The sequence below is a fragment of the Mesoplodon bidens genome (assembly GCF_964165515.1).
Source record: "Mesoplodon bidens genome assembly, chromosome: 10".
NCBI classification, from domain to species: domain Eukaryota; kingdom Metazoa; phylum Chordata; class Mammalia; order Artiodactyla; family Ziphiidae; genus Mesoplodon; species Mesoplodon bidens.
Window position 1 is genome coordinate 45,845,945 of NC_138172.1, and position 142,802 is coordinate 45,988,746.

General features: G+C 47.1%; 2 protein-coding genes and 1 pseudogene across 17 annotated transcripts; 1 reads left to right on the forward strand and 2 right to left on the reverse strand.

The window, feature by feature from the left end:
* Positions 1-3,223: 3,223 nt before the first annotated feature.
* On the forward strand, positions 3,224-109,837 carry TRAK1 (trafficking kinesin protein 1). 15 transcript variants are annotated; one of them, XM_081246741.1, is made up of 16 exons: positions 3,224-3,508; positions 30,884-31,078; positions 65,362-65,438; positions 72,375-72,491; positions 75,302-75,402; positions 76,232-76,340; positions 78,223-78,301; positions 79,280-79,410; positions 80,081-80,155; positions 80,711-80,848; positions 84,516-84,592; positions 85,993-86,229; positions 87,291-87,607; positions 93,756-94,091; positions 103,591-103,693; positions 106,972-109,837. In XM_081246741.1, exons 3-16 carry the CDS (start codon positions 65,388-65,390, stop codon positions 107,768-107,770), a joined length of 2,670 nt encoding a protein of 889 aa, XP_081102867.1. In that variant the 5' UTR covers positions 3,224-3,508; positions 30,884-31,078; positions 65,362-65,387; the 3' UTR covers positions 107,771-109,837. The 15 variants fall into 15 exon arrangements, with proteins under 15 accessions (XP_081102867.1, XP_081102868.1, XP_081102856.1 ...); XM_081246742.1 differs by having other exon boundaries at positions 93,756-93,974; XM_081246730.1 differs by having other exon boundaries at positions 93,756-93,911.
* On the reverse strand, positions 40,321-41,342 carry LOC308623789 (hypoxanthine-guanine phosphoribosyltransferase-like; annotated as a pseudogene). Its single transcript has one exon. The product of its transcript is annotated as a hypoxanthine-guanine phosphoribosyltransferase-like (transcript).
* Positions 109,838-126,208: 16,371 nt separating the features above from the next.
* CCK (cholecystokinin) lies at positions 126,209-129,598 on the reverse strand (the record flags this gene model as incomplete). Its single annotated transcript, XM_081246232.1, has 2 exons — positions 126,209-126,342; positions 129,385-129,598. 2 exons carry the CDS (start codon positions 129,596-129,598, stop codon positions 126,209-126,211), a joined length of 348 nt encoding a protein of 115 aa, XP_081102358.1.
* Positions 129,599-142,802: the final 13,204 nt, after the last annotated feature.

The following is a 142,802-nucleotide window of genomic DNA, read 5'->3' on the forward strand; positions in this document are numbered from 1 at the left end:
AAATCTTTATGTTTTTGACCCTTTGTTTTAAAAACCACATTGATTGGTGGGGACAGATGGTTACTAGACTTACGGTGATCATTTCATAATGTATGCAAATGTCAAATCACTATGTAGTACACCTGAAGCTAACAGAATGTGGTATGTCCATTATATCTCAATAAAAAAAACCCCTATTGATTTCAGGGGGACAATGGCATTTTGCAAAGGGAGAAACTATTTCAAACTTCTGTGTAAGGATCATATAGACTGTGTCGAAGTACAGATTAAAGAAAATTCGAATGAGGGTTCAATCCATTAATGAGTTTTCAAAACCTTTTAGAGCCCATGTTCATTACCTACCATTTCTCTGTGTAGAGCGTCCTTCCACGCTGATCAATTCATATCTGCTCTGAGACTTCCTTTTTGCAGCTGCAGAGTTCACGTCTCTGTGGCTGCCCTGTAATTGGCTCCATCCTCTCTGTTACGTGTTAGCTTGTCTTAGCCTTTCACTGTGATAAGCACCCTTGGTCTGTGCATCCTCAGGCCAAAAAGCCACATGCATTTAGCCAAGCTGTCCTTCTGAATTTATTACCCCTCTCTCCACTATAAATTTCTTAAAAGTCTTATCAGGGCTTCCCTGGTGGCACAGTGGTTGAGAGTCCGCCTGCCGATGCAGGGGACACGGGTTCATGCCCCGGTCCGGGAAGATCCCACATGCCGTGGAGCGGCTGGACCTGTGAGCCATGGCCGCTGAGCCTGCACGTCCGGAGCCTGTGCTCCGCAACGGGAGAGGCCACAGCAGTGAGGGGCCCGCGTACCGCAAAAAAAAAAAAAAAAAAAGTCGTATCAAATTGAGCATTGTTATAATTTTTAAATCTTTGTCAGTCTGATAAAGAGATTTTTTTGAGTCAATTAATGCTCCTGAAAACGTTTGGTGTGTGTGTTTGTATACTTCTTTTTGGGGGAGGGGAGAGAATCTTCATATCCTTTGCCCATTTTTCTTCTTCTAGGCTTCAGGTTTGTGAATAACGTGTATTAATTTTAAGTGTCCCTGGTTTAATTTCACTGCCGTACCTACTTCAGCTTGTCTTCCCCACCTCTGAGTTCTTTTTGTCCATCTATTTAATAGTGATAGCTCACCAGGTGTGGTCTGAGTACCTGCAGCTGCTTGGGAAGAGTGGGGTCGTTATGTCTTTAAATATCTCAGAGTACCCTATAACAATAGCTTAATTGGTTCCCTTCTGGAAGGTCTTCTAGTCCACCCGCAGGCCTCTGCTGCCTAGAATATTTTGGGAGTTCTTGAGAATTCCAGGCTTTTCCTTACTGGGCGGCTTCTCCGTTTGTCTGTACTTGAATCTCTGAGGAGATGTCGATACAATTCCTGTTTTTTATCTCTGGTTCCCTATCACTTTTCACCAGGGACGTACAGGCTCCCGCACCTCTTCCTACTTTATTTTTTATTTTTTTGCGGTACGCGGGCCTCTCACTGTTGTGGCCTCTCCCGTTGCGGAGCACAGGCTCCGGACGCTCAGGCTCAGTGGCCATGGCTCACGGGCCCAGCCGCTCCGCGGCATGTGGGATCCTCCCGGACTGGGGCACGAACCCGTGTCCCCTGCATCGGCAGGCGGACTCTCAACCACTGCGCCACCAGGGAAGCCCACCTCTTCCTACTTTATATTTGTGTGTTCATTTTAGTGGGGGCAGGGAGTTTATCACCATTTACAATAGGAACTCTTAGTGTATTTTGGTAAATAACTTAATATTGAGGGCTGTAGTTTCCCTTCATCACTGACTACACCATGTTGAGTAAATCTCTGTTAACTTTCCTCTTTTTTCTCTTTTTTTCTTATTAGAAAAAAATGAACTGTAAATATATCATTACTAGAACAATAATTCTCAAACTTTCTTGGTCCCAAGAAAATGATTGAGGATCCCAAAGAGCTTTTGTTCATGTGTGTCACCTTGATTTACATATATTGTATTAGAAATCAAAACAGAAAATTTTAAACCACAAGGATTCAGAAGTACACATTCCCTTCGTTAACCTTCAGAACAAAGGTATCATCACACATCATGGAAGTCTCTGGAGAGCTCCATTGTACCATCTATGAGAGAATGATAGTGAAAGTACCTTAGAAAATCATTTTGACCTTGCAGACCGTTTAAACTGGTCTCAGGGAACCCCAGGGGTTCTCAGGCCACACTTTGAGAACTGTCCTGCTAAAGAATGTTTCTCAGGCTTTCTGTCTTGTTCATGATGGTCATGTTTGGCATTTTTTCTGGGTATATGTATGCATACCCACAGTATGTGGTATGTGGAGGTGGGCTGGGAGGAAAGGGGCCGTGGCTGAATTGAAAGTTAATGTCTAAGGCAGTAGCGCTCTCCTGAAATGTGTGGAGACATCTCTTGCATGTAGGTTTGCTGTTACTGGAGCCAAGTGGGGTTCTCAGTAGCCTCTGCCATGCACCATCCCTTTTCTAGCAGGTATTTTTTAGGCCCATCCAGATTTTATGCGGGGGTGTAGACCCTGGGTCAGGCCGATATTGCTGGAATGGCCCCTATAGAGAGTGACCTGCTAGTCCCCAGACCCTTAACCTGCTGCCCTTGGATTCCTGAGACCCTATGAATGGGATGATTTTCCTGAACCTGCGTGTGTTTTTTTGGCATACGGTCTGTAGTTTACATCATATTCTTAAAGAAGTCTTCTAATTTCATGCTGTAGCTTAAGGTTGGGGCATGCCTTAAAGCTCTTGGAGAGTTGAGAATATACGGTGGTTGGAAAGGGTTTAAATTCAATAAACAAAAAAAAGATGCCTTTTTTTTAGAGGGATGCATGTCTTCCCCAGGATGCTCATGCATAGCTCTTCCCACACTCCATGTGGCTGCCAGGTGACCTGGGTATGCTCATTTCAGGGTAGGTGTCATCATTTTAGCTGTGGTCCAGTCTGTTGATTTGCTTAGAGCTGCTTCAAGACAGGTTTCAGTTAGTAAATGAAGCCACACACTCTGTATTTTGTTCTGTACTGGTACCTGATTGGTTGAATGCAACTTCACTTGCAATTCTTTTATCGAAACTGAAGAATTCAATTGGAAGTACCTTGGCTTGAAGGAAACAGAATTTACAGTCTGATCCCACATCATCTCGGGGTCCTTATTCTCTGAAGATTCTGTTCTTTTTTTTTCAGAGACTCTAAGTCACTGAGCTCCTCTCTCTGGATTGTCCCGTAGACTCCCCGTGAGGAACCGCTGCTGGTGTGCCAGACCTCCTGGGGGCCGTCTGCCCGACTGCCCCTGACTCCGGCAGCGGGGTCCCCGATGGCAGTGGGCACCTCCCCGTGAAACCTGCCAAGCTGGACGCCACAGCTCTGCACGACGACACTTTGGCCAACTCCGTGCCCCCTTCGGAGGCGTGCAACCATGCAGTCCTAGGCTGCAGCCCGGGCATCCCTGAGGAACACTATGTAAGCGAGGCTGTGGAAGATGCTCCCGGCTGCAGAGGGTACCGGGATGCCTGCACCATCACTGGTAAGGGTGCCTCTCCCTGCCAGGGACGGGGGAAGTCAGTGAGGACCGGGGAAGGGTGGGGCCGAAGGAGTGGGTCCGGGGGAGGGATGTGGAGAGTGGGGAGGGACTACCAAAGTGCAAAGAGTCTGAGCTTTGGGATCATGAGACTGGCCATCCAGAACTGACTTGTCTGAGATGAAGACGGCACCTCATAGAACTGTCGTGAAGGTTAAAGACGGGATCACTGAACCTTGAGCAGCGTCCCTGGCCCGTAGCGGGGCTCAGTGTAGTTTGGCCCCTTGCCCCTCTCTCTGAGGCTCAGTTTCTTCAGACATAAGATAGGTGTAATGGAAATAACATGCCATGATGCTGTGCGCTGCAGCAGTGGGGAACTCCCTGCAGCGCCCTTTGTACACTGTCAAGTTTTGCACAGACAAAAACTTTGTCGACTTTTCCCAGTCATGCCTTCCCAGTGTCTTGAGAACAGGGTGCTCATCCCCCAGCACACTGGCAACATCTACTATTCAGGCACATTGTAACGGAGCCCTCGCTTGTGTCTTTCCTCAAGGGATCATTGAGACAACTGCTTGGAGCCAGCCCAGGAGGCAGCTCTGAGTGGGAATGGTGTGTAGTTTTTCCCTGTTCTCTCTCCAGTTAGGCATTGAGGGCCCCCAGCCCCACCCCATGTCAAGGGCTTCCTGGGTGTGAGGGGCTTGGAGGTGCCGGGATCCCAGCCGAATGCCTGGGTGCTGAACCCCTGAGCTCCCGATTGCACCAGGGGCCTCCCCTCCACTTGTGCACTAAATCCTACCGCTGCTTGCCTGTCCCCTGAAGGACACGCTTCCGGCCCCCGCCCTCTGTCTACTACACCATCCGTTTCTCCTTGCTCCTGGATCTTTCCTGTTAGCACAAAAGCATGCTACCATCTCTCCCTTCTTAAAAAGAATCCTTCTTTGCTCTGCTTTCCCTGCAGCCAGCGTCTGTGTCTCTGCTCTTGGGTTTGCTCTGTTTTTCCTCCTGTTTTTCTCCCGTGTCTGCCGCGAGCAGGCTTGTGACCCCACTGTGCCCCCAGTGCTGATGGCCTCATTTGGTTCAGGGGTCCATCCTTAGCCTTTTCAGCAGGAGTTGACACTGCCGACCACCCCCTTCTCCTGGAAATACAGTCCTCCCTTGGTTTTGGGTCCCGACTTTGCTAGCTGCTCCCCTCTGGGAACCTTGGGGGCCCCGGGGCTCAGCCCTTCACTCCCTCGGGTACCCCATGCCCTACGTGATCTCACGCGGGCTCCGGGATTTAGAATCTGCTTCTACACTGAGCGCTCTCCAGTTCCTGTCCTCAAACTAGACCTTTGCCCCGAAGGCCAGATGTGTCGGTCTGACTCCCCATAACAACACTTTCACCTGGACGCCTGATGGGCATCTCTGACTAACTTGGCCAGAAATGAACTCCTGATGTCCCCCTCTACCTGCTTTCTTTGCGGTCTTTCTAAATGGTACTTATATCCTTCCAGTTGCCCAGGCCAGAAGCCTTGGAAGCATTCATGACCTCTGTATTTCTTTCAGACCCTGGTTTGCTGGGAAGTCTGTTGACTCTTTGTTCCCAGCGTGTCCAGAGTTTGACTGGTTCTCCCCAGCCCCACAGTAACTACCGTGGTCTAAGCCACCTTCATCTCACGCCCGGATCATTGCAGTGGGCTCCAAACTGGGCCTCCTGTTTCCCTTCTTCCCTCTGTGCAATCCAATCTCTGCCCAGCCAAAGGAGTGGCTTTTTATTTTTTCTTTTTCTTTTTATTTATTTATTTTTTTTGCGGTACGCGGGCCTCTCACTGCCGCAGCCTCTCCCGTTGCGGAGCACAGGCTCCGGACGCACAGGCTCAGCGGCCATGGCTCACGGGCCCAGCCGCAGGAGTGGCTTTTTAAATACAACGTCAGGTGTTTTAACTCTTGTGCTCCAAACCTCCAGCGGGCTCCCTTCTGACCGTGGCCTAAGTGACAGGGCTCCCTGTGCCCCTTTGACCTATCTCCTCTTCACTCACTCCATTCCGGACACACTGGCCTCACTTATCCTTGGATACCCCCGGAACATCCCACCTCAGGGCTTTTGTTCTTGCTGCTGCTCAGCACCTGGATCGCCTTAACCCTAGATGTCCTCCCGATTCCTTCTTTACTTTCTCCAAATGGCATTTCCTTAGAGGCCTTTTGTGACTCCCCTGCATAGAGGGTGGTCCATACCCACCTTCCCCATCTCCCTTACCTGCTTTAGCTGTCTCCCCATACTTAACTGTGAGTACTACATGTTTGTATTTCGTTGACCAAACTTGCAGTAGAATAGAAACTCGCTAAGGGCAAGGACTTTGGGCACCACCGAGTCCCAGTGTCTGAAGGAGCGCCTGCCTGTGGCCAGTGCTCCATTGCATCCCCATTAAGTGGAGACTGTTGTCCTGTTTTTACAGGTAAAGAGACTAAATCAGGAAAGGTTCAGCATCTGGCCTAAGATCTTGAGCTCTAAGGGGCGGGGCTTGCATGTAGGTCATGACCCCTGGGGTATGTGTTCCCTGCCACCTGCCCCCCCCAAACCAAGGAATACTGTCCAGTTGGGTGGGGACGTAGATGAGTGAGTGGAAGTAGGCTCTGCATAATGGTTACACCAGTGAGAAGCACAGCACATGGGAGAGCATCAAGGAGGGTGCCTGGGTGAGCCTTGGAGGGGAAAGGATCCGGGACACTAGGAGGGCTTCTCGGAGGAGGCAGTGTCCCAACTGCATCTTCATTTGTCTAAACACATGGGCTAATCACTGGGATTCTAGTGGCATCTGTGCCAGTGAAATCCGGGAAACATTTAGCTTGTTAAAGTAGTTTCTCTTTGAACGTGACAACCGAGGGCAAAGTCATGGCAGAATTGCAGTGCTGAAACTTCAAAGGCTATGGGGCATGGTCACTGGGGGTTCTTTGCTGGAACATCTGTCGCAGGCACCTTAGGACGGCTGAGAAACAGCTCGGTGTGGTCATGTCTGGCAGTGGCTTGGTAAACAGGAGTGTAAACACGGACACTGTTACGTGTTTAAGGTGCAGCCAGACAACGCAGAACACGCTCAGGTTAAAGTCTTACGTGTCGGTCACTGAGAGGAAGACACAAAACAGAAAACATTTTCCAGAGATCTGGAGTTTCTCTGAGAATGCGTATGTGGCCTCCAAGGGCTTTGCCAAGTGCAGTCCTGGGAGACCGTTTGGCACCCGGCCTCTAATAAACCCACGCCACCCACAGTTCCTGGGGAGCGCTGAGATGAACAACAGGCTTTTTGTTCCTCTTTAATTTTTAGGCAAAGCCCAAATGCCCATCACAAAGCCCTGCTCCCCCTCTCTCTCCCCTTATCCTCAACCTAGGGATATCACATTTTGGGGTGCGTCATTTTCTGCTTGGGGCAGTTTAACAAGATGAGCCGATAGGGTGCCCATGCTGCCTCTAGTTACGTAACCCATTGTGCTTCCAGGGCAGCGAGTAGTCTTAGGATTTGCCCCGACAAGCAAGCTCAGAGAACTGCTGAGTAGGTGCAGAAGCTGGCTGTGCTGAGGTGCTGCCTGGGTTGGGTGCTAATGGGGGATCGTTCTTTGCTCTGAATTGCTGTTGGAGTTTCTTTCTGCACATGGCATTGGTATTTCAGTTTGGGCAGCCCGTGAGGGCCCAGCCTCTGCCAAGACTCTGCCCAGGCAGGCTCATTCGGACAAGCTCATGTGGTAAGTGTGTTTACCGGGCATATCCACTGTTGCTTTTCTTTGTGAAAGTTGTGGCCGGAAGGGTGAAAAGGCCACCGGGAAGGTTGTTTCTCCCCTATTCTGTTTGGCTTGGCAGGTTGTCCTTGGACCTGGGGTGGGGAATTGCAGTATCGAGTTATTGACAGGCAGAGCGGAGGGACCTCGGAGGCTGCTCACCCCTCAGCCCCTCATCCAGGCTCAGGGGAGGCAGGTGACCCCTGCAGGGCCATGAGCAGTGGGTCTGAGTTGGGACCAGGCTTCTGGACTCCACCACCTTGCTCTTTGAAATTCTCTGCAGCGGCTGACCACAATCTCTGAGGCCCCTTCTGGCCTCTCCTACTGATTTTCCTGATCCTGTGTCTTATCCTGGTTTCTTAAAGCTTCACCTGGTGTCTGGGTCAGCAAGGAATTTTTCAGGAGGTGAAGAACAGAGTCAGGCAGGGTGTCTCCCCCTCTCCTTCCCTCTTTTCTGCCCCACTTTTCTTTTTTTCTGTACTAACTGTGCTTGGCCCTGTACCTGCATCCACACCCCGGTGACGGCAAGCTTGCTAATCAGTTCTGCTCTGGCTTGTCTCTTGATGTGGGGCTGACGTTTCTCCTCACTTCCTCCAGGCTGATCAGAGTCTGATGATTGATGACCCATCTGGTTTCTGTCCTGTCTATATGCTGTTACTCACAATCTGCTGGGCCACAAACCAGTGAGTTCCTCAGAGGCATGAGCTCCTCTTGCCCTGTTCTATTCAGTTTTAGGTTTCAAGACAGATGAGACTCTGGATGGGAGATAATGGAAATGCTGTGGGGCGTGTGTGTGTGTGTGTGTGTGTGTGTGTGTGTGTGTGTCTGTCTGTCTGTCTGTCTGTCTGTGTATTTAAAGTATTTTCAGGCTTGTTCAATAATTCTGTTCAACTAGCATCTGTTCGAGGCCAACTTTTTGCTGGTGTCCGTAGATGAGCTCTGGTCTCTTCCTCAGAGCCCTGGAGGTGGGCAGAGGTGGAAATGATGCGCTGTGACCCCGGACAGGATTGCTGCCACTATGCTTATGGGAACTGTCCCGTCTGGTGTCCTTGTCAACACAGGGCCACCATTTCAGATTTGTTCCTTTTCTATCACTGATTTAAAGCCATCAGAGTTGATGATTTGTCCTCTGAAAACATGCTCAAATTAAAGTATTATGGACTTCTTTTATGAATTGAATGTAAAATCTTGCTTGTCAATTCCTGTCTAGTATAAAATTTTTACTGTGTTTTCCATTGAAAATGTATGATGTAAATGGTACTTACTTGGCTAAGTGAAACAGAAAAGAATGGACAGTGAAACATCCCTTCTTTCACAGAGGGAGAAAACGTGAATTAGAATCTAGGGAATTACAAATTTTTTTCAAATTTATAATTTAGAAATGTTCTTTGCTTCCTCTCTCAGTGGAATGACCCCTATTTAGCAGTTGGTTTGTTTTTGCACATGCAGTGCAGGAGGAGGGCCTTGTTATGCTGATTTTAGAGCTAACACTTAATCTTCAGCAAAACACAAAACATTCACATTTGCCTTTTAAACATGCTGTAAATGATTTTGGGAGTTACCAGCTGACCTTGCTTCTCCTCCATCCCTCATCCTTAGGTGAGTGGATAGAGTATTTATCACACAAGGTTTTGACATATACTGTAAAATTTAGTTAAAATGTATTAGTAAGATTCTTGACATGTGATTGGGAGGCTACAGTTGCAGGTGCCTGCTATATTTTTATCCTCCTAATTGGTTTCGTTCTGAATTTGAAGCAGGTTATGTATGTATTTATTTATTTATTTTTTGCGGTACGTGGGCCTCTCACTGTTGTGGCCTCTCCCGTTGCGGAGCACAGGCTCCGGACGCGCAGGCCCAGCGGCCATGGCTCACGGGCCCGGCCGCTCCGTGGCATGTGGGATCTTCCTGGACCTGGGCATGAACCCGTGTCCCCTGCATCGGCAGGCGGACTCTCAACCACTGCGCCACCAGGGAAGCCCTGAAGCAGGTTTTTAATGCACCTAATGTATTGGTGTTAGTCTTTGCCTACTTTAAACCATTTTAGGAAGCTGGCAAATAATAAATTACAATAAAAATAAAGAGTAATCTTATTAAAGAATTGATCAGGGGTGCTTTGCAGGGGCTTCAGAACATTGATCCCAGCCACAAATAGTATTCCTAAGGGTGTTTTTTTAGATGCCAAGTTTTCATAATGGATTTACATTAATTTGTTTTGCAAGTATTAGAGCAAGTGTCACTTCACACACACTTTGTTCCAGATGCTCTTTAGTGGGACTGGAGCGGCCAGACGTGGGCCTCTGCCGTCAGCACCCTGTTTGTCCCACTCTGTGGAGGTTTGCTGTAGGGGCTTTCCAGGGATTCAGCAAGAGAGGGTGCTGGGTGTGCCTTGCAGCTGGGTTTGGATGTTCTCCCAGCCACACAGTTCACTGGTGACTCTGGGACTCATGGCCCAGAGAAACTTGACTTTCTTCTCTGATGTCTGATCTTGTGTGAACGTTGACAAACTTGAGCAAATCAAGTGAAACTATTATGAACAGAAACTTTGTAACTGTAATTAGACCTGGAACAAATCAAATTTCATAAATCTTGTATTAGTCAGGGCTTTCCTGAGAAAACCAACAGGATATATATATATATATATATATATATATATATATATATATATATATAAAATATTACGTATATATATCATATTATAAGGAATTGGCTTACACAGTTATGGAGGCTAACAAGTCCCAAGATCTGTAGTTGGCAAGTTGGAGATCCAGGGGAACCAGTGGTGTAATTTCAGTCCAAAGATTAGCAGGCTCGCCATCCTAGGAAGAGGCAGTATTTCAGTTTGAGTCCAAAGGTAGGAAAAAGCTGTTGTCAGCTGGAGGGCAGTCAGGCAGGAGGAATTCTGTCTTACTCGAGGGAGAGTCAGCCTTTTTGTTCCATTCAGACCTTCAATGGATTGCATGAGGCCTGCCCACATCATGGAGGGGAATCTGCTCTACTCAGTCTACCGATTTAAATCTTAATCTCATCCAAAAACACCCTCACAGAAACACCCAGAATAATGTTTGGCCAGATATCTGTGTACCCCATTGCTCAGTCAAGTTGACAGCCATCACAGATCCTAGCAATGGCTGACACTTATTGAGTAGTTGCTCTGTGCCTGGCAGGCTTCCAGGCACTGCTCTGGAAACTCACTTTTTTCTCAGCACAATTCTGCCAGGCAGGTACTGTTACCACCCTTACCTTTAAGGAGGTGCAGAGTGGGGTGGCCTGTCCTCTCATGTAAGCCAGGCATCCTTGGGTTTACAATCCAGTAGTGTTGTTTTCTGACCCTATTTAACTTCCTTCATTGTGGATTTTTCTCTTCTAATAATTTCATTTAACTAGGGTTTTAAATGATGAAAGTAACATATGCAAATGGTAAAACTTGGAATTGTACCAAAGCTTAGTCAACGTAGGGTAACAGTCACTCTTCCATCTGTACAGTTTAACCATTAAAAAACATCATTCCAGGAGGTTTTTATGCACATAATTCCTTTTCTAGAAATACACAAATGGGACCATACCATATACCCTAATCGGCATTAAAAAAATTAACTATTACTTATGGTTGTTTCATTACAGTACATAGAATATTGCCTTATACTTTGCAATGGCTCCATAGTCACTCGTTTGGCTGTATCATTATCATCTCCATTTATTCAAACCAGCTGTTCTCAGACATTTTTTTATAACAAACATTGTGTAGTTCCTCCTTTATTAATCAGAAATTAATAGGTAACGAATCCCTCTAAATACATCATCTTAGAAGAACGAGTGTAATGCCTTACTGTAATGTAAAGGAGAAACTAAATTAAAATGATGGAGCCTGGATTCTGATTGTAGCTGTGTGGACCTGGCCTCATTAGGATATGTAGTGAGCAGGCAGGCACTGCCCCTGCAGACAGGGTTGCTGTGCAAGTAGCAGCTATGAGGGCAGGGAGTTGATCATACTCGCCACTCAGCGACCAAAAAAGAGCCTCTGTTTTTGTCAATCCCCTCTTGACGGATGCTTTAAGTTGTTTCCAGTGTTTGTTTGTTTTTTTTGTTTTGTTTTGTGGTACGCAGGCCTCTCACTGTTGTGACCTCTCCCGTTGCGGAGCACAGGCTCCGGACGCGCAGGCCCAGCGTCCATGGCTCATGGGCCCAGCCGCTCTGCGGCATGTGGGATCTTCCCGGACCGGACCGGGGCACAAACCCGTGTCCCCTGCATCGGCAGGCGGACTCTCAACCACTGCGCCACCAGGGAAGCCCCAGTGTTTGCTTTTTAACAGTGCTCCAAGGAACAGCGTTCTTGCATGTACATCTTTTGGGTCACTTATCCTGCATGTCTGTGGGCTAACAGGAAATGTGCATTTAGGATTTTGTGTGCATCACAGCACGGCCCTCCAGAGAGCCTGCACCCATTAAGTGCCCAGCATCCATGTGGGGAAGTGGCAGTCTCTGAGTTTGATCAACCATTTTCATCATGGTTAATCAGGTAGTCATAAAAAATGGTATTTCATCTTATTTTGTTTCTTTTAAATTATGAATGAGTCTCTGCCTCCTTTCTGTTCTATTTCATTTTCTGAAAACAGCCTGTTTTTTGTCTTTGCTCATTTTGCTAGTGGGTTGTTGGCCTTTGAGAGGTATTCTTGAGATTTCGTTGTGTGTACAGAGGGTAGGGCAGTGTGCCAGGTTGAGATTCTTTTATATTTCGGAAGAGGAAAAAACGTCTTGAAAATAGTTACACAGATGACGATTTAACTATGACTATGTTTGATATTCACAGAAGTACAGGGTGCTAAGAGATTGTATAAAGGGGATTTCTGCAGTGGCATTTCTTTCTCTTTTTTTTGGCCATGCCACATGGCTTGTGGGATCTTAGTTCCCTGACCAGGGATCCAACCCAGCCCCTTGGCAGTGAAAGTGCAGAGTCCTAACCACTGGACCACCAGGGAATTCCCTGAAGTGGCATTTCTAAGAAGGTTTCTGTGGGAAAGTAGTCTTGGCAGAAGGATAAGTAGGAGTTAGCAGGGAGGGAGAGAGGGAAAGAGCATTCCAAGCAGTGAAAATAGCATGAGCAAAGGCCCTGTGGTGGGAAGATACTGTGATAATAGTAGCTAACATTGATAGAGCACTTATTATGTGCTAGACACTGTCCTAAACACCTTTTGTGTCTAACTTCATTTAATTCTCATCTGTTAGTTATCTCTTGCTGTGTAACAAACTTCCGCAAACCTTGGCAGCTTGAAACAACAAACATTTATAGTTTCACATATTTCTGTGGGTCAGGAATTGAGGAGTAGCTTAGCTGGGTGGCTCTGGCTCAGGGTCCCTCACGATGCTGCCGTCAAGGTGAAAGCTTGCACCGTGGAAAACAGTCTGGTAGTTCCTCAAAAGGTTCAACATACTAGTTACTGTTTGACTTACCAGTTCTACTCCTAGTTATGTACCCAAGAGAAATGAAAACATAATTCCACACACAAAACTTTATGTGAGTGTTCCAAGCAACATTATTCACAATAGCCAAAAAGTAGAAGCAACCCAAATGTCTATCAACTGATGAATGGGTAAACAAAATGTGGTATATTCATACCATGGAGTATATATAGTTCAGGAATAAAAAGCAGCGAAGTACTGATACATGCTATGGCATGGATGACCCTTGGGAACAGTATGCTCGGTGAAAGAAGCCAGACACAAAAGGTCACATGTGAAATGTCCAGAATAGGGAAATTGAATAGAGATAGGGGCCAGCAGGCTTTCTGGTTCCAGAGGGCGCTCTTGGAGAACTTTTACTTTCAGTTTTCCTTTCTTCTCTCCTTTTCTTCTTTCTTCCTCTCACCACTGCATCCCCCTCCTTCTCTCCCCCTCTTTCTTTTCCCTCCCACGCCTTTTCTCTCCTCCGTGCTACCTGTCTCCCCACCTCCCTACTGCTTCCCTTCTCTCCTTCCTTTCCCTGTTCTTCCCCTCCCCCACTGCATAAAAAGAAACAGTTACAGTTTTTAATTTTTTGCCTTGTAGAAAAATTTTACAACGGAGGTGGATCTGGGTTGGTGAAGACTTGGTAAGCCTTGCCATCCCGTTCAACCAGAACCTCTTAGGTAAAGACAGCAGTTTACAGGCAGTGCTGCGTTCATGTTCTTTAGTGTTTTCCAGCATGTGGGAGAGGTGAGGTTGGCCTGTGGTAAAGCTGGCCCTTTCCCTGTAGTGTCTTAGGTAACAGGCTTCCTGTGATAATGAAGGGCTTTGTAATGCTCATTGGGAAACTCGGGGGGGGGGGTTTGTCGTGAAGATGTGAGCTTGCAGGTGAGGGGATGGAGGGAGGAGGGCCTGTCTCACTCTGCCTGCAGTCCCTGTGCGGGACATCTTCTGAATTCTTAGGTGGAGGTAAACGGGCAGGGAGAGGAATGGAGTGAAGAGGAGGCCTGAAGGCTTGGAGTTCTGGGAGTCTTCGGGAGGGAAGTGACCTCTGGGAGAGGAGGAAAGGAGAGAGGACCAGCCCGCTCCCGCTCTGGGCACCTGGGAGCTGCACAGAGGCTGTGTTACCCTAGTTTCCCGCCCAGGGAGAGGCTGTTTCAGACCCTACCCAGCCCATCGGACTTCCCTCCCTGGCACCCCTGGGCACCGTGCTGGAGGAGGAGATGGGGTGCCGAGCGCGGTGAGCCTGGGAGCCCATGGCATTCTAGGGCTCTCTGTCTTCCCATCATGCTTTGTGATTACCCCTCACCCCCCGGAGCCCAGCTGCAGGGCAGAGTAAGGTGGACTGTTGGTTTTGTGCAGAATTGGGTTTTGTCCTGTGGATGCCATGTAAGTACCACAGAGGGAGGGAGGGAGGGAGGGAGGGAGGGCTGTGGGATTGAAGCTGGATGGGAAGAGACGATGGAGGCAATATGGGGGATCAAGGGGAGGGGGTCTTGAAAACTGGGAGGACTGGGGGTTGTGGGCAGGGAGGGAGATGTGTGGATTGCAGATTTCAGAGGTGGCTGGCAGAGAGGGAGCAGGGGTCCAGGAGTTGAGCGGTGGGGAGTTGGACGGTGTTTGGCTTGGAGGTGATGTGCCCATCACGTCATGGGGATGATGACTGCAAGCCTGATGCCGCAAGGGGACGGACTGGGCAGTGGACAAGTGAGCACAAGCCAGGGGCAGCGTGAGTCTTGTCGACTTAAAAAATATTCACAGGGCTTCCCTGGTGGCGCAGTGGTTGAGAGTCCTCCTGCCGATGCAGGGGACACGGGTTTGTGCCCCTGTCCGGGAAGATCCCACATGCCGTGGAGCGGCCGGGCCCGTGAGCCATGGCCGCTGAGCCTGCGCGTCCGGAGCCTGTGCTCCGCAACGAGAGAGGCCACAACGGTGAGAGGCCCGCGTACCGCAAAAAAAAATAAATAAATAAATAAATAAATAAATAAATAAATATATATATATTCACAGCCTAACAATTGAGAGTTATGTTTTATTTGGTGGGAATTTTTAGGACTTCAAGCCCAGAGGCAGCATCTCAAGTAACCCTGAGAGAACTGCTCCAAGGAGGCAAGGGGAGAGCCAGGTTATATAGAAGTTTTGCAACAAAGGGCAGGTAGTCTGAATGTCAAAAGAATATCATTAAGGGACTTCCCTGATGGTCCAGTGGGTGAGACTCTGCGCTCCCAATGCAGGGGGCGTGGGTTTGACCCCTAGTGTGGGAACTAGAGCTCGCGTGCATTCCGCAACTAAGAAGAGTTCGCATGCCAGAAGACCCCGTGCAGCCAGAATAAATAAATAATAATTTTAAAAAAGATAATTGTTAATTAAAAACAAACAGATATCCCAAGTTAAGGACTTTAGCGCTTTTCTATGTATGGGAAGATGCAAGAGTCTGGGCTCACTGAAATCATTCCTTTGATAATGCACCTCAGCTATCTGGGACCAGTATCCTGCGTTTTCACATCCTGAGTTTGCTCAGGGCTCACCACAGGGAGTGGCTGCAGTCTGATGGCTGCTAGATGACAGGTATTCTTTTCAGCCCTGAGTTTCCTCAGGGCTCACGGTAGGGAGTGGCTGCTGTCTGAAGGCTGCTAGATGGCAGGTATTCTCTTCCTTCCTGAGTTCCCTCAGGGCTCACCAGCTCACTGTCTGGTGGTGGCTGCAATCGGTGATGACTGTGACATCCTTTGTTTACCGATATGGCAGGCAGTATTCCATTTTTCAGTCTCAAGCTAGCAAGGACTTTTAAAGGCAGGTGGAAGAAAATGAACTGGTATGGCCAGAGGAGCCAGAGATTGCCAACACGAAGCCCAGACCCCCAGAGAGTCAGCTTAGGGCAAGACTCGAATTGCCCTCTTCCAGGAGGTTTTCAGCCCCAAACTGGATTTTGATCTGCATGATGGACCATGCATGTGGGTCATGTTTTTGGTGGGAGAGAAGGAAGGTCTTGCTTCTTAATGGTTAGAAACATGATGAGGAGGCAGAGCCGACGGGCATGGGAACCCTGACCTCCCTTCTCTGCTTTTGGTAGGAATTCAGTTCTCACACCCAACCCAACACGTTAGATTTCAGTGTACCTGATAAATGTAACTATACTTTTTTTCTGGTGTTGAAAAAACCTCACAACAGACAACTCAGGTTGTCGTTAACTGTAGGTTTGAACTCCATCGCTCAGTGCTATTTCAGTTCTATTTAAGGAGGGTTTGTGGAGAGTAGAAATGGGAAGGGGCAAGTCTGAGTCTGAGGCAGGCCTGGAAGTACTGTATTCTGGTGTCCTCTCCTCCCTTTGTCTGGGACCTGAGGGAGGGTGTGAGCCTGCGCAGGTGCAGATGCAGCGCCACCTAGTGGGCCAGGGGAGCACTAGCAACTGGAGTGGCAGCCTTAACCTTGAGACCAGACACCTGCAGTGCCTTGGGTTTGCAACTTTTTTGAAAGGGATTGGAGGAGAGAGGTGTTATTTGTCTAGAGAGTATGACAGGTAGGGCCGGCAACTTTAAATGTGTAGAACAAAAGAGATCTGCTCCCATCTCTTCTCCTGCCTTGGTCCATCCCACTTTTATTTTATTTTATTCCTATCTGCCATTTGCTGGAGTTAATTCCAGGAGTTGTTTTTTAAGGGAGAGTGTTATGAAAGCCAAGAGTGGCCACGTCTTTCTTGCTTAGACTACTTGTTAGGAGATCCTGATGATGATGGAATGTCAGTCCTATGCAGTGAACTTTATCCTGCTAGTTTTCGGTGGCCGTACTTTACGTGCCTTTAAATTGGGTGTGTGTATTAGTTAGGTTTTGCTGTAGAAATGCTAGGTAACAAACAGCTCTCAATTTCACAGTGGCTACTGCAACATTTACTCCTTGCTCTTTGTCTTAAGTTTCCATGCCTGAGCTTCAGTTCAGGTCTGCTTCACTTGTCTCATTTGAAGATTTGAGATGACAGGCAGCAGCTGTGTAGGGCCGTGTTCTTCTCCTGGCAGAGGACAGGAGCTCAAGGGGACAAATGTAACCACACAGGCACAGTCAGAGCCTCTGATTGGACATGCAGTAAGTGACACATTCCATTGGCCCAGGGAAGTTCCATGGCCTGGCTCAAGGTCACTGAGTTACGAAATGGTACTTCATTCACAGTGAACCATAGCAAGGGTGGGGAGTGAGGGAAAATCAGCCTGGATTTTAGAAGACCCTCAGGTAGCAGTAATGGTCTTGAATGGCACAGGCATGTAGGTGGTCTTCAGGAAAACCCCTGAAGTGGCGTCAGTGACCTTTAAGCCCTTTGCCTAGTCTCTTAGCTCTGCTGGACTAGGGAACTCAGTGGGGGTGGGTAGGGGAAGGACCTGGGCTCCGATGGCCTAGAGTAGGGGCTAGCAGACTTAGCCCTGAAGGGCCGGAGAGTAAATATTTTAGGTTTGTCAGTTCTGTGGTCTCTGCTGTTGTAGCCACAGACAATACCTAAAGGAATGGGCGTAGCTCTTTTCCAATGCAATTTTTATTTATAAAAACAGGCAGGGGGCCAAATTTTACTGTGGGCTGTAGTTGGTGGACTGCTGGTCTAGACCTTCAAGCCCTGATCTGTATCAGGACTTCAACTTAACAATAAGAGAGAAATATCCCTTTTTAGCTGAGAAGCCAAAAATAAAAATTCAAAGGACTCCTGTTGGGTCCAGTAATAGCCCATTCCCCTCAGCATTGTTAAGCCGTGAACAGTTGTTCCATATCGTTGGAGTCTCCAGGCAGCCAGAGTTTATTGTTTCTAAGCATGAAATCTCATTTTGCTTGACCCATTTTCAGTAGAAATGGCAGTGAAGGGTATTAGAAGTTCCTTGGGCTTTCCTAGGATGATAGGGAAGGTGATTTAACCTTTTGGATGGATTCAGATGTGTCTTTCTTGAACAGTGTTTGGCAGGAGATTTGGAGATATACCCAAGGGTGGTAGATGTGCCCAGAGGCCTTTTTTCACATTCCTTGTGGTTACATTTTTTGTGTATGAGTAACCGCTTCATTGAGATAGAATTCATCCATTTACAGTGTATAATTTGATGGTTTTTAGTATGTTCACAGGGTTGTGCAATCATCACCACAGTCAATTTTGGAACATTTTCATCACCCCAAAAAGACACCCCAGGCCCTTTAGCTGTCACCCAGCCATACACTCACATGTCTCCCAGTGTGGCTGCATTTTTTTTTTTTTTTTTTTTGCGGTATGCGGGCCTCTCACTGTTGTGGCCTCTCCCGTTGCGGAGCACAAGCTCTGGATACGCAGGCTCTGGCCATGGCTCACGGGCCCAGCCTCTCCGCGGCATGTGGGATCCTCCCGGACTGGGGCACGAACCCATGTCCCTGCCTCGGCAGGCGGACTCTCAACCACTGCGCCACCAGGGAAGCCCTGCATTTTTAATAAGCTTTCAGAAAGTCGCTTTTTGGTTTCTGCTGTCCTTGTTTTTCTTGGCTCATCCCTGACGTTGGGAAGCTGAGCAAGGGATCTTGAGTGGTCATCTGTGCTATTCAAGTGCACACCTCAGAGGAACTTTAACTACTCCTGACACTTGTGTATCATACATACGTCACCTGATGAGATAACTTTAAATTTTTTTCCTTTATTTATTTATATTTAGCAAAGGCTTATATTTCTTCATTTGTATTCTTCTTTGTAGGAGGTTATCCTTTGTAATTTTCTACATTTTGAATTTATGTTTGTGTTGGTTTGAAACCTGATTCAAGTAACGTGGAATCGTTTCACGCCCAGGTTTTATTGTTTCATATGTTTTAACTGTTTATTATCAGGCTGTAGTGATCTGTTTTTGGATGAGTTTGAAATCTTTTAATATCCAGATGATCTCATGTGATGTTTTGAAAAAGTAACCATTGTTCATTTATAAACAGAATTTCCTGTTCCGGAAGTTAATTTAGATTAACAATAAGACAGTTGACTGCATTGAATGGTAGAGGCACAGTAGGAATTTCGGGTTCACAAAATTTTGTTCTATTAATAAAATGAAGTTTCTGTGATTTGGCACATAAGTCTTTATCTCAAAGTTTATCCCTAATGCTAACTGACTTCCATTGTTCCTTGGTAAGGGCTGACTTTGGGGAGGAGAGGATAGACAGAAGGATTGGGCCCTGAACTCTGGCAGCTGCTCAGGCTGCCTTGAAGGTCTTTGAGAGTCTGACTATAAATATTGGGTGTAAATATTTTTGGAAACCAGAAAGCAAAGGTTAAGTGTAAAGAGTTAATAATTTGAAAACAGGAAATTGGATCTGAATCCCCAGATTAGAGCAACAAAACCCAAGAGGTGGGAGGAAGATTAGTGAGATGAAGTATAAGCAAGTTATCCTATTTTTGCTACAGATAATGAGAGAAATACAGATTTACCTCCTAGTAATTTAAAGGTAACTACCTGTATCAGCAAGGCTTAAGCTTAGCTGCATAGAACAGTGCCTTCACCTGATAGGATTTATTTTTCTTTCACGTAAAAGAAGTTCAGAGGGAGGCTCTGCAGTGCTGGTGTGGCCCTCCTGTCCTAAAGGCCTGGGCTCCTCCTGTCCTTCATTTCCACCATACTCGTGGTTTCTATCCTTCAGGTCACCTCATGGTCTTAGAAGGCTGCTGAAGCTCCAGCTATCATGTCCAAGTTCCAGGCTGTAGGAAGGCAGCCTTTGGGAAAGCCTCACCATACCATTGCTTAAATCTCAATGGCCAGAACTTAACGCTCTTGGTCATACCTTGCTACGAGGGAGGCTGAGAAATGTAGACTTCCCAGGTCTTTGATGCTAAGGAAAGTTGGAGAGTATGGGTGGTTGGGAAGCCACTAGCAGTGTCTACCATGCCTCTTTGATATGATATCATAAGGTGTCATATCTTAAAGATAGAGTGTGGGGCTTCCCTGGTGGCGCAGTGGTTGAGAGTCCGCCTGCCGATGCAGGGGACACGGGTTCGTGTCCCGGTCCAGGAAGATCCCACATACCGTGGAGCAGCTGGGCCTGTGAGCCATGGCCGCTGAGCCTGCGCGTCCGGAGCCTGTGCTCCGCAACAGGAGAGGCCACAACAGTGAGAGGCCCGCGTACTGCAAACAAACAAACAAACAAGCAAAAAACAAGGTAGAGTGTGGGGCTTCCCTGGTGGCACAGTGGTTGAGAGTCTGCCTGCCGATGCAGGGGACACAGGTTCGTGCCCCAGTCTGGGAAGATCCCACATGCCGCGGAGCGGCTAGGCCCGTGAGCCATGGCCACTGAGCCTGGTCGTCCAGAGCCTGTTCTCCACAACGGGAGAGGCCAGAACAGTGAGAGGCCCGTGTACCACCAAAAAAAAAAAAAAAAAAAAAAGATAGAGTGTGAACCTTCCAAATCAGTGTTTCCTCGTCTTTCACAACATGACCCCCATAAGAAAATGATGATGTTTGCATAGCTCAAAGGTTAAATGGTGATGGTAACTCATAGCTGGAGGCCACCCTGCATAGTGCCTGCCACCCTCCATTCCTAGCACTTGGAGGAAACTCTGCCCTAAATCACTAGGGAAAAAAAAGAGAATCTGGTGACACATATTCTATAAAACAAAAGACAGGTAACTAACGGAACCTCAAGAGAGTAGAACCACCAGGAGGCAGGACAAAAGTAAGATCAGTCACGTCTGACATTTGAAGACAAAGTCTCTGAATGGGTCAAAAGTAAAGCTTTAGCGATGTGCTATGTTTTAGGAAGTCTCAAAGCAAAGTACTCAAGAGAGTGGAAGTTGGGAGGAGGAGGACAATTTAGAGAAAAGAGAGTTACACGGAGGAATTATTTAATCAGTGAGACCAGAGGGCCAGAGGCAGCATGGGTGGTGGCTATGGCTGTGGCCAATGGGTCCAGACTCTGTGTGAGAAAGCCAGGTCTAATACTTAACATGTGATGTGGGTCCAGTTACTTAACCTCTGTGCCTTAGTTTCCCCTTCTGTAAAGTGGGGATGATAATAGTCTCCACTCTTAGGGCTGTGGGGAAGTTTAAATGAGTCAGTGGAGATAAATGCTTGGAGATGGTAGCATCCATAAATATTTGCCATTATTATTGCTGTTGTTTGTTATCATTATAGAAAGTACAGCTGGATCCCTATATAGCTCCTTCAAACCCAATAAATTCCAGGTGATTCAAAGACAGAATGTTAAGAATGAAGCCACAGAAGTGCTAAAAGTAAATATTGCTGGATATTTTCGTAATCTTGAGATGGGGAAGGCCATCCAAAGGCTAGGATTACAAAGAAAATGATCAAGGGGATATTAAGAGGTACAAACTTGTAGTTGCAAAACAAATGATTTACGGTATGAAATGTACAGTGTGGGGAGTATAGTCAGGAGTTTTGTAAATCTTTGGTTGGTGACACACTGTGACTAGACCTGTCCTAGTGATCATTTTGAAATATATAGAAATATTGAATTACTGTGTTGTGTAACAGGAACTAACATAGTGTTGTAGGTCAATTGTACTTCAGAAACAAACAAACAAAAACTCATAGAAACAGAGATCAGATTTGTGGTTACCAAGGGGGGGATGGGGGCTTCGGGGGAGGGAGAGCTGGATGAAGGCAGTCAAAAGGTACAAACTTCCTGTTATAAGATAAATAAGTACTAGAGATGTAGTGTACAACATGATAAATATAATTAACAGTGTTGTTTGTTATATATGGAAGTTATTGAGAGTAAATCCTAAGAGTTTTCATCACATGGAAACAATTTTTTCTGTCTCTTTTATTTTGTATCTATATGAGGTGATGAATGTTCCCCAAACTTATTGTGATGATCATTTCAATGATATATGTAAGTCAAATCAGTATGCTGTCCACCTTAAACTAACACAGTGCTGTAACTCAATTATATCTCAGTAAAACTGGTGGAAAAAAATTTGACTGCACAAAAATTAAACCTTATACAGGCATTCTTGCTGTAACACAATATACTTGCTTCTGAAAAACTTTGTGTTCTACAAAATGGGACACTAGGGCTTCCCTGGTGGTGCAGTGGTTGAGATTCCCCTGCCGATGCAGGGGACACGGGTTCACCCCAGTCCAGGAGGATCCCACATGCCGCGGAGAGGCTGGGCCCGTGAGCCATGGCCACTGAGCCTGTGCATCCGAAGCCTGTGCTCCGCAACGGGAGAGGCCACAACAGTGAGAGGCCCGCATACCGCAAAACAAAACAAAACAAAACAAACAGGAGTTATGTGAAACCGTACTGGGAGATAACATGAGTAGAGTGGTCATCGTTTATTTATTTTAAAAAAATAATGGTAAAACATACATAACATAAAGTTTACCATTTTAGCCTTTTTTTTTTTTTTTTGGCTGCGTTGGGTCTTTTGCTGCGCGCAGGCTTTCTCTAGTTGAGGCAAGCGGGGGCTACTCTTCACTGTGGTGCGTGGGCTTCTCATTGCGGTGGCTTCTCTCGTTGTGGAGCATGAGCCCTAGGCGCACGGGCTTCAGTAGTTGTGGCTCGCGGGCTCTAGAGTGCAGGCTCAGTAGTTGTGGTGCACGGGCTTACCTGCTCTGAGGCATGTGGGATCTTCCCGGACCAGGGCTCGAACCCAGGTCCCTTGCATTGGCAGGTGGATTCTTAACCACTGCACCACCAGGGAAGCCCGATTTTGGCCATTTTTAAGTGTACACTTCACCTTGTTTTGCACACATCACCTCTGTAAATCTCCAGAACTTCATCATCTTCCCCAGATGCAACTGCACCCATTAAACACAGATTCCTCTTCCCCCCTCCTCCAGCCCCTGGCAGCCACCTTTCTGCGTTCCGTCTCTGAATTTGATTCCTCCAGCAGCCCCCATAGGAGGATTCAGTGTCTGTCCTTTTGTGACTGGCTTGTTTCACTTGGTGTAACGTCCTCAAGGTCCATCCATATTGTAGCTTATGTCAGAATTTCCTTCCTTTGTAAGGCTGAATAATATTCCATTGTACATATCTACCACATTTTGTTATCTGTTCATCCACTAATGGACCCTTGGGTTGCTTCTACATTCTGGCTATTGTGATAATGCTACTATGAATACGGTGTACAAATATCTGGTCAAGTCCCTGCTTTTACTTCTTTTGGGTATATACCTGGAAGTGGAATTGCTGGATCATATGGTAATTCTGTTTAACTTTTCAAGGAACCTGGTTATGCATGTTAACTTTTCAAGGAACCTGGTTATGCATGTTTTTAACTTTATCAGATATGTACTATAAACACACTTATGTATTTTGCACTTCAGATTTTTTAGATTCTGCTCTTATTTTTAATCCCATATGGGAGATTACTTGTTTGAGGGTCATGACAGAATTTTGGTTCTCCAAACATGCTGTCAAACCGTTTACTGCAAGTGTCGTTCCAATTTCCACCAGCTCCATCTGTCTAAACACTAATTCAGCTGTGAGCACATTAATTACAATCACACTGACACTGGCTATTTTCATGTAAATATTTTCGCCTGGTAATTTAATAATTATAAGATATATAATATGTACGCTTTTAAGAGAAATTATCAAGAAAATTGGAAAACCAAAGTATTTTTTTCTATTTATTTCCTAGTAAAACAAATTCAAATGAATATTAATCCACCCCACCCCACCCCATTTTTTGAGCGTTTTCCTGCAGGTTTAACTCTTAAAATTAACACATTAATTTTTCCTTTTAAAATAAAATTTCTGTGCAGTTCTAACTTTATGTCTTAGTGTTAGAATCAATCTATCCTGTAATGTGGTATCGTCTGCTTTTGTAGATTTCTGTGCCAAGCCCATTGGAGTCACTATTTCTGCAAAACACTGCGATCAGTTTGACATCCGGGGGCCTCCATAGCAGGGTCCTTCTGACTTTGCTTTGTCCCGCCTCTTCCTGCCCTCCTGTTGCACAGCACGCTGGCGAGTCTGAGTGGACGGGGCCACATTCAGTTGCACAAGGTGGCGCTTCAGCCTCGTGTTGGAGACCCTGCTTGTGAAGGCGGCCGCTGGGCGGCTCGGCCGTCTCCGTTTGTGCCGCTGTCACGGGGAGCTGGTGTCGTGTGTCATCAAGCCACAGCTCAGAACCTGACACCCCATCTGTGGGGAACTGAACCGGGGTCATTGTTTATCTTTTTTCTTAGAAAGAGTCACTTCTGGTGGCAGGTAAGGCCACGGCCCTTCCAGTGTCAGGTTTTGTTTCTGTCTCTGAATCCTGATTTCCTTGGCCTTTCTGCTTCCATGCGAGTGCCTCTGGAGACACCGGTTACTGCTTACAGCGAGGCATCGAGAAAGAGAAGAGAAATCTTGTCCCCGTCATGTCCCTGTGGGGCTGGAATGTGAGCAGGAGGTAGTGTGTCGGGAGGTGAACTTAGGATGGTGGGGACAGGAAAGCATCAGGAGTCCTGGCGTCCAGTGCCAACACTGCTCAGCCATGAGACCTCGCCCAGGGGGCCTCACCTCTGGAAGGGCCTCAGTGTCCCTTTCTGTAAGTGGAAGGGCTGAGAGAGGCTGGCTTGGGTGTGAGCTCACGCTAGCCCTGGGGAGGGGTCTGAGAAGTCTCGGGTAGAAGTGGGGAGAGGGCAGGTGCGTGGGAGGGATAGGCGAGGGGACCACGTTGCCCTTTTAGACCATTTGAACGTTGAGCCACAGGCCTTATTTATCAATTTTTTTTAAGAAAGCAAATTTAGTTAATGAAAATCACAAGGGGCTGTCAACTCTCAAATGCTGATGGGCAAGATCCCCCTGGAGAACTTGATGTAAAAGCCAGCTCCTGGATCCCACCCTCATAGATCCTGGCAGAGAAGGCCTGTGGTAGAACCGAAGGAGCATATAAAGAGCCCATTACAGAAGTGCTGTCTGCCCCGGGGCACCATCACCCCAGACTCAGTTCTCGGGAGGGTCCCCCAGTTCTGCTGAAATGCCCACAGACGAGTGAAGGGAGGAGAAATGCTTTCTTGCAGGTTCCTTCCCTAGGTGATCCTCTCTCAAGGGGCAGAGAGTAGCAGCGAGTCGTGTGTGGATTAGAGTTGGGGGGACGGTGTCGGGGGACAGGGGTGTGTGTGCAGTGGGCTCAGCCACTTCCGAGTGGTGGAATGACTTGGGCTCCTCGTATAACCTTTGGGACCTTGGTTTCCTGGTTTGTAAATGTGTTCCTGCTTTTCACCCTGCACTGCCTACTGGTTTGTGAGAGCAAGTGAAATGCAAGAATAGATACAAGTGGTTTGTATCATTCAGCAAAATGTTTATTGAGCCTTTACTGGTTACTAGGCAGGGTGCTGGGTAAACAGTGGAGAATGTCAGCCTGCGGGGTGGTCCTGCCGCTTCCTTAGGCTCCTGGTACGGGGGCCATGCAGTGGACCGTGCCTCGGTCTCACGTCTGTTACTGGCTGCTCTGTGACATTCAGCCACCTCCTCAGCCTCTCTGAGTGCAGCCCTCTTCTATTAAATGACGTGGTTGAGCCAGTAATTTCTAGTTCTAAAGGTCCCTTTGTAGTTGGTGAAATCACAACTTTTATGGTATTCTAGAGAATAATTACTAACACTGAGTTCCCCAACAAAGCTTAGGTGAGACTCTTTACTATGTGACCCTATGATAGCGAAGAATTTTCCAGAAGGACGTCTGGCAGATAGCAGTTGCAAAGTATCACGTGTGTCCCTGGCACCAGTATGGCCTGTGTGTGAGTCTCTGAGCTCATGCCCTTTAATCCTAATAACTCATGAAAAAGGCGTTGTTTTCAAGTCTGTACAGAATGATTTGCAGGTGGCTGAGTAGGTGAGCTGTCTTGTCTTGTGAAGACTTTAAAACATGGCTATGGGTTTGCAGTCACTGCCAAGGTTAATGGGTAATGACAGGGGCTTACGGACCCTAGCCAGAAGTTCTTCAAGCACAGGCTGGGGTCACGTTCTTTGCTTGTCACCTTTAGTGTAGTCTGGAACCTTCTCCCAAGGCCCAGAGTTAGACACCAGGATGGGAAACCCCGGCGTGCAAACCGGAGGCACATGTGTTTAATTTGACCTCAGGTATTTACAGAATTCTCAACTAGCGTCCAACATTTAAAAATCAGGGAATCTTATGTAAAAATACAGATCCCCGCCCTCTCAGAAGGAGTCGGCATATCCAGGTGCTATGGGCCCCCCTCGGTGGAGGCAGGGTGTGCTGGGAGTGGCGGCCACCCCCAGACACAGCCCTTGGTCTGGTGGCTCAGAGACATTTTGGGTAGAAAAAGAGCTTTTCTGCAACCTGATGCCTTTGTTCTACAGATGGAGAGACAAAGTCCCAGATAAACCAAGACGTGACTTGCGGGTGACATGGCGAAGTTGGGGGCAGGGCCAGGGCTGGGAGCCCATTCTCCAAACTCCTGGAGCAGCTCTTGCTGCATCCAGGGCCTCAGGCGCTTGCCAGCAGGTGGCAGTCATGGTGCTGGCTGGCCTGCCTCAGTGTCTGGCTTTCCTCCTTCCTCCTTTCCTGTGCCCTTCTGTTCCTCTCTTACTTTGATTTTGCCAGATTTTCTCTGGCCAAGCTTTTCCTCTTTGTCCAGCACTGCACTCTCTCCCTCCTTTTATCCTCGCCTCTCCCCCTGCTGTTTTTCCTAGGATCTCCGGAGCCTGGGGGAGTGTTCAGGATACTGTCCTCCTGTCCCTTGCAGCTCTCTGTTCTCCTGGGCCCAGCGCCCTCAGCTCCAGTGTACAGGCAGAAGGCCCAGAAACCCCAGTGGAGCTACCCCCCCACCCATCTGGAGGTGGCCACCACTCAGAGCCTATAACTGTGTGGTCCTAGATATGCTGGCTTTTCCCAACAGGCTAGGGATCTGTATTTTTGCATGAAGATTCTCTGATTTTTAAACGTTGGACACTAATTTAGAGCTGCAGTCTCTGCTGTAAAATGTTTGCATCATCTGGGGCGCCTGGCAGGTTTCATGAACCTGGCGTGTGGTCACCTTTGCATCAGTGCAAATGTTTAGATGGAGGGGCCTCCTTTAAGCCCCCTCTGGGGGTTATGGATCTAGCCCAAGTCAGGTGGAGAGTGGACATAGCTGGACCTACAGCCCCAGACCCTCAGGGCCCTCTCCCACCTCCCACAGCCCTCAGTGAAGCCCCCATCCTCGGATAGGAGGACCCGCTTCAAACCTTATGTCTTGGAGAAAGCTAGGAAGGGTTATAGCTCTGAAGAGGTGAAGAGAGGTTTTACGTTCTGCTCCCAGGGTGGTGCTATAAGAATGCTGGACATTAGATTGGATTTGCGTTTGCTGAGTGGTTGAGGCGCCATTCACTTCCCCGTGGGACTTTCCTCCCTGCTGGACGAAGATACTGAGTGAGACTTGAAAAGACCTGGACACTAGATGGCTCCACCTCCCCCATGCTAAAGGCTGGGTGTTTGTCCGACTAGGGTGGCCGATTCTTCCTCCCTTTTTTCCATCATTCATCCAGCGCTTACTGAGCACTTCCTGTTGCCCAGCGTGATGCTGAGCGCTGGGTTAGATGTTAAGGGGTAATTCAGAGCTCCTTCTGAGGGACTCTCTGTTAGAAGACGCATGTAACATTGTAGTGAAATAATCTCTGTACTAGATACATAGCCAGAGGGGAGAGGTCAAGGGAAGCTTGAAATATGGGGTGAATTTGAGTGATATTTTGCCATGGAGTTTGCTGGCAGGGAAGGGCATTCCAGACAGCTAGAACAGCTGGTGTCCAAACCAAGGTTTGTGCAAAAATGTGTTTGGAGGATGGCAAAAAGTGGTGTGGCTTCACTGAAGGGATCCTTGAGAAGTGGCTTTAATAAGGTAGATGTGTATTTCTTTCTCTCTTAAAAGTCCAAGTGGTACATGGCCCAGGAGTGCTGCCCCTATCCGCTTGTCCAAGGCACCCAGGTTTGCTCTGGTAACCCCCTAGGTGCTGCCTTTACTTATACAGTTGAAGGCGTCTCCAGCACCACCCCATCTCTGCATTTCGACAGTTGGATAGGGTCTGGCTTGGAAGTTCTGTTTACATCCTGTTAACCAGGCATATGGGCAGACCTTACTGCAAGGAAAGATGGCAAATGTAGTTTTTAGCTGCGTGGCCGTGTGCCCAGCCACACCTTCGGGGTGACTTTACCGAAAGAAAGAAGCAGAAATTGGCTATCGGGAAGCAGAATTTGGCTATCGGGAAGCAGTCAGTAGGCTCTGTCTTAGGAAAGTGCGGGCTGAATCATGAAGCACTTTATAGGGAGCGGGGAGGTTTTTAAAGCAGGGCAATACTGTGATTTTAAAAGTGTCTTTCACAGATGGAGCCGGCATCCATGGGGCTGTTGTAATTGGCGAAGGAGAGGATGCTGAGCCTAAGTCCACCCGACTTGCCTGGGTGAGCCTGGCCTTTGATGCTTTGACAGGCTGGGGGTCGGTGGGTTCCGGGCTGCTGTTGCTGTCGACCTGCCAGAAGCCATGGACCTCTCGGGGCCTGGGTTCACTCAGGAAGTGGATGCCCTTCGTTTGAGACTTACCCGAGACTACCTAGTATAGCTTGTTAATAGTGTGAGTTGGAGCAGTGGAGAAATGATGACCGTAGAGAGCATTCAAAGGTTCCTTTCCTCCAAGTGAGGCCAGCAATGCCCTTTCACGCACTGAGCTTGAGTAAGCGCCAGGGGAGGGGGTGAGTCGGCAGACAAGCTGCTTCAGTTCTTGGCTTTACTTCCTACGCGCTGGAAGGGAAAATCATCCAGACACCTCCCTGATTTGTCAGTGTGTTTAGTTGGACACCTCTACCATACTTATGAAATCTGTACCTGTTTAGAACGAAAACTTCCCTTTGAGAATAGCCTGGGAATCCCCCAGCATTTCTAGTGCTCCCGCCTGGGAGGTGGGCGGCAGATGGCAGAGGGAAGGGCACAGCTTGCAGTCAGACGGCTGAGGCTTCTCATACACAATCTGCCACTTATTTAGCCAGGTGACCTTGCCCTACAAGATATTCCACAGCTCCTGTGAATCTCAGCTTCCTCACCTATAAGTCAGAGCAAATATTATCTACATCGCGGGTTGCCGGGAGGGTCAGAGAATGCACTGAAGGCTCCTGGCTTGGTGCGTGGCACGGTGAAAGCATAACGGGAATTCTCAAAGGCTCTCGTGTTATGTTTACCCAACCTCAGGCCTCAGATGTGTCTTCTCCATGTGACAGAGGTGGTGTCCCCCTCCACAGGAGGTCCTTGGGGCCCCTAGCTCTGCAGCCAGGGTCAAGGAAAGCTCCCTGGGCAGTCTTTATAATTGTCTCCTAACTCTCTGGGCCTGCCAGGCAGCTGAAAACTTGCTGATGTTTACATGGTGGGTCACATTACGGAAAAATCAAATATTCAGAGTATTTTTAAAAAGGCTTTTTGACACAGCCTCACCTTTGGATACTTGATCTCACTGGTCATCATACGCTTTAAGGAAAACGATACCTCTTGGGCACAAGGACCCACACTGTAAATATGATGACCTTCAGCCCTGGGAACCTGGAAGGACAGGGAAATCTCAGCGTTTGAGCAGCTGCCAGTGTGCTCACAAGTGACACGGTGTTCTTAGAAGGGATTTTATTTTTATTTTTTGGAGTCTGTTGCCTTTCCCACCACCAAATGGCAGTGGCACCAGAAGATTCTAGCCTGTTGTGTGGGTGTGTCACGCAGGAATGTGTTGGTACCCTGCCCGTTCTCCTAGGGACAGGCTGGCGTGGCCTTTTGTGGAGCAGATCTATGGTTAGCCAAGAGATGCCATCGTTTGGGTGCCATCCCTCCTTGACCCTGTATCCTCTCAGCCAGATGCTGGTCATTTTATGGTTGTGAGGCCTCACCTCGAGATGAGCTTTGCGGGAACTTACTCCCCACTCGACTGTGAGACGAGGAAATATTTCCTTAGTTAGGAGCTCAGCTGGAGCCTTTTGGAGGGTGTTTTGTCGTTGGCGGGAGATGATAAAGAGATACGAGACATCTTCTGCCTTGAGGTTGGGCTGCTGGCTCTGGCCGAGGGGAGGGCATTACTCTGTTCTCCGCAGACCTTTGCAGAGTGGCTGAGCAGCTCCAGCCTGGTGGGGGCTGGCTGAAATGCCAAGTGTGCTGGCTGTGACATTTCCCACATGAGGCAGAGAATCCTGAGCGTTCACATGTCCCCCTCCAGTCCCCAGAGCTCCAAGTAAAATTTGAGATGTCTTTCCACTTATAACTCTTTCCGCAAGCACTTGAAAAGCCATGTGGACTTCCTGAGTCGAAATGTCCCGTAGTGAAGCTTTATATGTTGAATTAAGTAAGAAGGGTTAGTGTGGGGTGGTAGGAGGTTTGCGGGGGGCAGCTAGCAGGTGCTTTCCCTGGGCTCCTGCCCAAGAAAGGGGGAAGTTGGCCACTGAACGCTCTCTTTACCTGTGATTCCATAATTTTTTTGGCTGCCATGCAGCCTTCTTATTAAATACGAAGGAGATGGGGATTTTGGTAAGTCTCTGGCATAGCCCTTCTTCTGGGCAAAGGTGTCCATATTCTTCCTGAGGAAAACAGGTTAATACTGCCTGGTATGCTCAAAACACCATCCTGTCGGGGGGTGGTGGTATTCAAGCTGTGCTTTGATGGAGGGGCACTTGTTGTTTTAATGGCTGGAAGCCCCATGAGGATACAAGCATTGCAAAGGCATTGCCAAGGACCATGACTGTTGCGTTTACCATCATGTCTCCTGTGACTGTGGGACTCAGGATATAGTTGGATGATGATGGATGGATGGATGGGTGGATGGAAGGAAATGCAGGAGGATGAACAGGTGAATGAATGAATTAAACGAAGGCAAGATCTTATCTATGTGGAGACATGGTTTGAATGGTAAAATAGTGGCAGGAAGAAGTTTGGCATATTGGTGAAATTATAACTGGTTTGGCTTAATTGTAGAGTCATTGAGAGAATGGCCAGAGAAGGAGTTGGAAAGAAAGACTTAGCCCAAATGGTGAAAGCACAAGAATTTTGGCTTTACTTCACAGAAAGTGGGCGGCTAAACAAGCAGGAACTATTTCAGGTAGGTCTGGCAGTAAGCATGCATAACTCCTAGTTTCAAGAGTAGAACTTAAATTGGAAAAAGATCTCTGATGTGGCCTCATCTGACCTCTCTGTGCTGCGGGTAAGTAGCCAAGACACTGGCTGTAGGCCCCAGGGTTAGGTCACTAGCAGCGGCGGGGCCACCACCAGTTTGGGCTTTCATCTCTCCATCTTCTCCCCTCCAGACGTGTGCAACAGCACTGACCTTCCGGAAGTTGAGATCATCAGCCTGCTGGAGGAGCAGCTGCCCCATTACAAGCTAAGAGCTGACACCATCTACGGTTATGACCACGACGACTGGCTCCATACACCCCTCATTTCTCCAGATGCCAACATTGACCTCACGACCGAGCAGATTGAGGAGACGCTGAAGTACTTCCGTGAGTGATTCCCCTTTCTTGTGATGCCCTGTCCTCCTTAGCCATGGCCGCACGTGAGCGCCTGTACTGGCTGCTGCATCTTGCAGCCTGCCATCTGTGGAAAGTACTTGAAGAAATGTGGCTGTGGGATTTAGCCCCATAAAAGGCCTTGACTTTGAGTCTTCTGGATAGAAATGTCAGAGTAGTGGGGACAAGTATGAGTTTTCATTTGAACCAGCTTTCTCTTAACCTTATTGAAGAATAGAAAATGCTCCCACGTTTGCAGGGCAGAAATGGAGTCACAGATATGGGGAACAAACATATGGACACCAAGGGGGGAAAGCGGGGAAGGGGGGGTGGCAGTGGTGGGATGAATTGGGAGATTGGGATTTACATATATACACTAATATGTATAAGATAGATAACTAATAAGAACCTGCTGTATAAAAAAATAAATAAAATTCCAAAAACTAACTAAATAAAAGCTTACTAACAACAGCAAAAAAAACAGATGGGAAAAAAAAAAAAGAAAATGCTCCCAGGGACTTCCCTAGCCAGGGCCAAAAAAAAAAATAAGCTCCCATTTCCTTCCATGTAAGTCCTTAGAAACTTGTGTTGGGGAGGAGCTTGTCTGCATTTAAAACCCAAGGTATTGGGAATCTCTAGGCTGCTCAGTATTTATAGGACATAGCCTGAGATATCAAGGCTGCTGATTTCTGTGTGAAAGGCCACTAAGCTGGTTATTCGGGAGAGGCAAGATGTTGCTGCAGCAGCAAACTGGTCCTGCCGTGGGCTGCAGAGCTGACACCTAGTAGGGTGAGCAGTACACTAGGTGGGGCTTCTTTCAGTGTGTTTGTGATGACAAGGATGTGAAACTTGATTTTGCAGGTTTGAAAAATATATGATAATTAAAAATATTCATACCAGTGATATTGCTTTTTTTTTTAGATTGAGGTGTAGTTGATTTACAACACAATGATATTTCTGAGGTTCACTCAAGATGTAATTTTGATGTAATTTTTCTCTTTAGAAATTCATGGCAGCCCTGTGAGATTGGTAAGACCAGTTCTCTTTTGTTTTGACCCTCCTGACTTAAAATTCAAGTTAATTTGAACCTAGTCTAAATTAGTGATGTCACTTTCAAAGTGACATCATTTACATACCCATGTAGCATTGTGTCACCTTAAACAAAAAAAAAAGTACAACAGTCCTGCTTCTACTTAGAGGTAACTTGGTTCAAAACCGACTTATTCAAAATAAATAAATAAATAAATAAAAGTGGGGAAAAAAAGAAAAAAAAACCCAGCTTATTGTGCATCTGTAAAATTTTCTGTAATTATTTTTGCTAATACAAACCAATCTCCAATACTCTTGAATTTGTGAAATCATTAATAATAAACAAGTCGAACTTGTAAGTTTCTTCTTTAGCACGTAACTGGGCTATTTTCACATTTTCTCTATTAGATATTAGTAAGGAAGGAATTTTGTTTAAATTGGCCTGTGTTTTTATACTTCGTGCAAACCCTACAGTCTCTTTGTGAGCACTGCAGACCATCAGTTTTGATAGGAGTAAAAATAGAATAATCTACATGAGGGCAGATATGAAGCACATTAGACTTGAACTAATGGTCAGGTTGATGCTTCAGAACTTCCGGTGTATCTTGTAGCCTAGAGGAGGCTCATTACAAGTCACTTTTGTTTACTCACGGTATCTGTATGCCCAGGGAGATGTGGTATTCTGTGGAAAACTGCGTCCTGGGTGACCTCCCTGGTAGGTTTCGTATTTGGTTTCTCCAGACTGCTTCACAGTAGAATTCACAGCAGAGTTATTTTTCCAGAAATCCCTGTGTGTTACTTACTCTTCCTTAACAGACCCTCCTATGATTCTGCAGGACTCCGCTTGGCCATTTCTGATGAGGGAGGCTCCCGGGTCCCTCACGCACACACTGATTAATCACTTACATTCACAGTATGATTGGAACACCACCCAAGGATAATACTTCACTGTTGTCAGAGACCTTTCATATGAATTGGCTCATCTCATCCCTGTAAAATGTCTACAGTTTGGGCCAGGCTGATTTTATTATCAAGGAAATTGAGGTGTGGAGGGCTCATAGTATTTATTCCATAACACTGATCTATAACTTCTAAAATCCTTTTAACAGTATACTTGAACAGACATTGTGGCTTGTTATTATTTGTTTGTTTGTTTTGCTTCTAGTGATATATTTAAAGGAGAGAGAGAAAAAAAAAATCCTGGTGGATTTGGCAGTGCATAACACAAATTATAATAAAATTAGAAAACCAAAATAAACATTGAGCAGAGATTCCGAAATTTCTTAGAGCATGGTTGCCTTCAAGTCTAACCTTAATTCTGTATTTTCTTCTGTGGTACCTGCGCTTAGAGCAAAGTGGGTATTTGCTAAATATCAATTAAATGAATGATCGAGCATTAACTCTTAACTTAAATGCAGCGCCCTCTAGAGCAGGGCTTTCAAACTGAGGTCCTGGGACCCCCAAAGGGTCTGTAGAGAGAAATTGGAGTTCTGTTAACTTGTAAAGGAAAAAAAAATACATCCTTAATTTCATGAACTTCTAACTGAAGTGCAGCATTTGCTTTCATTATGAACATAGAAAAAACAAAGCACAGTGGTATTACCAGGGCCTGTGACTTTGTCACCAGTAGAAATCACAGATATTTTCATGTCATGCTACAGAAGAAGCAGATACAGAAGAAATAAGGTGTTTACTCATCACTGCTTTGAAGTTACATTCATTATTAGATGTGCTGATCTTATTTAATGTGCATTGATAAAGAGGCACTTGTATTGCAGACTTCTTTTTGAAGTTTTAATAACTGCATTGAGATACAATTGGTTTCCTATGTAGTCCTTTGTATTTTATTTTATGTCTCTAAATCTTTCTTCTGAGGAGGGGTCTGTGAGCCTTGCCAGACTGGCCCAGGGGTCAGTGGAAGCAGAGGTTAGAGGTTAGGAGCCCTGTTCTGTACCTGGTGTCCTTTTTGGATTTCATCTGTTTGTTAACACGTGTAACCCAGGACACGCCATGGTTCACACCACTGTGACTCACCAGTGTATTAAATCAGTTGTGAGGTGTGTGGGAAGACAACGTAAACCTTCCTTTCATTTTAGATTTATTTTCTGCATCAATCAGGGCAGTGGTTCTCTTTGGGAATCAGGGTAAGTGGTTTCCCAGGGGGTTCTGATACGCTCCTCCAGGTGAGAACCATTGGACAAGAGGGTCACCTACACCATTGCTACACAGATCAGAGTGGACACCTTGGGTGGGATAAAACTCATCTCCCTTTCCTACATGTCATCCCCCAGAGGAGCGAAACAATGCTTTGCCTTTTAAATCTGGCCCTCACCTGGCTTGTTAAGAAGAGGCAAGAAAGCTTTGGGGTTTCTACCTTTACCAGGTGGTAGAATGACCTTTTCAGACAAATTTCAACAGTCAAGTGGATTTTCACTCCGGTTGAGTCTGAGAAACACAGAAAATGAAAATGACCCACACAGCAAATGTACCCATAAATATGGAGCATTTAGGATTCGATGGTGCAACAGGAAGAAAGGATAGTCTTACTGTGTGCCAGGCACTGTTTTATTTTACTTATTTATTTTTGGCTGTGTTGGGTCTTTGTTGCTGCACGCGGGCTTCTCGTTGTGGTGGCTTCTCTTGTTGCGGAGCACGGGCTGTCGGCGCGCGGGCTTCAATAGTTGTGGTGTGTGGGCTCAGTAGTTGTGGGTTGCGGGCTCTAGAGCACAGGCTCAGTAGTTGTGGCACACGGGCTTAGTTGCTCCGCGGCATGTGGGATCTTCCCGGACCAGGGCTCGAACCCCTGTCCCCTGCATTGGCAGGAGGATTCATAACCACTGCGCCACCAAGGAAGTCCCCAGGCACTATTTTTAATGCTTTACAAGTATCTCATTTAATTCTCACAGTGACCTCTGAATAAAATAGTCTTGCTACCCGTATTCTACAGGTGAGGATACTGAGGCTCAGGGAAGTTAAGGAGCTTGCCCCAAATCACACAGCTAGTAAGGTGGGGTGCTGAGTTTCAAACCTAGGTTGTCTGGTCTCACTTTATGTCATAATTAGCCATTCTCTCAGAGAAACTAAATAAGAAAAAAATTCTAGTTTAGGAATAAAACACATTTAGTAAACGTGAAAAAAGCAAACCCTCAGCTTTAGAATATGTCAGTAGCTTATTTATTTATAAAAATGTGTCCGACATATTCAAAATTCATTTTCTTTCACTCAAGGTCACTGTCCCAAATGAAACTTAGCCTGATGTAGCTTAATTTCAAGATGAGGTTTCCTTCTTCCCTGTGATTTTTGGCCCTGCGTCTTGTGGTCTATAGGTTATGCTTCCCTGAATTCAAGTGGAGATGACTCTGTGTGCTGTAGATTTTTCTAGTCTCATAACATTCAGTGGACACCAGCCATGAGGGTTGCTGTGTTGGTATGTAGGTAGTTATGGCTCCTTCTGATTCCTTTTCTAAGGGCTGTGCTTTTTGTTAACTTTTTGGTTAAGGAGCATTGGACGAGAGAAGAAACCTCTCTCTGTCTCAAGCGCAAATGATCTGCTGACAACTTCACCTCTGAGTTTATCTGGAACAATCCTTTTCCTAAGAAGAGAAGGTTATGAAGCAAATAAGAGTTTCAAGATATCATCTCACTGTTTGCTTTTGCTGTAAAGTATTATTAATGAGTCAGTCAACAAGTATTTATTGAGTGCCTGGTATGTACCTGTGATCTTTCATGAGCTTGACTTGTTTGAGTTTCAGCTGAGGTTCTCTGGCTAAGGAAGCAAAGACATCTGATTATTGATTTTCTTTCATTATCTAACCAGGGACTTTGCACCAGGTTGGGCCAACACACGATGCCCTTGAGGCCCTCTGTTGGCATCCTGTACTGAGTTGTCTACCTTGCTTGTGTGGGAGGAGTGAATGGGGTCTGGGAACCTGCATGTTAAACCAGCTCCCCGTCCCATTTTAATTTTGTAAAATTTAATTTAAACAATGGCAAAAAAACCAAAGACCGTTGATCTAGTCCAACCATTATTGTACAGCCCATGTCCACTTCATGTTTGAATAGGCCAGAGTCCTCAGCCCAGTGCCTTGTATTAAATAGGTACTTAATAAGTGCTTCTTAAATAAGAGAAAATGGAAAGGCATCTTCTTCAAATTAAAAAACAAGTTTTTCTCCTTTTTTATCTTTTTTTGTAAAAACAAAGCAAAATTAAAAACAACGTATAGAACAGAAAGATCATTTTGTTTCTTGCCCCCTTCCAAAGATTGCCTTCATCTAACTAAAATCGTAAGTGAAACAAAAATAAAGGCACCACAATATGCACTGAGCCTGTGCAAATTAAAGGGATAAATAACACACAATGCTGACCTTCTAAAGGGAGGGGTCAAAAGTTATATGAGATGGTGACCTAAGAGAAAACACGGGGTGTGTGTGTGTGTGTGTGTGTGTGTGTTTGCGGGAGGGGTGCCATGTGGAGCACTGACAAACATTGTGGTAGGTGGGGTTGAAAGAAGGAAGGAAAGATAAAAGATGGGAGTCAGGGGAGGTTGTACAGGGGATGGAGAAGGGAACTAATAGCCAGAGAAAACATTTCGTTATCATTTGCTAACAAAAATAATACTAAAATGTATACATTATAATATATTTATAAATAGTTGCCAGTGAGTTTCTCTCATGTAAACGCCCGCGTACTGGTTGTGTCCTTTCTGCTGCTCTCAAGACCTCAGGCAATTTTGTTTCCAGGTGAGGACCTCAGTGAGCCCTGGAATTGTGCCTTCTCTCCTCTCTTGCTCGCTCCTCATGTGAGCGGGCTCTTCCTTGGGCCCATTTTCATTGCTTTTAGCTACACAGAGGTCTGCAGGGTCAAAGGTGGAGGCAGAGAAGCTCTGGCTGCACCATCACTCCCCACATGTCAGCGACACACGGTCAAGGCGCCGCCTCCCCGCCATTCCCCTCCAGGCATGGGCCTGGGCGCCAGGCGTCCGGGAGAATTGAAGGAGCTTATCTCTGAAGGTCCAAAGCAGCCACATCTATGCAGGGTGCTGACCGGGACCAGGAGCCCTGGGCACAGTGTCTGGTGAGCAGGGCAGCCAGCTACTTATCCCAGTGAGCAGGTTACCCTGTGACCCTTAAGCCTACTTTGTCACCTGCCACCTGCCAGCTTTCTCACTCGTTCTCTTCATTCCAGATTCCAATGCTGATTTATCTTTGCTTTTTCTTTTGAGAACAAAAATGCTTGGCAAGCAATTCTGTACAGATTGACCGTTAGACAAAGTTGGAACGGACTCAGGTGGGAAGTTGACATGATAGCTCAGCTTGTGGCCCATCCGCCCCTCCTGGGCGATGGGCTCAGGCCGTAGTGGTTCTGAGGTACGGTTTGTGTTCTGAGCTTCTGGTTTGTGTTTTGAAACCTGTGACGTCTGCTACATGACCTGCTGGTCCCAGGCGTGAGATGCCCTGTGCAGCCCTCCCAGGCAGCAGGAAGCAAACTTGGAACCATGCAACGTATCCGAACTCTTGTTTCTTCTCTGTATCCTTCTCAGATGTATGAGTGATTTTAATGAGGACTGCATCCAGGCTGGGGTGCACTTGAGTCTGTAGGTCTCTCTTGGGTGCCGCCGTCTCCTGCCTTTGTGCTGTCCCCACCTTCTCCCTGGAGGTGGGATGGGTGCCTGCTTTTCCTGTGCTTGAAATGAGGTGGGGATGGTTTGGGAGGGGGTAGTTGACAGCAAGCTGTTCGTTAGCAGCCTGCCTTCTGCCACAGGAGCTCAGTGGCTGGTAGTGGCAGTGTTTTAAAAAATTAAGATCAGAAACTCATCTTAATTTGCAGTTATCTGCAGACTCATAACTGCATCAGTAGTAATTTAATCCAAAAGTGTTAGCATTTAGTCATTTTTAAAATGTATTGAATAACTTTAAAATTCTTATATGTATATATATATGCATATGAGTCTATTAAATTGTGTATGTGTATACGAATACTTACGTGTTCACACAACTAATAATTAGAAACTCAGAAATTTTATTAAATTCTTTTACACATTTAACTTTGGTTACAAGTTTATTTAATTAGAGTCTTCTTAACTTTGCAGACCAAACCTATTAGAGTTTCTTAAATGCTTACAAAAGACAATATATAACTAACTTTGCAGCCCAGGATCTGATCCTCCTCCTACCTGGGGGTAGTTGTGGCCACAACATGAAGTTTTTCTATTCTTTTACCTACCTCCTCATTCCATATGTGGTTGGCTTATTCATAGCCACCCTACTTAGAGAAATGTTCGTACAGTGCTTTATAAAAGATATGAGTGCCAGAAACAGAACAGTCATACACACCCGCCCTCCCCTACTTCTTAAGATGGATTTAAAATGTCTCCCTTATTATTTTCCCCTTTCCCTAAGGCAGTATATCAGTTGCCTTGTTCACTTGGTTGCCCTTTTTATTTTCATATTCATTGATATTCATGGCCTTTACAGACTCAACCCGTTTCCTTGAACTGTTATTAGCTATCTTTTCTTTTTGATGTTTGAATTATCACAAGCTGGCTGATTGATGTCCTTTTAAGCAGGCTCCTATGCCTTATCACTTCTACCCCAGACCTTCTGGAGTGGTCTTTTGCTTTTGTGCAACACGCTACTGCAGGCCTGTCTTGAATTTTCCTGCCGAAAGACGTGGAATCAGCAACTCTCCAAGGAGCCCTGTTAAGATTTAACCCATATCTGGGCACCAGAATGTTGATGTGCTGGGGATGGGTGGAATAGTGTCCTAGTTGGGCCGCTTTCTTGACAGAGCTGGCAATACAGGCCTACCTCGTTTTATTGTGCTTTGCAGATTACTGCATTTTTTACAAATTGAAGGTTTTTTAACGAACAAATCTGTCAGCACCATTTTTCCAACAGCAATTTGCTCGCTTTGTGTGTCTGTGTCACATTTTGATAAATCTCTCAATATTTCAAAAGTTTAAATTATTATTATATTTGTTATGGTGATGTGACGAGTGATCTTTTTTTTTTTTTTTTTTTTTTTGCTGTACGCTGGCCTCTCACTGTTGTGGCCTCTCCCGTTGTGGAGCACAGGCTCCGGACACGCAGGCTCAGCGGCCATGGTTCACGGGCCCAGCCGCTCCGCGGCACGTGGGATCTTCCTGGACCGGGACACGAACCCGTGTCCCCTGCATCGGCAGGTGGACTCTCAACCACTGCGCCACCAGGGAAGCCTGTGATGAGTGATCTTTGATGTTACTGTTGCCAAAAGATTACCACTTGCTAAAGGCTCAGATGATGGTTAGCATTTTTTTTAGCAATAAGTTATTTTTAAATTAAGGTATGTACATATTTTTAAGACATAGTGCTATTGCACACTTAATAGACTACAGTATAGTATAAACATAACTTTTATATGCACTTTGAAACCAAAAATTTCATGTGACTTGCTATATTGCGATATTTGGTTTATGAAAGCAGTGGTCTGGAACCAAAAACGCAGGATCTCTGAGGTATGCCTATAGAATTTTTTTTAATATCATAAAAGACACATTGGTAATTTTAACTTAACTCTTACTCTCCTGATCATTTTTAATATCGTTCTTAAAAATATCTTTTCAATTTGTCTTCTCTGTGCGATGCCAACTTGAGTTATCTCCTTTAATTCTATCCCTTCTTTTTTTTTCTTTCAAATTTTATTTGTGAATACTCCTCGCACGTTTTCTCAATAGTTTTTTTTTCTTTTAAAGAGACAGCCTTTAGTTTAAGGATTTTTACATTGAAGACTTCAAAAAGTGGTAGGTTTTTAGAACTCCTTGACCTGTATTTAAAAGGAACTGTTGACAAAGATTCTCCAGAAATAATCTGAACAAACGGGAAAATACAGTTAATACTACTGAAACGTACTAAAATAATTCCAGAACATATGGTTTATCTGACATAACGATACCTCTAAATGCTGTCCCTTATATAAAACTGACTGCTTCTTTTCTAAACGCACCGTGGTATAATTAACAATATTCAATCGCTTCTGTTCTTTCCTGAATATATAAAAATTAAAATACCAATTAAAAAACTAATATATTCTTCTCTTCCAATGTTTCTTACAGATACAATTTCAGTATTTTCATTAAATAGTGGTGTGGTTTAAGCGATTTTTCATTCACCCAAGGGGAACTGACAGTCTGTAGGCTCATAGTGCAAATACAGAGTTCGGGAATGCGGCAACTGACCTTTCTAAAATACAAAACGGATGAAATTCTTAGAGGATACATTCAGTAAGCTCTACTAAGCAGCTGGCCACAGAACTAGAACATTTGATAATTTTCCTGGTGATTTCAGTGGGACTCCAGAAGTTTCCAAACTCAACTTGAACTCTCATCTTAGGGTTTGTATTTTGCTTTTCCAGTTTCGCTAATGACACAAACATGATTCAAATCCCTGAAGTATTCATTATAGTCAAGGGCATATCCTACAACAAACTTGTCTGGGATTTCAAATCCAACAAAGTCTGGTCTATATCCAACACTTCGAGGGGTCCTTTTCACCAGCAAGCTTGCAACCTTGACCACCTTTGGATTATGCTGCTTGACCAAGGAAAGCAAGGTTTGCATTGTTTTGCCAGTGTCAATTATATCATCAACAGTCAAGACATTCTTCCCAGTTAAAGTTGAGAGATCATCTCCACCAATTACTTTTATGTCACCTGTTGACTGGTCATTACAGTAGCTCTTCAGTCTGATGAAATCTGCAGTCATAGGTCCAGATCTATCACTATTTCTGTTCATTTGATGTAATCCAGCAGGTCAGCAAAGAATTTATAGCCCCCCTTGAGCACACAGAGGGCCACGATGTGATGGCCTCCGGTCTCCTTCATCACATCTCGAGCCAGCCGTTCCGTCCTGTCCATAATTAGTCCATGAGGAATAAACACCTTTTCCAAATCCTCAGCATACTGATTAGGTCTACAGAATAAATCTAGGTCATAACCTGGTGCATCATCACTAATCACGACGCTGGGACTGCGGGTCGCCTTAACGGAGCCGGAGCCGGCTGGCGCGCGGGCTGAGGGCCCTCTGGGGAGGAGAAGCCGGCAGCTGGCCCAGCAGGAGGCGGCGGCGCGGCGGGAGGCACTGGGAAAGCAGAGCGGCCCGCCCCAGCGCTCCGGCCGCCGCTGCTTAGAGCCCAGGCCTGTTTTCTCAATTATAGACAGAAAAGGCTTTGGAGGTGGTTGGTGCCCGGTTTGGATTCAGTTGCTCTTGGGTTTTGCTGAGTGATCCTGGTCAAGTGACTTCAACTTCCTGAGCCCCCTTTCCTTGTCTGCCCAATGAGGGGGTATTAGGTAGCAGGGGTCTGAGGAGTGAGTGAGCTGTAAAGGGCTGTTGTCTGATGTGCGGTCAGCACTTCTTAAATAGTGTTGTGTGGGGGCTTCCCTGGTGGCGCAGTGGTTGAGAGTCTGCCTGCCGATGCAGGGGACACGGGTTCGTGCCCTGGTCTGGGAAGATCCCACATGCCGCGGAGTGGCTGGGCCCGTGAGCCATGGCCGCTGAGCCTGCGTGTCCGGAGCCTGTGGTCCGTCCGCAACAGGAGAGGCCACAACAGTGAGAGGCCTGCGTACGGCAAAAAAAAAAAAAAAAGTGTTGTGTGAACATGAGGGTGAGTGAGGGGGTCTTCTCTGAGACTGCTCCTGGGACCAGTCCCGATTCCTCATCCTCCTGGGGTTGGGCAGTGATGGGGGGAGCCCAGGAACATCGGAGGAGGAGGTGCTTCTTCAGCTGCAGTAAGCCTGGGCCAAGGAAGGGCTGTAACTCTCTCGAGTCATGGGAATGTTGGAGGAAAGTGTGGATTTGAAGGCAGAGAAACCTGGATTTTAACCTTGGAACCATCTCTGCAGAGTTGTGGATGGATTACTGCCTCCTTCTGAGCCTATCACATGGCAGTTTTGGTATAGAGGTTCAATTTAAAACTTGCTCAAGGCCCATAAAATTCACCCATAAATGATGCTGTTTCCTTATTCATACACATTCTGCTTTCTTTCCCATTTTCTAAGAAAGTAAATTGGGAGACTTCCTTGGTGGCGCAGTGGTTAAGAATCCGCCTGCCAATGCAGGGGACACATGTTCCATCCCTGGTCTGGGAAGATCCCACATGCTGTGGAGCAACTAAGCCCACGTGCCACAACTACTGAGCCTGCGCTCTAGAGCCCGCGAACCACAACTACTGAAGCCCCTGCGCCTGGAGCCCATGCTCCACAACAAGAGAAGCCACAGCAATGTGAAGCCCGCACACCACAACGAATAGTAACCCCCGCTCGCTGCAACTAGAGAAAGCCCGCGCGCAGCGGCAAAGACCCAACGCAGCCAAAAAATAAATTAAAAAAAGAAAAAAAGTCAATTGGGTATATGCAGTCTTCGGCTATGATGTAAGTTGTGTTCAGTAATTTGTAAGTGGCCCCAGATTGCCACTTCTGCTCATTACTGTGAACTCAATGCCTTCTAATGAATTATGCTGGGAAAAGCTAATAAATGACGTTTCCACCTCATTTCCCTAATTACAGCTTAGAAAATTGTACTCTCTTTTTAATTGCTCGTACCGGCTTGTTTCCTTTTTTAAGGAGTTAGAGTGATGGAGATGATCCCAACTAACATTTCTTGCAAACTCACTTTGTCCCAGGTGCTGTGCTAAGTGCTCTGCTGTGCATTAATTAATTAATGCCTCGCCCCATCTATGCGGCAGGTATTATAGTCACCCCATTGAGTAGATAAGACTCAGGTGTCTAAGAAGGTCACAGAGATGGGAAGTGAGGATCCTGGACCAAACTTCAGGCCGCCCAACTCCAAAAGCTCTGCTCTTAGCTATGAAGCTAAACTGCCTGCCATTAGTTGACCATCCATCCATCCATCCATTGATTTTTGCTTTTATGGTGATGTGGGATGAATAAAATATTTTTGAAATTCGTAGCACTGTGAGGTAAATGTGCCAAGTCTTTGTTTAAGGGGTTTCTAACTGCACCTAACTTTTCTATGATGCTTTGTGGAGTTTGTATTTCCTGTTCCTTTATTACGTCTTCATTTTGAAAATTAATATTGGACTCTCCCCGCCCCGAATATTGGATTGAACTTGTTGAACTTGCTGATTTTGAGGAACCTGTTAACTGTTGATCGGTTTATTTATGAGGCCTATAATCATCTTTTTAGAAACACCTTAGGGAACTTTAAAAAAATAAAGTCTCGGAAAACCCTAGGACACCAGCCTCAGCTCACCTGTCACAAGGAATGACATCTGAGAGGTCGCCTGGTGGTTTGCTGTGGGGCTCTTGAGAGGTGCCATCATTGCCAGGAAGAGACGTGATAAGGACCAAAGGGAGAGATGAGATGTGTTCAGATAATGGGGGCAGTTACAGCAGGAATTAAAATCATTGGCTGCTGACTTTAATTAGCTGAATGTCCTAGAAAATTTTAAGTGTGTATCCAAGTTAGGGTCTGAGGAGCGCGCACACACACACACACACACACACACACTTATATAGTTTTCCTCTAAATTTTCTACCAGACACACACAGACAGGCAGATACACACACACACACACATATACACACACACTGTAAAATCGACCCCCCACCCCAATCTGTCTATTCTATTGAAGAGCCTTGCCATCCAGTGTAGTCTGGGGACCAGCAGCGTTGCTATTATGTGGGAGCTTGTTAGAAATGCAGAATCTTGGGCCCAACTGCAGACCTGCTGCATCAGAATCTGCACTTTAGCAAGAGCTCCAGGTAATTCACATGCTCATTAAAGCCTGGGAAGCCCTGCCCTAGAGGGATGCCTTTTCCTCCAAGTTCATTCACTGAGGTATCATATGCCATTGGAAGGATAAAGGGAAATTGTCCCCGTTTGGTCACTGTGGAAGGAAAGAAGCTTGCCCGCCCAGTAGTGGTTGAAGAGTCCTTTTACTATTACCCATTCGCAAGTTATACAGTCTTGAGTAGAAAGTTAAAAGGAAAACTGAATCAAGGCCACACTTGTTGCTGTTGACACCAACAGACACAGTACCTGGCTAACAGGCTGGTGAGGTTCTGTAGGTAGTTTTGCTTTAGGGCAGTGGTTTTCCAAGGGAGATTTTGCTCCCAAGGGTCATCTGGCAGCATCTGGAGACATTTTTGGATGTCACATCTACAGAGAGAGAGGGTGGTACTTCTGGCACCTAAATGGGTAGAGGCCAGGGATGCTGCTAAACATCCTGCCATGCCCAGGACAGCTCCCCTTAACAAAGAATTATCTGACCCTAAATGTCAATAGTGCTGTGGTTGAGAAACCCTGCTTTAGGGAGTGAGTTTAACTTATAGGAAGACTAAAATCTGTTTAATTATCCCATTACTCATTTAAAAGAAATATTTCAAACATGCTAAACACTTAGGACTAATAAATGTTAACTTCACTTTTTTTTTTTATAAATAAAACTTTACCGATGCATTTATAAGTACAGTTTCAAAGTCCCATTCCTACACTCTTTCCCCAGAGGGAACCACCTTCCTGAGGGTGGGCTGTTTCCTTCTGGTGTGTATTTTTGTACCTTGATTACACATATAAATGTCCATGAAAACAGCCTATTATATTGCACGGGCCCCTTTGTAATGGCGTTCTTCTCTATTTGTATGTTGCAGGCTCTTTTTCTAGGAGTTTGAGCAAAGGCATGAGCAGAGCACAGGACTGTATCTAAATGAAAACGTTTCCATTTTCTAAGTATTTTACATTTCCTTTAGGTGGTCATTAAAATTTTTAAGAAATAATGCTTAATATTTAAAATCAGGTTGAGGAAAGAAGTAATGGTTGCAGATTTTTAAAGGTGCCCTTTTTCAAATGCAGATTCTGTAGTGACCCAGAATTAAGCAAATAAACTTGTGCTGACATTTGTTGGAGGGTACGATGGTGGTAAGGTCCCTGGTGCTGCCCCTCTTTTCTGCCTGCACCCTCCTTTCTGCCAATGCGGCACCTCTCAGCCCCTGCTCCCAGCATCCTTGGAAGACATTTCCTCCATCTCTGCATCATTTTTCGGAGCCGGCCTGTTTCTATGGCAACTGTGAGATTGAAAGATGAGCGGGAGCGGGAGGCGAGGCTGGAGTGAGACCTCAGGGTGGTGGTGTGTGTCCCTGACGTCACCTTCTGTGCTTCCGGATAGGACGATTCTGGCTACTCCCATTCAGGGCTGCTGGCTGGTGCCGCTTTATTAGCGGGGCTGCCAGGGTCTCTGATAGCTCTGCAAATTGCCTTTCTTTCTGCTCCTCCGACCCTCCACAATTTTTCTTTTCACTGCCCCTTTTCTGTTTTGGCTCCAGACTGTCATTAAGAATGCACAGCTTAATTCTGGCGTGTTTTGGGACGTTCTTCTGCCCAGTGTTTTGGAAGGGCGGGGAGGCATGGCAGCGTTTCACTTGACGTCGATGGCGCCGTGAAGTGCATTCTCTCCTCTGCAAGAATACTGACTATGCAGAAATTTATTGAAGCGGATTATTATGAACTAGACTGGTATTATGAAGAATGCTCGGACGGTAATTATGACTCCTGCAGAACAGAGCGGGGATGTGTAGGGCCATTGTCTCCTTCGGGGGAGGGGGTGTCCTGGACTCTTCCTGGGGAGACGGGCAGAAGGAGGGCCACGGGACCAGCACCCCATGGCTCTGACCCTTGCGAAGGCGTGGCGGAGGGACAGCAGGTGGGCAGGGCTCGTGATTGTGGGAGGCTCCTTGGCAGTTTGGAGGTGGTGTTGGTGTGTGCTGGGCTTGTGAGCATCACAGTTCAGTGGGATTGAATTCTCTCTGGGGTGGTGCGTGTGTGTGTGTGCGCGCGCGCGCAAGTGGAGATGTGGTCCTTGTTAGGGTTCAGGGACTAGTGTCTTCAGGAAATGGTCCTCTGCCCTGGGAGAGTCCACCCTTTTCTGAGCCCAGACTTGGGGGCACAGGGGAGGCTGGAGAAAAGGCAGAAGCAGCCTCCCACCTGGCAGACAAGTCAAATGAATTTTCCTTGTGGGCTCCCAGAGATGGGGGTGGGAGATGTTGGGAGGGGCTGGAAGAGCCTGTATCATCCGCTGTGTGTGCAGGGAGGGTGTGGCACATTCCAGAGGAGACTGCGTGGAGTTTATGTGCCTGGAGCGGCCTCAGGAGGTTCCCAGGCAACAGGAAATGGCACTGAGGTGCATTCTCAGGCCACAGGGGAGGAGTCTCAGGCTCCTGTGGTGTTGACATCAAATTGTATATGACACAGTTAACCTGTCATCTTTAATTTCTTCTTTAAAGTGACCCTCAATCTATGCCTTTACATAGACACACACAAAAAGGACACAATTAATATATATACTTAGAGGGTCCATTCCCCCAGTCATGATACGTTTCCAGCCTCACACGAGCCAGTAATAGGTAAGGTAACTAACTGCTTTTTAATTGAATCCAGAGTTTCAGTCTCTCTAACATAACTACATTTGATTAACCTGAATGATGTAACAGGCTGGGACCTGGCCTCATTAGTAAGCTAAGAGCTACATAATTATCTCTTTATCTGCTGATTTCTGCCTTGACTGTGGGCTGCAGGAAAAGGGCCAAGAACCTTTCTTAGTGGGGGTGAATGGATATTTAAATGTGCTGAGAAACTTCCCTAGCTGAGCCCCACCATCCCCAAGCATTAGATGAAGACATTGCCATGTTGAGTCCCTGTGCATCTTTAAACATCCTGAGTAATGATGATGGTGGGCAACTCCCAGTGTCGTGAAGGGAAAAGATGACTCAGTTTTTTTTCTTTTGGGTACATTATTCTTGAAGCAAGTTCCCATCCTATTACCCACCTCCAGGAGGCAATTATAGGGGTGCTTCTTTTCAGAATCCATCACTGACCTCTTGAAGTTTTCTTGGTGATTTGTGACTCGCTGAACCCTCCATAACTTTTTAAAGTATGGACCACAGGATCACGGAGCATTGGTTACAGCAGAGGGCCTGACTCACAGCCCGGGGATGCACTGGGTGTGGCCATGGCTCCCACGGAGCCATCCTGGAAGTGAGGGAGGAAGGTTTCTTACTGTCTTGACCCAATTGAGACACCGTCCAGCTCTATTTACACCCTTGTCTGAGGAAATGAAGCCAGTCACTCTCAGTGGTTAATCTGAAGGGTGAGAGGAGGCCTGCTCTTATCTGGGTGTCTATCAGAAGGATTTTCTTACCCAGCCATTTCTCAGTTGAGTCTTTTGGCCCCGAGGCAGCCAGATCTCTCTTCTTCCAGCAGAAAAGGAAAATGGAAGAAGAGGCAGCTCATCTGTCCAAGGGTAAATAAATGTTGATTGCAATTACTGTCGGAATTATGTTGAGCAAAATACTTGCCTTTATCCTCCATCCCAATTTGGATGAAGCAGAGAAGGCCACTGGGACAGAATTTACTGTGGCAACTGACTTACATTTCGTAATCCTGTTTTAAAGATAGTTAAGTAAAGCAGGGAATTAAAGGAATGGAAGCTCAGAACTAATCTGGTTTAGAAAACCCCACAAAAGGGAGTGGAATTCAAGAATATGCTAATGTTGTCGTTACTTGTTTATACATGTCTAACTAGGGTTCTTTCCTGACCTCGGCAGGTTAGTCTGGAAACGAAGGCAATTTGCCTTGGTATTTATGCATCTTTAAAATTGCAAATCAGTGTTTGAATAGCCCTTTCATCTCCTGGTCCTGAACTTCCTGGTGAGGAGGCCAGGTAGGAGTTAGACACACAGCGTTGCTTTGTCTCTCTTATTATTTGCCATTCGAATCTTTAATGAGGGAAACTTCTAGGGAGCTTTCCATACTAATAACAAAAGATAAGTCATATGTTTTGAAAAAGATGCAAAATCATCATTTATGTCAGAGTTACCGACTCACACTTAAATTGCAGGGTGAACACCGAAAAAGTAATACAAATGGGTGGGAATACAGATTGCAGGATGATTAGGGACCCCTCTTTTAAAGGTGGAATTAAGAAATGGCTGCTTTTCTCTTTGAGGTTTAGGAGAGCTTTATTCAGTCCACTGATTGTATCCTTCCCCCTTAATCAGTTTTAGTTGTGGAGTCTAATACTCTGTGTCCCCCACTACCGCCCAAACAAGGGGTATGGGGCAGGGGCTTAGAATAGTAGGAAATTGGAGGGGTTGATTGCCCGATACCTTAAGGTAATTTTTAGAGGTTTGAAATAGCTAGCGATCAACAGAGTACAGCAGTGGTCTTTGCAGAATTTTCACACATGTACTCAGTGTTTACAGTTTAAACTCTAGCATCAAAAAGAGTGGATATATGTATATGTATAACTGAGTCACTTTTGCTTCAGTCACATCTGAAACTAACACAACACTGTAAATCAACAATACTCCAATAAAAATTAGAAAAACAACAACAACAACTCTAGCGTCAAACAGGGTCCTGGTTACCTACGTTGGCTGTGTCCCACCTCTAATTGCAGGACATCTAAAACCTGGCAAATAATGGCAATCATTCGCTTATTACAAAAACACATTCCCAGACTAACTCCAGACAAGAAGAGGCCCTGAGAAATCTGAATCTTTAGTACACGCTTTCGGTGATTCTTTACATCAGGTGTGTTTGGGAAACTATGCCAGTGTGAGTAGAGACCATCCCTGGGCACAGGGGTCTGGAAGATAATTCTTTATGTCTGGTCACGAAATCCTACGTTGTTTCTTGGCTACACTGGTCACTTAAAAAAAGTATGCTTATAAAGAGTGTGAGGCTTTTTTAATTTTCAGAAAGGCTTGGGTTCAAGTATATGTCCCTAAGTTAAAGAAATGGAGTGCACTTTTGTAGTTATTCTAGAAATAGATAGAATGCCAGAAAAGAGTGCTGGCCTGGAGTCTGCCTTTGGGGCCTGTTTTGCATTCTGCGTGGCTGTGTGGTGTTAAAAAGCAAAATTCAACGGATAAATATAAAGATCAAATTGGCTTTCTTCAGCGATTCATGAATCGAGCAGCATCCTGTCTAGCAAGTAGAAAGGATCTCTGAGGAGCTGTATAAAATGGAAGGCTTTTATAGACAGACGGGAGCAGGGACGGGGAAAAAGCAGACTATCTCTCTTTCTTTGGGGGATGGATGGGGTCTATCAGGCAGATTACCTCATTACTGCCGACTGGGAAATTCCAGACCGACTGGTTAAGACTCCATTCCTGGGAGAGGCTGAAGCTGCATTTAGGTCAGGTATTAAGTCTTGGTTGGCTGCCCTGGGGCTTAGCACAGGTGGCTCCATTTGGGGCCTGTTGTTTCTTTTTACCAGTGGTTGGGTACATCCTGGGACCCCAGTGAGCCTCTGTCAACCCAGCTTTCTCATCTGGCAAGTGGGGATAACCACGTTGGCCAGAACCATTGCGAAGGAGGGTGAAGCGTGTAAATAAAGTAAAAGCTTTGTGGATCGGTGAAGTGCCAGGCCAGTGCTTAATTTTATTTTTTCAGAAATAGTACTAGTTATTAAGTTCTTTTTAAAAATCCCTTTCAAAAGGTAATTGGGGGCTTCCCTGGTGGCGCAGTGGTTGAGAGTCCTCCTGCCAATGCAGGGGACATGGGTTCGTGCCCCGGTCTAGGAGGATCCCACATGCCGCGGAGCGGCTGGGCCCGTGAGCCATGGCCACTGAGCCTGTGCGTCCGGAGCCTGTGCTCCACAACAGGAGAGGCCACAACAGTGAGAGGCCCGCGTACCACAAAAAAAAAAAAAAAGAAAAAAAAAAGGTAATTGGTATTTTGAACAAGATATAGTATCTTGGGAATTCCCTGGCGGTCCGGTGGTTAGGACTCCACGCTTTCATGCTGAGGACGCAGGTCCAGTCCCTGGTCGGGGAACTAAGATCCCACAAGCTGTGCAGCACAGCCAGAAAACAAAAAGGTATAGTATCTTGACCACCTGTTTCTTGCTGCAGTCTCTTGTAATCATCGACCCTCGTGTCCCCTTTTACAACACTATAGGTTTGAATGTCACAGCAGGAGGTGGTCTAGTTCATACTGATTTTATAAATGGGGACACTCAGGCAGATTGTGCAGTGGTTGTTTTTAGGACTTCTTATTCCATAATGAAAATCCACAGCATTACACACAGGTGGCACGTGTGCTGTTCCCTGACTGCAGTGACCTCTAAAATGTCACCCAGGGTCAGGGTGGCTGGTTTGCGAGTGAAGTTCTGTCAGAGGTATTTTAAGCATTAATTGAAAAACTGATAGTAGGCTTTTGAGATGCTTTTCTAACTTTCCTGCACTTATGTTCAGACATGTAAACAGGCCCCATTTTTCATGTGTGTTTATTGTGGGATGCACCATTGGAGGTAGAGGCTGACTTTCCCTTTCCAGCTCAGCAGTCTTCTGAATGGCTGTTAAGATGATTTAAAAAAAAAAAAAAAAGAACTAAATGTAAATGTATGATGTAGCTGTACATTTTTATCAGCAACTTTGGTAAAACAGAGATAATGTCATGCCTCAGATGTAGAAGCGGAGGACTAGAGAACTGATGAGAGGGCCAGAGAGAGCTTAGAGCCCAAGTTTTCAGAGCTTTGTGTTTCTCATTTATTTTTTTAAAAATAGCACAAGTAAGGGCCTTGGGGAAGTGACCCTCAGTGACGGGCCACCCTGCTCTGTATAGGCAGAGAAGTAAAAGGACAGGGAGGCTCATGGAGAGGAGCAGAATGCATGGGATACAGAGGGGAAGGAGACTCTTGGTAGAGGGTGAGGGGGGTCAGCGGGTACAGGTTGCAGGGGAAAAGCAGGCCAAGCTGGCTGAGGAGCATCAGGTTCATGTCTGAAGACAAGGGGTATCTTTGGGCGTGCCTGTCCAGTGGGACTTTCTGTGATGAGGGAAATGTTCTGTGCTGTCCAGTTTGGTAGCTACTAGCCCCATGTGGCTATGGAGCGTCTGAAATTTGGCTACTGCCACTGAAGTTTGGATTTTATTTAATTTTAATCAATAGAGATTTCAAAGTAAATAGCCCTAGTGGCTCGTGACCACTCTTTGGACAGCAGAGGGTGGAGCTTCGGGAAGATGACTTCTGTTGGGTGTGTAGAATAAATCTGGAGAGGACACTCACAGGAAGAGCTCCCTCTGACTGGAGGGAGGCGAGTGACACTTGCCTTCTGTGGCCTTGAACGTTCCTGGACATGGGTCAGAACCTATGCCCTGCCCCCTTGCTCTGGGCCACGGTTCTAGTCCTTCTGGGACAGCACACACTACAGCTGCTTGACTGTCCGGGGTGAGCTGGGCCACCCTCAGCTCCACCTCCCATGTCTGTGTCCCATGGTTCATCCATCACCTGGCACAGGGATTCCTGGGCTTTCTTGCTGGTCTTTAGGCGTCTGTTCTACTTTGACTTTTGGAAAACTGTTCTCTCAGAGAAGGTGCACTTTGTCCCATCTCTGCCTTTAACCTTGAAGTGAATGCAGATGTGGATGAGGTTGGAGAATTCCCTCACACCCCTGCAGAGGGAGGGAGGGAAGGAGGAAGGGTTTGAGGTAGGGAGTACCCTGAAGAATGAGAGAACTGAGAGAGATGGGGTGACATGGGGAGGCTAGGATGGTCTTGTGTTCACAATGCCATGTCCTACATTTATCTTTTAATTTACACGTATATATATTTTAATTATATAATATATAGAGACTTGAACATCATTTGCTAAAGGTAGCCTAGAATTGAGTTAAAAGATAAGTATAACCAACTGGCTATGAGTAAAATCACTTAAAAGTGTTTTCAGATATATGAAATCAGCTTTTTTTTTCCCATTTATATATACTACAGCCCCTCCCACTAGCCTGCACATCTTATAGTCAATCTGATACTCACCGAATGAATTATGCACAGTGGAGCTTTCTCCCTCCCTCCTCTCCCAGAGCTTCAGACTCACTGTCGTTTGCATTGAATTAACAAGCCCCAATTTGATAATGTTTACTGAGATTAAAGAACGATTTTTTCCCCTGAGTGTCTGCCTTTATAAACATTGTATTTAAAGCTTATGAAGATTTTCAAAATGTGATTTTGAACTCCCTGCTACTGAATTTCTACTGACCCTACTTTTTTTTTTGCGGTATGCGGGCCTGTCACTGTTGTGGCCTCTGCCGTTGCGGAGCACAGGCTCCAGACGCACAGTCTCAGCGGCCATGGCTCACGGGCCCAGCCGCTCCGGGACATGTGGGATCCTCCCGGACCGGGGCACGAGCCCATGTCCCCTGCATCGGCAGGCGGACTCTCAACCACTACGCCACCAGGGAAGCCCTGACCCTACTTTTTTACAAAGAACAGATTTTTATCATCCTAAAATGTAGCAATCATTTTCAGGTTCCAGAAAAGTAACCCGGCAATGAGTATGTCTTGAGATGTTAATTTCTTAATAAAATCTTTATTCTATTCTAGTTTTCTGTTTATAGGCACTGGTCTGTGGTCTTCTATTCGTTTTTATGGAGGTAGCGATTCAGTTTAGCAGACATTTTTAGCTGACTTAGCAGGATCTGCAGCCCTAAGGATTTAAAGATGGATGAGACCTAGTTCCTGAACTTGTGCAGAGAATTCTTGCTGACAATCTGGCCTCTGCTAAAGGCCCCCTTGGTTACCTGAGGGAGGTGACTGGGTAGAGAGGTGGTTTAGGTCTCCTGGTATAGCTTTTAGGAGCAGGGAGACCTGCCACAGTGTAGCAGGGAGGTGGCTGAAGCACAGGAATTGTAGAATGTGCCATGATTCTCTGAGACACCAGTGCTTCAGGCCACCTTTCAGTGCGTTTGATGGAAGGACCTGCCATTTCACTGTTACAGGCAAAATCAAACAGTGTAGAGGAAGTGGTAGTGAGATGTGCGATAAAACTTGATTCTTTTTTCAGGCAACTTTGCAAACTATTAGGCTGTAGATTTTTTTCCCCTTATCCTGCAATTAGAAAAGATCTTTATAAATTTGGCTGTGAATACACAGATGTAGGGTGAGAGTGGGATTTACAAAACGCAGTTTAAAAAAGAGCAAATGCAATGTATTATTACCAAAGAAAAACTGGGATGAAGTAAGCTTAATACAAGTAGTGCTTACTGCAGTTTTTTCTTTCCCTCTTGCTAGAAACCAAAATGATCTTTTCCTTCCCTCTTCAGCCCTGTGTCATGCTGTTGTCATAGTCAGACTTGTCCCAAGTTTTGAAGCACGCCCACAGGAACTCTCCCACCTGAGGGAACTGGGCAGTCGGTCGCCAGGGCACCTCCTCCGCCAGAGCTCCACCTTTAGACAGGTGTTCCTGCTTGAGGCATGGATGGTATTGCCCTGTGCAGTTGCTGCGAAACTTCCAGGAAGCTACCATTCCTCATTGCTTCTGGGGGAGCAAAAGCGGAAGAAGAATCTGGATGCAGAGAGCTGGCCCAAGGCCGTGCACCTGCCTGCTCACCTTCCTTCTGACTCCAGAGCACTCGTTAGGGCCACCCCAGGGCTGGGCAGGGCTTTACCATTCCGATAGGTGCTTCTCCCCCCATCCGCCCCGCCTCCTTCTGTGGGAACCACCCCCTTCCAGGTCGCCTGGGCGCTGAAGGGCCAGTGGCCCTGTGCACACCCTCCACTTCAGCTGAGCCAGGGCATGTCCGTGGCCCCAGCCAAGGCCCAGCGTGCGCCCTGGGGGCCCCGGCCCCAATGCCTCCTCCAGGAGGGCAGCCAGGAGCTCCTTCAGGGACTGCTCCTTCGGGTGATGTTTTGGCTTTGGGGTGACTTCAGCAATGTCCCTAAGAGACGTGGGAGGAGAAGAAGAATATTTTGAGTATGACTGCCAGGGTGAAGAGAGGAAGCCCATCCACAAGCAGCCTGAAACCCTGGACCTCCTGGAGAAGGGTAAATTCTGTTCTTTGCGCCAGTCTGATCCTTTCCCTCTTAGTGTCTATGTAGGCCTGGCTGTTTTCACTGATCTCACAGCAGTCTTTTATTTTCGTAGTGGGGTATAAGGTCAAGTACACACACCTTACGTGGTGAATGTAAAGCCGCCAGGAGAGAAGCTGCGTTTACAGCATCCTGGGAAGTCCCCTTGCCCCCCTTTCTTTCTAGTTTACACCTCCTTCCTGGGAGACCACTGTCCTGACTTGTATCACCTTAGATTGGTTTTGCCGGTTCTTGATCTATGTAAATGAAATCAAACAGTGTGTATTATTTTGTCTAGCTTCTGTTGCTTAACCGAGGTCTTTGAATACTTTTTTTTTTTTTTATTGCGGTACGCGGGCCTCTCACTGCTGCGGCCTCTCCCGTTGCAGAGCACAGGCTCCAGACACGCAGGCTGAGCGGCCATGGCTCACGGTCCCAGCCACTCCGCGGCATGTGGGATCTTCCTGGACCGGGGCACGAACCCGTGTCCCCTGCATCGGCAGGCAGACTTTCAACCACTGCGCCACCAGGGAAGCCCTGAAATTCATACTTTTTGCAAACGTCAGTAGTCCCCCCACATGCACACACTTTATGGCATTCCAGCACTCTGTTTTAAGAGTTTTCATTGTTTTCTTCCGACTGAATGGCTTTTGGTGGGTTAATGGACAAGAAACTGAGTCATTATTAAATAATATGTTTTTGTTTAATTTAGGAAATTGTTTATTTAAAAAAATTATTAATCACCAATTTGAAATAGGGATTTTAAAAAAGTTTAGAAATATTTCAAATAGAAAAGTACAAGGGCTGACATTGAAATTACCTGGGAACTCACCCCCAGGCTGTATCAGAGGGGTGCTGCTTTTGGAGAAGAGGGGGAGTGTTTTAAATAAACATAAGCCCAAATGCTGAGTGTGAGTTTCCTAATTGGGCTTTTGGGGCTTTCACTCACAGCCCGGAAAAAGGGATTTTTTTTGGGGGGGGGGGTGTTGTGAAACAGAATGTTTAAAGAGTGACTGCAGGAAGTTCTTTAGGTCTTGAGTAAAAGCAATCAAAAAACTTTTTCAAAATTCTGCTCTGTGATGGCCTGTTTTCATGTCTCAGAATAACTTTTTATTTTTTAAATGGTTTATAATTGACTCTATACTGAAAGTGTTTTTCTTTTGAGGTTACTGCCCTGAAAATATTAACACTTCACCTATAGGAGAGTTAAAAGTGTTTAATTGGAGAAAGGGGGAGAGCAGTGCTGAAACCTGACACCCCCTGCCTGGTCCTTTCATGAAGGAGATGGTGGAGGTGAAAGGAGAGAGGAGTGAAAGACCGACTGGGACTGTGCATTTGTTGCGTTCCTGGAAGTGATCAAGAGAAAGGCCTCCATCTGCTCTTAAGAACTAGGGCCAGCCCAGATTTCACTGGAACAGCTTGTGTCCCTTGAAGCTGGGCCGCTCAGCGTGCATCCTGGGTACCCACATCACCTGGGAGCTTGTTAGAAATGCAGACCCCCAGGCCCCACCCCAGACCTACTGGGTCAGAATCTGCATTTTAACAAGACCTTCAGGGGATTCCTATGCACATTAAAGTATGAGATGAGCTGCTGCCTAAAAGCATAGTAAGATCATTTTTAAAATCACTTATTGAACCATATGATTCTAAAATGAAAGGTTTTACTAGGTTCTAGAGCAGTATCATATATCCTCGTCAAGAGAAGAAAAATCATATTGCATGTATTTTATGTACATATTTCATATATCTATATATTTTGAACTTTTTTTTTTAACTGATAGCCAGATGATAATGATGATGATAGCCAGTGTTTAGTATGTACTTGCTATGTGCCAGGCACCATTCCAAGTACTTTAAGTGGATTCATGCATTTAATCCTTAAAATAACCATAGGAGGTTAAGTACTGTTATAATTTTCCATTTCATAGACTTATAAGAGGAACCTTCAGCAACTCGTCTAAAGTTACACAGCTCATAGGTGATTTCATCCTACATAGACTGGCTCTAGGGCCCTACATAGACTGCTCTTAGATACTATGCTAGCTGTTCTCAAGGTAGGGGCCCTACACAGCAGCAGCAGCAGCACCTGGGAATGGGTTAGAAATGCACATTCTTGGGCCCCGCCCTAGACCTGCTGAGTCACACATGCTGGGGTGGGACCCACCAATCTGGGTTTTAACACACCTTCTGGGTGATTCCAGTGCCCCTTGTCCTGTGCTGGTCCACATCTCACAGATGACAGGGTCTCTACTTTGTGATCACATTCGATGGTAGGGGTCGGGGGGCAGGGGGGAACAGTCTCTGTATTTGCCGTCTTAAGATAGACTGTTACATTTCTCTTCCTTGTCTCTTCTTTGTTCCCATCCAGTTTCCCTCCTTTCTGTAATAAAATTGTTTTTAGCTGTCCTGAAGGTGAAAATAATGTTTTCAGGACAGTAACTGCAAAAGAAAGATACAATTGACCCTCGGTATCAGCCGGGGATTGTTTCCAGGACCCCCTTGGATACCAAAACCCATGGATGCTCAAGTCCCTTATATAAAATGGCATAGTATCTGCATATAACCTACACACATCCTCCCGTATACGTTAAATCATCTCTAGATTACACATGATACCTAATACAATGTAAACGCTAAGTAAATAGTTGCCAGTGCGGCAAATTCAGGTTTTGCTTTTTGGAATTTTCTGGAATTTTCTCTTTTCTGAATATTTTCAATCTGGAGTTGGTTGACTCTGCATATGTAGAACCCATGGATATGAAAGGCCAACTAGACTTCATTGTCAACATGCTTAGTTTTCTTTGTAAATTGAGATTCACTAGACTTGTTCCCGGCCTGAAGGAAGTCTGTGGCGTAGATGAGGAAGACAGAGGTTTGGTTTGGAAGGCTTGGTTTCTGTGTCTAGTTTTGCTGGAAGCCTGACCTGTATCCCAGAGCAAGGTGTTCACTGGGCGGGACCCTGTTTCCTTCTGACCCTGTGAATAGTGAGAATATGTGCAAGACATGGATGTAACCATGTTCCCTGGATTCTGAGGTGATTTAGGTGGTTTTCTACACCACCAGTGGTTCTAAAAGAGATACTTCTGATTGAAAACTGAAGGACAAAATCAGTTTGGGGTAACACTCATATTGGTAGCCATGGGTACAGGAGACATTTGTTGTTCCCTCCCAGGTCACCTTGTGGGGGTGATAGGCACTTCCCAGTGTCAGCCATTTAATCTTCAAAACAGCCTTTGAAATAAGCATTACTCCCATTTTGCACTCAAAGAGACTGAGACTCAGATATGTTGTCCAGAGTCCCAGGGCCACAAGCACAGAGCAGGGCCCTCCCCCTGCCTTGGGGTCTGCCCTCCGCCACTCCCAGGCTCTCAGCTAGTAGAGCCTCGGGCCCTTGCCTCCCATTCCTCATGTCATCCTCATAACCCACAAGGCACCCAGAGAAGCAGCTTGCTTGGCTCACACAGCTGTCAGAGGCAGCATTGCTCTTTCTGTCTTCAGGAGAGAAAATACCTGGGCTCTGTGTCTTCTGGTCACTGGAGGCTTGCGTTGTGCAGAAACTGAGGCGATCTCAAGTGATTTCTTACTGAGTGGTGTTCTTGAAGACAGGCTTTTCTTGTTTTCCCCCATCCCGTCTGCTCAGGATTAGCTGGAGGGGGGGTGGATCACAGGGCTGCTGAGTGACATGGTGGTCACACCCCCTCTGTGCCCGAGGGGTGGCACCTACACCAGGAAAACACTGGTGAAGAGTGGAGTTTTGTCATCACTTCCTTGTGGTTTGTTGCGTGGCAGTTTCCCTCAGCTTTCTCAAGGAGAGGCCTAAAGAAGCCCGACTATGTAATGTTTTTTCACCTGGACGCTTCTGAGGCTGTTACCCAATTGCAAGCTTGGTCACTCAGTTCCTGGCAGGTGTCATTCAGGATTGCCCTTGGGTGGCAGGATTTGAAAAGAGCATGTGGCAAGGTCTGGGGTTTACTGAGCCCTGAGACTGCGGGACAGCGCACGTCCCCTCCTCAGAGGCGGCTGCTGTCCGTCTTTTGCACAAAGGGCAGTTTTCAGGTGCTGAGCACTAACCAGTAATTATCATCTGCAAAAGCTGAGATGAAAACGATGGCCAACGTCACATGTCCAAATTCTCCAGATGGTTCCAAGATGAAGCACAAGAAGCAGCGCAAATGGAGCTCATTCCTCCAGTTTGAGAGTGACATCTCGGGCTGCAGGGGGAAGGCTGGGCCATGTGGGGAATGGTGCCGCGTCCTGCTGGTGGTTGTGATGTCTTGTGGGGTGGGAATGTCCACCCCAGGAAAAGAGCCATCAGGCCTGGGCCCTGCAGTCTGTATTGATTCAGCGTGGCCAGAAGCACTGCTTTGTAGGACTGTCTCCTGTAGGGTCACGTTAGAGAAAGGAGCGGCCTAGCTTATCAGCACTGACCTCAGCACTGTTACAAAGGTCTCTCTGCCCATGGTTTTCATCACCTTGGTTTCAGCCTGGGGTTTGTTTGTTAGTGTCCATGGCTACTCCATGCAGGCCTCTGGTGATGTCCCTTGTCCAGGGCGGTTCTCTTTCTGGGGTGGGGGTACCAGCATCACCCCAGGGCTGGCCATGGTCAAAGCTGACCCACAGTCTGTGCATTTTGGGGTCCCCCTACTGCTCTGCCCACTTGGGGCACCTGTGCCCCAGTCCCCAGTCGTCTTGTGTCTGAACTCCCCAAGAGCATTTTGTCACCTAGGACTTCCTGCTTGTTCCATACTCATTTATACATGTGTCTGACCTTCTCAATTAGGCCTCGAAGTCCTCGAGGGTAGGATCCATGTGTTTACTCAGCTGTGGTTAAGAGCCCCAACTTGGGGGTCAAATAGAATCAGACCCTCTCATTATAGCTCTGTGACCTTGTGCAGTTTCATGTCTAAAATGTGGGTAATAGTAGTACTTTCTTCCTAGGATGAGTATAGACCCTGAAGGAGGGGGTCTACATCCAGCACTTAGACATTTAGCACTTAGCAGAGTGCTGGGCACACAGTGAGAAGTCCATAAGTGAGCCACTTGGTTATCACCAAGGAGGCCTTCATTAAACACTCTGGTGACGAATGGCCACCGTAGGTCAACTCTGAGTGTTCAAGGCTAGGGAAGGGTGGATGGTTATAGCACCCAACAGACCAGGTTCAAGTACATGGTTATGTCCTGTCTGGCTTTGGACGAGTCACTTAGCCCCTCTCTCTGTCTCATAGTGTTTCATGGGGGTCATATTTGTGTCATCGGGTTGTTCTGGGTTTTAAGTGAAATAATATTTGTAAAATACCCATGGTAGCAGTTAGCATGTTGTAAATACTTAATAGTTGTTTCCTTTCTTCTTCCCGGCCTCTTCAGTAACTTGCTCTGGTGCCCTGCTCTCAGACTACCCTGGCAAGGGGAAGTGAGCCTGTACAATCGTCACACTAAAATTTCAGCTGATGGGGATGCTGATGGGCAGGTAGATGTAGCTAGAGCTATACTGTCAGGTCTCTGCTCTTGGCAAGACACCTCACTCCCGCCTCCCAGGGCACAGCCCCAGCACCATGCGGATGCTGGTCGTGGCCAAACAGACCACTCTTCGCAATGCCCTGGGCTCTAGGGCGGCCTCTGCCACCACGCCGTCCCACAGACTGTCCCTGAAGCTGCCATGATAAACCAGCACCTTTCACCTCAGAGCAGTCGTAGTAGCCAGCAGCCTGCCCGTTTGCTTCTCGCTTAAGACCACAGCTGCTTATTAGTTGATGCCTTTCTGTTAATGCAACTTCTTTCTTAGCAGCTTTGTGCCTCATCATGTCTTTGTGTCACACCGGACTTGAATTTGATTGCCTCTTTCCAGATGGCTTCTTTTTTATGCAGGAAGCCTGGCGGGGAGGGGATACTTCCCCTTTCCAAGACACGTGCTCATCTGGAGGTGATGAGATATACACCGGGCTTTTATGTTTTCACCCCTCCCTGGGTCCTCTGGTTGCTTAGAAATGAGCCTTTCTTTGCAAAGACTGGCCTGGGAGTAAAACAAAACCTTCTATTTTTTTGAGCATCAACCATGTGTCGGCCCCCCCCAAATGAATAAGACTCAGCTGCCATCATGTGACTTATACAGGTGGGAAGGGACATGGGACATTTGTAAGAATTAGGTTCGTTATGCTTCTGGCCATCTTTGACGTGGAGCCATTTAAACAAGAATACAGAGCATTTGTTCTGCCTTTTTTCGTTTTGTTCTAATTACTGACAAATGAGCGTTGTTTTTTATTACCAGGTACTGTGGGCCTCACCCCATTCCTGTACACACTTCAAGGCCTGCATGAAAATAGTTAGGTTTTATTTGTTTTTTAAGCCAAATCATGTGTGTCTTACGGGTCTTAGTAGTTAATACACTTGGGCTTTGGGGCCAAGTCTAAATTATTTTGAAGATAGATATTCAAGGGCGACAGGCAAAGGAAGGGCATGGCTGAATCTCCAAGAAGTGGCTGTAACTTGGGAGAAGGGTGGAAGAGTAAAACGGGAGAGAGCTGGCTCTCGGTTTTCTTATGGACATATCATAAAATTCTTCTGCCATCTGAGCAAATATTTATGATAACTATCTCTGTGTAAAATAGCTAGCTAGTGGGAACCTGCTATAAAGCACAGGAAGCTCAGCTCGGTGCTCTGTGATGACTTAGATGGGTGGGATGGGAGAGGGTGGGAGGGAGGTCCACGAGGGAGAGGATATATGTATACATATAGCTGATTCACTTCATTGTACAGCAGAAACTAACCCAACATTGTAAAGCAGTTATACTCCAATAAAAAATACATAATAAATAAATAAAATAAAAATAGTCTAGTCTGTGTGAGATAGATTAGTACATTTATGTGCCATTCATCAGTGCTGATTTTTCGAATGGATGATTTGCTATTCCTAAACAGTTCTGCTGTCTGAGAACATTCTTGTGGCCGGAGGAAGGCTCCCTCATGAGATCGTGGAAGAATGTGTTTACCTTGTCATGTTACAGGGACGTGGCTGGAATATGGCATAGGTAGTTCAGGGATGCTGGTTTGCATGTTATTTGGTGGTAACTTAAAATATTGAGGTATAATTTACATACTGTAAAATTATCCCATTTTAAGTGAACAATTTAGTGTTTTTTGGTAAATTTACCGAGTTGGAAACCATCACCATAATTCAGTTTTGGAACATACACATCTCCCTCCCGTAAGATCCTTCATGCCTGTTTACAGTTAATCCCCATTCCTACTCCTAATCTCAGGGAACCACTGATCTGCTTTCTGTCTCTATAAGTTGCCTATGCTGGATAGTTAATATGAATGGAGTCATATAATAGATGATCTTTTATGTCTAGCTTCTACTGAGCATAACATTTTCGTTTGTTTTGGACACCTTTTGGGGGAAGTGGATTTATTTGGTAGAGTTCCCTTGGTCAGAAGTGGAACTTCTATTTGAAATACTGTTCTCCTGGAGAGAGAAATTTGTGACGGTTTATTTTAGATTGAGTATCTAGAAAAATGGTGCTTGAAAAGTGCAGCTTGTACTTGTCTTACTGTTTAAAGAGTCATTTGTTACTCCTCATTTCTCGGAATAGAAACCCAAGATACACAATTACAGGAGTCTGCCCAGGGCCTCATGACCTTGGTAGAGTCTCCTGTGAAAACCTCAGCCTCAGGGCCCCAGAGTCAGGGATCTGACCTACACCACAGATGCTTTTTGCTTTCTTTGTGCTTCTTAAACTTTGTTGATTTGTGCTGACCTCAGCCTTGCCCTTGCATTCTTTGTGGCTCCTTAGTTTAGTTCAGGAGCCAGACTTGCCTCCGTTCAGTTCCCGCCATATGCGACCTCATTTGCTGTGACCTTGGTCGGGTCCTTAACTTCTCTGAGCTTCAGTTTCCTCATCCATGGAGTAGTCATCATAACAGCGCCTGCCCTGCATGATTGTTCTGAGGAGTAAACAAAAGAAGCACGTTAAATCCCCGGACACAGCAGGGCCTCCATAAATGTTAGCTGCTGCCCCTGCTAGGAGTCTCCTCTTATTTTGAAATTTGCCATTTGCTAGCTGTGTGACATTGGATGAGTTAGTTAACCTCTCTGGGCCTCAGTTTCTCATTTGTAAAATGAGGTTAATGTGAGTGCCTACCCTGTAGTATTTATTGCTCTGAGGAATAAATGATATAATCCATCTAGAGGGCTAAGAACAAGGCCAGGCTGTAGTCAGCGTGCTTGGTAAAAGTAGGCTGCTGCTGCTACTAATTTCTCTTAAAAGTTACCTCAGGGAGGACCCTCTATTGTAGTCAACCACATGTTTTTTTTTTTTTTTTTTTTTTTTTGCGGTACGCGGGCCTCTCACCGCTGTGGCCCCTCCCATTGCGGAGCACAGGCTCCGGACGCGCAGGCTCAGCGGCCATGGCTCACGGGCCCAGCCGCTCCGCGGCACGTGGGATCCTCCCGGACCGGGGCACGAACCCCTATCCCCTGCATCGGCAGGCGGACTCTCAACCACTGCGCCACCAGGGAAGCCCAACCACATGGTTTTTAAAAAATATTTTAAGTAATGTTTTCCCCATCAGTGCACGGTCACTACAAAAAAAAAATTTTTAAGCACAAAAAAGAATATTAAAATTGGTAATTCTATCCAAATATCAGTGTTTTTAATGGCTTTGCTGTTTTCTTGTGTGTATTATAAATCTGTACACCCCCCCACCGGTGAGATTATATGTATTTTGAAAACATAACTGGAATAATAGTGCACATGCTTCCATAGGAGTTTTTCATTTCTGCCTCTGACTTCTGTAGGTGGGTTCTGTCAAAGACCTCAGAACCTCCCAGAGGTTCTCCCTGCATCTTCTGCACCCCAAGCCTCCGGTCACTGTGTACGTGGTGACACTATGTGCCTGACTGGTTAATGCTGGAAAAAACCCTGGCCCAGGTGTACGTTTTATTGGGTTCAGTTGTTAAAGCATGTTAAATATTTCTACAATTAGCTTTATAAAAGGGCAACACAAGGGGTCCTTGTGCTGGGGGATACGAGGAACTACACAGGCGATAACATCATTAGGGCTTAATATTCACACACACACACATGCACACGCACACGCACACTGACGCGCACTCACGTGCACATTCAAGTAAAATGGGGAAATTGAGTAAGATTCCTGGATTGTAGCAATGTCAGTACCCTGGTTGTGAATATAATGTTACAAAATGTTACTGTGGGTGAAACTTAAAGGGTGTATGGGATCTCTGTGTTATTTCTGACATCTGCATCTGATTATCTACACATGATTAACTATTGTGATCTCAATTTTAAAAAAATAGCTTAAAAATATAAGTGTAATTTCCGTTTAATACAATCCCAGAGCAAAAAGCTGCTCCAAATCTTGTTCTCTTATGTTAGAGTGACATAGAACCAAGATTAGTTTAAAATGTAGGCTAGGGCCTCCCTGGTGGCGCAGTAGTTGAGAATCCGCCTGCCGATGCAGGGGATACGGGTTCGTGCCCCGGTCCGGGAGGATCCCATATGCCGCGGAGCGGCTGGGCCCGTGAGCCATGGCCGCTGGGCCTGCGCGTCCGGAGCCTGTGCTCCGCAACGGGAGAGGCCACAGCGGTGAGAGGCCCGCGTACCGCAAAAAAAAAAAAAAAATGTAGGCTGGTTGTCTTTTTTTCCAGGAAAGCAGAGGACTTGGTCCTTTGAGGAGTGCAAGGGGGACATTAGCTGGCCCTAGAGTCGCAGCACAAGCTTCAACACAGAGGCCTTTGTACCTGCCGGTAGATGACAGGGGACGCCATGCTCTCCTAGAGGGAGCTGGCTAGAGGGCTCCTGGGTCTTGTCTGCACCGTTCCAGAGCATCACAGCTGTGCAGCATGAAAACCAACTCCTGTCCGAGGCACAGGAATCTCCACTTAAGGATTTCTTGTGACCTCGAGCTGATGATCTATTTAGAGCAATTTGAGCTGGACTCCATCTCCATCAGATTAAATTCTGGTTCAAGCCAACCCTGTACATCTCCCTTGCTTTTTCTTGTGGGAAGAGAAGGAAAGTACCTGAGGCAATGCTCCCTCCAATGGCTGGAGGGTTCCTGCCATAAAGCACTGGGTGGAGGAGAGGCCAGCAAAGGAACCTCTCCTCATCCCCCCAGCCCCCAGCTCTGAGGGCCTTCTGTTGGGAGGGTTTCAGATTTGGAACCAGATTTCAGGTCTCCTCCTTAAGCTAGAAAATCATTCCAACAGATCAGATTTCTCTGTGCTCACCCACTAGGATGATCTCTACTTGGACTTATAAAATATTTAGAGACCTATTGCTTTCCAGTTGCAGTTAGCCATTAGTAACGCTACTGAGTTTGGTTTAGCAATACACTTCAGTTCCCAAAGGCCTTGCATGGGCTGTGACTGCAAGTGGGTTGTTGCGAAAGCTAAGCCCTCTACGCTTAAAAGAATGATTTTCTAGAGTCTTAGTTATGAGGAGTTACTAACAAGTTATTATTTAGCCCCTAAGTGGCTGGTTTCAAAAAATTTTACACTTTGGCCCTAAATCCATTTGCTTTCTTTCACTCCTTCCTCCTTAGAATAAAACCCATGCTACCTTCATGGTTTGGGCTACAAATCGATTCCTTGCCATTGATTTAAAATAAAACAACCCTGAGATTTTTCCGGAGACTAAAGCCTCCTTTCAGTGCACACCCTTTTTCTCCAGTGGAAGAACACAGTCCTAAAGTGGCCTGCAGACAGCCTCTTAAGGCCTCTTAAGCAAATGGCATATGTCATGAAATACCGTATGTGAGGGTATGGGGTGGGAGTGTGGATTAAAAAAAAAAAATCTGTCACCCTGGTTTTCATGGTTTGGAAACCGGTTGCATAGCCTTAGAATTTAGGCCATTTGGGGAAGAGAGGACTGTGTGCCATTATGAAATTATCAGCTAAGGCTGTTTAATAGTTATACCAAGAGCTGCTTTGGAAAGGACCCAGTCTATCCACGTAGTTGGGTCTGCACAGTGAGTGGGTTCGAGATCCTCTGGATCTTTCTAACGCTTCATACCTCAGTCGCTGTGCTGCTGACCCACTTTGGTTTGCTGACCGTATATGAAACCAGACCCCTTTCCACTCCAGCGCCCTGCCCTCAGCGCCACCCCCGAGTGTGCACGTGCGTATGGGCACGCACGCACATACACACACACACACACACACACACACGCAGCGACAAGGCTTTGCAGTGAATAGTAGACCCCTGCCCCCTCACCCCACAGCTTGAATCTTTCCTCTGGAACCGGGGAACGAAACCGAGTGGGGCTGAACCCAGCAAAACCAAACACCCTTTGTGCCCAGTATGACTTTAGAGTCACTTTTTTAGGTGGGTTGTTTGTTTGGCAGGCTTGTAGCATCAGTAGTTTCATTGTCATTTTTATTTCTTGCAGTTTTATGTGCTGAAAGAGTTGGCCAGATGACTAAGACATATAATGACATAGATTCTGTAACTCGGCTTCTTGAGGAGGTAAGTGATTCGGGACAAGGCAAAGAGTCATTTATAACTGATTATAATTTATATCAATTAAAGCATACATTACTATCTTTCTCGGTGAAGAATCTCAGCAACTGAGCCCTCTCAGGGTATAATTCAGTGGCTTTATTTTATTTATCTTCTGAACTGAGAGCTATGTTGGTTTCTGTCACTAGCTTTGTACAAGGTATTTTGGATTTTAAAAGGAATGTATTAATGACACAGAATAAGGTGGCATTTAAATACTTGCTATAGAATACCCTGTTTAAGATTTATAAACCCTTAAAATATATACTAGTGATATATGTTAAGTGTATACAAAAAATGTCAGAAAAGTACATCATTATCCATATCTTTGTAATGTTTTAGTTCCATTCTGTTATGTTTTTATTTACATCAGGTTAAGGGAATATTATTATGCAGCATCAGCATGGAAATAACCAAAGCAAGCATGGTAAGGAAAATTTAGGAAATGTGCTTGGGATTAGATGAGCCGCAATTAGTTTAGAGACTATGCTTTTCTCAATTTCTTCTCAGCATTCTGTTGACAGTTGAGAATTAAGGTGCTATGGTGGCCTCTGGAAGCAGATGAGTGTAATATGTGTATCCCCATGCCTTCAACAGGCCAGAACATGGTAGGTTCTCAGTATTTATTGAATAAGTGCCCATCTTAAAGCACTACCTCCCACTCTCCCCACAAAATCAGACCTCAAATGCAGAGGTGCTAACCTTTTTTTTAAAGATTTTTTTTTGATGTGGACCATTTTTAAAGTCTTTATAGAATTTGTTACAATATTGCTTCTGTTTTATGTTTTGGTTTTTTGGACCTGAGGCGTGTGGGATCTTAGCTCCCTGACCAGGGATCGAACCCGCATCCCCTGCATTGGAAGGCAAAATCTAACCACTGGACCGCCAGGGAAGTCCCAGAGGTGCTAACTTTTAGACCCTGGTTTCTGCGCTAGAATCTAGAATGATTTGGGGTCATGTGACTCTTCATTAGCCCTTCTTGAGGAAGAGAGTAGAAAGATATGAGAGACACAGAAATCATCATTTTCAGCCAGTGGCAGGACAAAGTTGAAACACAGGACCAAGCAGGAGTGTGGGACCTGAGGTTTTTTGGTGGGGGGGCATCTTTTCATCCCCCCCCCCTTTTTTTTTTGCAGTACACTGGCCTGCCACTTCTGTGGTCTCTCCCGTTGCGGAGCACAGGCTCCGGACGCGCAGGCCCAGCGGCCACGGCTCACAGGCCCAGCCTCTCCAAGGCATGTGGGATCCCCCCGGACCAGGGCACGAACCCGCGTCCACTGCCTCGGCAGGCGGACTCTCAACCACTGCGCCACCGGGGAAGCCCTTTTCACCCCATTTTTATGTCTCTCTCTTTCTCTGCGCTTTTCCCTTCTGCACATCCAGTGTTCTCCTACCCGCTCTGAGGGCTGGACCCTTCCAATACTCCCCTACCCCTACCTCAAGTTCCTGAGGGTTCACCTGCCCTGCTACACACTCCCCTCCCATTCTCCTGAAGGCCACCAATGGGTAGACCCAGTGTAGCTGAGACAGGGCAGGAGCCGAGACCCGCTTGACCACCTGCATGTCAGGGAAGTTACAAACCGCTCAGCCCCGAATAAGTGAGTTTAGATTTTTTGGCCGTGTGACAGGGCTATTGGTGAGGCATTTTAGGGCACTGGCCTTCTGGTGGCTCTCCAGTTGCAGCCGTCTTGGCGGCTGGCATTAGCTACCTCGTAGGCTAGCTTGGTTGGCGCCACCAACTTTTGAAAATGGTTTTTACCATGTTGCCCCTTCCTGCTGTGTCAATTTTCCCCAACAGTGTCCTGTTTCTAAATCCACTCCTCACCCCATACCCAGTTAGTCCTCAAGTCTTCTGAGGGAGGTCCTACGTCTGTACCTTTATTATTTTTTTTCCTAGGCCACCACTCCAGCTCCTGGAGCCCTGGCAGTGAGATTTGAGTTTTCTCTCTGCTGTCATCTTCCCTGCAGCTGCCACCCTCCCAAGCCCTCTTTAATGACCTCGGCTACCCCTGACACTCAGAACTCCTTGGCGTGGCATTCAAGGCTACACACTTGATCACATTCCTGAATCCTCTTAGTACTCATCACCGGGACCTGCTGCCTGCTCTCCCACCTGTGACCTTTTGCACCATTTGGCCCCTCTGTCTTTTCTTGCCTTGAGTGTCATACTGCAGGGCTCATTGGGGATCTCTGAAGCTGTCACACTCCCCCGGCCCCAGGTAGTCCGTGCCCCGGCCAGCCCTGAGCTCGGGAGCCACCCTGTCATTCTGTTGGCTTTGTTCATCCAACTGGATTGGTTAGACGTTTTTCCAAGGCCAGGACCCTTTTGGGTCCTGATTTCTTTCTCCCTTTTAATCTTGGAAATGATGGGCCTTTGATAAGTGTCTGCCTTTGTGGTCACGCTTATTATTAAGGGTAAACTTTGAGAGCTGGGTGTCGTCTGTGCATCATCTCATTAATTCTGTGATAGTTCTCAGAAGTAGGTGCCACTATTTCCCCCATCCTACTGTGAGGGGACCTACATTTGAGAGGACAGACGACATCCGGTGGCTCAGCTCCTTTCCAGTCTGGGCCGTTAACCACTATGCACGTGGCCCTGTAGTTGTTTACTGCCCTGTTTATTTAGTTTTGGGGAGTACGGTTAGTTGATTGTCAGTGAGACATTTTTACTTTAAAAACATGAACTGGATAACTTTTTTTTTAATGGGATGCTGCTTCAGTGAGTATCCATGGCCCGTGGTTCCTGGCTCCTGCCGGGTGTGAGCTGGCAGGGCTGGGTGAGGACTCTGCAGGGCCAGACCTGTCTCTGCTTGGATGTTTGAGGACCACTTCAGAGCAGCCTGGGACTCCAGCCCTGTATGCAGATCCTGGTCATCAGCACTTCACAGCTCATTTCTTAAATGAGTGTCACTGTATAAAAAAGTATGCTGTCGTCTTTAAAAAAAAAACTGAGTTGCTCAAAAGAATATTTGTGGGGCAGTTTCTTCAGATGGCTCTTTGCTGTGCTTCTTTGTTTTATTTTTAGCAGCTCACCATGGCCATGGTCTGTGTGCATCTGCGTGTTTTATATACAACGCTGTGCCTCTCCTTTTCCTGATAAGAATCACATCTGAGTTGCTGCCTTTCTGTGGAACTAGGCGGGTTTCCTGGTTAAAGTCTAATTGCCCCAGTCACCATGAAGGTTGCGCCATGCTGTGCTTTTCTTGGCTTTGGTTCCGTTTCCTCTGATCATTTGCTTTGGTTTTGCATGCCTGCCGCATGCAGGCGGGGTGCTGGCAGGATTTGCACGGGATGCCGGAGCACAGCCCTTGGCCAATGTGAAGAGTTTGCCTTCGGGTTAAAGGGGAAGAGGATTCTGCAGCTTGCCCTGGCTTTTGCTGCTTTTCGGAATTTACCTTTGGGCAAAGCTGTCTCCTCCCCAGTTATGGAGAGGCTTATTCCAGGAGCACCATAGTCATGCTTTTTTATCCCCAAATGGGTGAATGAGATGAGTCAGCTGCTCAGCATGGGAGGCAGGCAGCTCTCCATCTCTGGGACCGTGCCAGGCAGCTCGAGTGTTCATGGTCATTGCTAAAAGGGGCTGAGACACAAGTCACAGTCTTTTTAAAAAAATTTTTTATTGGAGTATAGTTGCTTTACAAGGTTGTGTTAACTTCTACTGCCCAGCAAAATGAATCAGCCATACATATACATGTATCCTACAGTGTGTTAAGTTTTCAGCGAAACATAGCTGTGGAGAGGGAGCTAGGAGAGCCAGAATGAGCCCTACCTGACCGCCATCTCCTGGGGAATAAAAGAACCAGTTCTTCTAACAGCTGATTTCCAAATTGAGATTTATTTGTGGTCTCATTTTCTCACTGGAGTTTGATCCAGTGGTCATTTCCTAGCTGTTTTCCTGGTTTTCGAAGTAAATATTTATCACATGTTGGCTGGTTGTAAGAAATGAGACTCTTTTCATTACTGAAATTCTTAAAGAGAAACCCAACTGGCTTTTTGCCTTAGGAAAACCAGAGACCTTCTGATGACTTTTTTGTTTAAGAATTTCATTTCATCTCTGAATATTTTTACTCTAGCTTCCTTTTTTTTTTTTTTTCCAGCAGAGCATTTTCTTTATGTTACTATACAGATTAGATTTTGGGTGTAGACAAAGTGAGAGTTGCCCCCTCCGGAGGGCAAGGAGGCCCTCAGGTCCGAGGTTTGACGTGTATTGGGGTATAGTGGGGAGGGGCGAGGGGCTTCACTGTTGAGCCCCTCAGCATTTGTTTCCTTCCCCTGCCTGCGTCCCATTCCTCTTGGGTTCTGGCCCCTGTGTGCCGTGGGAAGCCTTCAGCATTCTTCACGTGCTCATCAGTGCCTTGCCCAGCCTGTCTTCATCATTATGATTTTGGCTTGAGTTGTTTGCACTGAAATCTGCATACGAAATGTCTGTGTGTGCTGAAACTTAGCAGCTCGATTGCGTGATGGCAAGCAACACAGAACAGTAGGCAGTGAGCCAACGAGCATGAAGCACCTGCTGGGTATTCAGTCTGAGGGCTTGCTCTAGTAGAAAGATTTAACAGACTGGAGTGAGATTTATGGAGACCACACTTCCAAAGGGAAATGGACAGTGGTACTACAGTTTTCACAGAGAGTTAGCCGGCTGAAACCACCTGCCCTGGTTGCTAATTTTAAGGCGGCCCCTATAGAAGTGGGTTCCCTCACACAATCCCTGTGAGTCACTTCCTCCCAGGACCAAATGTGCACAACCGTTGTGTCTGAAAAGTAATAAAGGACCCTCCTTGGTAGACACAGTAGCCGGCACAGATGAAGGCACAGAGAGGGGCGTCTCGGTTCGTTGGGCAGACTCACTGGTCCCCTTTGTTCCCTGGGAGGGCATGAGGGGGAGGCACAGATTGGGAAGGAGTTGGAGGAGTTTATGGCTCACTTGACATGACACCCAGCTGGCTTCTGGGACAGCAGTTACAGGTTTCAGGACCATGGAAGACCTAGGGGAGAGAGACCATCATTCACGCAAGAGCTCCAGAGAGCCAAATCGCTGTTGGAGCCAGTCCCCCCAAACTATGCTCTGACCTCCGGTGCTCTGCTTGTAATTCACCGAAACTCCCGGGATGAGCAAAGGAAGGTGTGCTACCATTGCATGGTATAATTTGGTGGATATATAAGAAGTTAGAAATAAAAGATGCTTTTTGAAATATCTTACAACTCAATGCATCATAGAGCTAGAAGATTCTTCCAAGGGTCCCTCAGCAAGTCTGCCCGTCCACCCTACCTCATCTCACAGACGAGGGAACTGGGCCCCCGGGATGTTGAATCAGAACCCAGACTCTCAAATTTTAGGGTAGAACGGTTCACCTGGAGCAGTTAAACTTTTTTTTTTTTTTTTTTTTTTTGGCTGTACGCGGGCCTCTCACCGCTGTGGCCTCTCCCGCTGCGGCCTCTCCCGCTGCGGAGCACAGGCTCCGGTCGCGCAGGCTCAGCGGCCATGGCTCATGGGCCCAGCCGCTCCGCGGCATGTGGGATCTTCCCGGACCGGGGCACAAACCCGTGTCCCCTCCATCGGCAGGCGGACTCTCAACCACTGCGCCACCAGGGAAGCCCCAGTTAAACTTTTGACGGGTACCTGCTCTAAGAAATGCCTCTTAGGTCGTCGGTAAATGTGTGACAAGCAAAATTTAAGCATGAAGTGATAACCTGACTATGTGGAATGCACTTTGGTATTTCAGTTCTGTGCTGTTGAATGTCATTTAAAACAAAATGGCAGTTGTCATGACTAAAATGATTCTCAACCTACTGATGGCTTATAATCTGTGTTTGGAAAAGATGGATCTAGAGGGTACCCGATCCTTGTTAAGTGGAAGCCTTAAGACTACGTGGTTATCAGAAGCGAGGATTCCTGAATCCCCAGCTTTTTTCTGCTCAAAACCCCATGTCCCTCTTCTTCTGCTTTTTACACCAGATGAACAGAATAATTAGCATAGGCTTCTAAAAGGATTTCATTTTCCGGAGTTCTCCTCCCCATTGCCAATCCCCACCTAAAAGTGAGCAAGTGAATCTACTCGTGATGGCCAGCAGTTTCACCAGCAAGGATCAGTGAGTCTGCATTTGGTGACGGCGTCCACCCCGCTGTCTCCACTGTCAGGCAACAGCTTTCCTCCCATAAAGGCAGCTGTATCTTTGTATGCCAGTAAAGATTTTCCTCTGTGCACTGCTGTACTCTAAATGTCAACAACTGAGCTAACAGAAAATTCTGTCTGCAACAGTCTTTGTTTCTGAAGTAGGGCAATTTTATGCATTGTTTCTCCATTTTTAAAGCTATTTTTTAAAAAATAAAGCCTAAGTAACCTACCTTCCATAAGTAAAAGAAACACATAACTGTATCCTATTTTAGAGTAACTTTAAACATTTTTGTTTCATACACGGTAAATCTAAGGAACTCAGTAAATTCCAGCTTAATGTGTGCCAGAGAGGCTGCCTTAGCTATTTTAAGTGCACTTTGGAATTTCTGGATTCACTTATTCATTGAGCAAATAGTTACCGAGCTGTCTCCCTGTGCTGGGTGCTGGTGATACAATAGCCCAGCCCTTCAGGTAGAGAGATAGGTTATCAAATGATTACACAAGGACCAAAAGCAGTTGCATAGAAAGGTTTTTGGAAGCATGTCTTTCCTGTAGGAAGAGACTTGTTTTCATTAGATCGGAAGGTTCCCTTTCATTGCTTGGGGCCCTGGTAGCTGAGTGAGCTCCTCTTTGAACAGGTATCAGACGCTGGTGCGTGGATGGTGAATTAGTTAATTCCTTGCCTTTGCGGAACGCCCTTGTTTTCCTCAGTTGACCCTGAGTTCTGTGGGCTCCTGCTGGAAGCACGGGTTTTCTCAACCTCTGCTCTCGCTTCTGCCTTTCACAGAAAGAGCGGGATCTAGAGTTGGCTGCTCGGATCGGCCAGTCATTGTTGAAGAAGAACAAGACACTAACCGAGAGGAATGAGCTGCTGGAGGAGCAGGTGGAACACATCAGGGAGGAGGTGAGGACCTGGCAGCAGGGGCGTCTGCAGGGGCTTGGGTGCCGCAAAAGGTGTGCCCGAGGAAGGTGATGATTTCACGGGATCCCGCTGGGAAAGGCCCTCCCCGGGCATGGAGAGCTGCCTTCCTGCCGCCCCTCCTGTTCATCTGTGTCTCCTTCCGACAGTGTGGACGGGTCCCCCAGGCTGGGACCAGCCCTCACGTGGTCAGTAGGCCCCCAGTCTGGACCCGCTACAGCCCGTGTCCTCCAAGAGTCTAGATCATCATGTCAGCTGAGAAAGACACTCAGCTTGGCTAAAGGGCACGCAGGCTATTCCAACAATGAGCGGAGATTCCCGAGCCGGGGTGGGCATTGGCAGGCGGAGAAGGAGCTGTAGCCATGCTGCAGGGTGAGGCAGTGACTGCCCCTGCATCAGCACAATATAATTTTGTGTTTCTAAAACAAAACCAAAAATAGCCTATTGTTTTCATGATAGAAGCCCTACTATGTTAATGATACAAATCTTGGCCTATGTCTTCAGCCCCCATCATTAGGGGGGCTGGGGGGCAGAGGAAGAACATTTTAGGCTTAACTTAGGGGCTGAGGTCTCAGAGGAGCAGCACTGGTTTTCTGGGAGGGATATGGTGTGGACGGGAGGAGGAAGGCTGCAGAGTCGGGCGGGGTTGCTACAACCAGAATTAGGAGCTTACAGCCAGGCCCCCCCCTTGCTAGTGTCTTTGCCATTATCCTAACTGGGCTTTTTTTTTTTTTTTGTGGTATGCGGGCCTCTCACTGTTGTGGCCTCTCCTGTTGCGGAGCACAGGCTCCGGACGCGCAGGCTCAGTGGCCATGGCTCACGGGCCCAGCCGCTCCGCGGCATGTGGGATCCTCCCGGACCGGGGCACGAACCCGTGTCCCCTGCGTCAGCAGGCGGACTCTCAACCACTGCACCACCAGGGAAGCCCCGTAACTGGCCTTTGAACAGTGAATCTGAACTGTGAGGACTTTGATTGGCTTTCCTTCTTCTCATTTCTTCTCCCTCATTTTCTATCAGAAACTTTCTTAGTAGGGGGGGGGGCGGCAGGGATGCCCTTATTCCTGTCCCTAAGACGTATTCAGACTTTTTCCTCATTAAAGATATCCCCAGCTATTGTTGTCTGGGTTTACCAATCATTTAATGTGATGAAACAGAGTAGCCACTCGATAAGAAAAAAGTTTTTTAAGGGTTTATTGTAATTTTTTTTTTTTTGCGTTACGCGGGCCTCTCACTGTTGTGGCCTCTCCCGTTGCGGAGCACAGGCTCCGGACACGCAGGCTCAGCAGCCATGGCTCACGGGCCCAGCCTCTCCGCGGCATGTGGGATCCTCCCAGACCGGGGCACGAACTGGTGTCCCCTGAATCGGCAGGCGGACTCTCAACCACTGCGCCACCAGGGAAGCCCCCTATTGTAATTTTTATTGATTTTTTTTTTCCCTTCTGGTGTTACTGAGATATAATTGATGTACAGTGCTGTATAAAGACAAATTTTAATCCTGGGCTTTCTTTAAAAGGTGATGAGGTAGGATACGGTCGTGTTCAAGGAGAAATAAAGTTGACCCCTGCTCTCCCGGCCTCCAGCATCATGACCTGAATCTCCCTTCTCCCAAGTATGGGAGAAGGTCAGCCTGGCCCCCTACTTGGCCCCTTCTGAGCAGAGGGACATGCCATCAAGAACCAGTAAATGGTCACCCGTCGCCCCTCACGTGCTACTTCTCCAAGGTGCTGCCCTTGCTTGGGGCTTCCTTTCCTCACACAATGTGCATCCTGCACCTGGGGGTGGAAGTGACTTTTTGTCCCCTTGGGAAACCTTGGAATTTGAAAACTGTTTCCCTTTGGCACATCATTCAATGATCAGTCTAGGTGTTGAAGCTGAAGCCTTTACTCACATAAAACTGGTTTCTCCATGGAAGATAAAATATATTCACGGTGTTGTGGAGGAAAGTTGGGATAAACTATAGACCCCAAATCAAATTAGAAACAAGAAAGAATTAAAACAATTATAATCCTCGCTCACAGTGCTGGTTGCCTATTCATCGGTGCTGAATGGTGAAAGGGCAGGTGAAAATTTTTATGGCTCAGGTTTGTTTATTTTAAACCTGAAGTATAAATAAGTGTGACTTGCAGAACCATCCTTGCAGTAGTCGGTAAGGCCAAGTTCCTGATGGTTGCCTCTTTTCTTCCTGTATCTGGAATGCCTATCTTGTAATCACTGAGTACAAAGCAAGGTCTGGCCAAGCTTGGCCAGAATTCCTGTGAGGGTGTAGCAGTCACAAGGTGGGGCTATGAGATTTTCCAAGCGGGAGAACAAGGGTTGACAGGCTCACTGCTTATAGCTGCCCACCTGGAACTGGCATCACCAGGGTCCTGGTCCGAGATGGGATTTGGTTTTGGCAGAAGTGAATGGCCTCTTCCTCCATGTGGTAACATGGTCCACTTCTCTGAGTGTTTTCCCAGCTGGTCATCTATTTACTTGCAAAGCCCCTATGCTGTCTTGCCGCCCCCCGCCCCCAGCCATCATTCTAGCACCTTCTAGTCCCCTCTCACCTCTTCTTTGTACCAAAGTAAAAACTACACATGTAGACAGAGGAATTTTTGCCAAAAGGTAATTGATTGTATTTTTCTTAAATGGGATCAAACTCAGCCCTTTGTTTTCCTTGAATAGCACAAAATCGGCGACATGCCTTCACTCTGAAGGAGGAATTTAAAAAATGTTGTCACTGAGCCATAAGTGTTTAAGCACGAGTGGGGATACTGTCACATTTAGAGAGCGCACGACGGGCTGTGTTTGTGCAGGTGTCACAGCTCCGGCACGAACTGTCCATGAAGGATGAGCTGCTTCAGTTCTACACCAGCGCCGCAGAGGAGAGCGAGCCGGAGTCTGTGTGCTCCACCCCGTAAGTCACCCAAGGGCCTGTCTCTAGAGGCCGGAGCACTGGCTGGCTGCGGTCCATGTCCTTGGAGTTTCCTAGACAGCGTCACCTTCACTGGCAGCATGAGTCAGCTGCTCTCAGCCTTCTGTAGGCCAGACATCTCTGAGTGCCTCCGACAGATGGATTTCCCTATTCTGATGGGATTTTAGTTTTCCTCTTCCTGGGTCTTACTGCTTATTTGTCACTTTAGATTGGTTTGGCCTGGCTGTTAAGGAGCAACAGGCTGGACTCTGCATTTGGAGGAAATACAGGGTTCTGGAGCCAGCAGTGCTGTGGGGGGTCCTTGGGGGGTGCCTGGGGGGAGGGGCTTCTCTGAGTCAGCAGAGTCTCCTATTAGGAACATGAACTCTAGAGCCCGATGGCCTGAGTTCAGATCTTGGCTCTGTGGCTCGTGGCCAAGTTACTAACCTCTCTGTGCTTGTTTCCTCATTTGTAAAGGGCATAATAATAGTACTCAGTTCTTAGGGCTGTGAGCACTGAATGGGTTCATACATGTAGAGTACTTAAAATAGTTCTTGGCACATAGAAGGCATCCCAGATTGTGTAGACTTCAAATAGAGTTGGTTCCCCCGAAATCTGAGGCAAAGTGGCAGCAAAGGGTTGGGATGTGGCTCTGAAGTGCCGTAAGCCTGTGCTGTTTTCCTGGTGGTGAGGGAGCAGCCTGATGGGTCATTGTCACCCCTGCACCTTTCATGAGCTTTCTTTGAAACGGCCCTTCTTTGTGCTTCTCCGTGGTTTGCCAGGTGGTGGGAGGAAATGCCTCCCTCCCTAGAAAGTGAACTTTCTCCCCCAGGTTGAAGAGGAATGAGTCATCCTCCTCCGTCCAGAATTACTTCCATCTGGATTCTCTCCAGAAGAAGCTGAAAGACCTTGAAGAGGAGAATGTTGTACTTCGATCAGAGGTGAAGTGCACTCCCTGCCCTCGTCCCCTCTGCAAGGATGGTGGCCCCATTTGCATGTCTGGTGAGAATAGCTGTGATTACAGCCCCGCCGTCCTCCAGGGTGATGGTCTGTGGAAGAGCCATGGGGACCTGGGGTCACAGCCACACCAAGTGCCCAGAGGGCGTGCCTCATTTATGAGCTGGGCATTGCCTTCAAAGGGCAGCACATACTGTCCGGGCTGCAGCAGACGGACTGGTGAATTATGCAGCGTGAGGATGGGTAAGAGTGGCAAACCCTTCTCCTTCTCGGTCAGGGCCAAAGCTCCTGCAAAGCGGGGCCTTGCCACGGTGGTCTCCATCTCGGACATAGAAATGACTTGGAGGCCTGGTGTGAAAGCCTCGTTTTCACTTTACTGCAGGTCAGATGTGCCCTAATAGTACACGAGAACTTGGAGACATATTTCTTAGACAGTTAACTTAAAAAGGTTGAACTGAGTTAGGCGGCTTGGAAACCTGTGCTTTTGAGTATTTCTGATTGGCTAGTCACTATGGTGGGTACTTTGCCTGCATTATTTTTTAAAAAATCTTCACAACAAGGCTTGGAAGCTGCTTACTTTGATTCTCATTTACAGTAGGGAAAACCGGGACCCAGGCTACTAAGTGTTTTGATTGCCCAAGATCTTGCAAATTAGTGAGCAACAGAGCCAGGGTTTGTAAGTCTCTGTGGCTCCAAACCCCACATTATTTCCCTTCACCCACTGCCCCTATCCAGAAATACAGATGCATGCAAATTTAGTCCTTTTTGTTTAATTATCAGTGAGTTTATGCTTTCTAGCCAGAGGTATGGTACAGCCCTATTGATCAGGCCCTTGTCTGTCAAGTTTGGGCTGCATGTTCACCTAAGCTGGCCCAGGGTTCCCCAAAGTCCCTCCAATAGGGCAGACCACCTGTCACCTCGAACTTGCCTCATATGTTGGAAAGAGCCTCATATCTGGGCTTAACAGGATGCTCTTCTGCCTGAGGAAAGGGTCATTCATGTCTCTTAGCCATCAGCTCTTCCAGCCTCTCATTTACTGATGGGAGACTTAAGCCCAGTGTGACCAAGCTTTCTCTGCCAGGCAGTGGCTGACCAAGACCACAGTCCAGTTTTCCCCATTCTGAGTTCCAGCATCTGCCCCAAGTAAATGCTCTAGCCCCAGGCACACAACAATTTGTCTCTCTGTCGGAGTCTTCCCCTAAAGCAAGCAGAGGGAATCTGATCCCAGCCACAGATTCCGGCTCCTGCATCTGGCTTTCAGGACTGTGGCATCTCTGGGGCCAGGACCTGAGGGCTCAGAGATACCTCTCTAACTGGGGCGTTTTCTTGGGGCCTTCAGATCTCTTATCTTCCCACCTTTTCAGCCAGGAGCAAAGCCATCCAGAGTCCGAGGGTAGCTCTTGGGTCTCTGAGCTTTAATGCTTTCATAGTGTACCCTGTTTTTACTCAGCTGAATACAACAGGTCTAACTCCCACTCAGAAACTCATAGGATGGTGCCCAGCACGTAGTAGGTGTGATAAGTGTTAGCCATTCTTGTGGTGGTGGTTATCCTTAGAATGCCCACAGTAGGCAAGGCTGTGTCACAGGCACTGTTTGGGTCACAAGGGGGTCCATGACTATGAGCCAGGACAGACACACGTGAGTAGACAGGCCGACTGATAGAGGGGACGCTCACAAGAGTTTTAGCACCTGCTTTGTGTGGTGCCCTCTAGTGGTTGGGATTGACTTTCTATATCTGACGGCTCAGTGGGTCACAGCTGGGGAGATGCTGAAGGGCAGCTTTCCAGACCCAGGTTAGCCCTTGCTGCATCCCCTAGGCTGTCCAGGTGTGACTGTGGGATCTCTGACCTGAGCCTTGTCCACAGGCCTGCCAGCTGAAGACGGAGACCATTACCTATGAAGAAAAGGAGCAGCAGCTGGTCAACGACTGCGTGAAGGAGCTGAGTATGGCCTGCCCCCCGCCCCTCCTGTCCCCCGCTTTTACTTTCCCCATCTGCCATAATTAAGACCAGACAGATTTGCATCACCTGATAGAGTGTGGTTTTCCCGCCAGCCTGGGCTCAGTAGCATTTTTTCTGAAAACTAGAGGCCTCCCCTGATCTTGTGTGGCACCCCTCACCCTCGTGTATGAGCACTGGGTGCGGTGTTGTCAGCCATATGTTCCCAATCTCTCACAATTAATTAAAATTAATTTTAATTTTGGCTTTCTGCTGGAATATTGGTTATTGAATGTCTGAGTTAGGTCCAGCTTCGGAGTCCTGAGCTGAAGATGTGGAAGAACAGCCTTGTAGTATCAGTAATTTGATGTGTAAACGTTGAGGCCAGAGTTCTCAGATTTGCAAATACGACGTGCTTCCCCCCACCCTCTCCATTATAAGTTTACACGTTAAGACAAATGGGCAACACAGTATTCTGAGTGTCAGCAAAACACTAAGTCAATGAAACACACCCTATGTTTAAATCTAGTAAAATGAGTTATGGCTCTGAATATGGGTTGAAAACGCCCAGGGGAATTGTATTCTGCATGGCAGTAGTTCGTTTCTAGAACAGAGTGCAGCAGGGCTTCCTGTTACTGATGGGGGTGTGTTCCTGTGTGGAACGTGCAGAATTGGCCAGAGGCGCCTTCTGTTTGGTATGGCACCTCCGGGCTGACTGCGAAAGCCTGCCCAATTTTCTCTGGGGAGGTGGCTCTGGGCAGTGGGGTGAGGACCCACCCAGAGCCTGCGAGCCACAGCTGGTGGGCCGGTTCCTCCTCACGACAGACCGAGCCCATATAGGAAGATGGGGACTCTCCCTCCAAGCCATCTTCACGTGCCCTCTCCACTACTCCCCCCTGTCTTGTAATAAAGATGTTTTTTTCTTGGACAAACCACAAAGAAACCATTCTCTCTGGCTCTCGTGACTGTTGTTTCTTGGTCAAAGGGGATGCCAACGTGCAGATTGCCAGTATCTCGGAGGAACTGGCCAAGAAGACGGAAGATGCTGCCCGCCAGCAGGAGGAGATCACACACCTGCTCTCCCAAATAGTTGATTTGCAGAAGAAGGCAAAAGCTGTAAGGCTTCTGTTTCTCTGGCTGATACAAAACTAGCTGTTCTGAGATCGAGAAGGGGCATGTACCCCAAAGACGGTGCCCTTTAGATTCATATTTTAGGAATTTGTGCTGTCCCTTTAGAGCTTTTGCTAAAGCTTAGTGGATTCAATAGCATAAAATTTGTTGCCCTGAATTGGCAAGGGGATCACATTTATCACCACTTACCTCCTAAGAAAAATCTGCAAATGACTAGAACTCATTAAGAAAGGTAAAGCGGCTGTAAACAGAGAGCTTGGGAATTCAAAGTCTGAATAATCTAGTTTGGTATTTGTCCTTACACAGGGCACCTGTATGTTCTGCAGTAGAACCAAGTCCCCTTTAGATTTAAGATGAAGCAGCGAAAAAACAATTAAGTTTCCCATGTCAGGCCTTTGCTAGAAGCCTGAGGTGAAATGCTTCCAGAGAGCAGCTGTGACTATGGAGGGTAGGGGTAAGCGATAGGGAATGAACACGGACACAGGAAATACGCTGCCTTCCAAACTATATAAAAGACAAAATTTGACTCCAGTATAAGAGAAAATCTCCCTGTGGACATGTGATAGGATCAAACGGATGAGGGAGTAAGAGGGGAAAAGTTAGACTTTTCTACGTGTCTTAAAAGAGAAGCTGATTTCCCTTTGCCACGTTCTAGTGTGCAGTGGAAAATGAAGAACTTGTCCAACACCTGGGGGCCGCCAAGGATGCCCAGCGGCAGCTCACAGCCGAGGTGAGTGGCTCTCCCTCATTTCATCAGGGCCCCCAGTCCCAGCTGGGGTACATCAGCCTCCCTCCAACAGGCTGTGTGGGTCCCGTCCATCTGAACAACCATTCTGATATTGAACTGAATGTCATTCTTACTCCTAAGGCAGCTCCCAGTCGCGCTGACGCTGGTCGTGAGCACCTGGGAGGCTGGGCTGTACACCAGCCTGGAGCTGGGCGCGCACGGGCCCCCGACAAACGTTCCAATAATAAGGGAAAGGACACAGAGCATGCCATGTCAGAGGAGCCCTGTTCAAAGACGTGGCAGGAAACGAGGGAGTGATGATTTGCCCTCTCGTTTGTTTTCTCTCAGTTGCTCGTTAGTGTTTTAGGAGATTTCCGAGTCTGCAAGTAAAAGAAAAACTGTGCCTTGAGGACTCTGGTCTCAGGACCCAGGGCAGCTGGTCCTGTGGAGGGCGGGAGCCTCTGGTAGTGATCCTGGTTCTCTCTGGCTCTGGAGTGGGTGGGTGGGTGGTACCGGGTCTCTCATCCCAGCCCTCTGCCCTTTCCTGGTGTCCGGCAGCTGCGCGAGCTGGAGGACAAGTATGCCGAGTGCATGGAGATGCTCCACGAGGCGCAGGAAGAGCTCAAGAACCTCCGGAACAAGACCATGCCCAACACCACGTCCAGGCGCTACCACTCGCTGGGCCTGTTTCCCATGGTGAGTGCCCGCCTGCTGCCTGACCCCCACTTCCCACCCTCAGGCCAGCGGGTGCTCCTGGGAGGAGGGTGGGTCTGGAGCTGAGCCTCTGCAGGTGGCTTCTCCTTTTGCAGCTTGGATCTGGATCCGAGATGAGGGCTCGCAAGCCCAGCCCGTGGCTTCTTAACCACGTGAGACAAATTGGTTCTTTATTTTCCGTCCCTCTGAATCTGTCTTTTCTATTCCTGCCCTTGGAAGATAAATTTAGTAGGAACTAGATTTAGTAGGCACCTCAGGTATTTGGAAGGCACTCTACATTATTTTTCCCCGACCTTTTTAGAGTATGTGCTATTTTGGCCTCACAAGCACATTCGAGAATTCTTAAATTGCCTTAAGCTTCCGCTAGTTCTTTGTATGTTTATTAACCGTTCTGGTGGCTTTCGGCATCTGCGATCTGAAAAAAGATTTCCCTCTATGCTGGGTGTGACATTTTTATATTTTTCATCTTATTTCCCCACAATCTTATTTCTTTAACCCTGGCCTGATCTGTTTCATGTTTAAGCTTTAGGGGAATGTGGTTGAGAAGGGGGCTTTCCAGGAGGCTGACCTCTCCCTATGGGGGTTGGGCAGCACAGGGTGGTGCCCCTCTGCTGGTCATTTCGCAGTAGTATTTGGGGAACTTTCTCATTTTATCTTCTTCTGTCAGACTAGGGCCCCTTGAAGGTGGGGACCATGTCTTGTTTGCTATTTCCTCCTTCCCCTTCTTTAATACTCTGCACCTAGCACAGTGCTTGGTATATTGTAGAGTTGTAGGTGCTTACTAGATATTAGATCTGGATGGCTGGATCAACAGACTGAAAAGCAAATGACCAAGAACTTTTCAGGCTCTATTTCCATTCTTTGATGAGAGGTACCAGTTCTCTCTGAGGAGAGAAGAACTTTTGAGAGAAACTCCCCTAAATGAAATAGGAGTGGAGGGCTGTATAAATGTTTGTGAAAGTTGGTCCCTTTCAAATTGACCTTTACTCAGGGCTCTTTTTTCTTCACAGATTCCCCCTCCCCATTGCAGACACTGTCACCCAACCCCTTGCTGTCTGAACCACTTTTTCTAAATCATGATCTCCTTTTCCTCTTTGATTTCATATATAAAGTCAGGCGCTCTCTCTCCACCTGATTGAAATCTAAGGGAAACCAAAAAGAAAGACACAACGTAAATAGTCAGCTTTCCAAGAAACAGATTGGTGATCCAGTGATTCCAAGAATCCCAGTGAAGGCAGCAAAGGACAATATATCCCCTGAATCGCGATCTAGAGCTGACTGTGCTCGGCTCACAGACGGGCCCGTGTAGCTTTGTACACTCCCTGCCTCACTTTCCCTCCTTCCCGGTTTCACATCTCCTGGGGCTGTCTTGTTTCCTGCATGCCTGGGATTCACTCTCCTGTGTTCCTGCTCTCAAGGACAGACCTGTACTTTAAAGCTAAACCAGGGCATAAGAAAAGTTGCATTGAAAGTCTGCATTTGGGTTTCTTCTGGAGAGATTGATTCTCAGCGTTTATTATTTGCTGAGGTGGAGCTTTTGTTTGCCCTTTTTCTGCTGTTGGCAGAGCTCAGTTTTTGAAGACGCTATTTTTAAAGTGCATTATGCATGAAAGGTATTGAAGGCAATCTAAAGCTCGCATCATGCCTGTGTCTCTGGAGCAGGACACCCGGGTCTGCCTCTCTTGCTCCCAGCCCTTCTAACTGCTGAATAAAACAGTGAGTAGCAGGTTTTGCTCAAGTATGTTCCCAATTCTCTTGCATTATGGCCAAGAGTCCTTAATCTGGGATCTACAGACAGGATTCAGTGGGCCCTTGAACTTCGAGGGAGGATTATATCTTACATGTTCATTAATACCTAACTGTACTTGGTGTTTCCTTCCTTCACGAAGGTAGGTAACAAAACCACAGCGATATAAGCATCCCCGTGACTTTGTCATCCATCGAAATCACAGCTCTTCTCATAGCACATGTCAGTGGCCACAGATGTCCCGAGACACCACCTGTGCTAATCTCCGCTTCAAAGTGACAGTCATTACGAGTCCTGAAACCCGATCCTGTGTGTTACTCTATCATACTTGCAGTTATTAATATTTTAGTAATTAACTCAGTATATCTGGCTTCCTCTTTAATCCTAATTATTTTATTCATTTAAAAACATTATTCTGAGAAGGGATCCATGCTCATCTCCAGATGGCCCAGGGGGGATCGTGGCCACAAATGTCACAGACCTTGCTTGTGACTTTCCTCCAGAACAGCAGGGTCATTAGTAGTTTGGTATCTTGTTTCTTTTAAGTGGTATGAAGGTCCTTCCCTTGTGCAGAACTTGGAATGTAAACAGTATTAAGAAAAATAAACTAGCTTAAAAATTACAAATTCCAGACGGGAGCATCGCCAGTGGACTGGGGGGCCCTGGAGGTGAATACCCTGGAGGAGGCCCCATGTGCTGTCAGCTGGGAAGCCACTGGCCACAAGTGACTATGTAAATTTAAATCACTTAAAATTAGTGCAGTTAAGAATTCAGTTCTGGGCTTCCCTGGTGGTGCAGTGGTTGAGAGTCCGCCTGCCGATGCAGGGGACACGGGTTCGTGCCCCGGTCCGGGAAGATCCCACATGTCGTGGAGCGGCTGGGCCCGTGAGCCATGGCCGCTGAGCCTGCGCGTCCGGAGCCTGTGCTCTGCAACGGGAGAGGCCACAACAGTGAGGGGCCCGAGTACCGCAAAAAATAAATAAAAAAGAATTCAGTTCCTCAGTCACACTGGTCACATTTCAAGCGCTCAGTAGCCACCTGTGGCCAGTGTCTCCCATACTGGATGGTGCAGAAAGAGAACATTCCCGTCATCGCAAGAAGTTCTGTTGTTCGGCACGAATTTAGCCCTTCTCTTCAGGTTCTCCTAGGTGGTGTCCTCCTCTGAGGCCTCAGCAGGTGCTTTTCTGCACACCCTGGTCCTGTCGGCATCCACCTGCATGAGCATGAGGGATTGTCAGGCTCCGATTCACCCAGTGAGGCCTGGTGGGCGGCTCAGGGAGAGGGGTATTCAGCAGGCCCCTTCATTGCTGAGTCTGAGCTTGGGGCTTGGCCCATCCAGGAGGTGAGAAGTCCTCAATGACTGGTCTTCCCCAGACCCACACATTCACAACCTGGCTAGAGAAAGACGCAAGTGGACTGTTCAGAGAACTGGCAAGGTCTTAATGTGTTTGCTGTCTCCTTGGGGAGGAGATGAAGGATTCCTGGCGGAAATGAGATGTGAGCCGGTTGTTAAAGGTGGGTGAGCCACAGATGGTTGGTGGGCACAGGAGCTTTCCCTGCCGGAGGCCAGGGATCACAAGAGCAGAGCCCAAATGACAGCACCCATCACTCAGGTCCTCCCCCGCCAGCTCTCTGCCTCTTCTTGTGGTCACCGCCACAGCTCCATGGTTTAGCCCAGGGAACATTGGGTTTGCTCTCAGACCCTCAGTTCATAGGAGCAAAGGGGCTTTACACTCAGCTCCACGGGGATCGCTCAGCCCGGTTCTGCCCGTGGCAGATGCTGTCACCCTGTGTTCCGAGGCCTCGGTTTATGCTCTGTGTCCAGGCTGTCTTCGCGCCTCTTCTAGAGACAGAGCGCTTGAATTGCTGCTCACTCACTGTGTGTCTCCCGGCTTTTCCCAGGACTCCTTGGCGGCGGAGATCGAGGGAACCATGCGCAAGGAGCTGCAGCTGGAAGAGCCCGAGTCGCCAGACATCGCGTAAGGCCTTGGTTCTCAGCTCCCAGGGACTGTGGGGTGGGGCTCAGATGCCAGCAGTGATCACTGTGGTCCTTCCGCAGACAGTCTAGATTAGGGGAAATTAGAGAACGCAGCTGACAACCCCCCTCCTCCTCTGGTTGGGTTTTAAATATATATTATGAACTTGTGGAAAGTTAGGGAAGGACAGATGTATTTCCCATCTCTCTTCACGCAAGCTCCATCTTGACACCACCGCTCATTTTTATCTTTCTTTTCAGTGGAAAATGTTACTTTAAAAAAAATTTGACGTCTGTGAGGAAAAGAAAAATAAGATGCAATCTGAGATACAGAGGGCCCTTCGGGGGGTGGGGTGTGAGCAAGGCTTCTGTTTCCTTTCTGCATACACACCGGCCTGTGCCATCTCTCTTCCTAACTTGAGAGCTTGCACTTGGCCTGCTCAGAGGTGTAAGGAACCTGTGCATCTGATTTCATCAAGTTTTCTCTGTACCCAAATCCCATAGACAGAACTTAAATGGGATCCTGGAAGTGACCAGTCCCTAAGCCTCGGTGCATGTGTGAAGCCCTTTGCAGCCCAGAAAGAAGCAGCCATTATAGAAACATACCTACCTTTTTCTCCTTAAAGAGAACAAATGAGCATCAAAGTGTGGTTCTGCTCTTAGAAATGGCAGTTTCCAGGAAAAAAAAAAGACTAATTTGGTGTTTATCATCTCATTATAGAAGTTTTTAAGACTAACTTTAAGTCTTACTTTTTTTTTTAAATATGAATGGTCAACAAAGACTCATTCTGCAAAAATTTATTGAGCCCTGTTATGTGCTGAGCAGTGAAGACTGCCCTCCTGGAATTTGCTTTCTAGAGACTATCATGAGAGAAGAAAACTAGGTGGGAGACAAAAGTTACCATTAAATATATTTGTAGGGGCTTCCCTGGTGGCGCAGTCGTTGAGAGTCCGCCTGCCGATACAGGGGACGTGGGTTCGTGCCCCGGTCAGGGAAGATCCCACATGCCGCGGAGCGGCTGGGCCCATGGGCCATGGCCGCTGAGCCTGCGCGTCCGGAGCCTGTGCTCCGCAACGGGAGAGGCCACGGCAGTGAGAGGCCCGTGTACCGCAAAAAAAAAAAAAAAAAAAAAAAAAATTTGTAGGTCAAGCTTAAGGGAAGTAGGAAGCAGTATCAACTTTAGGACACAACCACGTAGTGGAGCCCTGAATTCTGTGGGTATTGAGTCTCTTGAATTCCAACCAACACCCTAAGAAACACGTTGAAGGCACAGGGTGTCAGGTTGCTTGGGGGTCACAGTGGGCCAGCTGCCTATTGGCTTCTCAGTGGATAGTGTTTGGAGGATTGAACTCCAGGGTCATTCCTGCACTTGCTTAGTCATGGATGATGTGCGTTCTCCCCAGTCACCAGAAGCGAGTCTTTGAGACCGTAAGAAACATCAACCAGGTCGTCAAGCAGAGGTCTCTGACCCCGTCCCCCATGAACATCCCTGGCTCCAACCAGTCCTCGGCCATGAACTCCCTCCTGTCCAGCTGTGTCAGCACCCCCCGGTCCAGCTTCTATGGCAGTGACGTCGGCAACGTTGTCCTTGACAACAAGACCAACAGCATCATCCTGGAAGCAGAGTCAGCAGACCTGGGGTGAGCCAGCCGGGGTCTTTTATCTTTCTGCTTTGGGGACAGGGGGGATTGAACACAGGTTCAGTCATCAGAAGAAGGGGGGCTGATAAGAGTCGCCTGAGAAGTGTAGACCTTCCAGTTCTCAAATCTGTTGTACCAACTGGCTGAGCTTATGCTTATCTTGATGCTGCTATGTGAACCAGTTTAAAGAGTTATGACAGGATGCACCAGAAGTCGGCTTTTCTGTAAAATGTTGGAGGAGAGGATAAATGACAGTTTTTTTCTGTTAATCTTTATCTGTTAGGCTACAGACCAGACATTTGTTTCATGAACCCCTTTGTAGCTTCGATTCTGAAAGGCTGAGGAGGACTCAGGCTCGGTCTTGTGACCAGAATCTCGTTCGCTTCAGAAGGTGGGGTGCAGGGTGTCTGGCAAGTGCCCGCCACACTATGCATTACTGGGATGGGTCCTCTTCAGTGGTGGTCTGTCATTCTCATCCTGAAGCCCTGCAGGACACCCCCCGTGCCGACAACTGCCATTCCATTGTCCATCCTTGTCCTATGACTTCACAAAATTGGCTTTTCTAACTGATGGGTCAGACAGTTGGAAACTGCTCTATCAGAACTTTGGGTTTTTCGGGACTTTATTATTTTTCTTATTGAAGTATAGTTGCTGTACGATATTATGTCAGTTACAGGTAGGTGTACAACATAGTGATTCACAAGTTTTAAAGGTTATAGTCCACTTAGAGTTATTATAAAATATTGGTTGTCAGCCTGAAGAAGGTTTCTTCCTAAGGCGTCATGAGGGAGATGTTTTGTAGGGGTTGGATTTTATGTAGTGTGTGCAAATTTGCAATGCACCTTAGTGCTCCCTCCTCACCTCCCTGAGGAAAAAAAGAACCAACAGAGGGAATTGTTATTCTGGACAGGCATTTGTTTCCCCATTTTAGCCTAAATTTCAACTGCCTTGGTTTTACTTAGAAGATCCAGCTGCCACCTGGAAACTAGCAGTAAGGCCGTCGTTGTCTAGCGCCCCCTGCTGGGTGCTCCGCGCTCACCCCCCGTTTCCCCTCCTTCCAGAAACGAGGAGCGGAGCAAGAAGCCGGGCACGCCGGGCACGCCGGGCTCTCACGACCTGGAGACGGCGCTGCGGCGGCTGTCCCTCCGCCGGGAGAACTACCTCTCGGAGAGGAGGTTCTTCGAGGAGGAGCAGGAGCGGAAGCTCAGGGAGCTGGCGGAGAAGGGCGAGCTGCTCAGCGGCTCCCTGACGCCCACCGAGAGCATCATGTCCCTGGGCACGCACTCGCGCTTCTCGGAGTTCACCGGCTTCTCTGGCATGTCGTTCAGCAGCCGCTCCTACCTGCCCGAGAAGCTGCAGATCGTCAAGCCGCTGGAAGGTGATCACAAGGGGCCTCGGCCCCTCTCTGCCCTCCTCAGCGACTCTCTGTGGTCCCTGATCCACCACCGGAAAGCTGGCAACCTCTGTAATGCCTACTCCTTTTTCTTCCGAGATAGCCACCCGCGCTGCTGGTTTGAGTTCCTCTGAGTGCCCAGGCCTCCACCTCTCCCGGTGCAGGTTTGGAAATAAATACACACGCAGCCCAGACTAACCTCCAACTCAGCCAAAGAAAAGAAAACGTGTTGGCGCTGGTTTCCTAGTTCTCTTTCTCTTGCATTTAGAACCTTAGAAGTACAAATCTTTTGGGGAGGCAGAGGCGCTCCTAACATCCTCAGAAGTTAATCAGGACATGCCTGGGGGTGTGAGAAGTGTAGCCAATTGATGCTTTGACTTCTCAGAAAATTTGATGTCTGGGAGGGGGTGTGCAAAGCAAACGCTGTAAGTTGTTTTTTTCAATAACCAAGTGAAAGCGGTTTGCTATTTGTTGACTCATGTTCTGCTTTGGTCTTCAAATAAAGAGGGTGTGGCTTTCCTCAGATGCAGTGTGTTCTGAGCAAGGCTTCTAGACCTCCACAATTTGGGGGCCGGGAAGGGGGTGGCTGTGGAGGCGAGTGAGTCCTGTCCCTCTTTAAGCCTACCTTTTCCAGGGGGCAATTCAGTTTCTAGTGTCAGGGACACCCTAGATGATTAACCTCATGGAAAAACTCCCCTGTTTTCCTTCTTTTTGCTTTAGGCATTATAACATGTGTTCCCCTTACCTACCACTACCCTGCTGAGAGCCACTAAGTGCTTGTAATTTTCTTTTTTTTTTCTTCTTTAGTTTGGAAACCCATGAGAGTTTGAGAAGGTATTTCAGAATTCTACTATGTATCTAATGCAAAGCCAAATCAGAATTTCTGTAAGGCAGTGTTTCTCAACTTTTTTTTAAATTACCCTCTTTAAGAAGCCATTTTAGACATTAATTCCCAATCCTTCCCCCCCAGAAAAGTTAATGCCATAGATATATGTGTTATATGTGTATCTGTGCCTAAAGAGAGTACAGTTATTCACCCCAGAAGAACCAGTTTTCAACCCTGGGGGGCAGTATCACCCCTGTTAGGATGCATGCTGTAAGATGAGGTTGTACTTGTTAAAGACCCAAGAAATGCTGGGTGCCATAATTCTCCAAAGGAAGGAAGAGGGTGGGTGAACATTCTTTTTTCATAATTACTTTTTAATTGTATAATTTAGGTCCTTCTTAGATTTCAGAAGAGGGATGGCTCATCCTTTTTTTAACTGTTTATTCAGTTGTATTTGTAAGCTTGGTGATTGTTTTCTGATCCATAATTATGTCTGTTTTTCTTTCAATAAAATCTTCCATTTCTGCAATTTTACTTTTTGCCTTTCTTTTCTTTTTTCTCCTTTGTCTCTCAAAGGTCATTGGAATTTATCATCTCTATCTTGTCTGCTTTCTATATTTTACTTTGTGTTTCATTAGATCATTTAAGGATATGTTTTTGGATTCATTTTCCAAGCATATTGTAGGAAGAGATTTTTTTTTAAGTTATTTTGACCCATTCATCTTTTTCTCTTTTAATCTTGTGACGTAGATAGCAGTAGTTTTGTGATAAATTAATAGAATAAGAGGAAATCCCATTAGATTTGCAAGATAAATTTCAACTATAGTACCCTGCTCACCAGGAACCCATATCACTACCATTAAAAAGTCATGTCTTATCACTATGGTCTGTAAGGTATCCTCATGATAGAGATCTATCCCTCTGGCTCCATTTTGTAGTCCTCTGACTTCTTAGCTGTTTAAAATACAACCAATATTTTTTTTTCTTCCTCTCCTCTACAATTACTTCTGTGTTACCATGTTTAATTTGATATGGTGAAGTGCTGACATGGAAGTCTGCCTGATGCTGGGTTCATTACAGCTCTTAACTGTGGTGTTGGATAAGTTACTTTACCTTTTTGAGCCCTGTTTCCCTTATTGTGAAATAGGGCTCACATCTGCCACACAAGATTGTGTCAAGGAATAAATGTGATGTGTTTTTATCGTGCCCAGCATCTGATAGGTGCTTATTAACTTGTAGGCTCCTTGAACTTGCCCCTATTCCAGTAACTCAGGCATAAGGGCTAGCCTTACCAGTGTTGAGACCTGGACCAGTATTTTGCTGGGGCCAATGTTCTTACATCCTTTTCCACTGCCACCAAGAAGCTGATAGGATTCCCATGCTCTCCAGTGGCCCAGGTAAATGTACCTATGGTGAGGCCCCTGGAGAATGTTGGCTGGGATCATAGCAGATAGCCAATCTGTGTCGTCCATCTGTGTCTCCCTTACCTATTTAATTAATCTTGCTATCTGCTCATTGGTGTCAGCCAAAATAACTGGGCTAGGTGTTTAAGAATGCTAGCACTCTTGTCTCTTCACCTTATCTTACACGTTTTAAGCAGGTAAAGGACAAACAAAATATTCAAACTAGAAAGAGATATATTGGCATTAAAAGGATGAATCAGGCAGTATTTTTCCCCTCTATTTTGCTCTTCCTTTCTGATTGATTATAACCAGATAGTATATCCAAATATAAACAAGTTAATATGTAATTAGGGAAAAGCATACACTTCCAAGCTGTACATTATCCAGCAGGTTTAGTTCTAACTTTTAAAGCCCTAGGTACTCTGCTGACACACATGGATTTAGTTTTCTTCTCCTTTGGTGACATGAAAACCTTTTAGTTAGAACAGTGGGGTGCGGAAAGAAAGCAAACAGAGGAAAGGGGCAGTGACTGTAATTACGTTTCTGCGCTGTCCACGCCCTGCTCCATAGACCATCCTGGTGCCGACTAGGAACATGAAATTTCCCCTCTTTGCCTGCCTGACCCCAGCTTCATTCGCATGTGGGTGGGAGAAGGTGATGGTAATGGGAGGTAGCTAATAGTACGGTGATCCTCCTGCTTTGTGCTTGACAAATAAAGGAGGCCAGGAGGGGTGGGCACGGGAGGTGGGGTGGAGCTGGGGAAACGGGATAGGAAAGAGACAACAAAGGCTCTGAATAAGGCAGAACCCCTCACACTCCACCTCCCATCCACTGCCACGCCCGGACCACCACGTTTGCTCGGGCCTCAGAACCAGTCAGGAGTGGAGATGGTCCATGAGCCCCCTGCATGGCATAACTCACATGACAGTCAAGTTTTCAGAGGTTTTCACCAATAGTCACTTTTGTAGAATAGAAAACACCTGTTTGAGAATTAGAACACCATTCACGTGTGTTATTGACCCGATTTCTGAGGCGCACATTATGTGAGGCCTCCTCAGTGCTGTCTGAGAGGTGGTGTTTATGGTCAAGAGGCTGGGCACTGGAGTCAGCCTGGGTTTAAAGCCTGGCTGTGCAGCCTCTGGCAAGTCACTTTACCTCCCTGCGCTCGGTTTCCTCATCTGTAACGTGAGGTTGGCAGGGTTATCCTGATGACTGAGTCAGTAAATGTAGGCGTCTTAGAAGAGAGCCTGGCCCTTAGTGCTCAGTAAAGGTTGGCTATTCCATGAGTAAAGGAGGCCTGAGGCGTGGGGTAAAAAGGCACGTATTATGCATCTTTCAGCATAACCTTTCCATTGTAATCTCACTAGATTTCCTTGCTCTGCATTTTCAGGGAATGCAAAAAACTCCATGTACTTCTGTAGCCTCTTTAACTCCAAATAGCAACTCTCTGTAGCCTCATTTCTCTCTCAGACTCATGCATGGGGTGGGGAGAGATGGGGGCAGCCTGTTAAACAGATGGAGAATGGAGGCCCATGGGACTCTTTTCCGGGCCCAGACCCCCAGCCTCAAGGAGTTCTTTCCCGGTGCGTTGTAAACGTCTAGAACCCCCTTCAGAAGGATGAGGAGATCTGCCACTTCCTTGACATGGTTCTTCACTTTCCAGTGTGTTGACTTTCCCTTTAGTCCCCTTCCCAGCGTGGCCATGGCCACATTGCATCTGGGGATTTTTCATCTTCCTTCTAAGACCTGGATGCGCTGCCCCAAGCTGGGTGTCGTATTGCCTTGTTTAAAATTTCTCCCAAGTGTAGTTTTGTTGCCAGGAATGTGGACATGTGAACAGTGAACACACAAACCGGGGACCCATGTTGGATTATTATGCGTGGAGGTCCCCAGGAGTGGCAGGAGAAACCCCATTGGTGGGAGAGTGTGCATCTCCTGGCAGGACCTGGATACCCACAGGGAAGCTGCACTGCCTGCCATGTATTCCTCCATATTCTCACTGAGCCCAGGTTCCTGGCTAGTTTTCAGACCTATGGTTTGAGGAGGGAGGCAGGATGAGTTTACAGAAAGAACTGGGCCTTTAGCACTGAAGCCTGGCTATGCTACCGCTAACTCAGTGACTCTGGAAGTTACGTAACTTCAGTGAACCTCTGTCCGTGAGGTGTGGGTAATAATACTTAACCGTGCAGGGCGATTTTGAGGAGTGAGTCTAGGTGATACATGTAAAGCAGGCTGCCCTGCTGGCACGCCTCCATGCAGGGTAGCTTTTTAAAAAATGGTGCCGTGGCACCTGGGACTCAGGGTCCCATGCACAGGTTTGTTTCATTATATGCACCTTTCATCTCTTCTTTTTTGCATTTAGAGTATTTTCTAGTTATATTCAATAGGTTCGGGTTACGTAGATTGCTGTCGTACATGGGACGCTTAAAACCGGGAGAGATCCCTAAGTGTGTACAGTTTTTTCTCTTTTAAGTGGATTTGAAATTGCCCATTTGCAAAATCCTTTCAAGACTCCTCGGCCGAGACTGCCCCATGAAGAGTTATTTCCCAGCAGTGTTTTGGAGGCAGTGCACTCACTGGGCACAGCGGAGGGTCGGGGAGTTCAGTTACATTCCTGGACCACTTCCTGACCCCACTGCCTGCCTGCCTGCCTTTCACTTCTCTTTCATCTTGACTCCTGAGCTGCTGGCCCCTGGCATCCCTGGTTCCCCTTTCTGACGTTCCCCAGGGCATCCTGGTAGTCTGGAGGGATTCTTGCCCTCCCAACAGAGGATGCCCTTGGGAAACCAGCAGTGAGTGTCTGGGAGTTCATTGAGAACTGTTCTCAAAGTCTCTCTGTTGAGCGTGGAATGTTATTGGTGTGGCTAGCGTCTTCATCTGTGGTGTGGGGATAGGATGCCCACGGGCGGGGCACCCACAGTACCAGGGCCGTGTGAGGACTATTAAGTGTCCTAAGCGGGGGAAGATTTGCTCTAGAAGATGAGTTGGGCAGAGTCTTGGCACACAGTGACATGCTAAAGCTTCTGAGATGCAGTTCCTCAGTAAATACACTTCTTAACCCAAGTTTCCTAAGCAGACTTGGTCTTGGAACACCTCTCTTTGGGAGCACCGGGTTTACCTTCCAGGTCCTCAAGGACGCACTCTGGTGTTATTACAGACCTTGCTTGGTGTCATCTGAGTCCCAGGCTCTGGTGTCAGCCAGGAGATGGGTTCCTCTGCTTCAGACCTCTGTGTGGACTTATGTGTTCTTAAATCGCGCCTCTTTAAGCCAGTTCCCACTCCCCAAACCTGCAGCCTGCCAGGCTTGCTGGCGGAATACAGAAAACCTAGGTAAAGGAGGTGACGGCCATGCCCACCACTTCTCTGGGTGCTACTTTAATTTCTTTTTTGCTTTTCTCTTGTTGTGGGTCCTAGAGTTGGTTTGACATCGTCTTATTCTGCCTCTGCTCTGTCTTCCCTGTTCCAAGCTGTGTGTACTTGGTATAGAATCCATATACATTCCCCGCTCCCACCCCTCTTCTGTGCTTGCCTCGCTTATTTTTTCCTCTTCTCTTTCTAAAGTGATTCTGTGTTGGATTTGAGGGTTGACATCAGTTGATTAAAATAAAGAGTTTGTCACCAAACATCCTTGGCACATAGTATGGCGTTAATTTTACTTTGTAAAAAAATTGATTTTCGTCCTCAAATTGGTGCCCCTTCCAGGCATGGAAGGAGATTAGCACCTGCTGCACAGCAGGAGGGGCAAGGGCAGCGCAATGGGTGTCGCTACCAGAGTCCACCTGTGGCACCCAGGGCCCCCTAGGGCTCACGCTCCACACTGGAGGGTGGTGAACAGCCATTCACTTAGACCCCCGTCCTAACCCTCTCTTCTCCCTGTCGCCCCCTCTGCCCTTTCTCCTGCAAGGTTCTGCCACCCTTCACCACTGGCAGCAGTTGGCCCAGCCTCACCTCGGGGGCATCCTGGACCCCCGGCCTGGTGTGGTCACCAAGGGCTTCCGGACGCTGGACGTTGACCTGGACGAAGTGTACTGCCTTAACGACTTCGAAGAAGATGACACAGGTGACCACATTTCCCTCCCGGGCCTAGCTACCTCCACGCCAGTTCAGCACCCAGAGACCTCAGGTGAGAGGTCCCGAGCATGCGTGACTGTCTCAGGCAGCAGAAGTTACCCGAGCCGGCCTCAGGCTTTCCCAGAGGAGATGCAGGAGCCGCCAGCGGCCGAGGAGGAGGAGGGGTCTGGTGAGGGCATCGCGATCACTCCTGTAAACCTGGCATCTCTACCAGAGGCAGAGTTCCGGGCCATTCTCACTTCTGTCTCAAGCACCATCCGTAGTGGCTCTCTGTCTGTAGCTTCTGCTCGTCTGTGTGGGTGATGATGAAAGCATTCCCACTCTGCGGTTCCATTTTTTAATAGAGTCTGATGCCTCCTTTTGTAACAACTGGGTGCGGCTCCCTGCCCATCTTGGAGGTGCATGGCCCGGTGGGCTCCTGGAGGGGAGCAGGAAAGGCTGCTAAAAAGAAGTGGATTATTGCCCCCTACCTGCCCCAAGCATCAGCTCCCCCTTCCTGTTCTGGCTCTCTCCCCATGTCTAAAAGGCAGCTTCTTGGGTCCCCTGGTGACTTCCAAACTGAGCTGAGCTGAGTTGGGCAGTTTTAGGGGCAATTATGAGTGCTGGATCATTCAGAAGGTGAATGAGAGGATCTGTTACCTACACGATGCATTAAAGTTGGAAGAAGCCCAGAAAGTGTTCAGGATTTCAGAGATCACTTCATAGATCAGCCTGTTCCCTTTCCTAACTGCAGTGAAAGAGTATGTGTTTTCTTTCCAGCTTATACATGTGTTCAAAGTAGATTTTTTTTTTTTTTTTTTTTTTTTTTTTGTGGTACACGGGCCTCTCACTGTTGGGGCCCCTCCCGTTGCGGAGCGCAGGCTCAGCAGCCATGGCTCACGGGCCCAGCTGTTCTGCGGCATGTGGGATCTTCCCGGACCAGGGCATGAACCCGTGTACCCTGCATCGGCAGGCGGATTCTCAACCACTGCGCCACCAGGGAAGCCCCAAAGTAGATTTTTTTTTTAAGTGTTTTAGCAATACTCCTTAATCCAGTAAGCCCTGAGAGGATGTCAGTAAGCTTTTTAAGAGAGAGAACTCTAGATGAATCTGGAAAAGCGCACTGGCTGATCTCTGTGCCCACCTCCCTTCACCCCAATATTAAAGATGTGACCATGAGGTTGCAGAATTACACATCCTAGGCGTCACTGGGATGAAAAGCTTTGTGCCCAGGGCCCTGGCATCACAGGGTCACGTGGTTTACTATTTACCCCAGACTTCCTGGACCCCCTGGCTGCTTGGGCTGAGGGGAGAGACCCAGAAAAAGATGAATTAACCCAATGTCGTCATCCTCATGACATTCCCAAGTCACCAGATTTGAGGAGAGGACGTTCATCTTTGTGACTGATAATTTTCATTCATGAGAGGTCCAACACTCCCCACAGAGTGCAGGGCAGGAGAGAGCTGAGGTTCATGGTGGTGTCTCCCATCCCCTGGCTAAGTTCACACACCTCTGGCCAAGGAACTTTTCTTTTTTCTTTGACATAAACTTTAGAGGTATCATCAAGTACAAAGGATTATTTATTAGCACCTGGGTTTATTTATGTCTTATTTTAATTTTTAGCCATTGAGTTGCCAGATTAAGCTTGCAAGGGAATGAAAATGCATATTATTTAGAATCTTCTCACTTAAGAAAAGGAACCCTTTTTCCTTCGGTACTGTTACCTCCCTGTGTCATCGGCACTGGTGCCCCTCTGGAAGGCAGACCGTGGTACAGGGGACACTGTGTCTGCTGATTCTGTGGCTGAAGGGACAGGCATCGTGTTGAGTGTGGTGACCCCTCCCTGCAGTCTTGCAGGTGGATTAGAAGGTGAATCCTGTAAATTTAAAGAAGCACCATTCGGTTTCTCTTGGAGAAGTTGTAGAGAAGGAATAAAGCTTATCAATTCAGCTAAGAATATCTCTCTGAGGACAGAGGGAGCTAGGGGACCAGTTATGAGGAGCTAAGTCCTAACCACTTTCCTTACCACACACAAAGGCGTATCCGTTGCTTCTTCCCACCTTCCTCAAACCTGCAGCAAACTCATCCCAGCAACTTTGAGGAGAGGCACACAAACGTACAGTGGAAACTATAGAGGAGTCACAATGGTAGTGTGCAACCAGAAAGAATTATATAGATTGCTGAAGGTAATTTAGGGAAGGTCTGATCATCTAGGCAAAGGTTCTTTCGAGCTTGTTTTCTGGGTGAGACTTGGTAAAAGCTCAGTGCAGGAGGGAAAGGCACGGACAATGATTTGGCTCTTTTTTCTCTGTGGGGAATGACAGAACCACTTTGATTCTAGGAATGTAAGAAGCACGTCACTCTACATAAATCATCCCAAGGACCCTGAGTGGCATTATGCACACAATCTTGGAGTCACAGGTAGACAGATAAGTTTCAGTGGGAAAGCCTGGGGCATCCTCTGTCTTGGAATTTGTACCCCCGCTGGCCTCGTCCCTGCCTTGGTCTGCCCTTTCCTGTTGCCAAACAGCACAGTTCTAGGAGCTGCCATCTGCCTGGGAAGACTTAGTAGGGAGAACCTTTGAAGACAGAAGGTGATTAACCTTTCTTTTTTAACAACCGGTATTATGGGAGGAAATTGGGAAAACTTGTATATTAGGCACTTTTGTCTAGAGCCTGCTCTCTCATGGAGAAAACATTTTGAGTACTGAAAAATATTTATTAATATATTTTAATGTATTCTTATGTCATTATTTGATTTTTATAATCCCATGTCTTTAAAAAGGATAAATCCTTGTTATATTTGTAAATAATTTAGATGATTAAAATGGACTATGTAAAACAATTTTTAGATTACAGTTTTACTTTATTTCAGTAATATATTTTATGTTTTAATTCATATAGAAAGTGCACTTTTATCAGAAATAGACATAATCTCGTACTGCCAGTGTTCTGAATTTTAGGTATTTATGTGTAGAGAAGAGTCTGCATGTGGTAAAGGATTAAGATCCGAGTTTAAAGTCACACAGTTAGGTCAGCAGATGGTTGGATGGACAGTCCAGGTGAATTATCTTGGATGCCTTGATTCTTAAAGGAGAGACAAGAAAGGAAAGATCAGTTTACTTAATGCTCATACACATGGAGACCATTTCCAGTGGGAGAAATATCCTAAAACAGTCTCCTGTAAATCATGGCAGCCTATCTGGCAGTGGTACTGCAGTGGAGCTGTGTGTCATTTTTGAGGCTGAGTGTTGAAGGCAAAAATCACATTTGGTCAAAAGTGCCCTTGAAAATCCCTGAAGCTGCAGCACTTGGGCCCCCAGAAGCAAAAGCCAAGAACTAGCTTCTTTTGTAGCTTGCTTAGTTGATACGTAGGTCCAGGCTCTGTTCAGGAGAGGTTACGTGAAGAGAAGGGAACAGCTGGTGGATGAAAGGAGGTAGACAGAAAGCTCGAGGAACTGAGTATCACTCCAGCCTCCTCTGGGGCAGGGGCTGGTGTGAGCAAAGCCCTGGGTGGGCATCCTGTTGCACTGTCAGTCCCACTGCAGAAGCAGGACCCAAAGGGGCTTGTGAGGCAACGTTGGCCGTGAGGACCTGATGAATCTAGAAGGGAAAGTCTGATACATTCGATTCACAGACCCTCTGGGAAGGTTCCTTCTTATCTCCACTGAGGGAGTTGACAAAGAGATCCCACGCCAATGAGAAGACTTTTCAACCCCACCCTGGTGTGTAGCAGTTACAGGAATTTGGTTATTACGGACAAAGCTGGGGTCTGCTCTCACCCCCCCTGTATTAGGAGATGCTAAGGAAGCCCTGTGCTCTTGCATCAAAATGTATAGTAAACCAGAACCAGGCCAGTGCAGCCCAAAGTGAAAAATGAATGAAGAATCACATAATTGACTCATCCCAAACAGCACGGAGTCAACCCTGCTTAACATTTCCAGAACAAGCCCACTTGCTGGAACCGCTTTTTCTATGGAACCTCACCTCTGAAAACCATAGGAGGGCACTGCCGTGCTCCGAGGGGCACCCACTTGGATTGTTGAGTGGGCGTTTGTTTGCACAATGCCTCTTCTAAAGTGGAGGGCCCTTGAGGTAGCACGTGGGTGCGCGTTGAGGTTCCGGTGAGTTGTCCAGTTGCGCCGCCTATTGACGCACGGGAGAAGTGCGCTCTTGAACAGGCTCTGGTAGCACCAGCTGGATGATGGACTTGCGGCCACTTAGCCAGGCCCGCTCCCCGCACCTGTTGGTGTTTGCCACAGGACGGACATGAAGGCAGAGGGCGCAGGGTCCAGCTTTGTTGGCATCCGAAGAATCCAAAGAGACTCTGCGTTTGCCCTTGTGATATTTTAACAGCATTCTAAAAAGTGATTTTGGGACTTCCCTGGTGGTCCAGTGGTAAAGAATCCACCTTGCAATGCAGGGGACATGGGTTCGATCCCTGGTCAGGGAACTAAGATCCCACATGCCGCGGGGCAACTAAGCCGGCGTGCCACAACTACTGAGTTTGTGTACCTCAACTAGTGCCTGCGTGCCGCAAACTACAGAGCCCATGTGCTCTGGAACCAGCGGGCCACGGCTACAGAGCCCATGCACCCTGGAGCCTGCACGCCACAACTAAAGCAGAGAAAACCCACACGCCACGGCTAGAGAGAAGCCCGGGCACCACAATTAAGATGCTGCATGCCTCAACAATGATGCCACGTGCTGCAACTAAGACCTGCGCAGGCAAAAATAAATAAAATAAATAAATATATCTTTTTTTTTTAAGTCATTTTATCTCCTGAAGATACCTCAAGGGCCACCTGAGGGAATTTCTGGTCTTCTCTGTGCCATTCCGTGAGATTGTTCCTCTGTTAAGTCACTTTTTAGATGAAACAGAGTAGACAGCTTGGTGTAGGGGGACAAGTAGACTTTTTATTTTTAAAAATTTTGCAGGAAACAAAAGTTGTACAGAAACCAGGAAGAGATCTTGTGATGTGGTTCACAATCTCTGTGCTAGAAACCTCCCCAGTGCCTATGGGCTGGATGTCTGCACTGGGGACTCAGGGGTCCCTAGAGCTGCAGGACCAGACAGGGGCTGGTATAAAGGAAATGCTTAAGAAGCAGAGAAAAAGAGTCACAGGCCCAAGTTAAGCCTGGAACTAAGGGCTTAAAAAGGTCATCTTGTAATACTGTGTAGTTTAATATCACTTTTATTTTTAAAAAGGAAAAGAAGCTGTACTGCTGTATCTGAAAGTGCCCTTGATTCCCTACCCACCCCCCCAGAGAAAAACACTTGTTAAAGCCACATTAATCCCAAACAGCATTTATGTAAATGGTGAAGCACAGGGCAAACAAAGGTTTTATGGAGTTTTTCCCACATGGACTCATCAGAGAACTTTTTTTTCCAGAAAAAGTCATATGTAGAGTTATATAAAGAAGTGATAGAAAAAGTCTTTAGAGCATTTTTCTATGCCCTGAGAGTTTAGTTTTTTAGGAAGAATTCTAAAACATTGCTTTAAAAAAAAAAAAAAGGGCGTGTAGCTGACAGGCAAAGATACACGTCCCACCTCCACTGTAGTTACTCCTTGAGCAAAAAACAACAAAGTCATTAGAAGCTGGTAAAAAGATGAAAAAAAAAAAGTACTGATGTTTGCAGGGCTTTCAAGCCATGCCTTTAAGCTGGATGGACAATGCTTTTACTTTCAATAGGTTTGTTTTTGCTTGGACAGAAAAGGTCGGCTGGTGGATGCCACTGTTGATGTGGTGGCAGCTACTAGAATTAAAGGAGATGAGGGGAGTGTGTGTGTGTGTGTGTGTGTGTGTGTGTGTGTGTTGGTGAATGAGTTTATAGAAATGGCAGAGCAGATCCAAGTCGTGTGATGGTAGCTTCACACGACATGTTCAAGTCAAGAAAAGGGGAAAAAGGTCAAGGCATTTTGTTTATTTTACACAAGTTGGCCACTTCCCATGAAGAGCGGGAAAAGAATCTGGAAGGCTCTCAGTATGTCACAAAGATAAAACCCCTTTTTCCAAGATTTTGGGATGGGTTTGTCATTTTAAAGAAAATATTTTAATAAGTTACTTCTGTAAGCCAAAAAATAGCTTGGATGTGTAGCATGGCCAGCATTCCTCTGTCCTCAGAGATCCCCTTGGAAGCCGTGTGTGTGTAGGTCCCAGCTCCCCATAGAGTTTAGTAGGTGCAGCTGCACCCTGACAGCTGTGTGGGCTCCCGGGAGGGTTCTTTTAAGGACGATGCTACGATGGCCTTTAGAGAGAGAAGTTTCTGGTCTCCCTGGCACATTCCCAGCCTGGCCTTCCCAGTGGGTGGGGGAAGGAAAGCATTGTTCCAATTGACCGACATGCATGAGCTCGTGTGAACAGATCTCATCACGTGGATGGCCAGGCTGCAAAGCCCAGTCACCCTGCAGATCCCTGCCAGTATACCCAACCTTATCCGTGTTTCTTTCCTCTTCTCACCATTGGATCCCTGGGCTGCAAGGAGAGCACTGGACTTTCCTGCCCATCTTCCCTGGAGACCTGAGCCTTCCACCAAGCAGCAGTCACCCTGGTCTGGGTAGCACACTTGCAGATAATCCCCAGCGTGGTCTTCAGGGCATCCAAGAAGGAAGCCCCAACTCACTGGAGACTCAGGGCTGGGCCAGGGCTCCCTCACGACTGGTGTGGCAGCAAGATCCCAAGCACCCAATTTTCCAGTCAGTACCAGGCACCATGTGCCCCCAGAGGAGCACAGCCAGTCAGAGCCATTTACCAAGTGCACCTGCTCTGGGCAGAAAGCACACCTGGGTCGGTCAGAGTGCAAGTGAGCAGGTGGACTGTCCTCCTTATACAGCCCTCTGAGACCCCACCTCGGCTGAAGGGTATGTGCTTGCAGGTGGCACATTTTAAAGAACAAAAAATCTGCACGGTAGCTACCTGTATGTAGTTCACAAATGTAGACGATCTTGAATAATCAAGGATTAATGAAGTTTAAAGGTTCTCTTTGACAGATGAGGATTTTGTACCAGTTTCAGAACCCGCGGGGGGAGGAACAAATAAAAATAATAAAGGTTAGGGTCTTTTGAGGGGGGGAAATGCAAGTTCATTCCTAAATAAAAGTACTTGTCAGTGTTAATACTTCTGGCTCACAGCACTGCAGTCCTCCAGTCAGACCGAGAAAAGGAATGAGGATTTAAGTAGGAAGTCAGAACATTAAATCCAAAACCCCTGTCCTTGGAGGCCCCAAGCGAGCAGCATGAGGTTGACCCACAGCACCTAAGGCAGGGCTTTGGGGTGCAATGGTGACTGCAGTAGTGGGTGCTCCCACTGAGCCCCTGCTCCGTGCCTAGAAGACTCTGTCAGTGCCTCTTGCTTTGGGAATTTGCTCTCCTGTTCACAGACCTGTAGGAATCAGCCCCCAGCAGCTCAAGGAGCCTCGGGTGACTCACTGTCTCTGTGTTGTGTCCCAAGGAAGGGAGATGCTGCAGCGGCCCGGTGGGCAGTGGTGACTCGGAGAGCTGGCCGGTCCAGGCGTCCCAGTGGTATTGCGGAGGGGCCGAACCTCTGGCTTTGGCACTTTTGATCCTTGTTGTTGATTTTCCTTGGTCTTCTAAAACTGTCCATCGCTTCTGGGGAATGATGACCTCTGAATTTTAGCAGCCTTTTCCTATTCCCAAAACCCATTTGCAATAGCATGGGTTTTGCTTCTGCTGATGCAACTGTCTGTCTAAAATGTCCATCTCACACTAACTGTTGCGATTGAAGATCCGATATGTAATGGGGTGGAGAAAGTGAACATGTGTGACCTTTTGATTTGATATTCTGGCCATGTATTTAAATGGGGTACACTTCTAAGTTTAAATCAAGCCTTGCTTTTGTTTGATTTTTTTTTTAAATGTTCTCTCTCTTTCAACTGTTCTGTCTTAATTACTTCCAGTTACTGCATTTTTCTTTCCTCCCTCCCAAATAACCCCTCACGCCTGTTATTTGGGATGCTTTTCTCAGGTTTTTTGTTGCTTTTGTTTCTAGACCTTATTGCAATCAGAGAATCGTGATTGGTTGGTTGTCTTTTCTTCATAGCTTCTTCCATTTTTGTTTTGCTTGCAGTAATTTCTCAATTATCTGAGTTCCTAAACCATTATTTTTTGGTTGAGAAACAAAGATGCATAAAGGCTATTTTTACGTGTGTTTTCCACCCCCCTCCTGCTTTGCCTGGAGCTCCCAGTGGCTGAGAGTTTGCTCTTGTGGCCATGGTGCTGGCTGCCATGCCAGGGGCCACGGGAGCCTTCCTTGACACAAAGACATGGATTGGACCAAAATAATCAGGGGAAACCAGTCTTGCATAGCTCCTGAGTCACCGCCACCATTTTTGTGCTTTGGCTTTGTCCTGCCTGCCTTCAATTTGCGTGTCTCCAATATTTTTTTGTTTGTTTCATCTGGGTTCTAGTTTTTTCTTTTTTCTTTTTGTTTTAAGATACAATCACCTGTGTGTGGATCTGTAGGTTTGGGGCACCGATCTCTTCTGGTTTGTTTTCCTTTTCCTTTTTCTCAAATCCAAGAGAAAACTTGCCATAAAGAGCTAGAAGATTCTAGTTCCAGCCTTTTGAATCTTCAGCGTGCTCATGGCCTCCAATATCCTAATCCGTTGTCTCCCAAGGAGGTCTCTGGGGGCTGAGAGGCTACAGGGGTGGAGTGGGTGGGGAGAGGGGCTGACCCAGACCTCACCTTGCATGCTATTGGGAGCAGCATCATTTTTCCTTTTTTTTTTCTCTTCCTTTTTTACATTTGAGTTATGAATGAGGATGACCTCTACAATCATGATGTCTCCTGTAGACTCTATTCCTACTTATCCCCTGCCAGCTTTCTGATGCATGGTCCTAACGCTTCTATGATTTACTTTGCTCCAGATCCTAGTCTTCAGCTGCCTTAACAACTCTTTGGAGCTTTCAGAGGAAATAAGTTGAGGACGACTTGTTCTGTCTCATTTTCATCAGAAACCAGACATCCTAGAGATGACAAGAAAGCAGCCCAGGGGGACTGGTGCTGCTTGCACCGCTGTGTGTCAGCCCAGCCCAGGTCCTGGAGCTTCAGCCCCACAGAGAACCCAGGCCCTGGGACTCCTGCCACGTTGTTGCTGAGGCAGCTGAGGCCCCATCTCCCTCCCTGTCGACCACAGTTAGACAGTAGTGGAGCCAGCTTCCTCAAGCCCCTTTTTATGTAAACAGAAAAGGGAGCCTGTGAGCCTTGCCCTGTTCCCAGGTGCAAGTGCCTCTCCCTGCCCTGCACCCCTCCCCTCCCCTTGGCAGAGTTTGGCACCTATTTGCCAACGAAAAGTAAAGCAACAAAAGAAGGAAGCTGATTTGGACCTCTGAGGAGGGAACCCAAATTTACCCCCAAGGGCCCATTAGCCCTTCAAACTGGATCCACTACTGGCCAAAGAACGCTGATGGGAAACCCTGTCTGGACTGGGTTGGAAGCTGGAATTCGATGCTCTGCACACCAGTGCTCAAAAGTGTGGTTATTTTTGAGGGACCACCTTCGATCCAGAACATTTGTGTTTCACCTTCCTCGCCCAGATCCAGTTCACAAGGTAGCCCTTCGCTTCTTGCATCTGTCCAGGGCCATGCGGGATTCTGACTTTTCTCATGGGTGTACTTGGATGCAAGGACTATATTTTGTTCCTCCCTTCCCCCTCCCCCTGATTTAGCCCACCACCCTGGGAAGTGCATGTCACAGACAAACTCCACCTTCACCTTCACCACCTGTCGCATCCTGCATCCTTCAGACGAGCTCACACGGGTCACGCCAAGGTAAGGGACCCGGCCGTGGGGTGGGCAGGGTGGGGTGAGGCTGAGACACTCCCTGTGAGACTTAACATTGAGGAAAGCCAAAGTAGAGAGGCTCATTCAAATCTACCCCCAGCCATTGGAAGCATCTCCCAAGCACTGCAGTCACCTGTTCTGAGTCCCATCTTTTTTTCTTTCTTTCTTTCTATTTTTTTGAATCAAGGCCCTTATTGATTCAGATCCAGCACAGATAGAGAGACCTGGGCCCACTTTTAGTTGCTCTTTTATTGGCCATGGAAGATTCTTACGTCCCTTCTTAACCAGCTGAAGTTTAGGGCACTACCACAGCCCCTAAGTCCAAGTCTGTTGGCTTTTTGCCCCATAGTTTGTCAGTAGAACGTGTTCTTTCATAGAATGGAGTTACTGAGCCCTGTGGTAGCACTTATGCCTCTGGCAATGGCCCCAGGGGCCATGCATCACAGCCACCCTGTAATGACCAAAATGATAAAACTTGAATGGAACCACATGCCCAGCCTGGTCCATTTCCCTTGGGCACCTCCAAGAAGTGATAAGAGTTGGTACCATAGGACGAGAGGACTTGCATGGCCTGGGCGGGGGGTGGGGAGTGGGGTCTGCTTGGCTGGATTTCAGGCCTCCCAGAGCTTCCAGTGAAAGGGAAAATGGTCTCCCCCAACGTGGTCATGTGACCCCATCAGCTGTTTTCTCTGTGGTACGAGGTGGCAGGGTGAGTGGAAGGTAACTTACGGGAGAGAGGTGAGCAGGGCCAGCTCGGAGGGAGCAGCTGCCCCAAGGAACACCTTCAACGATGAATAATTCTCCGCAGGTCATGTGAGGAGGACGACGAAGCAGCCCCAGGCCCCGTTGAGCTGAGAGCAGATGTAGGGCAGAGAGTGAGCCCACGGGCGAGGCAGGGGGTGAGAACACCACCAGCAGGGCCTGCCTGGCAGGGCCCTGTGAAGGAGCTGTGTGTGCACGCGTGGCCGCCACTAACCCATGACGTAGGCGTGGACCTGTCTCTGATTATGCCTGGCTAACTCGGCCTTGACAACGGATACCCCTAACCTGTCTAAATGCCCCAGTCACTCCGAGTGCCGGCACTAATACAGGTCTAACCGAGGTTCTCACCGGAAGGGGACCTCTAAATTTTAGCTTGTCTCTCCGTCTCCCTTCCTGCCTCTGGAGAACCCGGCTTCCCTATCCCTCAGCTTTATGTTCGAAGAGATGGTGTTTAGAACCACTGGACAGAGCTTCCCCCTGGGAGAGGCTGGCATCCTGGTGCTCTTCTGACTGTAGCCATAGGACTCCGCACCACACCCCTGCCTTCTTCTCTAAGTCCTTCTGGCCTCGTCAGGGATGAAAAAGCCTGAGAAGTCAGTAGTAAGAAAGGCTTTTTGCCTGAGTTTGAAAGAATGGCAGCTTGGAACAAAACAGAGAATCTCCCTAGGAATGGCTCTGTGAACAAGATTTTAAGTCCAGATTTTTTGGGGGCCCTCTATTGCTTGTAGATCAATTTTGTAGAATTCCACCTGTGCCTTTTTATTTTTTTATTTTATTTTTTTTACATTTCGCGGGCCTCTCACTGTTGTGGCCTCTCCCGTTGCGGAGCACAGGCTCCGGACGCGCAGGCTCAGCGGCCATGGCTCACGGGCCCAGCCGCTCCGCGGCATGTGGGATCTTCCCGGACCGGGGCACGAACCCGTGTCCCCTGCATCGGCAGGCGGACTCTCAACCATTGCGCCACCAGGGAAGCCCCACCTGTGCCTTTTGAAGAATCCACCTTTTAACCTTAGAAATCTGCTTTGATTTCTAATCCCATGTTCCTCTGAGTGCTCCCGACCCACCAGCATCCCCAGTCCCGAGCTTGTGTGAGACAGGCCTGTTCTGGGTTCCTCACCCTGTGCAGACTGGCCAGTGGTGAGGTCAACTGAGTGTGCAGCCAACTGATGCCTCCACTTGTACTTGCCTTTGACCTGTCCCTCCTGCAGGAGGGGGCCCTGCTCCACTCATTCCAAGGACCTGCTCCAGAGCCCATCCCCTTCCTCCCCTTTCCCTAAGTTGGTGCTTTGTCCAAGGTATGTGGCCTGTCCCCTGTCAGGCTGGGGAGAGAGGGCTCTATCCCCCGGCTCCCGGGGACCACCCAGCTGCCTGTTCCCAGGGGCACCTGCAGCCCCTGCTGCGTCCTTGGGCAGGTGCCAGGGCAGGTCTCATGAGACCGTCAGGAGGGATGTGTTTTCTGTGCCGCTCGGTTGCTCATCCAGCAACAGCTCAGGGCCTCCGTGCCTGGGTGGCCTCACTCCATCCCTGAAGCAGTTGTTCAAAGTGGGTCTCTCCTGCTTTTCAGGCAGACAGCAGTGCATTCCCCACTGCTGCCCGTCTGTTATACCTTCTGCCCTAACTCCCTCACGGCTGGATACCAGCTTCTGGAACATAGTGGGTCCTCAGTCAGCATGACATGAGTAGACGAAGGAACCTTTCCACTTTTCCTTTAGTAACTAGGTTTCACACACCCAGTGGGCCTTTTTCTAGCTGGTTCCGTAGCTGAAGATCTGATACTACGTGACGTGGCTCCCTCTGTCCCAATAACTCCACTCATCATGGTGGACTTGGGCACCCACGGGAGAAGGACTAAAGGACAGCAGGGTGCAGAGGGAAGAACACTGGTGGGAGTCAGGAGGCCCAGGTCTGCTGTTGACTTGATGGCCACCTTCAGCCTCAGTCTCCCCATCACCCAAGGGTCCTCCACCGAGATGTCCCACCTGCTCCGACCATTCCCAGGATAAACTCTCATATCCCGTAGCCCTGGTTAACGTCTGGCCTCAGGGAAGCGGCTACTGAGAAGGAAGGCGGGAATCTGAGAGGGACAGAAAGCCTCTCTGCTGAACGCCTTCCTCCCCCCTATCTCTGGGGTCACTCAGACTTGTGTTTAAATCCAGGGTCTTCCACGGAGTAGCTGAGTGTGACGTTGAGTAAGTCACCTAACCTGAGCCTCAGTTCCCTCACCTGCAAAGGGGACAGTTGTACCCACCCTCTAGGGCTGAAAGAGGGAAATCACATGCAGCTTCCTGTTAACTTAAACCACGTCCCCACTTCGGGGAATCCATGGCCCCTGTGGTGAGACGGAAAGCAGACATGGAAAGAGGCACCCGGGGAGCCTGGGCTGGGGGAGTCCCCTCAGCATGTCCTAGGGCTGCGCTGCACCCCTGCAGGCGGCTGGCCACGGACTGCTCCCTTGGTGCTCGTGGGCATTTTCTGATCAATGACCTGTTGTCTTTTCTTATCAGCCTTAACTCGGCCCCGACTCCAGCTTGTGGCGGCACCAGCCACTTGAAGTCCACGCCGGTGGCCACGCCGTGCACACCGCGGAGACTGAGCCTGGCCGAATCCTTCACTAACGTCCGTGAGTCCACGACCACCATGAGCACATCCCTGGGGCTGGTGTGGCTGCTGAAGGAGCGGGGCATTTCTGCGGCTGTGTACGACCCCCAGAGCTGGGACAGGGCTGGCCGGGGCTCTCTTCTGCACTCCTACACCCCCAGGATGGCCGTGATCCCCTCTACCCCGCCCAACTCACCTATGCAGTCGCCCACGTCTTCCCCGCCCTCCTTCGAGTTCAAGTGCACGAGCCCTCCCTACGACAACTTCCTGGCTTCCAAGCCAGCCAGCTCCATCCTGAGGGAGGTGAGGGAGAAGAAGCCTGTCCGGAGCAGCGAGAGCCAGACCGACGTGTCTGTCTCCAACCTTAACCTCGTGGACAAAGTCAGGAGGTTTGGTGTGGCCAAAGTGGTGAACTCGGGGCGAGCCCACGTCCCCACCTTGACTGAGGACCAGGGACCTCTCCTCTGTGGGCCCCCGGGCCCCACGCAGGCCCTTGTCCCCGGAGGCCTGGTACCCGAGGGCCTGCCCCTTGGATGCCCCACTGTCACCAGTGCCATCGGCGGGCTCCAGCTCAACAGTGGCATCCGACGGAACCGCAGCTTCCCCACCATGGTGGGGTCCAGCATGCAGATGAAAGCCCCCGTGACGCTCACCTCGGGCATCTTGATGGGTGCTAAACTCCCCAAACAAACTAGCCTACGGTGAGGCTGGGAGAAGGCCCTTCCCCTAGAGGAAACCAGTCTTGCTCCCCCGTCCCTCTCCTTCCCCCTTCACTGTGCACGCTTCCTCTGCTCTCCTCTGTCCACCCCCTCCTGAGCTAGACAAATCAACCTCGTGCCTAATGGGGGCAGAGTGGAGACTCTGTAAAATGTGTACATAGGACCGGGAGACCTGTATCTGCCCTGCCCTTCCTTCGAATCCCACGGGAAGCACCCCAGCACCGACATCGCTCTCTTGAGGACTTGGCCCGTGCTGGCCGGGGGCAGGGGCAGCCCAGGGTCTTTCCTCCTTCTTTCCTTTGAGAAGCACTGAAACCCCCATGTGTGTTCTTATCCCATGGATAGGAAACCAGTGAATCTGTGGCTGGCTGCCGGAGCCACACATCCTGAGCTGTCACGTAGCACAGTGGCTGTGCCGCCTGGTGTCACTGGGCACCTCGTCTCACCCTCCCTGTAAGAGCGTAAGGGGCCTCCGTCCGCTGCCACGTGCAGCTGCTGTAGCTTTCACGATGGGAGAGCTGTTCTTTCTTTCTTGGGTCCCAGCTTCTTCAAGACCTTCACTGCTCGGCCCCCACAGACGGTCGCTTCTTTTCTTGAGCTGTGACTTTTTCTTCTCATGCCTTCAACCTGAATTCATCCCTCCATGTTTTGTCATCCACTGTTGGGCCAGACGTCTGACCTGACAGAGAATGTATTTACACTCCTGCTGCACCGTTTGGCAGCCCCTGTGTGTTCTGTGTGATTTGTTTTATTTTTCTGCGTTTTTTTTTTTTTTTAATATATGCAGGGAAGTAATGGTACTAGATGGGAAGTCGCAGTGAATGTTCTCTCTGTGGTTCTGTGACACCAAAATACAAGTTTCAGACACACCAAGCTGCTAATGAGATAGCAGCTTATTTCTGGGACCCAGTGTCACAACCAAATTAAGACCAGACCCAAGGCGATTTTAACAGTAGGATCATAAGGAAAGGGGGTTGGGGAAAGGTGATGGATGAAATTTGTCAACAGTAAAAGTAAAAGAGAAGAACCACGGCCAAAGGTAACATCAAACTGGTTCACAGAGAAATGAGGCTTTGGCGGTCCTCTTGTTCTGGTCCTTGTTCTGGACCCTAGACTGGTGAGCATGCTTTCACGTCTGTGGTCTTCTTCTGCAGCCGTTTGATGCCCTCAAAACACGTTTTGCCCTCTTGTTTCAGAACAGAGTGGTCCCAAAAGGCCCTTTGTGTCCTTGTGCCACATTTTATCCTTAGGAAAAGGTAGAAGTGTTGTGAGAAGAACCATGAACAAACAGGGAGTCTAGTCCCATCGCTGTCACTGACTAAGTTTCAAACTTTTATTTATTATTTGTCTGTGCTGTATTTTAAACAAACATCTGTCCTCTCCAGCTCGGTCGCAGTGCGCCTGTGGCTTTCCAATCCAAGCAGGTCATTTATTTATTCTGACCTGAGGACTGCACTGCACATCACGGTGCTCTGTGGCCATTTGTTCCAGACATTTATGGAAGGATAACACCATATGCAAATGAAATCATCATTTTGTACCCCCCATTACCCTCCTCCCACCACCCTTGGCAAAAGACGTATCCTTCAATTGAGTGAGTGTGACCTTATGTCCACTGAAGATACTTTGAGAAAGTCCCCAGGAGCAAGCTTCGGTCCCATGATTTCATACTATTTATTCTCTGAACACGAGGGTGTTGGTTAATGGTGTTTTCAACTCTCCTCGCTGTGGTATGTATGCACTCACTGCAAGGAACTTACATCTTTTTATTTGAATGTATTTTAAAGCAGTAGGTAGAATAACAAAGGAATATGAAAACCATGGATGGAACGGACCATTTTATGTATTCAAAGAGAGGAGCCACCCATCATCACAAAGGAAATACCCGTGTAAAAATCAACAATTCGGAGGTTGCAGTATTTAGTATAGTTAATAAATGATGAACATTATGCACCCACTACCAAAAAGTGTGTTGTAATGCATCCAAAATCAACAATTAAATTTTATTTGCTAATGAGTACCAATAAAATAAGTTCAAATGATGGAAACCACACTGCTATTCTGATTTGTATTTTGTTCTTTTCATTGAGTAGACAATCTCTATGAAAGACTTGAAGGTATTCAGCTCTTGGGGGAACTTAAATGAAAGTCATATACTTCTGTTGTAACCCACCTTTCTTTTAATGTAATACATTCCCTTAGATAACCTTTCAAGCAGAACCTGAAGCTCTTTCTCATTTTTCAGGGCTGCATACTACTACACCACGTGCACATGCCCCCTGTGAATATATACACACCCCCATGGACCTTTAAGTTAATTCCAAACTTTTGCTATTACAGCATTGTAATGAAAAAACCTTGCGTATATGTAATTTTCCACATACATGAGCATATCTGTAGGATAAATTCCCAGATAGATGTTGCCAAATTGCCCTCCATAGAACTTGTTGAGACTTAAAAACCAAGCACAGTGGAGGATCACCATATGGAGACCAAAAGGATAAAATAAACTTTTCTGCCACCGTAATATTTGGGAGCAGTGAAATCACGCAAGCAAACCGTAGTGGGTGGTGGCAGCATGGATTTCAATCAGGTGCTACCATTTGGTAGTGGTGTGACCTTGGGCAAGCCACTTCTGTTTGGGTCCTCCATTTTTTTAACCTGTAAAATGGGAATAGTAATACGCCTTAGGGTTGATGAGCTGAGGGAGATATATTTTGAACATCTATGGGACATGGTGATAAGTGATCAGTTTCTCTCATGGAGTGTGCGTACAGTCTGTTAATAGGAGAGAGATGACCCCAAACGTGGCATAATAAGGCCTATTTCAACAGAGAATTGAAATAGGCTGGTGTGAGAGATGGGGTGGCTACTTTGGGCAGTCAAGAAAGGCCTCTCCAAGGAAGTGGCATTTGAGCCAACCATGTGAGATCTGGCACACGGGCATCTGGGCAGAGAGAGCAGCTGGTGCAAAGGCCCAAAGGTAGGAACGCATGTGGTGTGTTTGAGGAATAGAGAGAAGGCCTGCATGGCTGCGTGCCAGTAGAGAAGGGGAGCATGGTTACGGCAGAGAAACCAGTGTCACCAAATGGCCCATCGGATCCCCATGTTCCCCAGTCACTTTACAGTGGGCAGGGCACAGGACTAGTTCTGGCCTATGAGCTGTGAGCAGAGAAAAGTCCATGCATGATTTTCTATGCTCCTCTCTTGCTCTGAAGCCACATGTTGAAATGACGGCGTCACAAGTTGGTGGAGCCACCATTATCCTGGGTCTCCGTGTGGACCAGACTCCCTGCCGTCTAGCATTTGACATATGCTCTGAAGGAGAAACCAACTTTTGCTGTTAAGCCAGTGAGGTTTTGGGGTGGTGCATCAGAATCCCAGGGGGTAGGGTCCAGGTATGTGTTTCACCAAGCCCAGCAAGGGGTCCTGGGGCTCACTAGGCTCTGAGAAGCACTGTGCTAGATCAGGCGGAGTTCGGGTGGGAGTCCTGCCATGGGAGGAGTGGGCTCCCCTCCCCAGTGTCTCCCTGTCTCGGGCTCAGGGAGACCAGACAGCTGTAGCTGTAGCCACCTCGGTTGAAGTGGAGAGAGAGCGTGGGTGGGTTAATCTACCGGCTGGGGCGGGGAAGGCCTTTGAGACAAGGTGACCCTGGATCTGGGTTTCCAGGATGGGCAGGATTTGCCAAGTGGAGAGGGCATTCCAAGGGGAGGAGGGATGGGAAAAGGAGCCTGGAATGCATGCTTCTAAGTAGAATGCTGAGTAGAAGGGACAATAGAGTTAGAAAAACCACAATTTTGCAAAACTAACTCATTTAGACAACAGTGGATGCTAGAACTATTGGGTAAGAATTTGTTAGGTAGCAGGATATTTACATACATGGTACCTTCCCAAAGAATGTTTATTAATTTTCAAAGTGCTGGGGAGGTACCTTTGCAGTGGGGAAACCTGTCGGGCACCACTTTAAACAAGTTATCAAACTGAACATTACCCAAATGGGACAAACTGGTATCAGGTACCACTCATGTGTGATGTCCTGGGAAGGACACAGCACTTCTATGCTGTTGTTCCAAAAATGCAAAACCTGAATCATGAAGTTGACAAACTGACGAACCCAAATTGAGGGACATTTTATAAATCTATCTACCTGTTCCCTTTAAAATAATCAATGCCATGAAAGAAAGAGGAATTGTTCCAGAATAAAGGGACAACGAATGCAATTCATGATCCCAAATTGGAAAAGATGCTATAAAAGAAAAGATTGGGATGATCGGAGAAATTTGAATATTGGGAGTATATTTTAAAATATTGTATTAATATTAAATTTCCTGAATTGTACTCTGCTATGTGAAAGCATGTCACATGTCACATACACAGAATATGTACAATTCTGTACATAGCAGAATTGTACTCTGCTATGTGAAAGCATGTCCTGTTTCCCAGGAGAGACTAGCCAAAGGATTAAGATAAAGGGGCTTGCTGCCTCTCTGCAAGTCACCTTCAGATATTTCTTGAAAAAGCAAATAAGAATTTTTTTTAAAGGAAGGTGCAAGAAAAGGAACCCTCAAAAGGTGGGAAGCACCCTCGTACTATATGTTTTGTAAATATAGAAATGAATGCATTCTTCTGTCTTGTGACTGTGGCAGAGGGTTGCTTGAGGTGGTTTGGTTTTCCCCTCCCTGTTCTATGATGAATTTCCTTCTGTATATCTGAGCCCTGCCCCCTGCCCAGGGAGCTTGACCAGAGGGCACCATGCCCAAAGGGAAGTTGTCAAAGAGGCAGCTGATGGGACCAGGAAACAAAGATGTCAAAGTCCTGGATTTTAGTTATGAAGAAAGAAAAGGCTGAGTATCTGGTTTTTTGTTGTTGTTGTTGTTGTTGTTGTTTTTGCGGTATGCGGGCCTCTCACTGTTGTGGCCTCTCCCGCTGCGGAGCACAGGCTCCGGACGCGCAGGCTCAGCGGCCATGGCCCACGGGCCCAGCCGCTCCGCGGCATATGGGATCCTCCCGGACCGGGGCACGAACCCGTATCCCCTGCATCGGCAGGCGGACTCTCAACCACTGCGCCACCAGGGATGAGTATCTGTTTTGGTACAGGACAAAAAGATCTGGATTGAAAACCTAGCCAGTTTTTCTTTCTACTGGTTACTGCCCCTCCCCCATGCCCCACTCCATGCCTCCCAGGGCCCAAACAGGTTGACCAAGCTGGTGCAGGAAGGAGGGAGCTGCTGTGGCAGCCTTCGCCTTCCCTGTGCCTGAACCGAGTCCAGGGTCTGGGGGAAGCCCCAGATGAGTGTGGGATGCAAGGACAGGCAAGCTCATTTCCTGGGGGGATTGAGAAAGTGGAGATGTTCCAGAACCCCTGCCCAGCTCTTCACCCCCATCACAGGGCAGTGACCACAGGGAGAGTAGAAGTGGCAGCAAGTGGGTCTCGATGGAAAGATCCGCAGGAGGTCCCGAAGAGTCTAGCACCAGGCAAATGTGGGACTCACTTCCAAACATTGCCTGGGAGCAGAGGCAGGTATGGCCTGGGGGCTTTCCAACAGGATAAAGAAAGTGGACATGTGCCTACCGCAAGCTCGAATGAGAGCCGGTGCACAGAACTTAGATGTTTCCTGGGGAGAAGTTGGTGCAGATAGAAAGTTATTCTGAATTACCTGAATTGATTGGGAGATCATAATACGGATTAAGTCAAATTTAGAAAAAAATTAATTTTTTGCACATTTGGGCTCCTGGCTGGAAAACACCATATCCTGGGAGGATTTATTTTCTTTGGCCTGTAGAGGGCACTTGGAGACAGTAGAAGACCTGAAGGAACCTGCCCTGATGATCCAATCCTAAAATCAGGTGGGTGTGTTTTTCCCTGGAAAGCAATTCAAGGCAGGCAGCTGTCCTAGTAGAGACACTGAGGAAAGTCATGAGGCCTGGTCTAAGTTCACCAGGTGAATCCAAGGCAGGCAATTCATAGAGAAGGGCACGGCATACACACAGGTTTGGGGCATTAGTGAAAAAACTGAGCATAGAATGGGGAGGAAAGCACCACGAATATCCTCTTGCCACACCCAGGAGACAGAGGAAAGCACCTTTTTAAAATAGTTTACCGGGCTTCCCTGGTGGCGCAGTGGTTGGGAGTCCGCCTGCCGATGCAGGGGACACGGGTTCGTGCCCCGGTCCGGGAAGATCCTGCATGCCGCGGAGCGGCTGGGCCCGTGAACCATGGCCGCTGAGCCTGCGCGTCCGGAGCCTGTGCTCCGCAACGGGAGAGGCCACAACAGTGAGAGGCCCGCGTACCGAAAAACAAAAACAAAAAAACAAACAAAACCCAGCCTTGCCTTCAGGGAGCCCCATTCTGAGGGGAAATACAGCCCTTCCTCAGAGAGCCAGAAACTGAAAGAAACACCGCCCTACCCTCAGGGAGTCCCAATCTGAGGAAACACAGTCCTGCTCTCAAAGAGGGAGAGAGAGATCCCTGCTTCAGAAACCCTGAGTCTGAGGGGAGACACAGCTCTTTCTCAGGAAGCCCCTGTCTGAGGAAACACAGCTCCGCCCTTGAGGAGACACAGTGAGGAGGAGGTACGTTGCTTTCATTGTTTCACTGGCCCTGGCCGGGGTCAATCCCTAGTCAGGGAACTAAGATCCCTCAAGCCATGAGGGGCGTGGCCAGAAAGAAAAAAGAGGAGCTCTAGCCCTGCCTCAGGGGGCCATACTCTGAGGGGAAACACAGCCATGACTTCAGGGAGCCCTAGTCTGATGACAGAAACAGCCCTGCGTCAGGTAACCACTCTCAGAAAACACAGCACTGCTACCGAGGGGCCACATTCTGAAGGAAGACACAGCCCTGCCTCGGGGTGCCTGACTATGAGGAAAGACAGGCCTGCTCTCGAAGAGCCCCAGTCTGAGAGAAGACAGAGGGCAGGGCAGAACTCGGCAGGGTTTTCTAGGGCCAGGCAGCTGCAGTACTGGGGGGCCATCGGTAGCAGAGACTCACAGCTGCAGGCTAAAGTTTACGGACGTTATTCAGAAGAGAAAAGCCACAGATGTGTCATTCTCCCAAGCCCCCCAGTATATAAACCCTTGGTCCCCCCAGGGGCTTCTATTTGTCACCTGTGACACTAAGGCCCAGAGTAGCAGTGACAGCATGTGACCCCTGACTCTCCTGGTTACCTGACTTCCAGCCACCGGTGGCCTTCATCACCCTTGGGCTACTAGTCTGTGACTGGAGAAGAAACTGCATTGCATGCTCGGCTGTATGAGTGGCTGACCCACCACAGAAACGGTTGCTTGGCTCAGGAACTGGGTAGGAAGGTACCTCCACTCCTGTCAGCTCATATCCAGTCTCTGGGCCCCACTGAGGCTGCCCTCTCAAGGCCAGAGTTCTGACCAGCAGATTACACAGGGATGAATACAAGGGCCTTAGCCAGGTGTCAACAGCCAGCCAAGCCCCTGGGACTTTAAGAACATGTAGTGTGCTACTTCTCTACCCTCAGTGGTGAAGGATTGGTTGGTTGGTTTTGTTTTTTGGTTTTTCTGATTTGCTTCTAACCAACCACCTTTTTTTTTAAAAAACATCTTTATTGGAGTATAATTGCTTTACAATGCTGTGTTAGTTTCTGCTTTATAACAAAGTGAATCAGCTATACATATACATATATCCCCATATCGCCTCCCTCTTGCCTCCATATCCCACCCCTCTAGGTGGTCAAACAGCACCGAGCTGATCTCCCTGTGCTATGTGGCTCCTTCCCACTAGCTATCTATTTTACATTTGGTAGTATATATAAGTCCATGCCCCTCTCTCACTTCATTCCAGCTTACCCCTCCCCCTCCCCGTGTCCTCAAGTCCAATCTCTACGTCTGCATCTTTATTCCTGTCCTGGCCCTAGGTTCTTCAGAACCCTTTTTTTTTTTTGATTCCATATATATGTGTTAGCATACGGTATTTGTTTTTCTCTTTCTGACTTACTTCACTCTGTATGACAGACTCTAGGTCCATCCACCTCACTACAAATAGTTCAATTTCGTTTCTTTTTATGGCTGAGTAATATTTCACTGCATATATGTGCCACATCTTCTGTCAGCACATTCATCTGTCTATGGACACTTAGGTTGCTTCCATGTCCTGACTATTGTAAATAGTGCTGCAGTAAACATTGTGGTACATGACTCTCTTTGAATTATGGTTTTCTCAGGGTACATGCCCAGTAGTGGGATTGCTGGGTCATATGGTAGTTCTATTTTCAGTTTTTTAAGGAAACTCCATACTGTTCTCCATAGTGGCTGTATCAATTTACATTCCCACCAACAGTGCAAGAGGGTTCCCTTTTCTCCATACCCTCTCCAGCATGATGGCCATTCTGACCAGTGTGAGGTGATACCTCATTGTAGTTTTGATTTGCGTTTCTCTAATGATTAGTGATGTTGAACAACCTTTCATGTGTTTGTTGGCAACCTGTTTATCTTCTTTGGAGAAATGTCTCTTTAGATCTTCCACCCATTTTTGGATTGGGTTGTTTGTTTTTTTGATATTGAGCTGCATGAGCTGCTTGTATATTTTGGAGATTAATCCTTTGTCAGTTGCTTCATTTACAAATATTTTCTCCCATTCTGAGGGTTGTTTCTTCATCTTGTTTATGGTTCCTTTGCTGTGCAAAAGCTTTTATGTTTCATTAAGTCCCATTTGTTTATTTTTGTTTTTATTTCCATTTCTCTAGGAAGTGGGTCAAAAAGGATCTTGCTGTGGTTTATGTCATAGAGTGTTCTGCCTATGTTTTCCTCTAAGAGTTTTATAGTGTCTGGGCTTACATTTAGGTCTTTAATCCATTTTGAGTTTATTTTTTGTGTATGGTGTTAGGAAGTGTTCTAATTTCATTCTTTTACATGTAGCTGTCCAGTTTTCCCAGCACCACTTATTGAAGAGGCTGTCTTTCCTCCATTGTATGTTCTTGTCTCTTTTATTAAAGATAAGGTGGCCATATGTGCATGGGTTTATCTCTGGGCTTTCTATCCTGTTCCATTGATCTATATTTCTATTTTTGTGCCAGTACCATACTGTCTAGATTACTGTAGCTTTGTAGTACAGTCTGAAGTCTGGGAGCCTGATTCCTCCAGCTCCATTTTTCTTTCTCAAGATTGCTTTGGCTATTTAGGGTCTTTTGTGTTTCCATACAAATTGTGAAAATTTTTTTCTAGTTCTGTGAAAAATGTCACTGGTAATTTGATAGGGATTGCATTGAATCTGTAGGTTGCTTTGGGTAGTATAGTCATTTTCACAATGTTGATTCTTCCAATCCAAGAATTTGGTATATCTCTCCATCTATTTGTATCATCTTTAATTTCTTTCATTAGTGTCTTATAGTTTTCTGCATACAGGTCTTTTGTCTCCTTAGGTAAACTTATTCCTAGGTATTTTATTCTTTTTGTTGCAATGGTAAATGGGAGTGTTTTCTTGATTTCACTTTCAGATTTTTCATCATTAGTGTATAGGAATGCAAGAGATTTCTGGTCATTCATTTTGTATCCTGCTACTTTACCAAATTCATTGATTAGCTCTAGTAGTTTTCTAGTAGCGTCTTTAGGATTCTTTATGTATAGTATCATGTCATCTGCAAACAGTGATAGTTTTATTCCTTCTTTTCAGATTTGGATTCCTTTTATTTCTTTTTCTTCTCTGATTGCTGTGGCTAAAACTTCCAAAACTATGTTGAAAAAAAGTGGTGAGAGTGGGCAACCTTGTCTTGTTCCTGATGTTAGAGGAAATGGTTTCAGTTTTTCACCATTGAGAACGATATTCACTGTGGGTTTGTCATATATGGCCTTTATTAAGTTGAGGTAAGTTCCCTCTATGCCTATTTTCTGGAGAGTTTTTAATCATAAATGGGTGTTGAATTCTGTCGAAAGCTTTTTCTACATCTATTGAGATGATCATATCATTTTTATCCTTCAGTTTGTTAATATGGTGTATCACATTGATTGATTTGCGTGTATTGAAGAATCCTTGCATTCCTGGGATAAACCCCACTTGATCATGGTGTATGATCCTTTTCATGTGCTGTTGGATTTTGTTTGCTAGTATTTTGCTGAGGATTTTTGCACCTATTTTCATCAGTAATATTGGCCTGTAGTTTTCTTTATTTGTGACATTTTTGTCTGGTTTTGGTATCAGGGTGATGGTGGCCTCGTAGAATGAGTTTGGGAGTGTTCCTCCCTCTGCTATATTTTGGAAGAGTTTGAGAAGGATAGGTGTTAGCTCTTCTCTAAATGTTTGATAGAATTCGCCTGTGAAGTCATGTGGTCCTGGGCTTTTGTTTGTTGGAAGATTTTTAATCACAGTTTCAATTTCAGTGCTTGTGATAAGTCTGTTTATATTTTCTATTTCTTACGGGTCCAGTCTTGGAATGTTGTGCTTTTCTAAGAATTTGTCCATTTTATTGGCATATTGTTGTTTGTAGTGATCTCTCATGATCTTTTGTATTTCTGCAGTGTCAGTTGTTACTTCTCCTTTTTCATTTCTAATTCTGTTGATTTGAGACTTCTCCCTTTTTTCTTGATGAGTCTAGCTAATGGCTTATCAATTTTGTTTACCTTCTCAAAGAACCAGCTTTTGGTTTCTGGATCTTTGCTATTGTTTCCTTCATTTCTTTTTCATTTATTTCTGATCTGATCTTTATGATTTCTTTCCTTCTGCTAACTTTGGGTTTTTTTAAATTCTTTCTCTAATTCCTTTAGGTGTAAGATTAGGTTGTTTATTTCAGATTTTTCTTGTTTCTTGAGGTAGGATTTTATTGCTATAAACTTCCTTTTTAGAACTGCTTTTGCTGCATCCCATAGGTTTTGGGTTGTCGTGTTTTCATTGTCATTTGTTTCTAGGTATTTTTTGATTTCCTCTTTGATTTCTTCAGTGATCTCTTGGTTATTTAGTAGCATATTGTTCAGCCTCCACGTGTTTGTATTTTTTACAGTTTTTCTCCTGTAACATATCCAGTCTCATAGCGCTGTGGTCGGAAAGGATACTTGATATGATTTCAATTTTCTTAAATTTACCAAGGCTTGATTTGTGACCCAAGATATGATCTATCCTGGAGAATGTTCCATGAGCACTTGAGAAGAAAGTGTATTCTGTTGTTTTCGGGTGGAATGTCCTATAAATATCAATTAAGTCCATCTTGTTTAATGTATCATTTAAAGCTTGTGTTTCCTTATTTATTTTCATTTTGGATGAACAGATCATTGGTGAAAGTGGGGAGTTAAAATCCCCTACTATTATTGTGTTACTGTGGATTTCCCCTTTTATGGCTGTTAGCAATTACCTTAAGTACTGAGGTGCTTCTATGTTGGGTGCATAAATATTTACAATTATTATATCTTCTTGGATTGATCCCTTGATCATTATGTAGTGTCCTTCTCTGTCCCTTGTAATAGTCTTTATTTTAAAGTCTACTTTGTCTGATATGAGTATTGCTACTCCAGCTTTCTTTTGATTTCCATTTGCATGGAATACCTTTCCATCCCCTCACTTTCAGTCTGTATGTGTCCTTAGGTCTGAAGTGGGTCTCTTGTAGACAGCATATATACGGGTCTTGTTTTTGTATCCATTCAGCTAGTCTATGTCTTTTGGTTGGAGCAGTTAATCCATTTACATTTAAGGTAGTTATTGATATGTATGTTCTTATTACCATTTTCTTAATTGTTTTGGGTTTGTTTTTGTAGGTGTTTTCCTTTTCTTGTGTTTCCTGCCTAGAGAAGTTCCTTTACTATTTGTTGTAAAGCTGGTTTGGTGGTGCTGAATTCTCTTAACTTTTGCTTGTCTGTAAAGGTTTTAATTTCTCAGTCGAATCTGAACGAGATCCTTGCTGGGTAGAGTAATTTTGGTTGTAGGTTTTTCCCTTTCATCACTGTAAATATGTCCTGCCACTCCCTTCTGGCTTGCAGAGTTTCTGCTGAAAGATCAGCTGTTAACCTTATGGGGATTCCCTTGTTTGTTATTTGTTGCTTTTCCCTTGCAGCTTTTAATATTTTTTCTTTGAATTTAATTTTGTTTAATAAATTTATTTATTTGTTTGTTTTTACTTTTGGCTGTGTTGGGTCATCGTTGCTGTGCGCGGGCTTTCTGTAGTTGCAGTGAATGGGGGCTACTCTTCGTTGCGGTGCGTGGGCTTCTCTTTGTCGTGGCTTCTCTTGTTGCATAGCATGGGCTCTAGGCGCACAGGCTTCAGTAGTTGTGGCATGTGAGCTCAGTAGTTGTGGCTTGCGGGCTCTTGAGCGCAGGCTCTGTAGTTGCAACACATGGGCTTAGTTGCTCTGCGGCATGTGGAATCTTCCTGGGCCAGGGCTCAAACCTGTGTCCTTTGCATTGGCAGGCAGATCCTTGACCACTGAGCCACTAGGGAAGCCCCTGAATTTAATTTTTGATACTTTGATTAATACATATCTTGGCATGTTTATTCTTGAATTTATCCTGTATGGGACTCTCTGCACTTCCTGGACTTGATTGACAGTTTCCTTTCCCTTGTTAGGGAAGTTTTCAACTATAATCTCTTCAAATATTTTCTCAGATCCTTTCTTTTTTTCTTCTTCTTCTGGGACCCCTATAATTCAAATGTTGGTGTGTTTAATGTTGTCCCAGAGGTCTCTGAGACTGTCCTCAATTCTTTTCATTCTTTTTTCTTTATTCTGCTCTGTTGTAGTTTTCTCCACTATTTTATCTTCCAGGTCACTTATCCATTCTTCTGCCTCAGTTATTCTACTATTTATTCCTTCTAGAGAAGTTTTAATTTCATTTATGGTGTTGTTTATCATTGTTTGTGTGCTCTTTAGTTCTTCTATGTCCTTGTTAAACATTTCTTGTATTTTCTGCATTCTATTTCCAAGATTTTGGATCATGTTTGCTATCATTACTCTGAATTCTTTTTCAGGTAGGCTGCCTACTTCCTCTTCATTTGTTTGTTCTGGTGGGTTTTTACCTTTCTCCTTCCTCTGCTGCATATTTCTCTGTCTTCTCATTTTGTTTAACTTACCATGTTTGGGGTCTCTTTTTCGCAGGCTGCAGGTTCGTAGTTCCTTTTGTTTGTGGTGTCTGCCCCCATTGGGTGAGGTTGGTTCAGTGGCTTGTGTAGGCTTCCTGGTGGAGTGGACTGATGCCTGTGTTTTGGTGAGTGGGACTGGATCTTGTCTTTCTGGTGGGCAGGTCCACATTTGGTGGTGTGTTTTGGGGTGTCTGTGAACTTAGTATGATTTTAGGCAGGCTCTCTGATAATGGGTGTGTTTGTGTTCCTGTCTTGCTAGTTGATTGACATGGGGCATCCAGCACTAGAGCTTGCTGGCCGTTGGTTGGAGCTGGGTCTTAGCATTGAGACGGAGTCTCTGGGAGAGTTCTCGCCAATTGGTATGATGTGGGGCCAGGAGGTCTCTGGTGGACCAATGTCCTGAACTTGGCTCTCCCACTTCAGAGGCTCAGGCCTGACATCAGGCTGGAGCACCAAGACCCTGTCAGCCACATGGCTCAGAAGGAAAGGGAGAAAAAAAGAAAGAAAAAAATTATTAAAATAAAAAATAATAATAATTAAAAAAAGAAGAGAGCAACCAAACCAATAAACAAATCCACCAATGATAACAAGTGCTAAAAACTATACTAACATAAAAATCAGAAACAAATCAGTCATGGACAGCAGACCCCAAGCCTACTGTTGCTCCCAAAGTCTACCGCCTCAATTTTGGGATGATTAGTTGTCTATTCCACAGATGCAGGGTACATCAAATTGATTGTGGGGATTTAATCTGCTCCTCCTGAGGCTGCACAGAGAAATTACACTTTCTCTTTTTTGTTCGCACAGCTCCTGGGGTTCAGCTTTGGTTTTGGCCCCAAGGTCTATTCCAAGACAGAACGGGGTTAAAGCAGCGGCTGATTAGGGCTCTCTTGCTCACTCATGCTGGGGCGTGTGGGGTACGGTAGTTATAATTGGAATGCGGGGCGAGCCTGCAGCGGCAGAGGCCAGCGTGACATTGCAACAGCCTGAGGTGCACCATGTATTCTCCCAGGGACCTTGTCCCTGGATCACAGGACCCTGGCAGTGGCATGCTACACAGGCTCCCAGGGGTGTGTGGATAGTGACCTGTGCTTGCACACAGGCTTCTTGGTGGCTGCAGGAGGTGAAATGCTCCTTAGCGTTTCATGCCCATCTCTGGTGTCCGAGCTGATAGCTGCGGCTCGCGCCCATCTCTGGAGCTCGTTTAGGCAGTGCTCTGCCTTCTGTGGGTAGACAGAGAAGGAATCCCCTCTCCTCGCGCACCCTGAAACAATGGTCTCTTGACTCAGGCAGCTCCAGACTTTTTCCCGGACTCCCTCCCGGCTAGCTGTGGCGCACTAGCCCCCTTCAGGCTGTGTTCACGCAGCCAACCCCAGTCCTCTCCCTGGGATCTGACCTCCGAAGCCGGAAGCCTCAGATCCCAGCCCCACCCGCCCCGGCGGGTGAGCAGACCAGCCTCTCGGGCTGGTGAGTGCTGGTCGGCACCGATCCTCCATGCGGGAATCTCTCCGCTTTGCCCTCCGCACCCCTGTGGCTGCGCTCTTCTCCGCGGCTCCGAAGCTTCCCCCCTACGCCACCGGCAGTCGCCGCCCGCGAAGGGGCTTCCTAGTGTGTGGAAACCTTTCCTCCTTCACAGCTCCCTCCCACTGGTGCAGGGCCTGTCCCTATTCTTTTGTTTCTGTTTTTTCTTTTGCCCTACCCAGGTACGTGTGGATTTTCTTGCCTTTTCGGAAATCTGAGTTCTTCTGCCAGCGTTCAGTAGGTGTTGTTCCACATGTAGATGTATTTTTGATGTATTTGTGAGGAGGAAAGTGATCTTCACGGCTTACTCCTCTGCTATCTTGAAGGTCCCCCCTGGTTTTGTTTTTTAAATTGATCTATCCCAATATTTTTTGTAACATGTAATAATGATAAGTTACAGAAAAAAATAAAAAAATAAAAATCCAAAATGCAATACCAACTTTTTAATAACTGGATTCAACAGACATTAAATTACATTTCAAAAGTACATTACATGCTCTCAATGGAACTTAACATTTTTAATAATTTGGAATTATTTTTCATTTCAGTTTTCCTCCACTCAAATCTGGAAAGCATGAGGCACTCACTAATTAGAGGTAACCATAGTTACCAAGTTATCTTCAAAATACATCTAAGAGTTCCTCTTTTTTTTTTTCTTGGTTTTAATTCTACAAAAAGCATTTCATTTGTCGGTGGTTCTTGTTCTCTTTTCAGTTTCATTGAGTGATTTTCCAAGCTCTGGAGCCTTTTGGCAGTCATATTCAAGTTCCAACATTAAGATAAAATAAATCACCCATTCTTAGAATAAACAGTCTGAGGGCCTGAATTATCTGGTTTTAAAATTTCAGCTGACTAGGTGGGTTAACCAGCAGCTTGGCAAAGAGAAGCAGGCCTGAATCCTGCAGATTTTAACGTGTTTCTCTATGGAGAGAAGCTGGCACCCACAGGAGTGGTTTTTTAAAAAACTGTCCACTTGAGGGCATTGCCATCTTCTGTAGAGGAGGAATCGATGCCCATTTCTTCAGTTAGCTAAGTTACTAAGTATGAAGAATTTCACTGATACCCAGATTCCAATGCTGCAATGATGATTAGATGTCTCTCTGAGACTGGCTCCTGGGGCAGCTGCCCAGCTGTCTTGCCCCTTAATTCAGCCAGCTCTGCTGCTCTCTCCCAGCCTCTGAATATTACCTGTCATCATTCTTGGAACATTATACTGTGCTTTTGTGAATCTCCCACTGGAGTTCTTGGTTGCTGTACCTGCCACATCAGCGTAGTGCCTGACACACAGGTGCACTTCCATGCGTGTTGTCGGGCTAGTGAAGAGCTTGTAACAGTCCACACGAGGTGATACCAGAGAGCAGTTGAATCCTTTCCAGAATGGAACTTGGAAGAAGATCAAACACTTAGAGTCACTCTGGCTGAAGTCCAGAGGTGTTAGGGCAGCTAAGGCTTGAACTCTTGCCAATTCTGCCTGCTTCCATGTGCCCAGACCAGCATGGAAGCCATGGAAAGGAAAGGTAGAAAAGTTGTTAGTCTTGGAGCTTGATTAGATGTAACATCCCACTTGTCATTAATCCCATTTGTGCTGTCTTGAGATTTCCCAAACCAGAAGCCTCTTGGGAGTCATAGTAAAGGATTCAAAAGTAAGATAATAAAATAAGCCACCAATCTTAGAGAATAGCCTGATGCTGTGAATGACTGGGTTTTTAAATTTCAGCACATCTTTAGATAATATTTCATCAAGATCCTAGAATTTCAGCAGAAACTACCAGGCCCTGGTGGGCAGAGAGGAGGCAGGGACAGTCCCTGAAGGCTATGGGTGGGGCCTTTCTTGAGCCTAACACAACTGAGGACCAGAAGTGGGGTCTGGGCCACAGACATCTCCAGGAGATGCCTCTTAGTTCTGGCTTGAGGAGTGAAAAAGGGAATTCCTAATGGCCAGAGAGCATGAACATTCCCTGTTTTTTTCTTTCTTCTCTTTCTTTCATGCCACAGCCCCCAGGCACACACACAGCTGCTGTGGTAGCAGTCAGTCATGAGCCTGGCCAGGGCCAAAACTCTAAGGAAGGGGAAACTTGCTCTTGGATCAGAGGAGCTGTGATCCCAAGAGGGTGGAGTCAATCCCCATTGCTTTTTTTCTCTCTCTATTCTTCTGCTACTTGGACCTGAATGTGGGCCCAAACGTGGCAGTGTGTGGCAGAATAGGGTAACCAGAGCCCCAAGTTTTTGGGTGGAGAACCAAAAAGGGGAGGCCCAGGGAACTGGAAAGTACTGGGGAGATCGTAGAAAGGGAGTAGCTCAGGAAAGCAACCCCATATAGTCCTTCATGAACTCCAGGGCCCACCCGAGGCCATGCATGCTTGAATCTGGTCCTAATTAGCATATCAAAGACTTTGAGAACTAAAGTAACACATAGACCACCATCTACTTCCCAGACTGGTCCCTGGGTGGTGCCCAACTGATATGGAACCAAACAGCAGTATGCCTTCCTTGAAAACTGAACTGACCACCATTCTTTCCAATGTCTGTCCCCTTTGGGGCTGCATGTCCTGTTGCACTGGGCCACCTGCGGCCTTTGCTGGATAAAACCCTGGGTTCCTGGGGGCCTCAGCCAGGAGGTACAGAAAGGCTGCTGTGTGATGGCTGGTGTTAGATGATCCCTGGACATCCCTTTGGACTAGTTCTCTCTGCTGATCCCGGCAGAGACCCAATAGAGGGAGTGGCCCACGAAAAGAGAGCTTCTGCTCTGGGTAACTACCAGATCCCCCAGAACATGCCCGGCAGTACATCTCTGGAATGTGGTGAGACCCAAGGGGTTGTAATCACAGACTCTTTTCTATACTGTCGTGACTCCAAGTGTGGTCCAGGACCAGATATTACCTGGGGGTTTGCTTAGACCACAGCCCAGAACTGCTTAGTCAGAATGTGCAGTTCATCAAGATTTCCAGGTGATTCATACCCACTCCAGAGTCTGAGAAGTGCTAGAGCGATGGAGGTCACGCTAACCTAGGAGCCATATGCCCACAGGTCTGTCAATTTCTTTAGCTGGGGAACCACGGGCTAGTCACTTTCATCTCTCAGAGTCTGTTTCCTCATTTGTAAAAGGACAATAACCTCTGTGCCACAGGGCCACGGAAGAGGTCCAATACATATAAAAGTGCTGACCAGTGCTGCCCCATTATTTATTTAAAGGCCAAGAGCACCCCCAGAGAAACCCTGGTGTGGGATGCAGCTGGCAGATGAGAACACCCTGTGGGGATGGGCTGATGGAAACCTCCATCTCCAGCTGCCTCTCTGGGATTCACCTAGACAAACGAGTAGCACTATAAGCTGGGCAGGTTTTTTTGCAGTGGTGCCCCACAGGGGCCCAGGGTCCAGGGCGGCCAGGGCTGGGCCGTGGAGCTGACACAGAAGGGCCTTTCACTGGCTACCTGGCCTGAAGTAGAGAAGCCAGCTCTATGCCTGACCCTCATTTCTCAAGCCCTTTCTGGGACCATCTACCACAGGGATTCTTCCTTGGGCCCCATACATCAGGAATCCCTGCTTGAATGTTCTGAGGATTAAAGGACCCTTTGCCCTCAGTAGAAACAGGGAATAAGGGGCAGAATGAAATCACTTTAATAGCATAGCAACACTTTAGGAACGGGGAGTGTGGGTCACAGATGAGGGAAACATTTTGTCTTCCACTTGTACATTTCTGCTAAGGTGCATGGTTGCATTGGACAACGTTACAGACAGATTTCTCACACTGAACACTTAATAAATAGATACTTTAAATGTCAGACGTCAGAGACAAGGAGTTACGAGCGTGATTGTTTTCTTATTCTGCCTCCTCTGAGTCAGGAGTTTGCTTCCTGTTGTGCTGACGAAGGCTGGGTCTTCTAGGAGGTGTATTCATACTCCTCGGCACTGCGCCGGCCGAAATCCATCCAGCCAGTGTAGTCCCGGTCACTTATCCTGTGGCTGGGGTCCAGGCTCTGCAGGTTCTTGATTACAGACATTCGACCAGAAGGAGCTACAAGGGGCAGAGAGGAAGGAAGCGGGACCATTATATCTAAGAGCATCTCATGTTCAGTTTGTAAAGGAAAACAATAGAAAAGGCCAGACAATACATAACATGCATCTTCTGAAAGGTATCAAAGAGGTATCAAGATAGTGGGACTGCTGGGCCAAAATCTAAGCGAGGAGAAGGACCCATGTCTGTTTAACTGGAGACAGGGTAGTCTTTTCTAGTCGTGGGTGTGGTTTGCGATCTGTATGAATTTAGGTGAATTCATTCACTCTCACCTTTCACAGCTGGGACCTGCCTAGGTTTTTCTACTCCTAGAGGTGTTTTCCCTTTCAGCTGGCTCTAAGCAGGTGCTAAACCAGGATTTCCCCAGTACTACCCACTTCTAAAGTTTACCCCTTAATATCCCTGAGCCTGCCTGACTCTTTTTAAGGTAATGCAATTACGATATTTTGATGTTAGGATGTTTTTTTAAAAATGGAATCCAGTCCCATTGCTAGATAAATACTGTTTTAAGATTATTAATTTGAAAGCTACCTTCTTTTTTTAAAAAATGATATTGAGAAAAAGGCACACCATCAGATTAAAATCTCAGCACCTCAGTAACACTAAAAGAAGGGTGGGCAGAACAAAGAGGTAATTTAATTTAATTCAGCCATTTTGACCAAAATACAATAACTGAACCTGAAATGGGCCCTTAGGGATGGGAGTTAAGTCCTTGGGAACAGGATGAGTCCAGGAATGATTCACGTTGAGTGGATAGGGCCATGATGAGGCATGTGACAGTCCTGGCCTACAGATCACACAGAGTGGTCTCCTGGGTAGAAAATCAGTATCATACCTTCTTTTATACAACCTAAGGGCCAAGAAAGGTCCCTCAGGGGCCTCGACAGGCAAAGCCCAGGTGGCTTCAAGGGCAGAGGGGTGGAGGATCACTCGGTGGTTCCTATTGTATTGGGAGCCACCGTGGTCCCACTGCTGGCATTGAGCTCTTCTGTACAAGGCTGCCCTTGCCAACTCCTGCCCACAGGCTGCAGCGAGTCAGACCACGGCTTATTCATTGATGACAATGCAGAAGCAGGTATTCTGTCTTGTTGGATAATCAAATAAAGCTAGCTAAATTAAAACCCAGAAACAACCCTACAGAGCAGGTTACATCCCCACCCTTTCTTTCTCTCCCCTCTCCCCCCCGCCAATTAATTCCCAGCTTTGGAACTAAGCGTCACCCCAGCACATTCCAACCCTTTTGCAGGTATCCCCAGTCTATGCAGAGGAAAAACAGCCCCTGCTGTTTAATTGTTCAACACCTTTCAGATGAAATATTAGTCCTTGCATTCAGCAAAACTCTCAGACCCAGTTATCTGTGCAGAGTCACACGGCAATATGCCCCATCCTCCTGCCTGTTGCTGCTGAGGTACACATGGTTCTGTGCATTTACCAAAGTCCTCACTCACTTAGTGGACACAGAGTAGGCACTTACACCTGACTTACACAATTGAAGGGCTGGGCTCCTTGAAATTTTAGAACTTGTAATGGGCAGTACAGCTGGGAAGCTGAGTGGCTTCCAGATGATCCAGGGAGGGCAGGACTTGAGTAGACTCTCAGCCCTGATGCTGCCTAGATGTGCTACCTCACGTAGGTCACTCAGTCTTCCAGAATCCCAGCTTCCACAGTAACACAATGAGGATAATAGACCTTACTGCACAGGGCTGTTGTGAGGATGAAGAGAGACAATACAGATGTAGCACTGGGCTTTGCTGGACTTGGGGCAGGTGTACACTAACAGAATTGCTTCTCCTCAGATCATTGAAAGCTCTACAGACAGTTTCTAATGATAAACTCTTGAGCACTCCCCAAAGGGTGCATTATCTTGTTTGGAATCTTTAAGCATAATATATACTAGAGTTGAGTAAATATTCACTGTGATCTCAAAATGTGTAAAACAGTCAAAGAAACTCTATAGATGTAGATACTTACTTCTAGTTCATATTTGTCAAATAGAAGAGCATGATTATTTTCTAGTTAGTGCTGATCCTGGGTGTTGGCAGCTAAAGTTCCAAGTGACGGGTATTCCTATATGAGTTTGTGGTTTAAAGCCACTGTCCAGTGTCAGTTCTAGGGAAATCATCTGGTAATTGGCTTTTTTACCCACAACTGTTTCTGGTGGATGTTTCTTGAAGGTATGAAGGGGCTTCCAGATTATGGTCAATGAAAAGCCTAGGATATTTCAGACTGGTTTGGCTGAAATTCAACCCATATCCAAGGACAGATATTAAACTATTTTCAGGCAGACAATCAGCAGGCACCCCCCAAATTTTCAGATGTTCTCTGTCATCTGACTAGTATTTCCACATCTTTCAGTTTAATTAGCAGGAAAGCAAAATAGAAGATGGTAGTTGGGACAATTTCCCAATGAGAGGATGAAATATAACAAATCATCTTCTATTCTTTCCTTCTGAAATCCCCTGGTAAAAACGTCCCTTCTCACCTTCATATGGAATTATAGGAGATTCTGGAGAGCCAAGCCCTTTATTTTCTCCCCATCTTGTCAAGCCATGAGTTAAATTTCAAATCCAGGCCGTGGCACACCAGCAGGTTAAGAGAGCCTCATGGGAATGGAGCCCACCCCTACCCCTCCCAGCAGCTGTGGTTTATTGTCCAGCTGTGTTGGTCCAGTTTAAAATACCGCTCCCCAGTCAGTGTGTTCACCATCGGTATCACCGTGGATAAAGTTGGTAGGAAAAAATCTACGCCAGTCCAAATCATGATTTCCAGGAATTCTAGAGATGAATGAGCCTCCCTCTGAATCTCAAAAAGACCTGGAAGGGGCCGAGGGGAACCCCACCCTCATGCCCTCTTTATAGATGAGATAGCCAGGCCCAGGAAAGGGACAGGGCTGTCCATATGCCATATATGCTGTCCATATACTCAGCTACTGAGCTGCTGAATCACCTTATTCCTGGAGAAAGACTTTGAGGCTGAGAAAACTGTGGCTTGTTTAGCTCCTGCTGGAGGCAGAAGGGAGAGACAGGAAGGCGGCCTGCGTACCTTTCCGAGACTGCTGGATGTACCTGGCCAGCAGCGCGCCCAGGTGCGCTCGGGGCTCGTCGTCCACTCTCCGCACGGCCCTCAGCTGTCTCCGCGGGGCCTCGTCCTCCTGCTGCGCCCAGGGGCCCGCGGGGTCCGCGGGAGGCACGGACTGCGCCAGGGCGCCCGCCACCAGGACAGCCATCAGCACGCACAGGCACAAGGCACCGTTCATGGCTGCGGGGGGCAGAGGGAAGGGGAAGTGAACGAAAAGGTGGGGCCTCCGCGGGCTCTCGCGGGGGGTCGGGCCCCCGAGGTACGGAGAAGGGGGCTCAGTCCAAACGCGCGGGGCTCGGGACCCGCCAGGCAGGTGCAAGCACGAGGGAGCTGTAACCCCAGCGCGCGCGTCCGGGCTCACCGCGCTCGTTTTTTGGGGAAACCACAGCCGGGGTCGGGCAATGGTGCGGGGGACGGAGAGAGACCCTGTCCTTTGCCCTGTTTAGCAGAAGGAATGTCTTCTCTTTTCCTTTAGTTTGAGGAAATGTTACAGAGTGTAGTCTCTCTTCTCCTAACTGGAAAAGCAAGAGATTAAAGATAGGTGAAAATTATCCTAAAGAGAAGACTCTGTGGGAGAAATGAGACCCTTGAGGAATAGTAGCACATTTCCAGAGAGCTAAGAAGCTTCCAATAGGGAAATAAATGGTGAAAAACCAAGAAGCACGGTTTAAAATGTGGGAGCAATAAATAAAAGCCACATCTTTCAAGTTTCTTCAAGGTGCACATGGGAATTGGCAATAAAGCACTACGCAAAGCACAGGCAGGTTTTTGTTTTTTTTTTTAAGAAAATCAGAAATCTGCGCTCAGTCATCGGGCTTCAGCCAAGCACCGCTGCATTTTAGATCCGCCGGCAGATAAAACACGCACGTTTCTATTCCCCAAAGACTTGAATTTCCCTGCAGTATTCAGAAAATGACTTTAAATCTTAAAACCTCTCGGTAGTTTATTTGAAAAGATTGCAAAGTAGACTGCCCCGAAGTGTAACATCTAGCAAATCGCAATTTACATGCTAATCCGATGCCCCAGCGTTGCCTGCGCGAGAGAAGAACAAAGCCGGCGAGTAGAAGTCCCTAAAGCAGCTCTACCCACCCGCACTGTCCTTTCTGACTTCAAGAAATGTCTCTCGAGCTGTCGGAAAGAAGACACAGAAAACAGAAAAATGAAACGGAAGGGGCACAAAAGTGAAGACACCCTTCTTCACCTGGCTGAAGGACACTTGGTACCTGGATCCCCCAAAGCGGGGAACCTACCTTCGGAATAGGACGCGACCGGCTTCGCGTTCCTGCCAGAGCAGCGGGGGAGCCGAGCCAAGTTCACGGTAGGTGGGCAGGAGGCTGCCTCTTAAATAGCCCCGCCTAGGCATTGGCCAGTCATCTATTTACCCAGCGCTGACGCAGCCGGGTAGCGACACGTGCTCAGAGGGCGGCAACCGGGGCGACAAAAGATTGAGGTGGCTGCGGGGAGAGAGGGAGCAATGGCCCAGCGGAGCCAGGTGAACCTGTCCCAGGCGGGGTGTCCGGCGTCAGCCCTGTCTCTGTCGGGAGAGCTTCCTCCCCAAGCCGGGCCCACCCCCTCTCCCTTGCCCATTCCAGCTCGAAGCTCCCCCTCTCAGGGCGGCAGACCTAGGAATGGGGACCCTCCTCCGGGATGGAGAAACTGCCCGCGCTCCTTTAGTCTGCTCGGGGGACCAGAGGGGCCAGAAGGGAAACTGGGGGTGGGGTGGAGGGGACGCTAGACCAGGCTGGGTGTCAGCAAAGCGTAATTCTGAGATGGAGGAAGTGTCGGCCCCTCTTGGAGCATCCCAAGCAGCTCTGGTCTTTTGACCCGAGAGTGGGCTTCCTCCGGGGGGAGGGAAGAGGGGTCTTCACTTTGTTCTCAGCCGCATGAAAAGACCTCGAAGTTCTCCAGGATTCCGAGGGCAAGGGTTCCCGGGTCAGTGAAAGGGCTCGGCTACGGCTGGCTGTTGGCGTCCTGGGCCCCGATTCACATAGCTGTAAAATGAGGATGACACCCCTGGGCTTTGCCTGGAGTTTGGGAAAGGGCTGTGTTTTCTTCCGAGTGGAGCTACCTCCTGCCCGCGGTGGCCGCGGCTCCTTGTGGCCAAGTGGCGCCAGCAAGTGTCCCCAAAACCCTCCCAGTCCCCATTCCCCTCTGGCATCGGCATCTGCCACTCCCACCTTCCCTGAGTACCCGAGCTCTCACACCGAGCCCGGTCCCCGCCGGCTTTGAAATAAGGACCTCGCCCCTCGTCACTCAACCACCTGGTAGGGACACGGGTGGCGCCGCGGCCGCTGTGCGCCCTTCCCTGCGCGGTCGCGTCCTTGGCTCCGTAGCTAGGCGACCCCCAGCTAGTGCGCCGTAGGGGTCTACATCCACCTCCGCCTTGAAGCCGTTTGGGTTAGAGTCCGCTAGTTGGTGCTCCAGTTCGCCGCGTCCTGCAAAAGTCACTGACAACCCCATTTCACCGTCGGCCACCTAGGCGCGAACAGGAGCAGCGCCTGGCCGAGGCTCCTCCACAGACCCCTGGAGCCTCAGCGCACCGAGGCCTTCCAGCCTGGGACTTGGGGGTCGCCACCCATTCCTCGTCCCTTCCTGGGGTCCTCCACTCCTCCCCCTTTTTTCCCTCCCCGAGAAAGATTTGGAAGTGATTCTTTCAAAATGGGAATCTGTACTCAGCTCCCGGGACGGTGGGACTGTAGGGGTCGAGGTGGGTGGGGAGCCGGCGGGGGGCGGGGAGCTTGGCGGGGAGCCGCCTCTGGTTGCCGTCCCCCTTTCTAAACTCTAGAGGCTGCTGCATTTCTGCAATCTAAAGGCAACATTTTAGAAACAGAGCTACAGATTAGATGTTTTCCACTGGTTTTCCCACGAGGCTGCTGTGTAGTTCAGTTGGGGAAACTCGTTTGATTTGTGACTGTGGCCAAGACGTGTCTGAGAACACAAAAGTTCTTATAGAGCATAATCACCTAAGGCAGGGGCCCCCAACCCCCGGGATGTGGACCACTAACGGTCTGCGGCCTGTTAGGGACCCGCCGCAGAGCAGGAGGTGAGTGGCGGGTGGCGGGCGAGCTGGTGAAGCTTCATCTGCCGCTCCGCATCGCTCCCCATCGCTGGCATTACCGCCTGAACCGTCACTCGCATTACCGCGTGAAATATCCGCCCACCCCTACCCCCGTCTGTGGAAAAACTGTCTTCCAGTAAACCGGTACCTTGTGCCAAAAAGGTTGGGAACCGCTGACCTAAGGGGCTTGTTCAAACACCTCCCAGAGTTTCTGATGCAAGTAGGTCTGAGATGGAGCCCAGGAATCTGCATTTCTAACAAGTTCCTTAATGCTGCTGGTGGTGCTCCCCTGACCACTGCTGTAGAATTAGAGACCCACTGCTGTAGAATTTCCTTAGGGTAAGCCAGTTACTGAACTCCCTTCCTTCCATCCATTTAGTTAACATTTATTGAACAATTTTCCTTGTGTCCTGTCTGTCGTCTCCTCATTTCCTCACTTCTGGTATCTGGGATCATCTCCTGAATAAACCACCTGCCCCCAAGCTTTTGTCTAATTTCAGGATAATACTACTGAAGATACCAACTGTCTATCAGGCACTGTTGGGTTACAACAGAGAGAAAAACAGGCAAAATCCCTGCACTGATGGTGCTTCCATTCTAGTTGGGGAGACAGATAATAAACAAGAAAAATATTAGCAGGTGCAGTAGGTGATGGATGGTCACAAATGCTTAGGAGAAAAGTAGAGCCGGGAGAGGGTATGAGGGGGGTTGGGCAGGGTATCTGCATGAACATGTGCAAACCCCTGCTTGAGGTCCCCCTGTGAGGGTCTTTGACATGTAGACCTCCCTGCTCATGTGAAGGAGAAATGGTTTTTCTTCTCAGTACGAATAAAGACCAGGGAAGCTGTAATGGAATTTTACCTTGTTTGGAGGTTCTTTTTCTATTTTACCAAGTGTGAGATGGCAATTAAATTTTACCCCAATTTTACCCTTGTCTCAGGAAAGGAATAGAAAAGGGAAGAGCCCTCTCTGTTGCCCCCCACCCCACCCAAGCCAACCTCTTATCACTGAGTGAGACTCACAGCTGGGATTCAGGTGCCCCATGATGTGGAAGGTCCCTAGCTTCATGCAGGGAACTGAAAGGGTGGGAACCATATCCAGATGTGTCATTGGAGAGAGAGTAGAGGTGAGAGAAAACCTATGACCATTTATTGGTTTGGAATCTAGAAATTTCCATCTGATTGTGGTGAAAATAATTTTAGTGAGGTCCCATTCAGAGTTGGGGAGGCATCCCCAAAAGCAGTCCCTGAAAGAGGAATGTGATCTTTTCCATGTAGTATCTCAAAGACATGGGAAGTATCTCAAAGATATATGTCCATTTTGCTTTTGTACAAAACTTAGTGGAATTTCCAGGGACCTACTAGAGACTCCTACTTTATTATTCATAGAATTTAAACTTGTTACAGTGATCCCCATTTAAAGGAGGTCAGGAGAATGTTTGCTGTGATTAGAAATGTGTTTGAAGGCTTCTATTTGGGATCTTGAATTTTTTTCTCTTGAACTTGTATTAGAAATGCCATTATTTGTCCTGGAATTTTCCAAAGGCCCACATAGCCAATGTCATCTGCCATTACATGAAGCAATTTGACAGAAAAGAAAGAAGTAGCTGTGGTCATGGTGAACAGTTTCCTTTTCCTAATGATGAGTTCCCTCAGAATCTCTTGTCTTAGTTCAGATGTTCACAAAAGCAAGGCTGAGACAAGCACCTGGGTGCAGGGAGATTACTTGGGACTGATCTCAAGGAAGCAGGAGTGAAGGAGCAGGGAGGAGAGAGAAGAAAATCAAGTGCATGTTAATGAGGGGGTTACTGCTGTGGACTCAATCCCGCTGAGGTCTCTGTGAGATAACCCAAGGCACACACATTATAACCAGCACCCCCGAGCCTGGGAGGAGAGCAGTTGCTCAGTAGATATTTAACTGAACTCTTCATCTATATGAACATCTTATCTGCCAGTACGCCAGGGGACAGGAACCATGATTTATTCTCCCAATGCAAGAATGAACCTGGACACATGCTAAGTAATCAATACATGTTCACTGAGGAAACAACTCTTAGTTCAGTTGACTGGATTTACAAGACATATAGCGGTAAATGAAAAGCCATTGGTTGGCCCTTGGCTGGGTCATGGACTCCCAAATAGCCACAGGAATTGTTTGTAACGCCATTTCTTTTAGCCATGGATGTAAGAGCCATCAGAAATGGGAGGTCGCCTCCTGAATAGGTGACAGGAAAGAGGAGAGGTCATCTCCCAGCCCATTGATCCACACATGCAGAATGAGCCTTTGCTTTTCAAACTAATACTGAAAAGCCAACAGGAATTGTAGTTGCCGGGGAAACCATCCACCAGTGTCTCCAGTCCTGTCTTTTGGGTCACTTTCCTTTGTAGAAGTTTTAAGAGCAGCCTCTATGGCCATAATTGGGAAAAGTTAATGAACAGGGAGACTTAAATTCTTTGAGGGACAGTCTGAAGTCTTTGAGGTCCTGCTGATCCAGATTCCCTCTGAAGCGGACCCCTCAGAGCAGAGGACAAGCAAGTGTCCCTGCAATGTCCCAGCCTCCAGCAGAGACACGTCCCACCTACCACCCTGGCTGCTGGTCAATGGCCCCTACTCCAAATTAATGCTTGAGGACACAGCTGTTCCTAGACAGCCTTATCAGGGAAGGCTCTTAATTTTACAAATTAAAGTGGTTTGAATAGGTATAAAATGCACATAATTCAAAAATTTAAAGGTAGAAAAGGGTATGTAGTTAAAACTAAGTCTCCCCCTCGCCCCTGTCCTTCCCTAGAAGCAAGGAGTGCTTCTAGTTTCTAGTGAATTCTTCCACAGAGAGTCCATGGACATACAAGCAAATCAATTAAGTGTCAAACACACACACACACACAAATAATTCATACTTGGAAGCACATAATACGTAATGTTCTCTGCTTTACTTTTTTCACTTAAAATATATATTAGAGGTCACTTTGTATTGTTGGCATAATTCTACCTCAGTTTCTATAGAACATTCCACTGGATGGATGTGCCTTAATTCATCTAGCCAGTGCCCTACTGATAAAAATTTAAATAGCTTCCAATATGTTCCAATTATAACTGAGGCTCCTTGAATATATACCATTCTGCTCATGCACACGTTTACCTTTGGGATGAATTCTTAGAGGTGGAGTTGCTGAATTAAAGAGTATGTACACTTAAACTTTTGGTAAATATTGCCAAGTTACCCTTGGGGCAATTGTCCACACCTGTCAGTAGGGCAGCATATTTATCTTTTCTTGCTTATTAGTGCTTCAGCTCCAGCTGCTTGGCTACCTCCTCACTGCCTGAGAACGTTAGCTCTGAGGTGGTGGAGAGCTGACCCCACTGAACCCACTGGGTTTTATCTTTGGGTCGCCGTTCTGTTTGAATTCCTGTGGCCTGTGCATGTAGGGGGCAAAAGGTGAGTGATACTTCTCAATGTGGCTGATACTGCTCTCTAGGTGACATTTTGGAAATTTATGAGGAATTTTTGGGTGAGCACAATAATAGGCAGTGCCTACTGGCATTTGGTGGGAGGGGTCCAGGAGGCAGGGTGTCTGGCAACCTGCTGGATGGACAAGCACATGATGTTGGATGACCCCCGGTGATTCATGTGGGTGAAAATCTTGTCTATAATTATTCAAGCCTAGAAGCTAACTTCATGTAACATAAAAAAACCAAAGCATTTTGGCACATATTAAAACCAAAGTTTTAATATAACTGAACTTTCCAACAATGTTAAATCTACTGAAGATTGTACTTTGTTTTGTTTGGGATTTTAACAGGAGATGGCCACCATTTTGAAAACTCATGTCACCAGCCCCAATATTGCTCATGGTGTTTGAGTTCCCTCTATGACACGCCTCTATTGGCCCATGTATCTAGTTGTCCCACTCACAAAATCCTCTGTTTATATTGTTTAACTTTTTTTTTTTTTTTTTTTTTTTTTTTGCGATATGCGGGCCTCTCACTGCTGTGGCCTCTCCCGTTGCGGAGCACAGGCTCCGGACGCGCAGGCTCAGCGGCCATGGCTCACGGGCCCAGCTGCTCTGCGGCATGTGGGATCTTCCCGGACCGGGGCACGAACCCGTGTCCCCTGCATCGGCAGGCGGACTCTCAACCACTGCGCCACCAGGGAAGCCCTATATTGTTTAACTTTTATTTCAAGTTCTTGAATGTAAAGGAAAAATGTCTATAAAGTTCAGTTGCAAACTGAGTTACTTGTTTTAAATCCAAACTTACTCATTCTAAGTAGGTACAAACATCTGAAAACTGTCTTCTAGTTAACTGTGCCTGACCATTTACATATTGAGATACATATCATTGTATTCTAAATTGCTTTCCTTTTATATTTCATAATATACTTTATATTATGTTATATTAGGGGCATTATATTGATTTTTAAAAAATATTGTTTGTATAGGTGTATCATAAGAGTTATAAATGGTATTTTAGGCCAATAAAGGGAGAATGTGAAATATCTATTATCCAGAGTAGATGTAGAGTCAGATGGGTTTGGGAATCCAGGTCTTCAGAACATGGATGTTTAAGGCCTAATCTTGCTCCACCTGTTTCTTGCTATCCTAACTCAATCTGGGGAAAATAGGAGGGCAAACATTGGGAGCAAGGATTAAAGGCAAGGACTCCAGAAAGACGGGGTGGAGTGTGTGGAGGGCAGGGAGTCCGGATGTGGTCACCACAAAAGAGAGATGGTGCACAAACAGCACTGAATACAAAGTTCTTCTTCCTTCTCACCAAGCTACTGACCATTGGGCCTGACCACGGCATCCCATTTGCACTAGCTTCTCCTGGACAAGCCTGAGACCTGAGGGTGGAAAGGGAGATGTCAGATTTCAGTGCAGAGATGGGCAGAGCCAGCTGAGGTGCTCCAGAGGTTCAGGGTTTTAGGAAAAGCAAGTTTGGGGCTACTTTGCCTAGGGATGATGTTGAGCAATGTGCAAAGGGCGTGTCGATGAGAAAGGGAGCAAAAGGAAAAGAGAAAATCATTCAGTGCTAAAAAAGCAGAGGGAATTTAACCATGAAAGTAAAAGTTCTATTTAGATTTTCATGACATCTATTCCTTAAGGAATGGCACGAACCTGCAGCATGTGTGGAAATTGGCAGCCCGGAAATGAGGGATCTGTGCAGAGATTTTCCTAGCACCCATGATGATGAGTGAAGGAAGGGGTTTGTTTACCCCATCTGAGACTTCCCTGGAGACGCTGGCAACAGAGAGGCCTCCAGCTGAGCGGGGAGCGTCAGGGTGCTTGGCCCAGGGTCGCCGAGGATGTGCAGAGGAGTGAGAATATGATGGTGGCTGCCAGATTGGGTTTCTTATGTAAGTTTCTAGAGCTTAGAGTGGGGAGAAAAAAGAGACTCAGTCTTTAAGCAAGAATGTTGGCTTATATTTTGAGTCCCTTAGTTTGGGACTCCCTGTAAACAGACCCTGAGACAAAGTCCAGATGCAGGTGGTGTGTTTGGGAGGGCATCCCAGGAAGCTGAACTGAGAAGGTGGGGAAGAGAGAAAAGTCGGTACAACATGGGTTAAAGAACAGGTTACTGGGAATTCCCTGGTGGTGCAGTGGTTAAGAATCCGCCTGCCAATGCAGGGGACACTGGTTCGATCCTTAGTCTGGGAAGATCCCACATGCTGCGGAGCAGCTAAACCCATGTGCCACAACTACTTAGCCTGCGCTCTAGAGCCCGCGAGCCACAACTACTGAAGCCCATACACCTAGAGCCCATGCTCCACGACAAGAGAAGCCACAGCAATGAGAAGCCTGTGCACCGCAACAAAGAGTAGCCCCTGCTCGCCACAACTAGAGAAAGCCCACACGCAGCAATGAAGACCCAATGCAGCCAAAAATAAATAAAACTTAAAAAAAATAATCAAGCAAAAAATGTCTTAAAAAAAATAGAACAGGCTACTCCTGGGGCCCACTGGGGTTCAGAGAAGCTGTATAGAAATCACTTCAAAACTTTCCCACTAGAGCATTTATCCATGACCCCTATGTCCTATTGTTTGAGGGTTTCTGTAGCAGGTGTGAAAGAGGGGTACCTAACAGGCAGAGAAGAGAAATTCAGGTATTCTGCGTGGGAAGCCATCAGCTGGTACAGGAAGTGTCCCCCACAGCTGCAGGTGAATTCAGGGAGGCAGAGGGGATATCAGGCGAAACATCAACAGCGGCTCCTGCAGCTCCTAAGTGCAAATCTCAGGAAAGACCCCATTACATTCTTGAACTGTGAAAAAACACAAATCTCCCTATTTTGTTCTTGTTTTGGGGGGAACATGTGCACAAATGTGTACCAATATTTTGACCTGGAGAAATTTTCAAGGAATATGTCCTCTTTCATGGTGGGAGCTGTTCTCTTTCTTCTCTGACCCTGGGAACTTCATAGTGAAAATGATATTAGTTCTGAGTCTCAGGTCTCACACCCACTGTCTGTGTCACTCAGAGCAAGCCACTTTGGTTTCACGACCCTGCGTTTTCACAACCATCCAAGGTGGGGAGAAATCACTTCCTAGAAGGATGTAAACCGTCAAGGGGATAAACCTTAGCCATGTGAGGTGAGGGCTCAGGGACAAGAAAACTCGCACCTCCAGCCCTTTTCCACATTCAGCAATTTTGGGAACAAAAATATTGATCTCAGAATAAGATACTGAGTAGGACACAGCTCCTGGAAGGGAAGAGCAGAGGTGAGCGGAATCTTGGGGTTTTTTCAGTTTTGCAGATCCAGGGCTCCTGAGTTCTATCAGTTACTTGGAGAACAGCAGCTCCACTGATGTCAAAGTGACAGAGAACAGCACTCAAGTCCACTGAAACCGTCAAGTTTTAGGAGGTTTATTCTGGGCTCCCTGGGGATGACCCCTTGTATAACAAGATGCTAATTTTAACGGGAAATCATGGATGCAGAGAGCAGGAGTGAACGTGTAGCTATTTCTTGGCAACCCTAATTGCCGCAAGAATTGCCAGGCTGCTAAAGGCATTCGCCTGTGCTGTACACACAGCTGGGAAATCAGAAGCGAGGAGCTGGGTTTGTTACCAGCCAAAGCTCTGGAACTCACAAGGCAATCTGCTCTCCTTGAGAAGGTACAGATGGGTCTCAAGGATTTGTCTGGAGAAATGCTACTGGTTTCTTGGCTGTGGTTGTGTTTCTTTTTCTTCCACCCATAACAATTTGCTTTCTTGCTTTAAAAAGGCCCATGCAATAGGCACTGTGATGGGAAAGAACTTGCCTTCACAGACCAGGCTCTCACATATTAGTGTAGGTGCTTCATCAGATGCCATGGGTGCCCTGCCCATGTCTCTTTAGCACTTACTTTCCTGTGTGGGTTGTTCTGACTTCCAGCTCCCAGCCCCCATGACTCTGCCAGAGTGCTCTCTCTCATAGAGGGGAGCCTGCTTCAAGGGCTAAGGAATGAATGCCCCGAGGAGCAGCCCTCAACCAGCAACTAGTGGGAAGTGGTGACCACATACCTCAGCTCTCTCATGCTGAACCATATTCCATGCTGGCTTCATAGGTCCCTAGCACAGTTAAGCCCTAATGGTCCTGGGTGGTATCATGCTCAGTAACGCAACCTTTATTGGCTGCCTTCCCTGCCCTGTCTCACTTCCTTATTTCCAACCCTCTGCTTCCTGGGATCACCTCCCACATTAACCACTTGCCCTCAAAGCCTTTGCTTAGGGTCTACTTCTGCAAAAACCCAAACTACAATGGTTGAATTTTCAGCTTCCATCAACCTGAGTCATATTCCAGGGTTAAATGTATTCCTCCTGCTTATTACCCCTGCCCATGGGCTATAAACTTCTGCTGGCTACGTGACTAAGAGACCTGCACAGTCCTGGGATGCTGTGGTTAGTAGGGTGTAGTGTTGGCTTTGAAGAGTCTACTTCTCCCAGGCATCAGGGGCTGACGTGTAGATGTGAACATGAGGGTTTATCTTGGCAGGTTTCAGAAGCTTCCTTTTGCACAAGTTGGCAAAGCATTTGCTGAATGTTTCATGGACCCTAATCCACAGAGGTGGCCTCAATCCAGCATCCAGACTTTTATGCTTTCTTAAGACCATCAAACCACAGGGTAACCCCCAGATATATATTTCCTTGAGTCTGAATGCCATGTTTTGGGCTAATCATTCTCCATGTGGAGTCCATGGATCCATCCCCTGCTTCACAATCATCAGGGATGCCTATTAAAAAGGCAGAGTAGGGGTCTCCTCTCAGATCTACTGCATCAGAACCTCTGGAGATGAGTCAGATGTCTGCTTTTTAACAAGTTCCTGAAATGTCTTGGCTGGGCTTCCCAGAAGCCGATCTGAGTGATGCAGCAGGCAGTGTTCCCAGGGAAGACTGGTCAAAGAGTGAGGGAAGCAAGACAGGGATGTGGAAGCCAAGGCAGGGTGTGATCCCAGAGAAATCCCACACAGGATGGCCTCCACTTGATCCTCAGGGAAGCTCTGGCATTTAACTTATATCTCAGTGATGTCCCTACTTGAGGCAAGGGGGCTGAGCTTTCATAGCTGCACCCGTCAATCATTGGCTGAGGGCTGTGTGGGCACTTCCGGATTTCTGTAGGTGCAGGCAGAAACTCCAGTAGCCCGAGCAAGAACCTCTAGATAAAATCACAAGTGGAAGCCATTAGAAGCAACAAAACTGATCCACCTTGGCAGAACACAGACCGTGTCCATGTATCTGTTGATTCTTATTTGAAATCAGGCTCCTGGACTAGAATTAATTCCATGGAGTGGAGATGGTGATAGGAGTCAGGCGGGGGGTGGAGGGTGCTTTGGGGAGTGTGGTTGGGTCAGACAATTCCAGATGGGCTTGGCTCTCCAAGTCAGCTCCTTTCGAGATCTCCCCACCACTGAGATGTGCAAATGTGCCTGATCACTCTTCCTGGTTGTCTGATGGGTAACTTTTAATGCACAAGCATGTGCATATGCCATTAGAGTAAATATAATTGGATGAAACCTTCAAAGGTTTTTCACCCTTCTGTCTGCTGGAATGGAAGGAGGAGCCCCAGGCCTATTTTGCCAAGTTCCTTCCCTCCCCACAGATACTGCAAAGGACATCCCAATGCCTTACGGGGTTTCCCAGTGGAGAGGTGGGTGTAATTACTTGAACGATGGGAGAGAGTCACTTCAATGGCTGTATTTTCAAGCAGCTGCCTTGGTGTCAAGCACTAAGACTGTCCTGGGAAAACCAGGCTTATTATTATTTCTTTTGGGTGTGGGGGGGTTATGTCCACATGAAATAAATGTATTTTTGAATCATACTGAAAAGAAAGTGAAGAAAAAGGTTTTGACAAAATTCAACGCCCATTTATGATAAAAACTCTCCAGAAAGTGGGCATACAGGGAACCTACCTCAACATAATAAAGGCCATATACGACAAACCCACAGCAAACATCATTCTCAATGGTGAAAAATTGAAAGCATTTCCACTAAGATCAGGAACAAGACAAGGATGTTCACTCTCGTCACTATTATTCAACATAGTTTTGGAAGTCTTTGCCATGGCAATCAGAGAAGAAAAAGGAATACAAATTGGAAAAGAAGATGTAAAACTGTCACTGTTTGCAGATGACATGATACTATACATAGAGAATCCTAAAGATGCCACAAGAAAACTAGTAGAGCTAATCAATGAATTTGGTAAAGTTGCAGGATACAAAATTAATGCACAGAAATCTCTTGCATTCCTATACACTAGCAATGAAAGATCAGAAAGAGAAATTAAGGAAACAATCCCATTCACCATTGCAACAAAAAGAATAAAATACCTAGGGTTAAACCTACATGAGGAGGTAAAAGATCTGTACTCAGAAAACTATAAGACACTGATGAAAGAAATCAAAGATGACACAAACAGATGGAGAGATATACCATGTTCTTGGATTGGAAGAATCAATATTGTGAAAATGACTATACTACCCAAAGCAATCTACAGATTCAGTGCAATCCTATCAAATTACCAATGGCATTTTTTACAGAACCAGAACAAAAAAATCTTAAAATTTGTATGGAGACACAAAAGACCCCAAATAGCCAAAGCAATCTTGAGGGGAAAAAACAGAGCTGGAGGAATGAGACTCCCTGACTTCAGACTATACTACAAAGCTATAGTAATCAAGACAATATGGCACTGGCACAAAAACAGAAATATAGATCAATGGAACAGGATAGAAAGCCCAGAGATAAACCCACACACCTATGGTCAACTAATCTGTGACAAAGGAGGCAAGGATATAAAATGGAGAAAAGACAGCCTCTTCAATAAGTGGTACTGGGAAAACTGAGCAACTACATGT

What these genes read in the sequence shown, in the direction of transcription:
- TRAK1 (XM_081246732.1), top strand. Translation starts at nt 7,129, where the DNA reads ATGGCATTGGTATTTCAGTTTGGGCAGCCCGTGAGGGCCCAGCCTCTG. An exon ending in TGCAGAAGAAGGCAAAAGCT is followed by an intron (nt 79,411 to 80,080) that starts GTAAGGCTTCTG and finishes GCCACGTTCTAG; the next exon opens with TGTGCAGTGGAAAATGAAGA. An exon ending in CGCTGGGCCTGTTTCCCATG is followed by an intron (nt 80,849 to 84,515) that starts GTGAGTGCCCGC and finishes GGCTTTTCCCAG; the next exon opens with GACTCCTTGGCGGCGGAGAT.